The sequence below is a fragment of the Miniopterus natalensis genome, chromosome 3, assembly GCF_054644295.1.
Source record: "Miniopterus natalensis isolate mMinNat1 chromosome 3, mMinNat1.hap1, whole genome shotgun sequence".
NCBI classification, from domain to species: domain Eukaryota; kingdom Metazoa; phylum Chordata; class Mammalia; order Chiroptera; family Miniopteridae; genus Miniopterus; species Miniopterus natalensis.
Window position 1 is genome coordinate 69,471,658 of NC_142083.1, and position 144,179 is coordinate 69,615,836.

At 41.7% G+C, this 144,179-nt stretch overlaps 1 protein-coding gene and 1 pseudogene across 4 annotated transcripts; one reads left to right on the top strand and one right to left on the bottom strand.

Annotated features, from left to right (window-relative positions):
• Nucleotides 1-2,469: 2,469 nt before the first annotated feature.
• On the bottom strand, nt 2,470-105,575 carry ZNF608 (zinc finger protein 608). Of its 4 annotated transcripts, none has more exons than XM_016217767.2 (10): nt 105,275-105,575; nt 100,840-101,930; nt 58,536-58,791; nt 12,632-12,719; nt 9,666-12,117; nt 7,641-8,058; nt 6,905-7,077; nt 5,395-5,548; nt 3,252-3,333; nt 2,470-2,681 (listed from the first exon to the last, which is right to left on the bottom strand). In XM_016217767.2, the coding sequence occupies exons 2-10, from the start codon at nt 101,746-101,748 to the stop codon at nt 2,675-2,677; spliced, it is 4,539 nt and encodes a 1,512-aa protein (XP_016073253.2). In that variant the 5' UTR covers nt 101,749-101,930; nt 105,275-105,575; the 3' UTR covers nt 2,470-2,674. The 4 variants fall into 4 exon arrangements, with proteins under 4 accessions (XP_016073253.2, XP_016073252.2, XP_087671654.1 ...); XM_016217766.2 differs by lacking the exon at nt 105,275-105,575 and adding an exon at nt 102,940-104,122; XM_087815528.1 differs by lacking the exon at nt 105,275-105,575 and having other exon boundaries at nt 100,840-102,931.
• Nucleotides 82,633-83,148, top strand: LOC148093513 (NADH dehydrogenase [ubiquinone] flavoprotein 2, mitochondrial pseudogene; annotated as a pseudogene).
• Nucleotides 105,576-144,179: the final 38,604 nt, after the last annotated feature.

Below are 144,179 nucleotides of genomic sequence, written 5' to 3' on the forward strand. Positions count from 1 at the left end.
ACACAAGCAGTCATTTTGCAGCTGAAAGGCAAGACTGGTTTCCATATGATTTTTTCACAACTTGTTATTAGAAGCAGGAAAGTCATCAGGAGCCCACAGTATTGCCTCGCCACCCTCAGGAACACGGGAATTCAGCTGGTAGAGATGTAAATCCACCTTAGCTCTGCTCCTGTGTTTCAACCACTGAACTATGTGGTCAGTTCCAGAACTGGAGCAGCATGTAGGCAACCAACAGATACATTCTGAACCATATTCTGAACAGAGAAAACATACTTGTTTAATCAGTATGAGACCAATTATATCAAATCTTCAAGGATATAGCTGGGTATGACGTAAGAACTGAAAAAACTTGATAACTTAAAAAAATGATGAAAGTATGTGAAATATTCCTATGTGTAGCAATAAACACCATAAACAGTAGCTTTATAAATGACAGCATGGATGAAATTCAAAAGAAAACCAAACTGAATATTGAGAGAAGGACCCTCCTAGTGAAATTTACTAAGAACACGGACTAGACCCACAAGGCACGCAGCGAAAGCAACCCTGCTCCGTGGTTTCCCACAGCAGCGGAAGCATTTCTCTTTGATTGCAAAAATCTATCCATTTGTGAAGCCCAGGCCTCTAAGTAGGGGAACTAAGCAAATTATACCAAGATAAATTTTGTCAACTTGAAGAACTTTTTAGAAAACCAAGTGGTAAAACTGTCATTAGCAATTATAGTAAAACCATAAAAACTTACAGCTGGAATGAAGCCTTGAAATCAACCAGTCCAAACACAGGAAGCACACTCCTACTTTAAGGCTTTTGCTCGTGCTTTCCAGCTCCCTGCAGTGCTTTGTCCCTAGATGTGTGCTTGGGCCGCCTCCCCATCTCCTTCAGTGAGGCCTCTGGGATCGCCATTTACAGCTACGTACGTCCACACGTCACCTAGGCCCACTTCATGCTTTTTCTCCAGAGCATTTACCAACCATCTAATATGTGGTTAAGTCCTCCCTTAACATTGGACAATAGGTTCTGTGATTTTAAGCCAGGCGACATATGAGGAAACCAGTTTTACCACAGGCTAATTGATATAAATAAGAGTTAGGTTCCTACGGCATCTAATCAATGTTATAACAAAAAGAAGTTGAATGAAACAACTTTATTTGACCTGCTGTACTCTGCACCTGACTTACATATTTTATTATGTTTACCCCACCTACTAGAATATGAAACTATGAGGATAGGAATTTTCATCTGCTTTGCTCAGCACCTTGCAAGGCCTGAGATGAAGTAGGTGCTCAACAACATTTTATTGGAAGGGGGGAGGGAGGGAGAAAGCAAGTGAGGAAGCAGCTAATTCTGTACATCTGGCATAAAAAATCTAGTAAAACAATTTAATGACTGACTTTTTACACATTTTACCTACTATCCATATGTCACATGACTTATACCTTTGGGATATCATTCCATATTAAAGAAACCTGTATCTTTCTATTTGCAGTAATATTATTCCCCATGTTGGAAGTAAACACCCTGCAAGTATGCATATATCCACTAAATGAAATATACTATTTGCCTGTTATACATGTGTGTCATATAGGAAAAATTAATAGCTGTATACCGTATCTTATGCATCTAACATTCATAACATTAGGAAATCTTTCTTTGAAAATCAGAAGCACCATCTGCTAATGGGCAATAACATGACACAGACAAGAAGCCATTATAAAAAAAAACTTTTTAATTCTGATTGCCAAATTATTTAAGGCAGGTATAAAAAAGGAAAGCATTCAATATACATTTTACATAAAATAAACTAGATTACAGCATAAAACAAGTAACCAGGCAATGGCGTTAAAGTCTCTCTCTTCTAAAACTGGATAATTGTAAACATTAAAAAAAAAAAAAAAAAAAAGGACTGCAGGACTATTCAAGTAATAGAACAATCACAGATGTCTCTGGTACGCAGGCTACTGGGTTATTTGCCATTCAAGATTATCAAAAAGGACCTCATTATTCACAGATGCTCATTATTTCCCCATTTTAATCTTTACATTATGTACAACACAGTTTTTGTGGTACTGGCAACCCCATGCCTTCCAAAAGTATTTTTTCCACAATACACAAGTACAAACAGTGACTACAGGAACATTTTACACTGATGCGTCTTTAACAGGAGCCACCAAAGAGACGTCTAAATTGTACCAAGTGTCATCATCACAGTTAGCCTTTCTGGGGGGCTTATGGGAAATATATGAAGGATATGCAAGGTTCAGGCACACCGATACATAACATTAGTTATTTACAATTTAAAGGAAAAGGAAAAGAAAGTAAGCAGCCTTTTGTGGCTAACACTTTTCAACATGACAAATACATTTTTTATTTCCTTTACTGAGTGGTTTGCGACTTGGCAGCAGACCCTGTGTGTGCGAGCCTGGTTACTGATACAAAAAGTAAAGAATATATATATATGTATATATACATATATGTATACGTATATATATATAAAACAGAAGTTTAATTACAGCAACATTTGTTACTCTGTGATAAAATCTGTAATTTACAAAAATGAAATGACTGGTTTTTGCCTGCCATTAAGGCATTTCAAATTAACACCATGGAACTGATGTCTGTATAAAGCGCTTCCCCATGTGATCCAGTCACATGACAACGTACATTTCCAATCTTGTTATTCTCTGCAAAAGAAAAGACAACCTTAGCATAGGGTTCTAGCCACATTTGACACTGAAAACATAAAAAGAGTAAGACTGATAGGCTCATTTTAGTTCTATTCAATTCATGGAATTCAATTCCATAGAAAGTGAGTGAACACAAGGGTAATGATATACATTGTGAAAATCTATTATTTTCCTTTTTAAAACACTTGAGGGATAATTAAAAATAAAGAACTAACATTACCTTTAGCATTATGAAAATAAATTTCTCCATTTGCAATTTTATTTTTAAACATAATAGCACAAAGGGAGTCATGGTGAATTATTTTAACAGAGCTATGAGGATAACCTAAGAAACTTTCCAGCTGTTTAAAAAACTGATCAGTTAAATACGAATCTACATTACAGCTATAGAAATGAGGTTTACGGAATAGATGTTGTATATAAAGCATAGTGGCATAAAAGCACATTCATTATAATATAAAACCCTGAGGACCTAAGTTTTTGGTATAAAAGATCTATATCTGCTTCCTCCCACCCACTGAGATCTCGCTATCTAAAAAACTGATTCAAAACGTAAAGAATATTTACCTTCTTTGTGCAGGAAACATTCCTGTTGCAGATGCCTGGGCAGCCACCTGCTGAGAGGCAACGAGGGCAGCAGAGGTCAAGCCTAATGGGGGAAAAATGCAGGGTTTCTGAGACACTCGGAAAGATAAAAGTAGCACAGGCCCAGCGGTGAAGGGCTGCAGACCCAACAGCAGTGATATGTCTTTCCCTGAGCACGCACACGAAATATTTTATGCAGCTAGGACAGAGTACAAACCACTTGGTCAAACCAATATCTATCCCTTTATCGAATACTCTGTGGTTTTCTTAATAGCTATTCAAAGAGAATATAGCATTCCATCTGTCTGGCTCTGCATGGTGCTAAATGGTTTGCACGAATTCCTGAATAGAAAACTCAGGAGAAATAATGGGCACCAGGTAACAACAGGAATCAAAAGTCACAGTGAATTACAGAAATGACATGCTATTTGCTTAGAATATAATACTTTCGTAATAACTTATCACTTTAACATTTTCCCCAGTGATCGAGCACAATGCATCCCATAAGGTACATGGAATCAGTGAATCAAACTCAGAAACAGTCTTAACTTTTACCATGCAAGAGAAAGATAACAGAGAATATAATAGCTGCAAATGTCATGAAGTTGCCACCAGAAAATTCTTCTTAATTCCATAGAAAACAATTCTGGAAAGAATGGGGGAAACAAACATAGGGAAGATCACTCTTTCCTCTGTCCTTTATGTTCTCTCTCTTTTTTTAAAAAAAAAATATATATCTTTATTGATTTCAGAGATGAGAAGAGAGAAGGAGAGATAGAAACATCAATGATGAGAGTCATCGATCAGCTGCCTCCTGCACACCCCCGACTCTGGATCAAGCCCACAACCCAGGAATGTGCCCTGACCGGGAATTGAACAGTGATCTCCTGGATCCTAGGTCGTTGCTCAACCACTGGACCATGCCTGGCCAGGCTATGTTCTCTCTTAACACCCTAGTTGACACCAAGTAACATGAGTTGAATAAATAAAAATGACCCTTTCACATCGGTATAGCTCTTCCCACTTTTGGAAGCACCTGTAAACACAGCATCTTATATTCACACAACAGAGTAAGAGGCAACTTGGCAAGCACTATGGATGGAACTGTGTCCTTCCAATATTCCTGGTTGGAAGTCATAACCCATAATGTGACTGTGTTTGGAGATAGTACCTATAAGGAAGTAACCAAGATTAAATGAGGTCATAAGGGTGGGGCCTTGATCCAACAGGATTTGTGTCCTTATAAGAAGAGACATCAGAGTTACTCTCTCTCTCCTTCTACTCCCCCCGCCACTCTTACCCCAGACGCAGAGAAGAGGTCAGACGGGCACACAGCACAGTGGGGGCCGCCTACAAGCCGGGAAGAGCTCCCCCCAGAAACCAACCATGTTGGCGCCCTGGTCTCAGACTCCCAGCCTCCAGAACTATGAGAAGATAGATTCTTGCTGTTTAAAGCCATAGAGACTGGTATTTGTTGTGGCAGCCTGAGCTAAGACAGCAAGATCCTAGCAGGTGATCTGTTGGTAGAGCCGGCACATGCTCAGCTAAAACACCATGAATTCACGGCTCCCTCATGTCAATTCTATGGCTTTTTAAGAGACGTTTCTCCGTCTTTAGTGAAAGAGTCACAGCAGTGAAGGGCTGTGAAGAGCACCTGAATGAGGTTATAAAAAGCGGTAAGCCTGACCATGTTACTTCTGTGACTTCCGTGGGAAAAGAGCAACTTAAAAGGCCCGCAGAAATCACGACAGGTAATTTCACCAAAGCCTCCCACCATGCCTCCCTTTTCCCACAATTTCCCTCAAGTAGCTATCTGATCTTCTGATTGTTACAGTCAGAGCCCAGACACCGGCCGCCACCCTCAGGCTGGGAGATAACAGTAAGCTGCAGATAACATCAACAAGGGACAATTATTAAGTGGTAGCCATCCTGTGTCTCAACAGAACACAAAGGTGTGGAATAGCCTTGGTTTTGCTGCGAGGAAATACTAGGAGGTACACGTTACAAACTCTCCCAGAGCCTACGTTAACTCAACGCTCAACAGCTTTAAGAGGTGAAAGGCAGTCTGGGCAACTGTTCTCCAGAGCAGAATGAAGAAAGGCACAATCACAAGAGAGCTGCTGACCTTGAAAAGGGTCGTACTGGCCAGGGATGAGTGGGTAGCCCATGCCCACGTGGGTGTGGTGATGCGTGTGCAGGTGCCGCTGGCTGAAGGGGGAGTGGCGGTCCCTCTCCCTTTCCGCCTCCCGTTCCCGCTCAGCTGCAGCCTTCTCCACCGGCTGCAACAGAAAAGAGAGGTCACCCCACTGAGCCTCTGAAAAGAAGCGGCGGGAGTCCCACCCCGTCCCTTCTGCACTATGTGCTAACGATTAAACAGTAAATGCATACACAGATACTTGAAATTACTTATTAGTTGAAGATGAATTTAAAAAATGCTTCAGTTTCCACTGGAATGAAGTCAACACTAAAGAATTGGTCCACCCAAAAGGAGCACCAATATTTTCCTCAAATGACTGAAGAGGACTTCTCTCTCTTTCACTCATAATTGTAGGTTCAGAAACTACCCAACTTCTTCCCAAAAACAACTTTTAAATATGCATCAAGGAAAAGAAGTAGCTGTAGAAATTTCTTCAAGGTCAAGTTTTCTGATTACCCGTTTACTTCATTCATATTTTGCGGGGAGAGCCTGTCTCGAAATCTTAAATATCTTTGTCTGTTTTGTTCCCTTGGAAACACGTACCCTAATATTATATGCCAGTATCAGGTATGGAAAATTATTACTCTAAGCCTCCAAAAGCATCCCAGAATCTCCCCATTTCTGAACACTCAAAAGAGCTCTCTTCTCCCAGATCAGTTTGGTTAAGGATCATGTATTTTTGATACATTTCTACCTACCAGAGCTTAACCACCCTTTCACTAAAATTCTTTTTCTCACCTGAAAAAAATCTGTGCACTAGGAGTACTCACAGAAAAAGATTCATAAATCATCTTTTCTAGTTTCTTTATAGAGTCTCTGGTGGACTCATTCACATCACAGACCCTATATTTTACTATATTGCAAACTTCTCTTTCTTGCCAAGACTAACCACACCCTTTCTTTCGGCTCTCTTCACACCAGTCTTTTTTGGGCAGGTGAGGGGTGGGGGATGGGCAATGGTACCGGTGCCGGCAGAGCCATCTTTCACAAAGACACACATCTGCTTTACTTCAGCGGAGTTATAGGGACATAACCATGAGTGGAGGCCAAAAAAGAGCAGATGCAGCCACCACTCCTGAGCCAAGTGACTCACTCTGGCATTCAAGTGCATCAAAATATCTTGCATCACAAATATTGTGAACCAAAAGTTGGTTCCTATCAATTTAAATGTCCACCTAACAAGCATCCTCCCAGGAAGGCAAGTCTAGATTTTGCAATAGAAAAGCTTGTGACCACCATACACACTTCAACAATTTTTCTCCTCACATGAGAAACCATCGTACTTTTGAACATTCCACTCTTTACCCACTTGGATAAACAGCATCCAGGAATCACAGCTGGGTCCCAAAGCCATTTATATTTCAAGACTGTTCTCTAGCATGTCCCCTCTCCTCCCCCGAAGCCCAGTGCTTTTAGAGAAGAACAAAAGGAGGCTTACAGCGGGAGACTTGCTGCGGTACTGGCTGGCGTGCTGCTGGAGCAAATCCAGTGCTTTAGATTCAGTGGTTGCTTTCGTGTTGATGCTAGGGCTGGTATTGACTTTCTCGGCCTCTTCTCTCCCTGACATCTTCCCATAAACAGGATAATGAAATCCTGGAGACAGATAGGCCCCTGCAGATAAACAACAAATGCCACATCAAGTTATAAGCTACATCTTAAAAAAAAAAAAAATCATTTGGATTACATGAATTTGGGATAAGAGTCATAGATCTTAAAATAGGGGATTACGTTAAGAATGGGCTACATCACTGTTAAATTGTATCTAGGTTCTCCAATTTTCTTCTCCCAGTTAATTCATCCTGATGAACGGAGGTTATAAACAGAATTGAGCTTACAGCCATTTCATACATTTATGTGTCCGCTTAAGTGAAAGGAATAGTAACTATAATGATTATGACAGTAAGTGCTTAGAATATTTTCACAGGCAATAAAGTATCTGTCAGTCTAACAGCTATAGCAGCCTATCAGAGACTCTGGAAACAACAGCTGAGGACCCTTGACATTTTATCTTAAAGAACTCTTATATTAAATCAGTTTCATCTTTGGGATTTTAAGCAGCATAAAAACAAGCATAACGAATGTCACTCTTGCGTCTAATTTATCCTGAGTTTTTAATAGCTAAGATTCGAACACAGCCTCTTCCCTCCAATATAGTTAGAACCCACAACACGTACCAGGGTAGCTGTGCATTAGGACGGGAGAAACAGCCCGGTATGCAGGGTGGCTGGGGTCATACATCTGTGGGTAAGGATAAGCATGCAAGTACTGTATGTAGGACTGATGCTGACTCATGGGCGACGACACAGCCACTCTTGTTCCCCGAGAGTCCTTCCAGTTCACGGGAGTCTTTCGATCATCATTTTTCAGTTTGCTTTCCTCCATGGACTGAGAGTCAGGACGCTTCGCCTCTTTGGGCTCCTCTTTAATGCTGGTTAATGATACGGGAAGGCTGGGCATGCCACTCTCTTTATTGGGAGTCTTCCTGGGACTGTCCTCTCTTAATTTCTTTTCCCTATCAAGGTCTTCTGACTTTTGCTGATCCAGGTATTTGGGCTGGTATACATAATGATGCCACGTCCTTGAATCTGGATCCTGATTTTTCAGAAAAAGATTGGCTTTAAAATTTTGATTTTTTAAAAAGAAACCATTAATCATCATGACAGCACTATTACTATTACTTCTACTACTAAGTTAACATTTATTCATGTGCTAGCACTGCACAGAGCTCTACCTCCTACACAGAGTACTAATGTCTGGGGTAGGCACTGGTACTGACCACTTTTGCAAAAGACAAAACTAAAGCTTTTAAAGTTCCCGGTAACAGCAGCGTCACACTGCCGCCCATGTGTGGGGACAGGCCTCCAGCTTAGGTATGCTGGAGTTCAGGCCTGGGGCCTTAATGTCGTTTCTCTACATTAAAACAACATCCTTAGACGTACTTAATCTAACACTCATTTTCCTTTTAATACCTCACGTAGGTAAAAATAATTTTTAAAACTCCAACTCAAGCTAGTAATAGTAAATTTAAGTAATTACTATAGCAATATCAGTTAGGGGGGGAAAAAACTCTTGGTTTCCTAATACATTTTCTCATGTGTCATTATGTGCTAATATCTTAATCATAACAAAATTTCAAATTAATAGTACACATTATGGCTTTTCTACTAGAAAACAAAGCCATCTATAACCTCCCTTCTCCAAATTGTATGGTTCTAACAGAGCCCTGTACAGCCATAGCATGAGTCAAGCCTCTAGAGTTGGGGGTTAGGGTCCTAAATGGCCTTTGTGACCCCCATCCCATCCATGAAATAAACCCACTGGGTATTTAGGTCCTAAGTGAACATTCAAAATTGGGCCTAAAGTCCGACTTTTTGGGCAGAAATGAACATGAAGAAAGGATTTTTTTGCTCTGTTTCACCAAGGACATTTAGCATGGGGGGGGGGGGGGCTGGGAAATTCCAGAATGAATACTCATAGACTGCAGTGAGTCAGGATGTCTGAACCGTGGCAGAAAGTGCTAGCACATGTGTGGTTTCACGGGGACCCATTTCCATGTGTCTGCACATGTAACCTCAGGCTGGCGGGGTTCTGGGATGACTGCCCGAGGCACATCTACCCGGACCTCCTCTCTCCTCAGAGGCGATCAGCACTGAGCTCCAAGCTGGGGCACTTAACACAGGTGTAAAACAGAAATCCAGGCACCCCAGACACCACGTGAAACACATCTGGGTCCCAAGTTTCGCTAAAAAGTTGAGTGGGAAATGCGAATTCAGGAACCAGTTTCAACATTCCTAAAAGATGCCAATAGAAATGTAGAATACGCAGAGTAACAAGTATTTTAGAGATCAGACTCAGAATCTCAGCGTCCAGTCGGAAGGGAACTCGGTGGCCGTGTGGCAGAATTCCCTCACTTTGGACTCAGTGCGTAATGAAGGGGCCACGTCAGACTCAGTCAGTCAACGACACCATGGAACACGAAAAGCACACGTTCACAGTTCTTTTTTAGGAAACTGTGAGTGATGTACACTTCAGAGGTACACAGTAACTCCTGAGACAGGCTTTTAGAATATTTTTCAAAAGAGGAACCAACCCTAATGAGCCCCTGGTTTACTTCCTGCCAGAAGCCCTAACCGCCAAGCCCCGCATGTGCAAGTCTCAGACTGCTCTCTCCCTGTGGGGGCCATGCTCCACAATCTTACTTGTTTAAATCTCGAGGTTGGGTCTACACCTGTCTGCTTCATAGAGTCCATGACAGATTTCATTTCTACAGCCTCCTTAATAAGCTGGTGGTTTTCCATCTGCTTAGCTTTGAAGCTGTCGGCCTGAAGCTGCTGCTGGTGATTGGAGAGAAGCTGCGATTTACCTGTCTCCTCAGTTTTATTAGGCACTGACGGCCCTAGTTTAGAATGGGTTTTGCTAGGCTCCGGAGTAGAGGGAGCTTTTGAGATTGTGGCTGACGGCATGCCTTTCTGTTTACTGTCCTCCTTGCCCAGCTCCTTCAAGGGGAGCTCATTTTTCCTCTCACAGTCTCCCCGCACGGTCTGGGCCATTTTCTGCTCGGCCAGCCTCTGGTCCTCATAGTACTTCTCATACTGCTGCCTGTAGGCGGGGCTGGTGGCCATCAGGGACTTCTGGTCCATGTAGAGCCCGTAGGCATACTGGCCGTAATAGAGCGACTGCGCCAGGGCAGGGTGTCTCTGTGTGATCACCGACTGGTGCTGAGGCTGCAGGGATGCCGAAGGATGGTCCACTCTCTTGGCATCCGGCTGCTCTGCCTTGTCCTTCTTGTCCGCATCTTCTTCAGACTCCTTCTTGATCTTCATGCCCTGCGAGCCCCCTCCGTTCCCAGCGGCCGGGGCGCCGACCTGCCCAGGGTGCATGTAACTTGGAGAGTAGTAAGGGTCGTAGCCATGGTAGTAGGGAGAATGGGACTCTTTCATTTGAGATGACTGTGCTGCCGCTGAAGAATGCCCCTTCACAACACCGTCCTTACTAGAAATGATATCCGACGGGGAGCTGGCCTTGGACCGCATGCCCTCCGACCTGCTGTCAGAGCCCCCATCGTCCGCAGCATCGGATATGTCCGAATAGGCGGGGCTGCTGGTCTTGGCCGCGGAGCCGTCCGCCCCGTTCTGGGTCAGCACGTGCAGGGGGGCCATGGGCGCCTGCCCGTTCACCAGCGCGGTACAGTCCATCCTCGAGGCGCTCCCTATGGAGGGGCTGGGGGCGTTGTCTGTGAACGTATAAACCTTATCAGCCTCGGCCTTGATGCTGGCCATTCGGCTCTCTTGAGACTCCGACAGTCCGTTGGCCAGCCCTTCACTCTTGTTGAGATGGTCCTTTAAAAAATGCCCGGATAAATCTTTCCCAGCGCCCTTGGCGTCCTCCAGCTTGCTCAGCTTTGCATCCATTTTCGGGCTCCCTGTCTCTTTCCCTTCTTTGTCCTTGAGCTTTCGCTTCTCCTTTTTCTTTTTGTCTTTGAGCGACACCAGAGCTGGGTTCACGGTGATGGGCTCCCCCATGATTGTGGGCTTTGGTTGAATGGGTTTTAACGGAGGACTCTTTGGTGTGGCCTGAACGACAGTGGTGGTGAGGGAGGGCAGCCCGGGGATCGTCCCCGTGGTGGTGCTCGTGAAGGCTGCCGTGGGGATGGCGATGAGCTGCGGGGGCGTGGGCGCCGGGGCCGGGGCAATGGGCCGCGCAGTTTTCAGTTTGGAGAGGTTTTTGTCCATTTTGCAATTGTTCGCTTTTTTGCCCTTTTCTTTATCTCCCAAACTTTTCTTGTCAATTAACCCTTCTGCTTCCAGTTTGGGCATTTCGGCAGCCAAACTGCCGTCTGCTGAGCAACTGTCTAATGTGGCCGTCATGTTGGAGATGACCGGGAGGTTGTTCAGTTCATTATTAAGACCCTTCTTTTTGCCAGAATTCTTTCCAGCTTTAGATCCAATAACAGACCCTGGGCCATTGCTCATCAGCTCCCTCTTTCCCTTGGGGGTACCAGGGGGGTTCCCCGAGCCGGGGGATCCCGGAGCCTTCACCGGGTCATAAGCTGATATGCTTGTGCTTGGCTCACCGCACTCGAGTGCCACATTACTCATGGCCTCCTCGCAGTCCGAGATCTTGTCCTCACTGTCAGGTTCAAACTCCAGCTTGTTTTCAGGGTCCAAATGTGCATGAGCCTGGTGGTACCTCAGGCCATTAATGTGCTTGTACTTTTTGTTGCAGTTTGGATGGGGACAATCGATTAACACTGGAGAAGAGCAGCCTTGGTCCAAAAAAGTAGTCTCTGGTTTCCCTTGGGGGGTGGTGGGAGTGCTTCTAGAATTTGTGCGGACACGCTTCCCAGGCTTGTTGTCCTCAGAGCTGGAGTTCAGGTCTAGCTCCATTGGAGGCTTGTTTTTCCTTTTGTTGGTGGAGGAGGGGCTGGCTTTTATGTCCTCAGCGGCACAATTTGGGGGTGTCCTTCGCCCGCTGGCATTGAGGCTGCCCCGCCTCCCTTTCCCATTGGCCCCCCCTCTGTTCTTGTTCTGCAGCCCTCTGGACTCTGTGAAGCTGGCCTCCGAGCCTGGGGCAGCTGCAGCAGACCTTGCTCTCTTCCCTCGGCCCCGGCCCCCTCTCATCTCCAGGTCGCTTGTCGGTGACTCACAGAACCTAGGGAAGCAAGTAACAGACAGTCAAAATGAGCAACCCTCAAAGAGCCAGGTGAGATCACAAGGCACACAATGCAGCAAAGAGACTCAACACCCCGGCAGCTTGAGGGCTGGGCCCAGATAAGGGAAAGACACCCAATTCTTCCACTGACAATTTCAACACCTGCAAAAGCGCAGGCTACCAAGGGCGTATATTCTTCCTCAGAAAACCAGAGCAAAACAGCTCAGGTAGCCAGCTTCACATCCAGTTCAAATTCCCATTTTGAGAAAAGAAGAAAACAAAGAAGAGAGAGAAGGGGCAGGGAGTAGCGATCTCCCGGCAGAAAAGAAATCCAGCATCTGCATTTTACTGTGTTCATCCCCGAATTGCTCATTTCCCTTATGCTTGGTTTCAATTACAGACAGACTTTTATGCATTATTCATCTCTCTATATAGTTTCCCTGCAAAGACGAGGATGGGGGAAGCAGAGAAGGGGGACAGAGAACAGAGCCTGAGCTAAAGGCCCTGCGCATACCTGGGAGGGGCCCAGTCGTGCTTGGTGCAGTCCAGTAGGGTCCCTACGTAAGTTTTGTTCCTCCACGTGACATTGACCACTAGGACACCTGCAGGAGTGGGGAATGAAAGAGAGCCGTGGTTAGAACAGATTACTCCATTTACAGTTCATTTATTATTATTATTACTACTACTATTATTATTATTACTACTACTACTTTACCAGCAAAGTTGTATTCTCATTTGCTTTCAAAAGCTGTGGTTTGCATTCTTCCTCTTTCTGGTTTCAGTGACCTCAAGTGAAAACCCACAGGAAATCGTGTGTGTGTGTGTGTGTGTGTGTGTGTGTGTGTGTGTGTACTCATGCGCACGCAGTACAAAAGGGTAAGGCTGTGTGAGAGTGTAATCAAGATACTGCTGACAGAAGGAAATGGTTTTTGCCATGTCCTGCTGTAAAACAGCAACACTCACCTCTTAATTTTTCTATTATTACACATAATTGCTTTCGTTTGGCAAGCAGCCAACAAAAACTAAATGCCAGTTACCAGTGCTTAAACCAGAAGGTGACTGAAAGGAATCGGCTTTGTTTCTAATTCAACAACATAAAATAATGGCAATTTTTTTACTTAGAAAATAATTATGTGGGTGCACAAATACATGTATAGAGCAGGGAAGTGGGGGCTTGGAGTCCAGAAAACAGACAATCAGCTATGATTTCTAGTTCCTAATCCTTCCCTCTCTGGCTTTGTGAGACAAGAATCAGCCTTGGTACAGTATCTGTTTCACTGTTTGGTCTTGCTTCATATTAAAGACTCCTAAAATAGCCCTCTTAAGAAAATAAATGTGCACAATAGGTTTGCTCTTGGGGTTATCTTTAGAATCAACTTTAGTAAGCATTTGCCACAGAAGATTAGAAAAAAAACCCTCAAACCAGCACACTCGTTTCCTGCAAGCCATTCTGCTTTTCCCAACTGCTTTGCAGACAGACAATTTAATTTAGCACTGCATCTGTGAATTACGAAACTTAAGTGCACTTAGTACACCAAATGTCACAGGGAAACAAAATATAACATCCTCTTTATTTCACTAGACGACAGGAGCCATATTTTTTTTAATCACTCCTTTAAAGCATATATTACAAGGACCTAGATTTTGAGACATACATAAAATTTAGGGTAAAGAAATAAAATATTTAAGTGAGCCTTTGTTTTCTTTTCTGTACCTACCCCCCGCCCCCCACTCTTTCTTGGAAACACCAAGGGGCATTATTCAAAGGCTATTTCTAACTGGTTTGCTCACTTGCTTGCTGCTATTTTAAATTTTACAGAAAACCTATATTGAACTCCTTTATGGTAAGGGACACCTCACAAGGTAAGACTCATTTCTTTGGGAGCATTTTAACAGCAGGTAAAATCTTTGAATGGTTGGGACTCAAGCAGTGGGGAAGGAAGGATTTCTTTCAGAAGTCTCAAAAAGAGATTTAAAAATTGTTTCCCATATGGTCTATGTTGCGATTACTTAGGTGACAGCTGAATTTACTCACTGTAGCAATAGTCTAGCAGGGGAGGGAAAAGCTAGCATGAGGTAAAGCAAGCATTTTCTCAGATCACAGTTGACTCCATTCTAATTCCCTCAGGAAATTAAAAAAAACAAAAAAACACTGAATATAAAAATTCACATTGGGATGAGAATCAATAGTAATTAGGCATTTAGTCAAAATTTGCACAAGACTACAATTGGAGGAAAGCATTCTTTATGAGCACATCCCTTCAGGAAGAGGGAGGGGGTAGGAGAGGAGGCCAAGGGGAAGACTGAGCTGGTTTTCTCATCATGTGTTCTCTGGGGCACTGTGTGTGGTGTCAAAGACCTTTGCAGCTGCTTAAAATTCTTTAGCATGTCAGCTATATTTACAGTGCAGGAATATATCTGTATTGCCAGAAGGTTACTGCATTTCAGCTTTAGATGCAATAGGCTGAATCACTGGGTTTCAGAGTCCCTGATGTAGCACAAATGTATAATTAAAATTGCTTGAAAGGAAACATGAAAGAAACAACAAACCCTCCATTCTCGCAGTAATAAAATTAAAAACAGGAAAAGTCTGCACAGACACTTAACATTTGTCTGCAGTGAAAGGCTTTTGTTATTGCTTTTCCCCTAAGGGTTTCGCGGTTCCAGCAAACGCTGGCTGCGGATTGGCCGGCGCCTGCTGGGAACGCTCGCGTCTGATTGGCTGGGCCGAGGGCCGCGGGGAGCAGCGAGGCAGGGGCCGCGGATAAGCAGCTGGCGCGGGGGAGGCCGCGGGCGGGGCCGGCTGGCTGGTGGGCAGGGTCGTGCGGGAGGAGCTGCGGCCGGGCGGGCCCGGGGCTGGGTCTGCGCGCCACGCCTAGTCCCCGGACCAGAGGGCCGTCCGCGCAGCCTGCCAGGTGAGCACGGGGCGGGCCGGCGTGATGACCGCCAGACCTGGGGGCCGTGCTGGTTGGCCGCCACGACCCACGCTGCCCACGCTGCCCGGCTCCGCGCAGCCCGGTAGCCGGCTCCGAACCCGCAGAACCAAATCCCTGCTCTTCAAAAAAGACAAAGGAAAATGGGGGGCCGGCAAGAAGGCAGGGACCCCAAACAAGCAAACCTCGGTTATCCGGGCCTACGTTTAAAGCTGTCACAACTCCAGTTGCAACTTCCACACTGGAAAACTATTGACATCGCCTGATACTATTTCTAGAAGCCACACAAGCAGACCTCTTATCTAAGTACAAGTAATATTATTATTAGCACTTGGTGGGAGGAAAAGTCCCTACAGTCTTTTTTCAACTTCAAAGGGCCTCAATAGGTCAGCTTTATTTTTCTAAAAGCTCTCCTTATTTAAAAAGCTCAAAATAAATGCTCTACTCCCGGGGAGATTTTGAACAGTCTCCATCACGCAATGCTAATTAAATCCGAGTGCTTGTGTCTATTTTTCTTTGCATGCACAAGCCACTTCACAATGCCACAGAGTCTTTTTATCTGCCTGGAATTCACGTGGGACTAGACACACGCACATGTTTACACCACCAAATCTGCTGCTCTGGTTTAGAATGAAGGCTTAAGGAACGCTTCTTCATAACCTACAAAGTGGACTGTTTCTCTGAAAGGAAGTCTCTGTTTAGACAACATCCTATTGTGAGAGGCCAAGCACAGAGGTGGTGTTTCAGCTCTAAAAGATGTACATGGTTTACCATTTTGCTGAAGTCTCGACATCTTGAACACTGTGTAACCCATGGTCATATAAAGCTGACTCTACGTTTTTTAAAGGCATAAATGCCCCAAATGAAAATTAGTCCTTTAAAAGTACAAGTCTGAATTTTATAAATCTGGGCACGGTTATGTTTCTGGCTTAATTTTTATGTAACCCACATTTATTCTTTCAAATGTCCAGCCTATGAGCTAGGTGCTGGGGGGCAATCTCTACAAGTCCTTTTCATCTTTATATTCTCAAGTATCCCGCCACCCACAGACTGGGAATGGTCTTTCTCAAAATTCTAAGAATGCCTACCCTGTAACATTTTATATTTGAAAAAATCTGACAGTTATTACTAATGAAGTAAGGCTATAGCTAAAAAGAGCAATGGATGGTTTGAGTATGCTCACTACACAGGGTTTCCATCTTTGTACTGAAGCTTTGTCTTAGATACTGATACAGAATCTAAGCTGCCACCCCCATAAAGCATATTACTTACAGGGCACTTAATAATGTGGTCCGTGTTCTATAACCTGAGCCCCTTCCCTCTACAAGTCAAAGAGCCCTGAGCTCTCATAGGGATTCCACAGTCACACTTGTTCTATTATTTCCTCTTGTCAATACTTAGCAGTTAAGTGGTCCCAGAGAGATGGTCAGGCCTATTAAGCATTTATTGTGCATCTACAGGGTATACACTAGGTACTTATTTGGTGCTGTGGAATCAAATCATGCTTTGGCTAGAATTCCATACAAATTCTATTCTTCAAGAGTCTGAAAACTGGTAACAGAACTGACACAGGCATACTCTGATCCAGAAGTGGAAGCATAGTTTGCACATTACTCACACTTAGGGAGTAGGCCCCTTAATCCATCACAGTAAACTAGATCCGGGATGTGACTTTCATGGTGCCTGTCCTACCCACAGTCCCTGCTCAGACAGTAATCCTAGGGGAGTAGGCTCCTGGACCAGTAATCCCAACCCTGGCTTTACCTGACTGTTCCAGTGATGGTCACCTGAAGCAGAGGCAACCAAACAAGGACTTACTTTGGGAATCTGAATTAGTAACATGGAAGGCAAAGTTAATAATAAGAGTGGAATCCTAAAGGTCACAAGGTACTAAAGGCTGAGAGGACTGTGATGGCCCGAAGTCCCAAGGAAGCACTAGCTATGAGATGAGAAAGCCAATACTGGTATGTGCATGTCCCCTTTTCTTCATCACTAATAGCACCCAGGACTGCCCTTGTATCTTCCAGCCATTTTGTTTAAAAGTTGTTCCTGATTCTGAACTAAACCTGTCTGAATACCACAGTCCTTGCTGTGCCCTCTGACACCCTGGAGAAACAGGCCACATATCACCCGCTTGACAGCCTCCCACCCAGGCAAGGACAGGGACCATGTTTACATTCTCTTTGCCTCCAGTCCACAGTTTCCCCTCCAGCCTGAGCACATTTCCTCAACCATTCTTCATGTCGCTTTCAATTCCCACGAAGAAAACTTTAAAGCCATTCTAGTCCAAATCCCCAAGGAAAGTTAAGGTTCCTAATGAATGAGGACCGATCAGAGACAAAGTCAAATGTTCTCTCCTCTCTGATTCATCTCCAGACCATGCACACCACCAAAAAATGGCCACTCCTTCCAGGGTCCTCGCTCACTCCACCAAGTCCCCTCACCAATGAGCGCTCACCAGAATCCAAGTTTTCCCTCAGCCAGCCACTTCTCAGCCTCCCCGCCATCAGATATGGCCCCGTGGCTCAGGTCGCTTCCAGGCCTGGCCCGTGAGAATCTCCGATGCAGGTTCTAATCTCTTCCCCTCTCTGGCTGACTGGGATGGAGACTACAGCAGTCTTGAAGGCCGTGTGAAGATGGCAGGGTCTCCTTCATCTGGGACCCTGAATGACAATGAGGACCCTCACCGACTTAGTCTACTAGGTGAGCAGCAAATAAACTCTGTGTCTAAACAATACTGAGACTGTCTCTCACCCTAATACATGGTCGCTTTAACACTGCACACCATTACACACAGTGTGCCCATCTCTGCCAACTAGACTACACCCCCAGGAACAAGAGCAGTGTCTGCACCTACAGCACAGTGCCCAGCACCCAGGGAGAGTTCATTTAACACTTAGGAACTACCAGGTGGTGACTGAGGAGAATCTAGGTTTGAGCCTTAGTCACTTCTTTTCACTGTTCCCATACTTTTTCAATAAGTGTAATCTTCCACTGCCTTAGAGATGATAGAAATTCTCTGCGGAGAGATTTGGTTCCAAAGATGTTATAAATATGGTTTATGAATTACTGTTTCTGGTATTTGTGAAGATGTTTCTTCAAGAACTGGGCAAATGGCTGATTTCCCAGTGGATCAGCGTATCTGTTTATATTACAGTTTAAAGACCGTTTCAGAGTCTTTCAAGTGCCTCTTCCCCGGGACAGAAGTCCTTTGCCAAGCACTGCGAATGCCGAGTCTGGAATCAGACACAGGTTTTTTGGAACTCTTATGCAGACTCCCACATCTGGATGGACTTGGGTTGCACTCGTGCAGAAAACAGAAACCCCACTCCAATAACAACGAAATAGAGCCCATTTATGCCACGACCCCCTTTTTTAAAGTTTACACATTTCTTTCCTTTTATATATATTTTCCAGTAGAAACATTCATTAGTGACAATAAAAACTCCACAATATGCTGGTTTCATGAGTACAAGATAAAGTTCATATATTTTGGATATCGTATTACCCTATATTTTTATACAATGTGACCATTGTAGGAGGTATGATTTATCACCGCTCCTTTGTACTGAACTCCCTCCAATAGTTTGTTCTTGTGGTTCTGTTGTATCCAATAGCGGTCCTTTTAAAAAGCCGGGGCTTGTATAGCACCTTTGTTCATTTCTCTGGCTTCAGAGTTTCCAACCTTCAGGTCCGTCTTTCTTCAAAGGACAACACGGAGTTTATAATTATTTGGGGAAATTTTAAATTTACAACTAAGGTTGCCAATGAAATTCCAGACAGCCGAAAAGCACAGGGACTTTCCTAGTACCTGTGCCAAGTATATATGGAGCACTAGGGCAAGAAAAGTGTTGTCACATGACCAGAAAAGGCAGTATTTTTTTAAAGAGCCCTACTGCTGGGCTGAATGTTTGAAGAGTCACTTTAACCACATCCTGTAATCAAACCATCTGGAACACAGTGCTGCGATTAGTCACCCTGAACATCGGGCTTTATCTGAACAAACACTGTATGGCAGTGGAGCTTGGGAGATAGGGCAGCCTAACAAAGGGAAGTGTAATGAAACACTTTATGCCCTAGTGTGCGCCACCCCAGCCATTAACCCCAGAGACACACTGCTCTGGTGTTAATGTACTACTTTATGAAAGCACAGTGAGCTTAAAGATTAAAGGACTGAAGGGCTAAAAATTGCTGGTTTGGATAGATGGTCTCCGTCGGCGGCTGGAATATGTTGGCACCACTCTATCTGCGTTAATTATAACCTCTCAGATGACAGTTCAGCATTCCTATTAGGGTTTGGTGTTATTTTTCAGGACATTAGGAACAAGGTTCGTTTGTGGGAGGTTAGTTATGATTCTTTATTTGCCAGAGGTTAATCTGGACACCGAGACATTTCTTTTTGGTTCATCTAATCCCTACCCATAAATAACATGAAAAAAAATAAAACCTTAACCCAAATAAATATACTAGACCAATACCAAAGAGCAAAAAGCAACGGCAAAATGCTGTTTTCATCTACATGTCAAAAGATGGTATTCTTTCTTACTTAACTGTGCTTATTTCTTTCAAAAGTAAATCTGATCATCAGATACAATCTATGGAAATCTTTTTTTAAAAATCTGAAAAGATCCCCTCCCCCCCAAAATATACTGAATACGCCTTAAAAGAAAAAAAGAAGAAAAAAAACATGGCTAAAGAAACCTTGTTTCCCCATGGGTCTTATGGTTTAATGCACAAAAGAACACAGAGCCACTTCCATCACTGTCACCTCCCCTGCAGCCTTTGTTCTGAGGCCTGATGAGCTGTATTGATTTGGGAAAATCATTGAGCTTCTTGGAAAACTAGACTCTCGCTTATTCACTGCCATCTATTTCTTTCCCATGAAGACAGGTGGTCAATATCCAGTTGACTGGTCAGCTAAAAGAAGCTCTTGCTGCCTTTATTTTCTTGCTTCCCTAGTAACATTATCCTTTCCCACTTCTAGAAAATACAATGGCCTGTTAAGAAGTCTTGTGGGTAAGAAGAGGGAGCAGAAATCAGGCTTTTGTAAGGCACCTCTGGGAATACGAAAACGCTGTCCCATACATATGTGGATGGTGACAATATTTTCACTGACCAAGTATTATACAAGTTTAAACATTAATAAAAACTTTGATAGCCTGAGATATAACTTCCAAAACAATCAAATCAAAACACATCATTAGAGCTCCAAATTTACTGCAGAAAGAGATGCTTTACTTCTTTTACATAATCAGTACATATGTTCTAGCAAGTTTCATAAGTTATGAGATGTCACAGATGTCAGTATAGACATCTTGGGGAACAAAGAGCATAATGGGGGGAAAAATCACATAGACCTTTAGAAAGTAATTTTAAACACAATCTGTAGCAAAAACCATGTGCTTTTAAGTTAGGCAGATATATACATCCTAAAGCAGCAATGTCCTTTGATGGCCTGAGGCTAGCTTTGAAATATATATATATATATATTGCAACCATTCACACCACAATCTGTAGCCCTCAGTGCTTAGGCAGTTCCTCTAATAGTTTCTTCTAAGTTACCCAGGGTCCCCCCTTGAGGATAAGCAGGGGGACAGATTTAAGGTGATTGTGTTGGGGGGCGCGGAGGAGAGACGACAAGGCCCCTGAGCTCGATTCTACAGGGGCAGCAAGTCAGAGACACTCAGCCAGGCTGCATCAAAGCCACCTCTGTCGCCTCCACGGGGATGCTTTCCAAGCTGTGGTCCATCAACACTCAGCCAACACACAGCAGGATGAGGCGATGTGCTCAAGTCAAAGATAAAGGTGAAGGAGGGGAAAAGGCAGGAGAGAAAAAGGGGGACAGGGGAGATGGAACAGAAAATACAACGTCTTCTGAGACAGATATCCGGAGCAATTTAAATGCGTGAACTGAACATGTATATGTATGGAGTGTATGTATATGTGTATACATTTGTATAAAGAGGTTTCATTTCTTCTCTTTGATTAAACTCTCTTTGAGGCTTGGTGGCAGAGACAGACAATAGCACCACTCTGATTTCCGGTGCAGAGTTCTAAACCTGAATTTTCTCCGGCTCCTTTGCAGGCACACATTGGTTTATCTGAAATACGATGAGTTTAGATGATTGATTTCTAGTGCCAACAGGTTCCTCCACCCCTCTCCCTTTTTTTAGGAACAATTTCCTCAGAGTAGCAGAATGATGTCTCATTTCCCTCCTCCCTTTCTTCATGGGTAGACCAGAGTTCAATGCCAACTACAACAGACTTGACTCACCTCCCCCAATCCAGTCTCACAGGCTTTCATAATTAGCTCATTAGGAGGTTATTTTTCTTCCTTTAAATAAAAGTATTCAAAAGTTTGGGAAAGGACCCCAGTCAGGTGGCTTAGTTAGTTAGAGCATCATCCCATGCAGCAAAAAAGTTGCAGGTCTGGTCCCCAGTCAGGACGTCTACAGAAGGCAACTAATTGATGTTTCCCTCTCACATTGCTGCTTATCTCTCTCTCCCCCTTCCTCTCTTCCTAAAACCAATAAACATATCTTCGGGTGAAGATTAAAAAAAAAAAAAATTGGGGAAAGGTATTTGAAAAGTATTCACTCAACCAGGACCACTACGGAGCCATGATAATGACATGGTTATTGCTCCTAACATGTCGTTCCTTTAAGAGTGTTATTTTAGGAGGCACCCATGCACAAGAGGCCCAGGCACAAAGCACACAGCCAGGACCCCCATAAGGAGAGGGAAAGAGCCTCTACACACTCCCACTCTCAGACTCACATGCCATGAGGATACGCAACTGAAAGCACGCAGGCCTTTCACATCTTCGGACCGTGTCATTTCCTGCACTTAATTATAGGATCTAACAACTTCTACCGCAGGATCTCCACAATGCCGTTACTTTCAACTTGAAAAAACAGATAAAGAGAACAGCAAGACCAGGGAAAATAATTATCCTTAAGGCAGTATCTCCTCCCCTATGCCACTTCTCCTAAAAGAGAGTACTCTGGGGGTAAAAGGGGAAAGAAGGGTCTAAGATACTGAACATTTGTAAGTCACTTGACTGCTACCTGCCACCTCCCCAATTCCCCATGCAGGCGGCAATCTGTTTCTCCCCAACGCTTCCCCAGCGGCAGGAGCGGGGAGGGGGGGAGCAGGCAGGAGGGCAAAGTAATTATTGAGATGAATGAAAATGAAAGATGCAAAGGAAATAAAATGTAAGAATGAAAAACCTCGTATGCTTCGGGCAAGGGGGCAGGCTCAGAAAAGGGAACGCGGAGGTATCAGTCCCCCCTGCTCCTCTATCACCTAGTCTCCCCACAAACCTACTGTAGATCAGTCTAGGTGGAGATATCAGAGTTTCAGGTTTCAATGCTAGTGAATTGCTTGACAAAACATGTGTAACAGAACTCCAGAATACACGACTGTGTTTTACAGTCATTTCTCATCATCGCCAGTCCTTGAGAAACAGGGGGCAGTGGGAACCAATTGACAATTATGCTCACAACAAAAAGCTGCTACTGATGCATCTCCCTGGGACTGAAGAACCTGGCTTCGTATAAATTATGATGCTTTATTTAAAGTCAGAGCGCTTATTTGCTTTTGTGCCAGCTCTGGGTCCTTTTCATCTCCAGCTCTACCGGGCCCAGGAGAGCACGCATTCCTACAGCTCTGCTGGCCACCAGCTGTGTCCCCGTAAATCACAGAACCTCTGAACAAGCCATTCTTTACAAAGGCCAACAGCATTTACTGGAGATGAGCACTCTGCTATTATTCTACTTGCTGAAATTTAAAACAGCAATTTACCACAGCAGCTGAAAAACACGGAACTGCCTCTCTCGACTGTGTGTGTGTGTGTGTGTGTGTGTGTGTGTGTGTGTGTGTGTGTGTGTGTGTGTGTGTGTGTGTGTGTGAGAGAGAGAGAGAGAGAGAGAGAGAGAGAGAGGCAGGCAGGGAGGGAGGGAGGGAGGGAGAGAACGGGAAGGCTCTGCGTGTATACGGCACACAAAGAGGTACATTTTGTGTGCCACGTAAAAGTCACCATCTTTGCAAATCTAAAAAGAAAGGAAACAAGGAATGTGGATGTCAGAGAAACCAGAGTCAGTACCCTTACAACAAAAAGCAATGGGGTGAGTGAGGTTTATGTCCTTGGTAAACTCCCTGTTCTCACCTGGAGGCGGCCTGGCCCTGCAGCAGCGTGGGAGGTAGTTCACACACTCTGGCAGTGAAGCCACATAATTACGGCTCTGGTTCAGAACGTAATAAGGAAAGCTGAAGGAATTACCTCTAATCAAGCTCAGTATGCAGTCAATTTTACTTTGAGGACTAGGGAGGAAGAAAGGATAAGAGTGGAGCCCCTGTGTGCCTGAAAAGATGGCTCTGGAGACACGCTCACCTGGCTCAAAGCCGGCTTTGTGGCTGCTTCACCTTGAACTAAACCTCTCTGGGCCCCAGTTTTCTCCTCTATAAAATAGGGATGGTATCAAGATTAAATAAGGTGTGACTTATGTAAAGCATTTAATATGGGCACTGGCGCAAGGAAGTCACCCAGCAAATGGACTTAGGCTTCTTCACCTTGGAAACTCCCCCAGAAACCAGGTCACAAGCTGAGGAATGAAGGGAGGTGCCAAAATACCAAGAATTCTCCACTTGGAATTACAACTCACATTCCTTCCAGGTAAAGCACACACAGATATGGGCACCTACTCTAACTGTCCTGTATTCCTGGTGACCAGGCTAACTGTGCATGTGGCAAATCTATCCTTTAGAATTTTTTTTAAATTAAGTAGATTGGGGTGACATTGGTTAATAAGATCACATAGGTTTCAAGTGTACATTTCTATGATCCATGATGTGTATATTGTATTGTGTTCCCACAACTCAAAGTCACATCAACTTCTGTTTGGTCCCCTTTACCCTCTACTAGCCCCACCACCCCTCCCTCTGGTAACCACCACACTGTTGTCTGAGTCTATCTATACATCTTTTAGAATCTTAAGAGCTGTAAATTCTAACATGAAGGACTTTTATTATTTCTATACCCAACACCAATTGTGACCAATATAAAGTTATCCTTCCTATCATACCCATTGTTTAAAGCAAGCATTTCCTCCTGCCACCACTCAATAATAAAGCCAACTGAGAAACACAGTTCCAAACCACTGAAGCCTCCTCTCTGGAGGCCTGGGGTAAGGAAACCCTCAAGTCAACTTTTCAGGACCAGCAAACTGACCTGAACGTCTGACATCTGTCTCAATTACAAAGCACGATAGGAAAGGTCCCCAGTACCTGGACAGCAGCAATGAGACCCTGCAGCAAGGCTCTGGGGACACAGATGAGGTTAAACGCACTCATCTCTCCAACTCCCATCTCAGCAGGCCAGTCTTCTTGATAATGGTCAGAGGCCGGCTTCCCACCCTCCCCCACCCCACATTCCAAAGTTCTTATCTTTCAGGGAAGCAAAAAGCCCAACAGAGTTACAAGTATTTCAATAACATGCTTAGAGACCAGCTCTTTTCTGTAAACAAGCCTAATGAAGCGTGACTAATAGTGCTCTCCTCAGCACAGCAGAGGGAAAAGGGCCTTTGTTAGCACTTACTGGAGCAAGTCCTCATTTTGCTGGAGCAGAACAAAACTTAGCTGGTTATTGATTTACCAGCCTGGCTGGGTGTCACTGCTCTGCTGTCTATTTCTGTAGGCTGAGTGTATAAATACATGTGTTTATGTAGACACAGAGATGTTTGATACACACACTCCCACGGACAGCCCCACGCTGCGACCTAAGCTTCTTAGACTTTCGGTTACATTTCTCTGCAAACCTGCTGAAGAAGTATTCAAGGCATCTAAGTGCAACCTAATTCCTCTCTGATACGTGTATCTCTTCTAGTCCTTGATATTACCTAACATTTCTCTCCACGTTGTCAGTACCATGAACCTCAATTTCAGAGCCTGTAAGCCGACTCTCCCTGTAGACACTTAATAGTTTCCAAAGTCACTATGATTTAACCTGATCTGGTTCTTACATTCTAGAGGCAATTTACTTCTGTTTTTTAATAAATTCAAAATCGATGATGTTTTCCTTTCCCCATTTCACCTATCGATTCTGAAACTCCTGAAATTTTTTTCCCCATGATAACTGCACTAAATAAATACTCCATAATGACTTTAATTCTCTTCTTCAATTAAAGTTTGGCTGCCCGGCCGGACGTGGCTCAGCAGTTGAGCGTCCACCCAGGATCCAGGTGATCAGGGTTCGATTCCCAGTCAGGGCACATGCCCGGGCTGTGGGCTCGATCCCCAGTCGGGGGAGTGCAGAAGGCAGCCAATCAATGACTCTCTCATCATTGATGTTTCTATCTCTCTATCCCTCTCCTTTCCTCTTCATAAAATCAATAAAGATATATTAAAAAAAAAAAAGTTTGGCTTGTTATTAACACACCCCACAATGATGTTAGCAGGAAGATCTGAAGTTGACCCAGACTTCTCTTTTGGGCAGACTGGAATTCAAGTCAAAACTTGCTTTCCTTGCCACTCTAAGCACAAATTTCCGTATAAATTATTGACTGCACTTTGGCCTCATCTGAAACATTAGCCCTGCAGGCTGATACGTTCTGACCCCAGGTGGCACATCAGCCCTCTCAGAAGGAGCTGGCACATTAGTGCTCTGCACTGGGGACTAGGGCGTGAGAGCCAATCAATCAAGCTCTCTGACAGCTTTTACAGCCTCTGAGCATTGGGCCCAAGTCAACCTCCAAGACACCTATTGTTCGCTTTATTCTCTTCTTCTCTAGCCTGATGGAGTTAGGGTTAAGTCCAAGGCTTCAGCGAGAGAAAGGCTATTGTTAGTAACTCAGTCTTTATTGACTCTGACCTGCAGGGCAGCCAGCTTGAAGTCTTTTCCAGAAAGTAATGCACTGTTAATTGCAGCTCGTCATCAGGGTGTGTTTTATACACCTCTTTTCATTGAAAGAAGACCTGACTCAACATTTCAACATCTTTCCAGGCTGCCTTGTAACATTCTCAAGAGGGAACACACACACACACACACACACACACACACACACACACACACACACACACAAAATTCTGGACAAAAGTCTGATTTGTCCTCACCAGTCTCTGAATTGCTCAATCTAATACCAATGCAAACACAGAATGTTTGGCTGGACAATGCTAACACTTGGGAGTTGGCATACGGAGCATTAAATATTTTTTTCACAGCAAATACCTGTGGAGATTAGCCCATGGGGCAGGAAAATGCTTGATGGAGAAATGAGGTAGAAACCTATTATTTCCTTCTGTTGTCCTTTGCTTAAAATGACTAAAGATCTTTTCAGCTGAAACGAGTAACTATATTTGTGAGCAGCCAGCAACCAACTGGATGGCCCCAGGGTGAAAATTACATAATGCCACTCAGGCTCTGTTTGAAGAATTCTGTACTCTAAAGATGTTGCAGAATTATTGGTCCAAAGGCTTTCCAGTTTCTTTGAAAGAAAAACCAGGCAAACTACTATCTCTTCTTACCCAAACAGACCTCTCAAGGGAGAGGAGGGGGTAAGGTGGTGGTGGCCTGCTCCAAAGCAAGCACCAGAGAACCAGGTCTGTTTCTGGCTGCAGTGGGTCCTGAACAGGCCACACAAGCCCTGACCCCAAATAAACTTGTTGAAAGTGTTGAGCGACATTTTAGAAAGTGAATTTCTTGCATATGGGGGTCAGGGGGAAAAAAGCTCAGAAAACAAATGGCTTGGTTTTGTTTTGTTTTTTACTTAGCTTTTGATTTGGACGTTTTGAGCCACAAAATCCTTCAACATTTAGCCAAGAGATTATGCCATTTTATTTAGCACATCCAAGTACATGAATTATATGAATTAGTGCACACTTTTCCAAATGAGTGAACAGAAAGCCATTTTTCAATTAAATTCTGCTCCGTGTGTGTTTGATAGTGTACTGACCTCAAGATATGTGAATATAAGTCTAGATTTGATAAGCTATCCATAAAGGTGGTGGTTCTGAGAACAAACTGTGCTATCAGTCCTGATAAAGCCTCTTGGTACAGCATATTACATTTTCTGATGTCAGTCAATCCAACTCAACTTCAGTATTAAAGAAAATTAGCATTTTCTAATTTAATCAAGAACGCACGGTCAAAGCACATCAAATTCATCAATATTATGGGCTACCAGGGCCCACATTTTTTGGTAAATCATTAAAAAACAAACAAACTGAATGTGTAGCCTGTTCTTATAATAAAAGGATTTCCTTGGGTGGGCCTATTTCTTACAGTGCAGAAATAAATTAGAAAAAGATTCAAAGAAAATCAACTAAAATATTCAAGTAGCTGCTGTATATAAAAACAGACTATCACTTCAGTCAATAAAGATGGAAGCTGCAAGGGGACAAAATAAATTGCACTAAAATGATTAAGCCTGTGGACAAAGTGAACTCAAGATCTGCTCAGTGAATCTTGGTATAGTCATTGAATTTGGGGTCTCCTCTGAAGCGTCAAAGAATGCAATTCAAAACATAAAATAAGCATTATTTTACACAACAAGCAGCCAACATTTGAGTTACTGTCCCCAGGGGGTAAAGGCAGAAAATAAATATAAGGAACACTGATTGAGTGCCTTTGTGTAGGTCATAACTGTTTTTACACAGATTATTTCATTTCTTTTATTATTTCAGGTTCTTTTATTATTTCTATTTTACTGATGAGCAAATTAACTCCATGAGAGCTTAACCGACTGACTTGCCCCAGGTTGCAAAGTCAGAGATTTGAACACAAGCAGTCACGATGCTCCTAAACACATTATGTAACTTTACATAAACAAGTCTATAAATAACACAATTTCATGGAGCTACATCTGCAAGGATTGGGATCCACAAGGGCAGGTAAGGCCATCTAAGTGATGACCATTGGGTGGGCTTCTTCCTAACTCCACGTCCAAGGACATCACATTGAAAGCTTGAAGTTGACCATGGTGAGAATACTAGATACACCACGGAAAACATTAGGAATCAGGGTTTCCCTCCTCCCTGGCCCCCCAACTCCCACCCCAGAGCCAGATGTTAACTATTTATCAGCACACCAATGGCTATCCACCTTAATTTATTCAACTACTAGTCTTAGTCTCCCATAATGTTGCCTTGTAGGAGAAAACAGAGGTCTGGGGAAAGCATGAAACCTGGAAACCTTCTAAATTTATGTTTAACTGCTTATAAGGTAACCACAAGAAAACTGAGGGATGACTCGAGAATTCACTGGACAATGGTTCCAACTTCTTATGACGCTAGATGTTGTTTCAAAAGAGACACAACTCACAACACCAGATGTCTTCTGTTTAAGCACTCACATTTAACTGGTCACCAAATCATGCCTGTTTTGACTCCCAACTCTGTCCCCTTGTCTCCATCCATACCCCTATCCCAAGTCAGGCCTTGGTTACACTTTCAGGCTTAACTCTCACCGGCCACACACCTCAAAGAGCCTTTAAATGTCCAAGTTCAGGTGCACTGAACCCCAGGAAACCCTGAGACTACCTGATGACCCCTGTGGAAATTTCTACCACAGGACCTACCATGACTCCATTCAGGATGCCTGCTTTTACCTGCCAACCTCTCATAGTAGACTAAGCACTATGTCTTTCACAGTGCCCAGCAAAGAGCAGGTGCTCGATAAATGGTTTTTTTAAGGCAAATAAAATATTAAAATGAATAAAACTATAAATGAACTCTAGTATTATAACTATGTATACAAATAAAAATAAAAAAGGGAAAACTGTGGAGCTGAGAAGTATTTGTCACCTGATTCTGATACCTCCTAAGATGCCCAACTCAGTTGATTCTCTCCACTTTAAAAAAAAAACACTTGATGACAATATAGACGCAAACAATTTGGTTTTCTGTATCTTCTATTCTTTATTAGAAAAATTTCAAAATAAGTACTCTTACAAGTTAAAGAAACCAGGAACCTTCCTCTGGGATTTCAAAAGCCATTCACTTTCATGGAACTATTATAAAAGCAATTGAGGAGGTACATTTGTCGCTCACCTTATGCAGAAGCTCTAAACACAGACCATAACCTGCCCGGCCACAGCACATACGGACTGCTGGCCTCTCCCTCTACTCCTTGCAATTTAATGAACAGTCAAATCTCCTCCCGATGACCTGCCCATGGTGATTCTCCCAGACTCCGGGCCCCAAAGAGAGATTTGTCATTGCTTAAATAAGTTTTACAGATGTAATAGATAAAGGCGATAAAGAAAGCAGAGCTTTTATAAAACAAAGCTGACAGAGCAGAAAGCTCTCTCCATAAGGGCCACATCCATTTGTGCAGCCTCGCCTGCCTGTGTGCACCAAAGGGAACTAGACAGCGAAGGTTAGGAAGCATGAAATGACAGCCTTCTTTGCCTTTCAGGAAACATCAATTTTATTTGCTGAATGTCCATGTTAAAGCCATGGTTTTCAATCTGCATGTGTGATAACCAGAAATTGATTTCAGGGAGATATAAAATTATTTAACTTAGTGCTCAGCAATGCAAATCCTAGGTGACACCTTCATGATTATTGACAATGGAAAACTCGGGTGAGGTTTTAAGTGATGTGTTCTTGTTTGGTTGGCGTGCCACTGGAAGTGTGCTGGGCCTGGAACTGGTACTGGTTAGTGGTACCCTAACTGAAAGGTAGCATTATTGGTAGTGAGGACATCCATCCCTTGTCCTCAACAAGTGGCCCGTGACTTCTCATAGGGACTTTCTTGGGGCTAACTAAAATGCACAAAGAGTCTCTTTCCCAGCGGGCTTTAGAGTAACTCTCGCTCTCTGAATCCTACAAATAGATTAGGTTCTTTTAAAAAGTCAGGTCTTTAGGCCATTAAGGATCATGTACCTGGCTCATAGTACAAGGGAAGGAAAGGGAAAGGACACCACCTCGATGTCCTTGCCTTCACAATACAGTAAAGGCACTTTTTCCCCGGAAGATGGTAACTCATTTTGACTAGTCTCTTCACAACTCACATTACCAAAATACAAACTGGGTTTGCCGTGCATGAGTGTTTAAATCTGTTTAACAAATTGTGGCATTTAATGTTTGATTCTGGTTAATTAAATTAGCCTGATTTTATGTTAGAGCATATTTTAAAATGGAAACTTGGTAAGTATGCATAAATCACACTAGGCAGGCAAATATTCTACAATGTGTAACAAAGAAATACTAAAAAATTTTTTATAAAAACTGCTATTCTAATAAAACATGGCCATAACAGCAACGATGTAAATGCCAGTAATCAGCACGAGTGAATATGGTCAATCTAGACACAGGAGATTACAGAGACGTAAATGTCCATTTCCTTAATACAAATTAGCAATTCAACAAAAATAAAAATGAACTGCCTGAGCGCATGAGGAAGTTACGGTCAATCTTTCAAAATAACTTCTATTTAGAATGCATTCACAACCCCAGTCCATCACGTAAAAGAAATAAACGGAAGAAATTTACCGGTATGAGTTTGGGGGTTGGAGAGGGAGCAATAAATGTTTTTTACAAAGCATTTACACGTGAAGCACCGTTCACACAACTGCACCCCTTCCTGCCGTTTACACTCCCTGTGACCTCAGAGAAAGCTGCTTTTGACAAGCACTGACCCTGGGCACCTGGGACAATATTCGTGCGCTGCAGATCCCACCATGCACTTGCTCACACACACACACACACACTCTTAACTGTAAGAGCGTGTACAAGGAGCATCTTCCTGCCGCCCAGGCTGGAATGCCAGGCTACAGGGAGCAGGCTGCAGGCTAACGAGAGCACTCCTGCCTTTGCCTAGAACAAGCATTACAACACTGGGGTGGTACTGAGTCTGCCTGCTAATTTAACAAGTGCATTTAGTGCTGACTATGTATCAGGCACTATTCAAAATGTCTTACAAATATTAACTCATTTAATTCTCCTAACAACCCACCGGAGGGTGGAACTACATTATCTCCATTCTACAAACGATGGGCTGAGGCATAAAAGCAGGTGGTAGGTTACCGCTGAAGGTCACACAGGCAGTAGGAACAGAACTGGGATTGGAACCCAGGGGTCTAGAGCCGGTTTGAGACAATCAGTCACCCAGGACCTCCATGTATACGGGCCAGCGAGGGTGAGCATACACAGCTGGCCCTTAATCCAAGGGGTCTGCCCCTCGCCCTAATATGTTAGGGCACTAAATCTAGACGACAAGGAATCTGATTTACACAATAAGCTTCATCATCTCGTGTCCAGAATTCCCATTAAAAAAACAGCAAAAAAATTCATGTAGTTTTCAAACACAAAAGAATCTTGGAGATCACTTATTCGACACTTGCTCTCTTTATCAAGAAGGAAACTGAGACCCAGGGAGATGAAATGACTGGTCCCAGGCCCCAGGCCTTCCAGGTACCTTTTGTCCACACAGCAGCCTCCAGGGTGGGTGGAGACCAGGACAGCAGCCTCCAGGTTCCCTTTCAGAAGTCCCTTTAAAGCCCACCGCACAGCTGGGAGGCCTGACCCACGGCCAGCAGCCGCTATGGCACTTCCCCAGTGAGACTGACGCACGCCCAAGTGACCAGAAGTTGCTGCGGAGAAGAGGAGGGTCAAGAAAAGGTCTCTTTGATGTCTCGGTAAAGTAAGAGCCAGAGCACTGAGCAGTGATAACCACAGTCCTGTGGCAGGTAACCCAGGAAGCAGGGACTCCCCTCCCTTCATGCGCGGAGAAGAAAAACAAGGTCAAAACAGCAGCAAAACGTGGGATGAAGCAGTGCCCGACTGCCTTCGGTGTGAACGACCACAGGCCGCCGGGGACGGCACCTTGGTGAGAGGGGCAAGTGGCAGGGAATGAGCCTGGCGACTCCCCTTCTCCCACTCCCAGAACACAGCCCGCATCTCTCCACTGTAAGAAATCGCATTACAGCCCTGGCCGGTTTGGCTCAGTGGGTAGAGCGTCGGCCGCGGCCTGAAGGGTCGCGGGTTTGATTCTGGCCAAGGGCACGTGCCTCTGTTGCAGGATCGGCCCTGGGGCGAGTGCAGGAAGCAATGTCTCTCTCTGACATTAATGTTTCTCTCTCTCTCCCCCTCCCTATCCCTCTCCCCCCCCCCCCCCCAACTCTCTCTACAAAGCAATGGAAAAAATATTCTCAGGTAAGGATTAAAAAAAAAAAATCACATTACCGAGTAGGGCTTATCTAAACTGGCACTGAGGGCCCCCTGTTCTACCTGCTTCATTTCATCCCAAGGCTCAAACAGTCGCCACCAATGGCTGCACCCCCAGCACTCACTGTCTTTGCTTTGGAAGAGAGAGTCGGTCATCACACCCTCCTGGCCTAATGGAGGTGGTGCATGGCCAGGACCCGGCAGGAAGGGGTGAAAGCACACAACACCCAAACCAAATGGAGTGATGCTGACAGTGAATCCATAGGCTTTGAGGCTCGGGCTTTCGCTAAATGTTAAAGAATTGGCGTTTCAATTTTGAAGGAAATATAGGGCAGGTTTCTGAGCCTTGGTTCCTGGATGAATTATAGAGAAATCTGAATCTCTTCTCTCAAACAAGCATACATCCCTAGAAGACGGTATATGTGGGTTTCAAACCAGGTCTATCAGACTTCTCATGTGTTCCCAAATCCCCTTGGGTGCTTATTAAAAATACTGATTCTTAGCTCTACTCCAAGCATCTAAGGTGATTCTTAGAGCAACAAAGATAACAGACTTTAAAGAAAAATATACATCTTATGAAATAAGACATACATAAACCATGTTGAGTTTTTCCAGGAAAGAAACATGGAATAAATATTTTGATTAATTACTTTCCAACATTCTGGGGGATGGGGCTGCAGGTGGGGGTAGGAGGTATTACGTGATTCCTTTAGGAAAAATCACCAAGGAGCCTGGAATGAGGCTGAGAACTTTTCATCTACCTGAACCCTTTGACAGGAGTATTAATACAACAGCTTAACTTGGTTTAAAGAAAGAATTATTTCACCATCCTCACTAAGCTCTTCTGGCAAGAGGCAGAATTCTGCTATGGCTACTCACAAAAGTAGAGGGGAATTGGGAGCTTCTCAAGATAGTAATATAAGCTCACTTATTAAGATAAAATGATGCGCTAAAGCAATGGCGAGTCTCACACTGGAGCAGCTAGCTACTGTCCTTTACATTTTTACATCATAGCCTAAAATATGAACATTTTGAAACACTACATAGTTGTGTGTGCTTTTACCAGAAATAACTGAATAGGTTACTGATCAAGACAAAATAAATTGTAGGTCAGAGACAAGACTAATAGCAAGGCAGCTTCTGCCAGGGACCCTGCAGTCAGGGTGGGTAGGTGTGCCTACCGGCCACTGCCAACTCCACCTAATCACCGCTGTAGGGTTAACCAGTGCCCTTTTCATTAAGTTTTCAAAGACCTTGTCTTTTCTTTTCTTGAAATGATAAGAAAAAGAAAGGGGGGGGATGACTAAGGAAGAGAGGGAAGAGGGAAGAAGGAATGAAAGGAGAGAGAGTAGCAAACAAGCCTGCCTTTTCCACACGCCTCCACCACAAGACCTCTTGTGAGGTCTTCAGAAATAACAATTCAGCAAAAAGCGACAGCAGAGCAACCACGGAGGCACCCCTTGTAAGTCGTTTTCAAAAAGCTGCTTTCGGCGAATCAATTTCCAATGTTGTTTTCGGTTCTTCTTAGACAGAAAACTTTCTCCCCCCTCCCCTTCTCCTTTGGAAATCCGGTAGCCACGGTTTCTGTATCCTGCTGGGACTTGATATGCAGAGCTGTACTCTACCTGCTATTAAGCTGCTGATAGCAGTGTTTCTGTTGCAATTTATGAGCAATGTCAGTTGAAGGCACAGAGTATTGTACACACTATATTTTCCCAGCTGGAGATCTCCGTGAATGGAAAGCAAAAACATGAATACACATGCACTGTGGGCTTGAGGGAATGAAAAGGCAGGGAAAAAAGTCAGCGGGCTAAAATCAGGTGGGTGGTCTTGATTATAAACCGAGTAGATAATAAAATATTCAAAGGGAGCTCTAACTAAATGGTCAGGAAACAGAGATGCACAATATGAAGAGAAGCCCAGAAGAGTCTTTTTCTACCGGTATGTCTCCCGCTGAATTCTTGGATCAGTGATGCACGAAGACTCACCTTGCCACCTGGGGTTTTAAAGAACTAGCGGTAACTAAAAGGTCATTTGAAATCACAAAAACAAATCCCATTCCACATTAAGCTTCTAATAGTGACCACAGCACAGGTGAGTACCACATGTCCGATTTCCAACCTTCTGTCCCAAACGCCTCCACTCACACAGTAGCTCAAGAGTCAAGTTTATCTCTTTGCCCTTAGCCAAAAGCATTTTCTAAGAAAATAGAAACTGCGGCTAAGAAACAGACACACTGTATTGCCCTTTGGCTCTTTTGTCATGGAGAGCACAGGGAAGGTGACAGTCCTCGTAGAAGCCTGATACTACAGAGAGAAAAAGGGTCCAATAATGAATCAAGAAATTACCCAGCAAATTATTGGAAAGCCAAAGACTTTCTTTCCCTAAAAACTCTACTGAGAAATACAACATGAAATATTAATAGGCACCTAGTTAAATAAACTTGACTTAATTCTTCCTTGAAAAAATAAAATGTGAATTGGTTTGTCTGAATCAGTGGTGGCCAATACTGCTACACATGAGAATTATGGGGGCAGTTTTCTTAGTAACCATACCATTCTCTGACCCCTAAATGTTGTGATTCAGTTGATCATGTTTAAAAAACATGATTCTAATACTCTTCATGAAAATAATGAACCTGTAAAGAACAAATTAAACTGTACCCTCAACACATCAGTAGGCTATAATGACTAGGAAACTGGAAATATCTCCAGGGACTAAAGGAAAAATGCATGCCAAATGGATAATTACCAAAAAAAAAAAAAAAAAGGATCATTCGCTATGTTTCATTGAGTGTTTAAGATTTTTTTTTTAATCCTCACCTGAGGATATGTTTTTATTGATCTGAAAGAGAGAGAGAGAGAGGGAGAGAGACAGACAGACAGAGAGAAACAGGAGAAACATCAGTCGCATGCCACACTTGCCCCTACCAGGGACTGGACCTGCAAGCTAGGTATGTGCCCTGACCTGTATCAAACCGACAACCTTTTGGTGTCCGGGACAACACTCCCACCAACTGAGCCACCCAGCCAGGGCCAGGTTAAGATTTTAAGTAGCACTGGAACAGATCCTCAATCTAGGTCCTCAACTGTCTTCCTAATCAGAATTTAGTGTTTTTTACTCGACTCTCATCTCAGAGTACCAAGTATGACATAATGCTGAGCCTGTTAAGTTTACCAAGCCCAGAGCTAAAGCAGGAGAAAAGTAATCACCATTTAAATGGCAACATGAAGTTCTTTGAAGGAGCAGCCTTTTGATGTTAGCATCTCAAATGCTAAAAGGCAAAAATCTCAGATCTTGACATTGTTCAGAGGAAACCCAGAGAAAACAAATATGTCTCCTAAAAGTTCTTTCATCAGAAAGAAGCATGAACCCAAGTTGTTCATCACAGGCTTGCAGGCAGTACATGGTGAAACAGAAAGGTCCTACTGAATTAAGGTGTCTTCAAATAACTGAGGAGAAAAAGGGAAGCGCAATGAGCTGGCTTCCCAAAGGGCAGAAAAAATATAACACGAGAGACTGGGCACATGCAATTAATAAATTTCGGGAGTCCCTAATATCCAACGAAGGTGACACGACTGTATTATATTAAATGTCCTGACACATTTGTGCATCCTTTCAAATGGATTCAGCACAAAGTCGGGAGTGCCTGTCATTGCTAAACACAGTCTCTTAACGGGGGGAGGGGATGAAGACAGGATCTTTCTCCTACAGATGACTGGGAACCTCTTACAAATGATTAGAAACACCAGGCAGTATGATATATTTTATATATATCTCCCAAGCTTAATTATCGTGAAGTTGATTAACCAGTTGGTAGATTAAACAGGTTGTACATTATTCAGACACTGCACGACATTCATATTTACCCACCAACCACAAGAGACGGTCTCTTTTCATTTCTAGAGGCTCACACAATGCTAGGCACAAAACAGAATAGGGTCAATTCTGTTGAATGCTCTTAGCTTTTCACCTTTGCTTGTTAATTTTGTTTTTAATGTAATACTATATTTGATTATCTCCACAAGACCAAAATCATGAAATGAAACAGACAACAGTGTGTCGTCGTCGTCCCCCCCCCCCCGCCAATTTTAAAAAGACTACATGGGGAGGGGAGTGCAGGGAGGAGAGAAGACAACTTTCAAATACGATGGGACTTTTTCAAAGGTTTTAGCTTTTAATCACCCATGATATCCCTACTTCTTATAATAAACAGTTGAGAACTTGCCATATTCCTCTGATCGGACGTTTATCTCTGAATTGGCTTTTTATTTCAAGGATTTATACAGCATGTAGTATAATTATTTAACTACAGAAAAAGAGCAATTGTAATTGTTCGCTGAAAGGACATAATTGAGACCTTTTGCTGCTCATATACATTTTGCTAAATCTGAAAGACTTTTGTTTTAATTATTCATAAAACAGTAAGTGCCTACAGAGCAGGTTTCTCTGCTCAGAGGCAGACCAGGTAAATCATGAGGAATTCACCCACGACCGTAATATAGTAAGAAGTGGAGTATTTACTGGGTCAGGGCCATGTCCCCCCCAGGTTGCCTGATCTTGAAAAACACCTGCAGATCTCTGGGTCCCCCAACCATTCCTTTGGCAATTCTGGAACGGGCTTTGCATTCAGTAAGGATTCCAGGTAAACAGCGGAATCAGGCAACATTGCACACACCTTTCTGTGTGCTGCACTGCATCCAAGGAGCCCACAGTTGTTCAAAACTGCTCCACGTTAGAATCACCTGAGTGGTCTTTTAAACCCCAGAGCCCGTCCCCCAGTTTAAATTAGCACCTGTGAGAGGGGCACCCAAGCATCAGGATGTTTAGTTCCCCAGGTGATTCCAGTAGACGTCTGTGAATTAATGACTATTCTCCTTTACTGGTTTCTCATCCCTGACTGCTGATCACAATAACCTGTAGGAAGTTATAAAGACAAACAAACAAACAAACAAAATGTCTAGACTCCATCTTAAACCAACCGAGTCAGAATCTTTGGAAATGCCATGGCATTTTCCCAAAGTTCTTACAATGATTTTCATGTGCAGTCTGGGTTGAGAAAACAGGTCTAGTAGAGCCTAAGGTTAACAAAAAATATTTAAACAGTAAGGTTTTATCCAAACAATCTTTCTCTATCAAGCACGTGACTATGTTTGTCCAACAGAAGAACAACTTAAAAAAAACAAAACAGTCTCTCCTTTGAAGGAGACTACAACTCAGCTGACCAGATAAACGGTACCAGCAAGGGTAAATTTATAGACCTCTGAATACTTAAGTGTGAACCGAAAATGAAAATGTTCTTAGCAAGCTTCCAGTTCATGTCGGCTAGGTGCACAGGTTCAAATGTGTGCAGATTCTCGATGAAAATTACTGAGGCTGACTTGGAGTCATGGGTTTGAGAGAAATAAAGTCTTCCAGAGCCTTTTAACCTGACTGGTACATTTATGTTTGAAGACCGTTTTCCTACAGGAAAATTCTAAAACACTTTCAATCCAAGTTCCCTTCAACAACCTTACAGGCAGTTTATCTAATGTCAACAACACATATATATAATAACACATCTTTTCCATTTTAAATAAAGCAATTTTATATCCATTACTGTTTGTGTGTGTGTGTTTAATCCTCGCTGGAGGATATGTTTTTATTGATCTGAAAGAGAGAGAAACATCAATGTGAGGAAGAAACATCCATCAGTTGCTTCCCATACGCACCCCAACGGGAGACAGAACCCACAGCCTCGGTACGTGCCCTGAACGGGAATCAAACCCGCAACCGTTTGGTGCACTCCAACCGACAGAGGCACCCGGCCGGGGCTGCACCTGTGAATGTTTTATATTTACCACACCCACAATGCCAGTTCACGGGTGAGAAAGATGGGGCCTAAGGTGCCTGACGACTTGCTTACGTCTCTTGTCTCTACTAAGATACATCCCATTAGACAACAATCCTTCACTTAGAAATACCCTTCATCTACCTGTTATGTAAGGAGCACTCACAGACTCAGTCCAAGCCTGTGCCCCTCCCATGTGTCAGGCGCCACTGGGTGCTTGGAACACAGTGACCAAGACAGACTCCACGCCCGCACACCACGTGGGATGAGACAGATAGTGAGCAAGCGAGCAACTCTAACTTTAGATACAAGTCCCTGCAGAGAATAAAGCAGGGGAAGGGTTTAGGAAGTGAGAGGAGAGAATCTAGTTTGGGGGAGTCAAGGAACGTCTTTCTGGGGAGGTAATATGTGAGCCACGATCTGACAGATGTGACACAGCTGGCCATGCAGAAGGCCTGGGAGAAGAGGGCGTGGGGCAGAGAGGAAAGGAAGGCCAAGGGCTGTGGGCGGCAAGAGGAGGCTACAGGAGACACACAGAGTTCTACTCATTCAACACGACTCCCTTAGAAGACATATTTGAAGAGTGGTACATATTTATGGAGAGTCTGGTCTGTTCTCCAATCATATAAAGTAGAAGAGACGCCATCGAAGGCCTTAGTGAATGCCACCTGAGAAACATAACCAGAACACCTAGTGGCGAATGCAAGCAACAGACAGTAAATGCTCTGTGAACTCAGAAAGGAGAGGTGAACAGAGCGCATATAAAGGAGGCAGGCGTTTCGTGTTGGAGGTTTCCTTCTCCTAATATTTATCTTTTTGATCTTAAAATTCCACATCACTCTTCAAGCTGTAGTTTTAACAAACATTAATGAAATGCATTCTGCAGCAGCGATGACTTTTATCTGGACCACGATTAAGAGCAGAGAAACTAAGCTACTGTTCCTTTATACTGCTGTGTAAATACAGGCCTTTCTTTGAAGCGTGGAATAAGTGGCCGTTTTATAATCTATAATACCTGAAATATTTTGTGGCATACCCTCTTGGCAAAACAAATCTTTAAAAAAAAAAAAGAAAAGGGCAACATACTGTTTAAAGTACACTGGTTTGTTTAAAAATGGGCCTGGATACCAGGAGACACATACGAGAATGTTCACAGGAACAGCATTTGAAATAGCAAAGATCTGGCCACAATCCAGAAGTCTGTGGGCACAAGAATGGATAAGTAATAACGACGTATTCAAACAACCTGATACAGTGCTGAAAATGAACGAGAGCTTAATGCTGAGTGAAAAGAGCAAGTTGAAAAAATATACTGTATATGATTCCATTTATAAGAAGTTCAAAAGCAGGCAAAACAAACAATGTCATATTTAGGACTTCAGAGAGATGTAATAAAACATGGGAAAAAATACAAAATTCGGAAAGCTGCCTTCATAGAGAACACGAAGCAGAGTGGGAAGAAGGGGGTCACCGAGGGTTTTCAAGGGTCCTGACACTGTAATTTTCTATTTCCTATTTGGGTGGTGGGAAATACATGTTCACTTTCATGTTGTTCTTCACACCTTACACATATGTTTAAAATAGCATTTTGCATATACTTGCTATTTAACATCCAGTCTTTAAAACTGACTTAAGGAGAATGCAGGTCTTCACCCAAAAGCTGTTCTGGCATGTTTCACATTCGTATCAAAATGCTTTTTTAAAAGCATGAGTTTAACACTCTTACTTCCATTTATCCAGTATGTTGGTGAACACAGCTGAAGGAAAGGAAACCACCTCAAAACACAAGGCAAATTGGAATGAAAGCCGTTTCCCCTGAAAGCCATGGCACCCTGGAGCCGGTACCTCCGCTGTGACAGAGCGGAGCCTGTGGCGCCCTGACCTAACTGACACAGCGCAGCGTCTCCGAGGCCCGCTGCGGCCCATCCGCTTACACGGGTGCATTTTACAGGAAACCAAGAATCCATTTTCCCCAGGTTCCTAGAGAAGAACTTCCCAAAAAGGGAAAAAGAAAACTATTACATACCCGTGCAAATCAAAACTCATAGAACAGTGGCAGGCAGCCAGCCCAACTATTTCAGGCCTGCTCTCCCATCTGCTTGGCCTGTTAACTGCCGGAAAATACAAGCAAATCACTTCTTCTGCAACTAATTCTCAATAGGGCTCCTAAAAACCAGACTCCATGATGCAACTTTAATAAGACTGAACAGCTTATTATGATCAATAAAGCAGAGCCTTCCAGCAGTTACTGAGCCAAAAGCTGGCGCAAATGCCTCTTCGATGGACACGGAGCGTGAACACCATCTTTCTCCGGCGCTGAGGAAGGCCCGGGGCCAGGAAACGCTCGGCCACCAGGAAGCCGCTCTGTCCCGATTCCCCTCTACGAGGGACCCAAAGGCGCTCTCATCCTGCTAGATTTTATTAGCCCCAATATATGGTAATTAATTTAGTGCAGGCTCTTAATTCGTAAATGGATCAAATAAAGCCTTCCCTGGCTTTTGGCAGCTAATCCTTACTAAATTATGGTGACTAGAAGTTTGTTCAAATGCTGCCCATAAGTCAGCCCCTTCAGCTTGTAAAGTTCAATTCGAGTTCTTAGCTGATTGTGTGCCTCAGAGCTTCAAAGAAGGCATTATTCATGCAGTTTCCATTGCCAAAAAAGAGGAAAGCTGGCAATGAAGCGATTCCTAGAACGTAGATCCAGGCATTACCAGGAAATCTGAAATCTTCAGCTCTCGGAATCCAAACGCCTCCACTCTGGGACAAATCTCAGCGAACTGTGAAAGACTAAAATGAATCTAATGCGCGATGGGAATCTACATAATAATGAAAGTGCTGACCGAGAGTGCACAAGCATGACACCTGCTCGAGTTTCTTTTTCTGCAGTCCCCTTAGACGTGCCCCCGGTGGGTTCCTGTAAACGCAGTCTAAACAGGCCACTCGGGGCTTCACCGGAGGCCGGTGAGGACATCTTGGCACCGCCACCCCCCCGCAGCGGGCTGTCGTTTCAGTTCTCATGTCCATATCTCGAACTGGCAGGAAAGCCCGGGGTACGACCTGCCAAAGGTTTGGGTCTGACTGGCACTTTCGAGGCTGCACTTTGGCTGCCACGCGTGTTTCCTTTGTACACTGTCTACCTCAGGCAGGGCTGTGACAGCTCTGCCCAGGCGAGCAAGGCAAGAGCTTTCGCTCTGACGCCTCCCTTCCCGGCAGGTAAGTGACTGAACTCTAGCTTGCCTTCCCAAGGGAGGTTCTGCGGTTGCCCTCAGATATGAAAAAGGATCGGTGTGTTTTCCCAAGAGCACATCATTTAGTCAGAAAAAGTCCCTGGCAACAAATCTCCGTGCCTGTCTGCAAAAGAAGAACCTGGTGCTGCCAGTTCTGTAAACATCCAGCCTTTGCTAGTGACGAGCAGGAGGCTTAGATGAAGGAGCAGGAAAACAATCCCACTGTGAGCTACTGCCAGGGAGGCCAAGGCTCTAAATCTCCTTGAAGCCGAAAACAAATTAGCAGCTTTGCCTGCATCAAGTTGGCCATCTGAAAGGAGGCTCCTTTTCACTCCAGCATTACAAACTGTGCCCCTCACAGATAACACTTATAAGGATATAAAAACATTTCCCTCAGCTTACTGCCTGTCACCTTATTGATTCGACTGACAGAACTGCATGAAATCCACCCAACGAGCTCCCCCTGAGCGCCAACACAGACTTGAGCAACAAGGGGGAGACAGACAGGAGGAGGAACAGTGGTTTTAAAGTCACGGGCTAACTTGACCTCCTTTCTCTTCACCATTGACATTCATTCATTCATTCAGACAACACTTCTTTAGTGGTAGCTGCCCAAGTGCTTGTCACTGGGGATACATGCATGAATCAGACAGATGAGAATGCTTCAGCATATCAGTGTGATTATTTACGATCATCTTTTACAGCCTTTAAACCCAATAAGGAAGGTAAGCACCCTTTATTATAATAAAGGAGGTGAGCTAAAGGAAAAAGCACCTTTCTAGGCTGAGAAGAAAAACTTGAAAATACAAGTACAGTTGACCCTTAAACAATGCAGGTTTGAACGGTGTGGGTCTACTTATAGGCAGATTTTTCAATAAAAATACAGTTGGCCCTGTTTCCCCCACTTTTGCATCCACGGATTCAACCAACTTTGGATCAGAAACAGTATTTTAGATCAGCAGTTGTTAATCCATGTGTGCTTAGGGCCTGCATAAATTATGCCTGGGGGTCCCGTCCCTAACCCTGGCATTGTTCAAGGGTCAACTGTAATTGCATATGCTTTGGTTAAGTGAGCAGAGTGCTTCCTGATACACCCTGCCTGGAGGCCTGACGCTACCACAGAACAAGGGAAGGAACCTTGGCTTTAATGAGGTGTCTTCAATGCTTCTGTCTTTAGCAGAAGGAAGACCTGTCTCAAATTCCCTCTTAGAAATGCAGGTGCTAAAAGGTGGGTCAACAACCATGTGGATGAGAGTTTTGCTACAATGAAAGGAATTCGTGCAAAACCAGCTTGTTGAACCACTCATATTACTAACTAAAGATAAAAAGAAACAGAGTTGAAACCCAAAATAATGATCTGGACAGGAGCTATCCATGTCCAGAAGCAGGTAGAGCTGGGATTAGGGGAGTCTGTCCATTCCATTAAATTTCTTTTGTTTAGGTAACCAACAAAAGCCAAACCAAAAAAAGCAGTTTGTTGTTTCATTTATATGCCACTGTTTTAAATTCCCAAACTTACAGTCTAACAAAACAAGCATAACTAAAGCCACATTTGGAAAAACACAGGCCAAGTAAGCTATGTAAGCTATGACAATAATAAATGAAATGACTTGATATCTCCAGAGAAGGAAGGTGATCATTGTGATGGCACATTCCAAATCAGCTGAAATTACCTCAAATCCAGGTCATGAAATACATGGTAGCTACCGAGAAGTGTCTCAACAAAGACACTTAGGCTCTTTAAGAGTTTCCTCATATTGAGGATATTATGGTTAACTAAAAAACCAAGATTACTTTTTTTATACAATGGAGAGTGAAACCTTAACCCATTTTTTCCCCTGAAATTGGCACCAAAAAGTTGGTGGCCCAGAAAGTAGAGAAGGCTTTTCTGGGGAAACCGATCACAGCAAGAGAAAAGGCATATGGAAATGCCCAGCTGGGGAACCACCAAGAGAAATAATCCACCCAGATCACCCCATACCATTAAAAGATCCACTCAAGCACGTGGAACTTCAAACCAGCATCTCACTCTGATGTCGACAGCCAAGGGTCCATCACCTGGCACTTGAGGATGGTCTCCTACACCACAGAGGCCAAACAAACATACAAACTAGAAAAGTAACTTAGAGGACTTAGAGACAATGCTAAGAGAAAAAGAAAGGTAAAGAGGGAGGTAAAGAGGAAAGCAGGGAGGAGGAAAGAAAAAATTAATATCCTTAGGGAAATGAGACACTGTATTCATGAAAATAGAATAAAGTTTTAAAGGAAACAATTCCAATGACAAAAAGAGCTTTCAGAAATGAAAACTATATGAGAACAGATAGTTTCCAATGAAAGAACTGAGTGATACAGTTGAGAAACTCTTTCCACATCAGAAAATAAAAATCTATAAACCAGAGATTTGAAAAAGTAGAGCAAAGATCAGAAAAGTAGAGAATGATATAAGAGATTCAACTTCTAAATAAAAGGAGCTCCAGAAAAAAGAGAACATGGAAACAGATGTTGCATTCTCTCCAAAGAAATGCATCTACAAAATTTCAAACACTATAGGGCCTGAGTTTCCAGTGAGAGGACCAAGCTCAGCACAAATGATTTAAAAAGACTCATGCCAAAAGATGTCAATGGGAAATGTCTGAATGCTGGGGACAAAGGAAAGATGAAGGCTTGGGAGATGGGGTAACAAATAGGTACTGAACACAAGATCTCAAATCAGGATGGCGTTGGACTTGTCAAGGCAATGGAGGAAAGTCTTCAAAAATCCAAGAGAAAATGACTAACCAATTCTTGCATCTTTCCATTTTATCAATCAAGCGTCACAGTAGAAGGCAAATATGTTCAAACATACAAGATTTCAAAAATTTTACTTCCCATGAACCCTTTCATAGAAGCTATTAGAAGATGAGATTCGCCAAAATGACGGGACAAAAACAAGAGAGATGAGTACACAGATCCAGGAACCGGGGTGTTTAACATAAGAGGGAACTGGAATCCTCAGGATGGCGTGAGAGAGAGCTCAGATTTTTACAGCTCAGCATATGGCCTGAGCTATCAGTCCAGACTGGAGCAGATCAGAAGACTCCACAGAGACTACTTCAAAAGATAAAATCTATAGATTGCTTGATGTGTTTCAACAAACCAAGAAGCAATTTATATTCCTGGCATGACAGTTTATGCTCAAATAGTGATGGGTGCATAGAACACTAAGCAAAGGAAGAAAGTTGAACGAGAAAGGAAAGGCACATGGCTGTGCTGTGAATAATACGGGGGGGGGGGGAGGAGGGAAGGAGTAGGTTTACAGTTGTTAGTCCGTAAAACGCAGTTTAGTCTTGTATTCTCATTTATTAATTATTGTATTATTTTCCATACGAACAATATAGTCAAAAAGGAAACACTGAATACTGGTTGAACTAAAAATTACTTGTGGTAGGCAGCCTCTAAGCTGGTCCCTAATGGCCCCTGCCTCTTGGTACTCACACACTTGCATGAGGCCCTCCCCGCCTTGAGCTTGGGCTACACTTCCTTCTAATGAATAGAATACATGCAGAGGTGATGGACTGTCATTTCTCACATTAAGTTATATACCAAGACTCTGGAGTGCCTTGAGCTTGCTCTCTCTTGGATCTTGCTGGGGAAGCAAACAGGTCATGAGCAGCCCTATGAACAGGCTCATGTGGCACTGCAAGGGATTAAGATCCTCAGTCCAACAGCCCATGAGGAATTAAAGCCTGAAAACAACCATGCTAAGTAAACATCAACGTGAATCCTCTAGTCAAATCCTCAGCTAACTGTGCACCAGGCCCATAGATTGACTACAACCTCACAGGACAACTCAAGTCAGAAGCACCCAGTTAAGCTGTTCTCAGAATCTTGACCCACAGAAACACTGAGATAATGTTTGTTGTTTTTAAGGGACTATGTTTTGGAGTAATTCATTACACAGCAACAGACAACTCCTAACCACACTGGGAGAATGAGAGGCAGTAAAATACAAGTGTTGGAGAAGGGAGTAAGAGAGCTAAATAACCATCTTCCATAATAAAAAGTTAATACAAAATACCTAAAACTGAAAAAGGACACCAAGAAATAGCCATATAAACAGGTGTTTTCAAGATACAGAGAAAAATACCAGCTAAAAGAGTTTAAAGAAGTTAGTTGCCTCTGGGAGTAGGAACTGGGAGAAGGAAAAGGTAGAATAACAACTACTGATTTTTGTTAGAAACCGTAGAACTCTGTGGCTTCTTAAACTATACGCATGTATAGCCTGAATCAAAGTTAAAAAGGAAATTAAACTACACTTGTATGTTAACTCTTGTGCATCCAATTAATTCTCTATTTCACAATCGTCTTTGGGGCATTTTAAGAAATCTTCATGAGTCTTTTCAAATTAGATTTATTGGGGTTACATTGGTTAATAATATTATGTGAACAATGAGTCTTAATACAAGGTAGAAACAGTAGCCCTAGAAGTCAATGGGGTTTGTGCAGGCATTTTGGACCAAGGGTTTGAAAATCTGCTAATGAAACTGTTATGATTCTACATTTTAGGAATCCCATCAGATAATGTCTTCAGGGTGCTCCTTCTTCCGTGGAGTGTATCAGAGCATAAAATAAATGTCAGCCTGCTCAGATCAGACTCCGCCTCACCTGCACGACTGCTTCTAGGTCATTAAGTGATCTGAGTAAACAAAGAGTTCCAGAAATTGATGCATTTTTTGGAGACTCAGGTCATGCCTACCTGCTGTTCAACAGGACATGGCACTAACCCAGCAGGTGATATAAAGGGTAACGCCATGAAGGCTGACTGTTTGCTAAGAATTTTATTCAAAATCCTTTTAAGTCTGAAATGATTCTGGCAAGAACACTCTATGAGTCTTTGTACACCTTTGCTCCCCAAAACTGCAGGTACTTTCAAGAGATTATGTATTCCAAACCACTGCCCCATTTTACACATGGGGAAAATGAGGCCCAAAGCCAAGAAAACACAACGTGATAGTGAGGCCAGCCAACGACAGCCTGGTTCTCTTGACACGTAGTCTAGTGTTTTTCCTGGAGTGCTTGTTTTCCCTGGTTCTTTATCAAACTTCCCCACAGCCCAAAGGCCTTTCTGAGCTACAACATATTATTCAGCTTATGTAAAATGCATTACCTTCCACAGTGAACAAGGGATAATGTCAGCAGAAGCAGAGGAAGCAATCAGAAGACGCTAAAAGAACTAGGTCATTATATACACATATTTTTAGAACAAATGAAAGTGATGGGAAGTGGTGGTTCCCAGAAGAAGTTTAACAGTCACAGAGTTTTCCTTTTTTTTCAAATCAATCTCCCTTTTTTCTTCTCTTAAGACCAATACACGACAGTAATCACAAAATTATAGTAATCACATAATTTTGCTTTAATTTGTTTTTTCTCATGGTGTAGTCACATTTATTTTCTCAAAAAGTTTGTCTAGTAGCAGTCACAACCAGAATACCAAGAAATCTTGAGGATCCGTAACAATAATTTTTTTTAATCTGCTCGATGGATAGATATCAGAACATTGTAGCCAAAAGGAGAATTTTTAATAAGAATATTATAAGCACTTCTTGATGTATGTAATCATGCCCCTCTACAATACCTTAATACACACAGTACTTTGCATGAAATATAAAATGCTTTTTTTGCTTAGCTATCATGGGGGATTATAAAGGTGCATAACTTCCCATGAGCTTTTTCAGTCAGGTACTGTCATTTGAGATACCTTCCACTATTCAAGTAACCAAAACACAAAAAGTTCATGTGCAGTAGGAGAGCCTCTGGCTGCCTTCAACGATTTTATTGCTTTCATTTGGGTTCTAATCAATCATTATGCTTATCGACTGGCCTGGCACTCTTGCTATCCCTTTTCACTTTTCATTAATGATCAGAGTGAAATTAATGGGTCAATGACACCAAACACTGAACCATAACAAGTTGAAGCTGCAAGAATCTGTGGAGTAAAAGAACACCACAAATTTAGGCTCCCTGACAGTGCCCTAACAGTCCTCTGCAAACATCGGACTACTATTTCTAATTTCCAAAACATGCAAACGATTTACACTGAGTAAATGCACACAGGTTAAGTGTGCATGCCCTTGGCTAAGTATCTGCACCTTCCTTGGGTAAAGTGCAGTGTAAACTCTGACTCTGTGGATCACAGTGTCAGGGTGGGAGTCAAATCTGGGGTGGGGAGCAAGGGTGGGGCTGCTTATCAAGGAGCCAGCACCCAAAACCCAGGGGATTTGGGTTAGCTGGCAAGCCTGAGTGACTCCTCAGAGGAGAAGCCCAGTGTGGTCCAGTCTACCCTCTTCTGAAACTCTGAGGTGAGGAAATGTGGACAAGACAACTAGATCCCTTCCAAGCCATCACTGAAGCTACAAGAATTTGGTGGCATCTGATTGTTTTAGACTCTGCCTTGATTTCCACCCGAGTCATAAATTCCCCATGCTTCATTTTCCTTGCTCTGAGAATATGAGGTTGGTGATGCTAACCACAGTCTCAAATACTTACCAGTCACACTCAGCACATGTCATGCTTTGTTGAAATTCGGCACTTGGAAATGTGCTGCTGCAAGGAACTGAGAGCTCAGGAGGACTGAGATGAATGATGATGTTTATTTTAAGAAGATATTAAATTCAAAAGCCAAATATAGAGTGAGATGTCCTAGTGGATGTACACTTCAGAGGTTCTCTAGCAACTGGCTGAGGACTTTGTGGTTAATGCTCGCCCTCCAAACCACTAAAGATGAACGTGCAGTCAATGAGTTTAAGTACCTCACTGCATCCCGCTCCTCTGAAAACTGACCTGCCGTTCCCCTAATCCACCGAGTCACTTGTCCCCACTATCAACTTAGAACTTGACATTTTTTTAGAACTCCCTGTGCATAGGATAATGCCTTTCAGTCCCCCTACCAAGCAGAGGTGCTGCAGAAGAGGCAGGTTCAATATGGCCCTGGTGCTTCGCAAAGAAGACTGTCACAGCTCCAGTCCCTGGCCTCTGAATCTGCCTGCCCTTGAGTAGGCAAAGGCTGGCTGGACTCAAAGCGCCTCTCACATGCTCACTTACCGCGGCCAGCTCATTCCAGGTTCAGAGCGTGCCAAGCCAATGCCCCAACCCCAATTATGGTTTCTCTGTCTTTCCAGTATCCACCCCCTACATGTTTGTTTAGACAAGAAATAATTTTATGTGCGTACGCTCAAGGTGCTGGAAAGAAGCAGCTCCCTGTGAGCACCGCCTGGAACTGGCTGGCCTTTCATAGCCTGAAAGCTGCTGGGTCTGCTCCCGAAGCCCAGGGAGGCGGGGGAGAGCGGTCCTTGCTGGTTCTCTTGCACAAGCCGGCCTGAGCTGCTACTCAAGCGGAATCAGACACATGAACTGTTCTCCGTCAGCTCTTTCAACTTGACTTACTTCCAAAGTTGTCTATCAACGTGGGTATGGAGGAGACATCTACATGACAACATACAAACTGTGCAGACGCACGTGTGATCCCTGAAGAGCTGGCAGCCCCCAGCTGCCCGGCAGGCCAGGAGAACCTGGGGCACCGCCTCGGAGGCGCGGGACATGAGTAGCTGGCCACTTTTTCTCTCGTTGTGAAATACGCAGTCGAGAACAACATTTGGGGTATTTTTGTAAAAATATTTGGTGAGTATTAAGTTTAAAAAACATTTCACTGTCTAAGCCAAATTAAGTTCCCACATTTCAGTCAAAACCTCAAACTGACAAGCCAATGTTTATTTGCCTTTTAGCATATTTTTAAAAATCAGTTATATTATACACACATACACATACATAAAGAAACACAGGCTTAAAAATAGGAAAGGCTGATCATTTTAGGTGAAAACCAAAATCCAGAAAGGACAGAGTCATTTTATTTAGAGCACTTCAGTTTCTCCGTCAGAGAATAGGGCTGGTTATAGGAATCTCTCACATAAATGAGAAGATGCTAATTAGATGGTGTTGGCAGAGCAATGTAAAGTTTCCCAGGCAAAGCGTTTAATTGTTCAGACATACCAAATGTGTCATGTAAAGGAAACACACCACATTTCTAGCACCCAAGGACTGAAATATCGTGGAAGTGTCTCAAATACACATATGAGCCAGAAGGCTTAATTATGAAATAAATATATATGGGTGTGGTGTGTATATAATTGCTCCATTTACTATATTCAGTTATAAGCAATTAATGATCAAGTGAGCAATGAGGGTCTTGCCTACCTCACACATCACTCTTTCTCCGACCCCTCTTGGGTCTCCTGACTGTTACATCAGACTTTGCTAGATACTCTGCAATCGTGCCCACGAGCCTAATTCCCCCAACTTTCTTCGCCGAGAATGGCTTTTTGCAACCTATGATACACCGTCTTCCATTTTAGAGCTTATTTTCCTTTTGCCAGGGAAATATTAGCCAATCTTACTTGAGAACATAAGGGCTGGGAAGGGTGCGTATGGGAATGCTTGGTAGACGTTACCTTGAAAAACTACCTGGATCGCTCCTCCTGAGGCAACCACACCTGGAAGAGGCCTGGGGAGGAGGCCACGGGAGAAATGAATTCGGAGGTGGGGAAGTCAATGCAGGGCGGGGGTGTGCTAGGGAAGAGGCTGCAAACTATCTGAATACATTAAGTGACAAATCGTATATATCAACAGATCATGAGGCACAAAGGTTTTCTGTAAAGGTCCTGTCCTTCATCCATCCTCATTCCAGGGAACAGAAGCCAAAGGAAAGATGGTTGCAGAGACAGGAGCAGTGTCTTAGATCCCTCCCGGTTCAGAACGGATGCTTGACAGACAAATGTCTTCCCCCGGGTATTTGAATTCCTCATCTCTAAAAGTTTCTTTCTTTTTTTTAAAAAAGAATAATTTATTGATTTCGAGAGAGAAAGAAACATGGATGTGAGAGCCTAACATCATCGGCTGCCTCCTGCATGCCCCCTACCGGGGATCAAGCCCACAGCCCAGGCATGTATCCTTGACCAGGAATCGAACCAGCAACCTTTCGTGACGAGATGACCACAACCAACTGAGCCACACAGGCCAGGGCTAAAATTTTCTTTTAACTTCTTACACTTGAGGAGAAAGCTATAAAATGTCATTCTAGACACAAGCAGAAGTGGAATCTAAATCAGAGCAAAGGCCGCCACCAGGGCAGAGCCCCAGCACGTGCTCTCTTGGGAACATCGTTTACACACTTGCTTCCTCTGGCTGAACCATTCTGACTTTTACACAAGGGAAGAGTCTCATTCCCTCTCTATCTAGGGTAACACCCTCGCTACGGGCATTGCAAGCTGTGCATCTAACTTACAACCTCATCTCTTTTGTCATCAAAATGTCAGTGAGTCCCAAGTTGGGAAGCGAAAGTGAGAAGGGCATTCTCACCCAGGGCAGTGGAAACTGGCACAGCCTTTTGGGAGAGCAGTTAAGCGGTGTGTGCCCCAGTGCGTTAAAAATGTGTGTCCTCTGACTCAGCAATTCTCTTTCTTGAAAACTGGCCCTAGCATAATAATAGCAAATTCATAAAACACTACACAAGCTTCATGCACAAAGACATACTATGTAGTGCTTATGTGCACCTAAGAAGTTGAAGGCAATGTAAATATCCATCAATAAAGGATTTTAAATTAAATTTTGTGTGTCCATTCCATGAAATATTAATGAAAAATGCATCTGAGAAAGTGTTTTAAACATCAAAAATGTTTTTATGTTTTAATGTTAACATTAAAAGAGAAAGCAATATTTAAAAGTGTATCTACCAAATGACCTCAACTACATTTAAAAAAAATGCATATTGAAAAAGCAGAGAAAGAAGTAAACTAACGAATTAAAGTGGCTGCCTATTCAATGAGACTATAGATGGGTTTTTTCTTCCCACTTGGGTTTTTTCACCCCCAAAATGACCATGTATTCGTTTTATAGTCAGCAAATAAAAACCATATTGAAGATGTAAATGACCGAAGAAATAAAAAAGCATACCAAATATTTTGTGTCTCCTTTTTTTGTGGATGTTGGGCTAATAATAGCAAGGTTGGAAGCTGAAATATAATAAATCATATTTTATAATGGCTTTAAAAAAAAAAAATCAATGACAAAGTAGATTTCTTTTCCAGATTGTCTAGGCCAAACTTAATTTAAAAGTAACATATTCCTCACTAGAGAGCTACCCTACTCAAACTTAAACAGGTACAAAACCATAATCACTTTGTTCCATGAATTTATTCAACATTCAACAAATATGTATGGCGCCCTTAACTCTGTGCCAGGTGCTGGGGATCCAAAAGCGAACAAAGCAGATGGGATTTGTGCACTTAGGAAGCTTACAGCAGAGCAGGCCGAGGGGAGGGTTTGTATACATCAACCAGCTGAAGCTGATTCAATTACTCCTGCCAAAATCAGACGCTAGAACTGTGAAGAATTTCCTATCAGTCAGTACTTAAAAATAAAAACTCCAGTTACTACGCCACAGAGAAAGTGCTCAACAAATCAACCCTTTCTCTTGAAATATACATGTTTATACATAAAAAAGTGAAGAGTCAAGTAAGGGTAAAGATGTAAAAACCAATGCAATGCGGGGTGGAGCACGTGGTGGCGACTGCTAATGGTACAGGGTTTCTTCTGGGGTAATGAAAATGTTCTAAAATTAATTGTGGTGATGGCTGCCTAACTCTGAATACATTAAGAAACCACTGAACTGTACACTTTAAATGGGTGGGTTATATGTTATGTGAACCGTATCTCGATAAATCTGCTATAAAAATCGTATTTTTAAAAAGTCGATGAACTACTTTAATCAAATGCCCAGGTAAGCCAACAGCTATTCGTTGCAAAAAAAATAATAATAAGATCATCTGCATTTCCTAATTAGAAATTATATCTTCAGTTCAAAGTCAAAGTATATTACAACTCTTTCAAGATTTTCTAACCAATTCCTTTACAGGGAAAAGATAAAACAAGGAGACAGGACAATACCACACACACTAATCTAATGAGACAACTCCTTAAATCTTTTGGTATACCTAAATCCAAAGAAAAGTCTGGTTTTAAATGTCTTACATTCTGTATTCACACATAAGAGTACATTTAGCTACAATATCAACCAACCCAAAGGGGTAACAAAACGCCTTTACACCATGAGTTTAAAGCTTACTGCTTCAATACTTAACACCTAATGTCACCGCCAAAATATACACACAAATGACACAATGGAACAAATGTTTGGTCTAAAAACATTAAGCTGAATCCTACCTAATAGCAGCTTATTTTTCAAATTGACAAGAGGTGAAGTGACTGTCCCTGTTCTCCAGCAGAACATACAATGAATCACTCATCATAGCCAAACATTGGCCACGTGACCTCACCAGGAAAGCATAAAACAGGCAGGCCTGAGAGTAACAAGACCAGGGCAAGGGCACAGACGAGCCTTCCCTGCGTCCCTCCGCACTGCCTGCTATCCGACAAGCCTTTGTGGCGTGCCCGCTGTGTGAATGCCCATCCTCCAGCTCTACTTTCTGATTTTTCTATGAAGCTAGTAGCATCAGTTTCAGTAAGCTTATAAAAGAAAATACTTAAATGATATATAAGTTTTACATGTATTTAGAACATATATCCTAAACCAATTTTATTTTTATTTAAAAAAGACTTTTTCAACCACTGTACACAGAATGATCAGAGGTAACAAAGACGGTACATGGTCAACAAATACACGGCTCTGATTTTCCATGTGGGTTGCCTTTTGCACGTGAAAGTGGGCAGCCCTTGTGCAGTTTGGAAGGTGCACCTTTGAGTTGCTCTGCCACCAGTGGCAATAAACCTCAGAAAACATCCACATTCTCACTGGCAACCACCCAGTCGGCTGAGGACAAGGCTCACGGCCAACGCAGAGTGGCACTAACTATTGGTGATCCCAGCCCCTCAAAACCTCCATGGAGTTAACGCTGAGGATCAAGGCTGCTCCCTTTCTTCTCATGAGCAGTGACTAATGAAACGCAGAAGCAAAAGTGGGCATCTTACTCCCCTTTTGTGAGTCACTGGGAAACACCTCAGTAAATACTAACATTTCACTTCGTTAAGTCTTGCAACAACTCTATGCTCAGTTACTAAAAATACCAAGTAAGCCTGGATTAATATTTAATCTCTCCTCAAATCAAAGTTTAAAAAGGAAAGTTCTGGTGTCAGTAATAAGACTGGTAAGTAAACACTGCAGAACAGGAATAACAATAGCATATGTTAGATCCATCATTAATTACACAGAGTCATTTGCCAGTTAATGAATTAGCCTGAAACCCCTTATACTGCACATTTAAACACTTATTCTCTTTATGACTTTGAGGTACAGGAGGAGCAGAAGAATTTAAGAACATCTCTGGTGGTTTAAAGAGTATCATTTACTTTACCAGTTAATTACCTTCAACACATTAATTCCCAAGATCACTTTTCTTTCCTTGGAAAACACACAGAACACCAGGTGAAGGACCTCATAGAAACAAGCATTGTTCTTCTCAAAAAACCGTACTTAGGCCCAGCTGGGCGTGGCTCAGAGGTTGAGAGTCGACCTAGGATCCAGGCGATCAGGTTCGATTCCTGTCAGGGCACATGCCCGGGTTGCGGGCTGCAGCCGATCAATGACTCTCTCATCACTGATGTTTCTATCTCTCTCTCCCCCCCTCTCCTTTCCTCTCTCTGAAATCAATAAAGGTATATTTTTAAAAAACCGTACTTAGTATCACAAGTTTGTCTCCTCTGAAAACCCCCAGTGATACTCTAAATACAATCTTTTAATTGCTACCTCATTAACTACTTCAGTACTCTGGGTTTTTGAACTATTTCAAAAATAATTCAGCAGAGACCACACAGAAACGAAGCTACTGTGTCCCACTCACTGGAGAAGCAAACAGTAAGGTCCACCTGACCATAGTGATACATTAGGAAGAGTGTTACCAATTAGCTGTTCATTAAGCCCCCAAAACATCTGTGGAGGTCAGGATCGAAGCTGGACCCTCCTTTCTCATTAGCACTGTGATTAAACCATGCTCACCTGCCATACAACAGCATCTTGACAGGCAGCATCTACCCTGTGAGAAAGTAGGACAGGTGTCTCTGCCCACTGCATACCCAAGAAAATGAGGCAATATCACAGGTAACTTCCTTAAAGGGAAATGGTCAAGCAGCTTGCAAAGGACCAGAACATCCCCTCTTTCCCCTGAGACAGTGGTTCTCAACCTTGTCTGTACATCAGAACCCCCGGGGAGCTGTGAGAAAGCACACCAATGTCAGGTCTCCAACCCAGGCCCAGCAAATGCATGAAGTGGTGCCTGGGCATCAGTCTGTTTTAAAAGCTTGCCAGGTGATTCACAGGCACAGAGCTGAGAACCACTGTCCCGTAACCTACAGATGTTTAAAAGGTTGTCACAGGCAAACACCAATTATCTTTCTCTCACTTCCTTTTCTTCAGTGGCTTTGCTTAACCAATAAGAGAGTGGGGACAGGGATGACAGAGGGGCACAGAGCCCTGCTAAACGACAGCCTTAACGATGAACCACGGGCACCGCCAAACCAAGTATGTTCTCGGTAGGACAAAAAAAACAAAAACAAAAACAGCCCAATAAGAAACACGATTCAATAAAAATCAAAAGGAAAATACATTCACAAGAGCTAAAAAGCCAAATTCAACACATATGTGTTTACACACATTGCAGTATACACCATGTTTGGCCTGTTTTGTTTTATTCCCCACCCCAAAAAAGAGCAAATTTTCAAACAAATAACTATACATAGGCATGTGTGTCCCAAATGTCAGGAATGAAATTCTAAGGAAATTCTTTCCAACATCTGTGAATAATCTCGTACAATACATCATTGCTCCTATGCATGCACCTTAAAGCAGAAAGATCAGAGTAGAATAACTAAACAGCCAAATGCAGTAATAGTTTTCTCTCCTATTAAGCATGATCTGAAACCCACTAATTACTTCCAGAGGAAACTTCTCTGGAACACTTTATTCCTGAGCACAGTTTGGTTCTCAGGCAACCAGACTTCATGCACTGGCAAGGCCACTAAGGGGAAAGTCTGTAACTAAAAGTAGCCTCCTCAAATGAGGAAGGCAGAGCACAAGAAGCAATTAGGTATTTAGTGGGGATTTCGTATTCCAGTCTTGCTGTGCCCCATCTCCATCCACAGGAACACTCAATGTTCCCCCGAAGACTGCAAATAGGTGAGCCTCAGATTTCTAGGATCTTGAAACACACAGACACATACACACACACACACACTAAACCTTCACACACGCGTGAATGCACATAAATTAAGTTTGTGAAAAACACTACCAGTTATACAATACCCTCAAAATGAAAACACCAGGAAAGAGATTTTATTCAACTCAATCTACAGGATATTAGTCAAAGGCTACTGGCAGTTTTAGAACTGCTGGGCTCGCTCTTTGTTCATGAAAGCACAGCTAGAAAACTGCTGGGGCTAACTTCCCCCTCCGCTGCTCCCCAAATCCAGCTCTTCTAGCTAGCTTTCCAAAGGTGTTTGCTCAGTTTCCTTCTTTGTCTTTCCCAAAAGGGAAACATTACCAGTCAAGTGGGTTTAATTTTTAAATTGGTGCAAGAGCCTTAAACATACTGTACTGAGAAAAAAATGCAAATGGAATGCTCTTGACAGTGGTTGCTCACTAAACACACACCTTCGGGCCCAGGCCTTTACTGAGCAGAGTTCTTAACTTCTCTGGAGGTCAGGAGTTTAGTTTATTCAGCAAGAATGACTCTATTAGCAGCTCCAGCTCCTCTTGTCACCACAGTAAACAGCCACACATTCCAAATCCTGGAAAATGTGAGGCAGTTAAAATAGAGGCCGAGCAGCCCACGGCTCCATCACTGCGCGCGGACAGCTTCCATAGCTATCAGTCTGCGGGGGAATGTACGAGACACCGCAGGGAGGGATGGACCACAGCACATGAAAGCAGGCACACGGGACTCAGGAGGCTGATTTTTCAGAGAAGAGGGTGAAAATGGAGAGGCTTTATATATATCACTCCCAAATAACAACAATAATAATGATGAATAATAATACCGTAAAGCCCTTCAAGCTCACATGCAAAGGATCGGAATTCTACATCAACTTCATCAAGTTTTTAAACACAGATTTTTTTTCCTAAACAATCCCATCTTTTATTAGAGGCTAAGGTTAAAAGTCAAAGCCCAGCAGACTTCTAAGCAAAGTGGAAAATAACCCAAGCCTTACAGCTGGCTCCAGAAAGTTTGTGGCTAATTTTACAACGTCTACCACCCAGGAACTCAAGCCAAGCCCACTCTGGAATAAATAAAATAACGACCCGTGCTAAGTCACAGCTAAGAAATGGAAGACAATGCTTCATCTCTAATGAGTAAATTATCCAAGTACAAAAAAATCTTATTTTCAAGTTTTCAGAAATTTATAACCCTTACTCTTTCCAAATCTTTTTCTGTTCCTGAAAATCGGCACTTAAACTAATTAACTTTGACCTTATTAAGTCTTAAGTCCTTTTGTATACATTTCGCTCCAAGATACCATTTTGAAGCCGTTGGACATCACTTCTGTTCTAGGGAAAATCTAAGGGAAGGCAAACTGTTCACACAATCCACAGAAAGGCCATGAGAGAGAAGCTTGAGCCCCATCTGGAAACCCTCGCACTGGACAGTGTCTCAACAGGCAAGAGAGCTGGGAAAACTTCAATAGCCGCCCCTCTTATATCAGTCCCTCCCATGTGGTTGCATAGTGCTGGTTTCAATGGCTTCCAAGTTAAAAGGACAAAGAGGGAGGAGCACCCCAAGCCCCCAAAATTTCTAAAGTAAATTTTAACTATCACTTCCATTTGAGCAAACCAGAGAGCTCCCCAAATCTACTGCTTTCATTCCCTTTCTCTGGTTCCTTCTTATAAAATTAAACTTTTATTTTTCCTATTGACACTATCTACAAATTTTTTATCTAATTATGAAATATATCCTATAAGAATATACTTAATGTAATATGTAGAACTCAAAGATTTTTCTAAGAATTTGTTTTTCTATCTTTAAACAGCTTAAACTATTTTCTGCCTTAATGATGTTTACATCTGTCACCTGATTTTCATTTTTTTATATTCTCTCATTCTTGTTTGTCACTGTTCTTAACTCTTTCTTTCCCAACAATTACTCCTAATATAGTCTCCTTTCCCATCCACTCAGCCTCTTCTGCATGTATTTTATTTTCTCCCCTTTAAGATTCAGCCCTCAATTTTTCACCTTGTTATGGAGGAACCTAAACAATGACTTTGAGTCTCAGACCCTTCTTCTTACCCTCACCCTTGTCCTCTCTCCTCTCCCCAAGGCCATGATACTGACAACAGTCATCTCCTTCACCCTTGACCTGTCTAGCTTAGAGGGGAAAAGCTTCCCCAGTGTTATTCCTTTTCCTTTGTTCTCCTGGGATACCCTGGGGCATGCTTCTTCCTCACCTTTTCTATTCTACCATTCCCCTAAGGAGCAATCCAGCTCTCTCCTTTAGTTTTCAATTATCTGTTGGCCTCTATCAATGACACTGGCCATCTGAAACACAGTGTACTTGATATCATGTACTACAGACGTGGCCAACCATGATCTGAATCTACTATCATTATGGCCTGATCTATATTTCCAATAGCAATGATAGATTAATCTTGATCCATTTCTCTTGTACCTTGCTTCTCTTGTAACTAACGGACTGCACTTGCCAGACGGCCTGCTGACTTAAGGGGTAGAGAAGGTGCTATGGTCTCCACCCGGCCATAGAAGAGAACTGACTGGCTCAGCTGGGGCTTAAGCCTTTGACCTTGGCTTCATTAGCTTGAGCACCAACCAGCCAGAGCCACATTATGGTGATGGACCTTGCTAAACACAAGAACCCTAGCTCAGTTCAGAAACATACAAAAACACCACGTCAAGACGTACAGAGCAGTTAGCACATCAAGAAGAAAAGGAACTTGAGATCTACGTCACTTTCTAATTTCCACCCTGCTTCTCACAGGCCTTCATTTTAGCACTTAAAGTGAAAAACCACTTTTAGGGACACCTGATTCATTCTGAAAGTAAAAGCCGTCATGAACAAAAAGGCAAACAGTTATTTCAACAAAAATCCAAAGAGCATAAAAACCACTTTTCTTTCCTCTCTGAACACCACAAAGCAAATTCCCCTTGCAGGTGGACATACACACATCACAGGGAGAAGGGCAAAAGGAAATATATAAAAGTAAATTGTATTTACCTTCTTCTGTTTCGTGCCACACGATCCCTTCCAAATTCACACTGGTCCCAGGTTCACAGGGCCCAAGACACTCGGGCTCTGTCACTACTCCAACTTCACAGGTATTGACACCCACAGAACGAGTCCGAACCAAAAGCTGCTCAACCGGTGCTGCAATATTGGATGAAGCTGGGGAAAAGTAGGAGGGTAGAATCTGAGGCGTGAGACTGCTGGAAATCGGAGGCGGTGGTGCTGGCACTGTAAACAGGGGGTCAACCTGAAAGACAGACAGGCTTACTGCAGTGGTGCTGCTTTCCGCAAGTTCTTTTTAATGCAATCTGTTTACATCACTTCTAGAATACATCACCATTCCAAATTCCATTTGCAATTGTAATACACTTTGAGCGTTTTAATGGTGCCAAAATATAAAGCAGAATAGAAATGAGCATTTTATTCTTTCATGCCAAAGAAAGCAAATATTGGAGCTCTAGCTTCCTGAATTATAGCCAGGCCTTTAATGTCCTTCTAAATTCACCAAAAGACAAACTTTAGCCTCAGCAGACAGGAATAAAATATGCTTTGCAAAATTAGGGCTATTTACCACTTGTAATAAAATCTTGTTTTCAAAACTACAGTATTTTTCAAAGGAGAAACTCCAATAAACACCATATATGCCTCATTGGACATCTAAGCATAGGAAATGGACTAAAATTGTTTTCAAGGTACTTTATAAACCATAATGAATTAAAATCACTACTAAAATATATTAACTTACTCTGTTGAATATATAAAATATATAAACTTGATTATATACACACTGAAACACATAAAGTGGATATTATTAGCATGTTTTTATTAAGCATCAACTCCTAATTAAGTGTTCTACTGCAAAGTTCAGCAGAATTCACATAAATGGAGAAATAAATGAATGTGTCCAACGTTGACAGAATTTGAGTTTCTGCAATGCATAAGTCCCTTAGCGGTTGAATGTGTAAAGATAGATCCCTGATGAGTTCAACCAAGACTCAGCAGCCCTGTCTCTAAATCCAGGAAATGAAATCAACAGCCAGCATGGGATCTTGTGGTGCCAGGACCCCTTTGCACCCCTATCCTGAGAAGAGCAGCAAAGGAGTTCTTTACCTCAAAAAGTTTAGTAGTCTGGCCAAAATGAAACCAAAGGCTATGTGCATACTAAATAGGTAGGTCACCAACAAACTGATTCATTCATTCAACCCATTTTAACAACTATTGTGACTGCTCTACAATAGTTTTGGCCCTGCTGACAGGTTATCAGATGTGAAAAAGCCAAATGTAAAAGCATGTCTGCTCCAGGACTCCAGATCCCCTAGGTCCTCATGTTGCACATAGATACCATAGATACCCTCTACATCTAAGGACCAACACCTTGCATGTTTTATCAGCTGGGCTAGCAAATTGTATGTATAACAAGACACACAGAAAGTTGTTCTGGTAAAATGCCAGCTTTGTCTGTTGTACATACATTCCCAGTTAACCTTTGTAAGAAATCGACACTTGGCTGCAGACATAATATTATATAAGTCTTTGTTGTTTTTTTAAAAAATGCAAGAGTGCATTTCAAGATAAGTCACATGAGGAAGTTAAACAGCTGAAGCAGTCATCTGTGTGGGCTCCTTGTTCATATAACCGTAGGACCTATTTCTACAGTTTGCATTTCACTAAAATGATAAACTGACGTTCACTTGCCTGAGTGATCCAAGATGCAATAGAACAGCCCTTCATCCAACTGCATGTTAAAGAAACTTAATTTCCTGCTCTCAAAGCTGCCATAAAACTTCTTTTGCTCCATGCTTTTTATTGTTCTTCATTCTTGATTACAGAGCCCAAGAAAGAAAAGCACTTAACAGCCCCAAGCCCCAGATCTAGTGATTTATGCTTTCGTGTAAATGCAGCTTAATGTGGTTCAAAGTTCACACTGATAGTTCCTATTTTAAAACTGAACTGACAAATGAAGAAAGACTTTCTAAGGGAGGAAATTTAAGGGTGAGGGGAACCAATGCTACCTTGTAGTCTTTACTACAACTAAACGATTGTGTGTGATTGGAATAGCTTTCTAGAATTTTTTTTTTTAAACCAAGAAAAATTAAAAACCAGCTATTGCCCTTTTTTTGTTTTGCATGTTTCCCAACAACCTCTAAATTTGTATAGTTAGCTGTAAATTGACTTTAATTTAATGCTACATATATAAACTGAAGAGACAAAGTAGAACAATATTCTCAAACTATTCTTTTATCACTTGATCGACAGCCTACATTAATTCCAAGAGAAACAAATAGAGCTTCAATTGGACGAACAAGAAAATGAAATAAAACAAAAGAGGTGAAGAGTCTGAGAGAGCATCACTTCTCTGATCAGGACACAACGGGACAATGTACAACAGAAGTTACAGGGACAGGACTATGTTGCCACTAGGATTTGGGCCACAACCTGACACACTAATTAAGCCTGTGACTTTGAAGAATCATTTAACCTCATGGAAGCCCATTTTCCTCAACTGGAAAATGTGTTCTTGGCCTTCTAATATTGATGACAAATCCTCTCACAACAGAATTTCTAGACTAAATCCTCACTTCCATATCACTCTGCTTATGAATATATTTGCACACAGATCCTCAGGTACACTCACCCACCATTTGGGATATGTGTGTAATCCCAAAGAGCAAACTCCTTAAGAATCTAGATGGCTTGAGGGGAGAGGCCGCCGTGTCCTGGGCCTAACTAGCAAGTTAACTGTGTTTATTTCCATTAACACAATCCAAATGCAATGAAAAAGTTTAGTTGATGGCATTTACAGAGGGGACATCAGAGCCCTGTCCCCACATGTTGCAAAATGAGAAAGCTAAGGTTCAGAGAGCTTGACTATAAATATGAACTTAATCCTAAACAGTCCCCCAATGTGATTAATAGTCTAAAACCCTTAAACTTGATAGAAAACCTCAATAGGTAACAGAGTTTTAAAGATGACTCTTTGTTATACAAGTGAATTTCTCCTTAGTTTTTCCAAACACTGCACTGGCTTCCTCACAGTAGCTCAAAACTGCCATTCTCATAGGCAGGGATCCACTGGGATTTCAGGAGCTGGAGTGAAGGGCAGAGACCACCCACATGGTCCACTGGGGGTCCCTCATCCCCAGAGGCCACCAGTGGGAGAGGAGGTAGGGAATTAAAAACCATCCCAGAAATGCTTTATTTGGTAGGTACGCTACTTTTAAAAACATTCCAACACAAAAAACTAGGAAAATGTCTGAATTTCTACAATCTCTTAACATAATAATTGAATAATGTGCCATTCCTCATGGCATCAGCTGACAGGACTGAGCCTCCCTTTGGCCTAAGTGACCGGGCAAGGCACCGGCAGCTGAGCTGTGCTCTTCCACTTTCCCCCGAGACAATCACAAAATGTTTTCGGTAGGTCATGCAGCTCAACTTACTGATTCTAGAGGAAAATGTGGCCCCTATTTGTACAGGGCAATAAGTTGTCTCTAGTGGCAGCCCAGGTGAACACGAAAGAGCAGCTTCCTACAAACAGAAACTTTACAGTAAGGGTTCAAAAGACACTCGGAGACAAAAGAGGGGGCGAATAATCCAGAGTGTGGCCAACTCCTTCTGCCTGTGAACGCCCCTGGTGGGAGATGTTCCCCCCCCAAAAGGTTTCAGTTCTCCAGTGTATCTCACGGCGTCTAACACCAAACCACACGTACCATATGTAAAGCAGGATTTTAGAGGGTTTTTAAGAGTTATTTTTGCCTTATACAGAAGATCAACTCCACTGCACCCTAATGTTTCAGGTCACTGATCCCCCTACACTGAACCATAATTTCTTCAACTAATGAAGTTAAGGCAGAGGGTAGCAACAGATAAACTGTAACATATGGTTAACTTAGAAGTATCAAACAGAAATTCTTGATTCTAAGTACAGTAATAATCTCTGCAAAATGGAATTTAAAGAAACCTTTTACATAACAATTTGATGAAATAATCTGCTAATCACAATTTGTCATCATTTCCTCTTACTCTGAGAGCTTTTGGGAGAATCGTGCTATTTTAAGGCCAACTGTGTTTTGCTTTCTTCCTCCCTTCCCCGACTTCCCCATTTCTCCCTGCTGCAGTCTCCTTCCCCACAGGGACTTCCTCAGGTGAGGAGGCGGCTTGGACTTGGTAGGGGTGGATCTCAGGATGTGCTGGGTTCAAGCCCTGACCTTTCCATTCCTGCTGTGTGGGAGCAAGTTACCTGGCTATTCTGGGTCTAAGAAATAGGAGTAAGAATAACATTACCCACATAGGGTCACAGTGAAGACTCAATGAGATAATTCATGCAGAGTGAAGCTTCAGTATAGTGCTCAACTCAGTAAACAATGGCTTAGAAAAGAAAAAGAAAAAAAGTCCCTGGTCTGATATTACAGTTCCCTAACCCTTCACACAAATTTACAAAGCTCCTTTTTATATCCTACTACGTTTAACATAAATCTATAATCCCCTCCAAATGCATGGTTAAGTGCAGTTAAAGTATGTTAAATGTATAAGAAAAAGGGCTTAACCCTGAGAGGCTCAGGCTAGGGAAATACTCCTTTCACACACTGGCATCTGGCAGCTGGTCAGATGAGCCCTACACTTCAAAATCCCCGCCCACTGATCTCCCCTGTACCCCTTTATCATACATGGCTCCCCACAAAGTCTCCTTTTTCTCACCTAAACTCGACCACATATCCACCCAACAAGTAATTTCCACACACCTGCTGTGTGCCAGGCACTATGCAGCCTGCTAGCAAAACAAGAATGGGCAAAACCATGGAACTAATCAAATAAAACTATACAAATACAGCAAAATCACAGCTGTAACTGCAGACAAGCACCCAAGGGGCTGTCCATGGTGGCCTGAGGGCAAACAGCAACATGTAGTGAGTATGCTGCAGTGTCAGTCTCTAGAGCTAGAACCCAGCTGTACCTTTAGTTACAGAACCTTGTGCAAGTCACCTGATCTGTGTGAGACTCAGTGGCTTCATCTGTAAAATGGAAATAAGACCTGGCTAACATGACTACTACATGAGATCATCCAGACAATGTTAGCTCAGGGCCAGGTACACGGCAGCTGTAATAAAATAAAAGCTACTGCTGTTGTCAATATTACTATTATTATTACAAATATACTTGAGACCTGAACTAAAAGGTAATCAATAGGTGTTTGGTCCTACAAGGCCAAATGCTAGGCTTTGCTACATTCAAAGGCAGCTCAAGAGAGGCAGTTATAAATACCTTTCTGGGGAGGACGGCCTAAAATAGTCATAATCAGATATTCCATTAAGAAATCAGTGGGGAGTTAGCAGTCAAATAACACTAATAACTGGAATGAAAGATCAGAATAGAGAATTGGCTGGTTTCAGCAATGGTTCCTTTGTCAAAGCTCTTTTCTGTCATCTTGATGGGACACTGATGTAACCTATTACAGCCCAAAAGAGGAAAGCAGAAAAGCAGCCATCTCCAGTGGAAAAAAAAAAAAAAGACCCATAAGTCTAACAGCTGGTGGTGGCAGCCTGTCAAACCTTGGAAAGTTAATGTCAAGAGCAGACGCGCGGCAGTCTCTCTCTGTTATTTTTGCAAGATTATTCCCAGGTGTTGGTGCACGCTGAGCAGTAGCCTGGCTATTTATCACTCCAGAGAGCCCAAGAGCATGGGAGTGGGGGAGCAGGCAGGGCAGAGAGAGGCGGGGAAGAAAAGGTTATTTATACAGATAGCGGCACTTAGTGTGTGTAATCAGAGGGCTGGGGGGGAAATCTGCAGAGAGATTCTGGCAATATTTTCTCTGTTCACCTTATTTCAAGGGCTCCCTGAGTGCTGATGAGCCAGGGAGGCTCCAAAGCTGGAGTGTTTATTGGTGGCGGCAGCTCCGCATCACTCGGGCGGTGATGGGGTCAGCCAGTGATGGTTTCCAGCACCCAGACACTGACAGCAGAGGAGGCAGAGTCGCCAGGGCCGGGCTGGGGTGCGCCAGCGGGCACTCCTGCTCTGCTCAGGCGCAACAAGGAGGCGGTCAGGAGGCCGGAGGGCAGAGCCTCAGGGACAGATTCGGGCCGCACCCCGCGGCACCCCGGGGCGGGTCTGAACCCTGACGGGGCCTTGCCCCCGGTTTCTTCCATCTGTGGCCACAAATCTCCGCACTCATTTTATCATTAACCCTTCAATCCTGGAGTTCCCAGATCGTCAACAACAACCAGAACGGGAATGGCGTCTTCTTTTGCTCAGTCAATATTTTTACATTCTATGAGCGCGCTGGGGCCTGATTACTTAATGCTCACGTTTTCTCTATAGCCTCGTGTTCGGCTGTTTTATGAGATTGCCCACAGTCACCTCTTTGATTTAAAAAGCATTAGACAGAGACTGCACTTCGTGTAGGGGAAATCACAGCTCTTTAAAGGTGACCACTGCCGCAGTCTCTCACTTTGCATTTTAACCACCCTTTCTGCCTGACGTCACCGCCTCATTAGCAAAGCAAGGGAAGCTCAAAAAACCATTTCCTTAAGCACTGATCTTTTCCCCATCCCTGAAAGCCAAACCTAAAACAACAGTATTGGTCATTCCTAATTGTGTCTTTCCTAAATGCAGCGGCTATTTTCCCCTTCAGGACCATGATCAAAGCGACGTGAGCTCTACATCTTGCTTTGAAAACAACACAGGCAAATCCTCACTAAGGGTTCACTGTGCACCAGGCCCCACACATTTCCTATGTCTTCTAACTCTCACAACATCCCATTTTATAGAGACAGAAACTAAAAATCTCAGATAACGTGCAACTTATCGAAGGAGCTGAAATTCAAGGCCAAACCCCTCTGAGTTCAAAGTGCATGGGGCTTTCTTATAAAAATAGTACCAACATCGGCAGCTACTGTTCAACACATGTACCACAGGAGGGGTTAGGTTATGCTGTGCACTCTTTCATTCAATCTTCACAAGATTGCCAGTAAAGTACCTTACAGATGAGAAATAGGAAAGTAACTTTAAAAGGTCATTTAGGGCCAGGGCCGAGCCAGAATTTGAACCCACACTGATGCACAGCAAAAGCAAACTCTTCTAAATGTAAAACAGAACACAGGTTGGAAAGAAACCTTCCTCCCAACGTAAGTTTTTGACCCTTTTCTATACTTTAGAAGCTACGCACACCTGTGTGCATAGTTCAGAACCGTGCATCTCAAGCGTCCAAGCAAATACTGCAATCCCTTCAGAAGCCTCGCTTACAAGCCTCACTGAAACCCAAGCTCAGGTTTGTTTTGTTGTGACTGTTTTACGTCATCCAATTCTAAAAGCAACAACTATGGACGATGACTGGGAATTACACTGTTATTTTCATTTTCTCATCCCCAGGTGTGAAGACCAGAGACTGCCTTAAATAAAAAGCAGAAAGGTTTAGCTGCTCAAGTGCTTTTAAAGGCTTAGCCTTTTGACCTGGTAGAGCTCAGCCTGGGGATGGACGGGGGCTCTGGCCTCAAGGCCAGTAGGTCCGAGACAAATGCTTCCATTTCCAGCCGGGACTCCAGCCACCCCGAAATCATGGAAGGCCCACCCTGGGGGCCCTGCGGTGCTGCTTGGGCAGGCGGCCGAGGGAGCTCACTCACAGTTAGTGTATCGCTCCAGCAGTGGCCCTACAGTGCAGGTCACAAAGCTGAGGCCCAGACAGGCCAAGCGCAGGTGTAAAATATACTCTACACAGCAGTGACTATTTTTAACATCATCCTCTAACAGTGACAGTTTTTCACAGCACAAGAAAGGGTACTGAGTATGTAAAGACAGAGTTTGATGAAACTACTCCACTCAGTGTCTTCAGTTTATTGGCTGTTTTGAAGCCAAACCAAATTCTCCCCTAGAAGGCCCTCAATTGTGTGCAGTGTTCCACACGAAAGTGCCACGGTTGGAGGTGGAGGGGACATTTCCACCAGCCACATCAGTGATCACATACTTAGCCTCATTTGTGTTCTCTGGGGGGGAAACAAAACTGTCTTATTGCTGAGCCACAGACTGTTCATCTGCTTCAAAAGTGCCGCTGACATGTTCCAGGGCGCAGGGAGCTAGGTGTACTTTAAATAGCAGCAGTAAATGATCCGTGTTCTCTATCTTGTTCGTAAGGGTTGTCTGATTTCCTCTCATCCCGCCTACTCCCAAAGACACTTGAAAAACAAAAACAAGCCACAAATAAAAGAGACTGTCATAAAAGTACTAAAAACCTCCGTCTTCTTGGATGTATCCTTTCCACGAGCCCCTTTATTTTGCACAAAGGGGAATTCCTGAAAAGCTTCATACAAATCCCATTTCTGTCCATTAGATCTGGTCCCCAAACCTTAAGAGGGAAACTTTTAAAAAAGAAGCTCAACAGTAAAACTCTAGATTCCTAACCATGGATTTTGCTTAACATGGGTGCACTGATACAAATCCATGTCAAAACCTCTGAATATTGGGTATCTTAGTAGATTCTGGCCATCAATACACTGCTGGTCTTTGCATGACCCTAAATTTCTCCCGAAACTAGGAAAAGATTGGAGGCCTCTCATCCTCACTCTTCTGGACACGGACATTATTTTTTCTTTATCTTTATTGTTGAAAATATTACAGATGTCCTTTTTCCCCCGCACTGACCCTCTCCACCCCGCAGCCGCGCCCCCCCCCCCCCGGACCTTCCCCACACTATTGTCTGTGTCCATGGGTTTATGCTTATATGCATATAAGTTCTTTGATTAATCTCCCCCCCCCCCCACTGAAATATATCAGACTGCTCCTAGTTCTATGTCTCTGGATCTATTTTGTTTGCTACTTTATTTTGTTCATTAGATTCCACATATAAGTGCAATCATATGATACTTGTCTTTCTCTGACTGGCTTATTTCACTTAACATAATACTCTCCAGGTCCATCCATGTTGGACACAGACATTGTTTTAAGAAGGGAGAGTGGAGGCAGAGGGAGTAAAGAAAAGTCTGTCGCAAGGGGAAGGGGGTGGGGGTAGGGGAATCACCTTATTCCTAATCATCTCTACTAATAGCACTTCTTTACCTTATACTATGAAATCTCACTTGCAACCACCTAAAAGGAGTATTTTAGACATCTGAATTATCAACACATGCTGGTCCTACAGATAACAAAGAAGTGCCTGAGTCACACTGTGTGGGAACCAAGCTGGTACCTTGGAAAGGGGCAAAAACCTGCTTCCCCCAAGCATGGTGGGCCAGCCACCGAAGGAGGCAATTTTGCCCCCCTGCCTGCACACTATCTTGGTACCATTCGCTCTCCTCTCTGCCAAATCTAAACATTCCTCACCTAAGTGCATGTCTAAGAGGCTCAGCATGAACACCTTGTCCCTCTTCCCTCCAGACCTCCCAAATGCGGATTCTAAGTACTGATTAATCTCAATAAATTAAAGAAAGCTTTGAAATTTTAATTTCATAGCAAATCAAACAACTCAGTAAAGATCTCCAAAGTTTATCACAGAGAAAAAGGTTACAGAGGGAGATAAAATCATAGAGCTCCGGTCCTACAGGTATCTGCATACCTATTTCCAAGGACACCGTAGAGACATATTAATTCTTATTACAAGTCTATGAAAGGAAAGGGCAAGCCTTCTCATCTGACTTTGGAAACTGAGGAAACTGAGGTCTTAAGAGAAAAATCGCCTCTCAGGGTCATAGATAGATATCCTTGCAGGAACATCATGACCTCTACCAAGTTCTGTACCATAACTCAAACTTTTAAAAGTTTCTTCTCATAACCCCCCTTCCCCCACAAAAAAAGAGCTGCTCATGGGTCCAGAATTCTGTTTTCCCTCCTGAGAACAGAGCAGGCTACAAAGCCCAATACAGGTCATTCTCTAGGGAGAACCCCTCCTCTAACAGTTTCTTATGCATCCTTTCAGAAATTGTATACACAAAAACATGCAGGGGGGATCGCTTTTCATTTTACACCTTCTGTGCTGCGTGAGTTTTAACATGAACATGTACTACTTTCGTTATGTTTTTAAAAACTAATTTTTAATTAAAAGATGCTAAACCATTCCACTTTAGAATAAAAGTAACCAAATGCTAATGCAGAAAGGAGAAGGCACAGGATTAAGGCTATTACCCGGACTCCTCACGCAGAGGTCCTGAAATCAACAAGCCGACGGCGGTACAAGGACCCAGTGTGTGTGACGGGGACAGTGTACCGATCCCAGGCCCTCCCCTGCATAAGGGCCGCCGCTTAAAGCTGCCTCACCATGGGAAGTCGTCTCATCATCCAACAAATTTTTGCCAGGTGCCAAGAGGTGCCAAGCATTGCCTCAGGAGCTGTGGAGGGGCCGGAGGTACCAGAGGGGACTAGCGGTGGCCGCAGAGCAGCCTGTGGTCAGGGCTGAGGCCGTCAGTTAGGCCCAGGGCATTGTGGGAGCCCCGGGGTGGGGCGGGGAGGGTGCTAGAAGGAGACCCAGAAGGTGCAGGATGGAACCTGGGGAAGGGAAGGGGGTGCAGGCAGAGCTGAGTCACTGGGGACAGGAGTCCAACACGCCCGGGCTTAGGGATAAGAGGGAGAGCTGAGGCTACCGAATAAGGGACTCAGAAGAGCCCAGGCCAGGCTAAGAGTACGGGGGTCACTGGGAAGCGAGGACAGAGCCTGAGGAGGTTCCAGCAGGGGCCTGGGAGGATGGGCTGGCTCGCTTGGTAGGGAGCACACAGGCGGGGCCGGGAGAGGAGAGGAGGGAGTGAGGGTGGGGAAGGAGGGCAGTTGGGAAGCTGCTGCAGTCATCCTGGAGGAGGTGGCCCCTGCGGCGGGGTGGGGACAGAGGGCTCTCAGCAAGGGCGGGGGAGGAAGGCAAACTCCGAGAGGAGTCCCAGGGTTCTGTTTCAGTTGGTGAGGGCATCATTCCCAGGGTCAGGGACAGTGGGCGGACGGTCATCTGTAGGGAGATGTATCAGGCAGGGGGCATGAACTGTGTGGAACTCAAGAGAATTATCTAGACTAGAGGGGGTTCACTGGCACAGAGAAAGTGGCGAAGCCAAAGAAGCGGATGAGACAGCTCAGGGAAAATGTAAAGGGTATGAAGAGAAAGGGCAGAGCCCTGCAGGTCCCGACACCGCTGAGGCAGAAAGGGGAGGAGTGGCTACTGAGGTCACAGCAAACCAGGAGAGAGCGGAGTCCCTGAAGCCAGAGGAGAGAGGCTCTAAGATCAGAGGGGTCTGGTGTCCAACACCCCAGGGAAGTCGGGAAAACAGTGCCCTGAAGAGCTCCACCCCTGAGGTGCTGGCCTAGGGCCCCTCCCTCCCCTCTACCTGCCAAAAGAGCAAGTTTTTTAAAAGCTAATCATTCCTCATATAACCCTTGATTTCGCTCGAACAGCCACTGGCAGCCCCATGGCGTGGCCCCTATACCTCCCTGGAATGTCCTGTTTCCATTTAGGAGATGAAATCACGATTCAACAGCACGGCTGCAGCCGGCTCTTCACTTAGCTGGCCTGATCTTTGAGAGCCCGGACTCCACCCGCAAGCCTGCTCCCTCCACCTTTTCAGGTCGCAGGCAACCGAGAAGGAAAAGAGGCCTCGCCGCAGGAGGCTGCACCACAATCCAGCGGGTATCCCCATTCAAACGGACCCACCCGACCTTGTCCCTCCCAGGGTGATGCCCTGTGGCGTCCAAGGCACCTCCCCTGGAGAATCACTGCGGGCCCTGGACAGAGAGAAACGTGCTCTGCTTCCCTTCTCCCTGTTCTCATACCTTTAAAACGATGTTCCCTCCTTCCCTAGGTTCCTGCTCCCAGGCTACAGATCCCATTTCCTCCCGATGTGAACACCTCCCCTTTCCAGTCTCGGAGCAGTGAGCCTTACGGAGGAAGAACAGGGAGGGCAGTTGACCCTGTCACGATGCCTTTTACTCCACAGTCTCGTTCAAGGGTCGGCAAATGAGGGTCTGTCGGCCACATCGGCCCACTGCCAATTTTTTGTACAGCCCACAAGCTAAGAATGTTTTTCACAAATGAATTTTTACAATCGACTTAATGATAGCTCCACTAACTGTGATCCCATATTAAGCGAAATGTTATTTCCACCCCCCATAAAGAGAGTTCCATTCTTCTCGTTAGAAGACCTGTATTACAAACAAATTGTACTCAATTACTATCATTAGGTTTTAATTTTCATCAATTAAAAAAATCTGTAGAAGTTGTTTTCTCTCTTTCATTATGTCAGTGCTTACGTAATATCCTTGTTGCATCTGGGCCCACAAAGCTTAAAATATTTCCTACTGGCTCTTGACAGAAAGAGCTTGATGACCCTTGGTCTACTTAGTGGCAGTTGGCCTTTGAACAACATCGGTTTGAACTGTGCAGGTTCACCTAAGGTTTATTCAATAAATACTGTAAATGTATTTTCTCTTATGATTTTCTCAATAACTTTTTCTTTTCTCTAGCTTACTTTTGTAAGAATACAGTATATAATACATATAACATATAAAATGTGTGTTGACTATGTTATCCGTAAGGCTTTGGGTCAACAGTAGGCTATTAGTAGTTAAGTTGTAGGGCATTCAAAGTTTATAGGCAGATTTTTTTTAACTTTTTAAAAACATGTTTTTATTGATTTGAGAGAGATAAAACCATCGATGTGAGAGAAAAACATTGATAGGCAGACTTTTGACTGCGCAGAGGGGTTGGCACCCCTAACCCTATGTTGTTCAAGAGGCAACTCTTTCTTTTTTTTCCTTTTTATTGAATTTATTGGGGTGACACTGGTTAACAACATTACACAGGTTTCAGGTGCAGAATTCCCCAACACATCACCTGTACATTGTACTGTGTGTCCACCACCCCAAGGCAAGTCTCCTCCCATCACCATTTATCCCCCTTGTACCCTCGCCACCTCCCCCGCTGCAGCTCTCCTTTCAATAGCTCACTTAGGTCCACCCTGGACTCTAGTGTAAGGTGGTGGAGAGGAGAAGGGAGAGGGGGTGGGGGAGGAGTGTTGGAAGAGCACAGGAAGAAAGGGGAACAAGGGGGGGGGACAAGTACATGGGATAAGAAGCACACACATCTGCTTCTGAATGAGGGAAGAGGAAAATAATTACTGTACCCACTGCTTTTTAGCTTCCCCAATAAACCCCAGGAATGATAACACAGAAAAGAGACACAAGGAGGCATATTTCAATTCTAACTTAAAACATTCAATAAATATCTACTGCACATCTCTTTATAATGCCAGCCTTTGTGCTTGGCACTAATGTAATGATAAGACAGACAAGGCCCCTGCCTGCACAGCGCTTACACACAAGTAAAATTAAAACAACAAAACTATTTTCAACAAATTACACCTTTCTACTCCTATAAGAACAGACGAAACCCATCCTGTGTAACTGAAAGGTGTTTTTTATGACATGTTAATCTTGAAAACCAGGATAGTTTAATTTCCTTATAAGTAAATGCATTAGATGAAATAATTGATGTTCTCAAACACATTTTGTTGGAGACCAGAAATGAATCCAGCAATCAGCAATCCTGGACACCTGGAGTTTTCACCCACAGGTCTAGTCATGAATGGGACAACTAAGACCATCAGTCCCAGAAGCTCCTTCTCAGAGAAAAATGACAGGCAGGTCAATGTCTCAGGCCAAGTGTTCCAGCAATGCTTTTGAACTGGGTACCAGAGTGTAAAAAATAAGAATGTAGTCTCTGTGTTTGACTGTCAGATCATTCCCTTACTAGCTACACAATCTTAAATTTTTACTTTTCTAAGCCTCAGTTTCCTTACCTACAGTGGGGATTAGCGATTTGTATTTAATGTAACAGACACATCAAATGAGTTAATCTACATAAAGCCCTTACTATCCCAACAATATATTAGGTGTTCAACAAAAGTTAGCTATGACCGTCATCTCCAGCATGTACTGTGCCCACCCACCTAAACAGCGCATTTACAGGCCTTATTTAACTTGTCATATGGCTAAACCAACACATTAAAAACATGCTACTATGATCTCTGAAAACCAAAGAATGGTTTTCAAATGAAATGGAAAACTTCACAATATCTAGATCTATAACTGAACGTAAGTTATTTAGAATCAAGTACAGAGCAAGATTTTATTTGGGAGACACAGTAATTCTTCCACTTCAAGAAGCCAGTGTCCTGGGAGACACCCCGGCCTAAGAATGAGGTAGAGATCTTCCAGTGTCAGCATCTGTAAAATGGCATTAAGAATGCTAGCCTTAGCTATTTCATAGGGGTTACTTAAAGAATTAAAGTAAACTATGAAAATGGTCTCAAAAGAATGCACAAAAGTGAATATGATTATTTTCACTGGGATATACAGTCATTAATCCATTTTAGTTATTTACTCTTTAGAGTCGAAAAGGAATAAGGGCTTAATGAGGGTGGGAGATGGGCCACAATCTCTTAGCACCCCTAGTTCCAGAATATTTTACTTTACTGTCTTGTTTCAGAATAGATTTTAGATGATATCACAAATGATTAAGACTAATACTAGAGGCAATTCACCCAATCTCATACTTATCAAATAATACCTGCTCTAAATCTTGGTCACACAGAACAGTAAGAGATCAGCTCCAGAATAAACAGGTGGACATTATAACCAGTCCAACATTTCTCAACCAATAAATAAGAAATTTTGTATGACGTAGCCAAAAAAAAGCAGATGATAGACATATTCTATATACTAACATCAAACTAAAAGCGCCCTGTGGGCAATAGTTTCCATGCTTATATTAAAATATATATTTCTATTATGCCTCCCTTAATATTACAGGAATTTCCAGTTAGTTGATAAACACCTGCAAACAGTGTTAGCATTAGACTAAGCTAAATTTAAATTAAGTTCATTTGAATCAAGATTTAAATCATCAGTCAAGAAGAACTGGTATCTTTTTAAAATTGAAGAATGCATACTTATTTTTGCCATGATGGTAATAAATTTCATAAAACTCATATATACATATTTTACTTTTGTAAACAAAATATTATTTAAAGATGGCAAAAAAATCTTTTAAAACATCCCTTTTTTCTTACTTCTAATAGTACTATCCAGCCTTTCCATATGCACATATTTTATATAATCAAAACCATACTCAATCTTTTAATAGGTTTTTTCATATTTTATAGCTACATTAGAAACTCTAATATAGTTGCTTTATATATCAAAACTAAATGAAGAATCCATTTACATCACTGAAAGACTATCTTCTCTTAAGTTAATCATGAATATTTTTCCATGGTGCATTAAAATCCAATAACCAGAACCAAAATAACTCACATTTAAATTGTTTTGTTTAATAAAAAAAAAAGGGCGGGGGGAGGTATTTCCTTCAACCACAAATCATTTTAAGATAAGCAGCTTGGTTAAGTACCTTTGGTTTCAATGCTAATATGTATCAATAAATATTTATTACTTGATTATAGTGCTTATTTCAATTACAGCCCTAAAATTTACTAGGGGAAAAAGAGTGCTCATGTCAGAGCCACTGTTAGGCAGCTAAGGAATAAATCTGGCACCTAGAAGTGAGGATACAAGTAAGCTAAACTGGAAAAAATAGTTTTATGTATGTAAAATACCAAATATTATATAAAAGGCACATCTATCAAGCATTTGTTTTAATTAGCAACTTTATGTCTTTAATAAAAACTGGGAAGCACTACAAGATCTGATGTAACTTCTGTTCTGTTTGGGGGGGTGGAGTGGGGAAGGGGAAATTCGTTTCAGGTAGCTTTGGTGTTCTTATATTCTCATATTCTAGAACTCTAGTAACTCCTAACTATAACAATTTATCAACAAAACCCCAACTCTCAAATCTTTGCCACATAATTTCATTCTAAATAAAAGTTGTATATTTTGATAAAGTATTTAACCTCTGATATACCTTGAAATACTAATGTCTCTTAAAAGCAATGTGATTTTTTAAACCCAGTAAAATATTCCATTTCTTAAAATCAAATAGGATATAACCACTTCTTTGATATCTAATATTTGACCTAGAAAATAAATAAGTAAAGATAAATTAACTCATGTTAGCAAAAAGACTGAGGGGCTCTGGAATAACACAGCCCAAGGATATGCAAAGATACTCAAGGAGAGCAGCAGAATGACTTCAGAAATTATTTTCTCTTTTTTGATTGTTTTATAGATGAGGAGTTTAGAGTAGAATAAAGGCCCAAGACTCAGCGTTCCCAATTGAAGCCCACCATGCATATGCAATGTGCAACCTGGTCTCAGCTCTGCAGTGCCCAGAGTTCTAGGCAGATGGATGTATCCTTAGCCAACGAAGTGTCCCCATATGGGCACTGAAGGAGGACAACAGATATGATTTCCAGGGCCATTACCCCCTCCTCTTGTAAAACTTTGCTTCCCTCGCCTTCTACAAAGTGGAGTCACACCTGATGCTTGAGGTCAGCACTCACTATGACCTAAAGGTTAGTGCAAATTCACAGTCCTAGATGGCCAGTCCCAGCCACGTCACAATCTGAGTCCAGGCCCACCCTCTGAGAACTTCCTCCCTGGTGGCCTCCTCTCTTCTTTCCGAGTGGCCTGGCCTCACCCCATTCACCTAGGCGTGAGTGGCAAAGGCTAAAATAGGACCTGCCCCCCCAACCTGCCCACCCGCCCATGGAGAGCAGGTCATCTTTCTCTGCCTATCATCTCCAAGTGCCTTGTTAGAGGAATAAAAACATTCTCTTTCACAAGCGTTAGAAAGTCTAATATTTTGTCAAACAGAAATGAAAAATAAACCTAATCTAAGCTGTCAAAGAATCATGAAATGCCTCTGGCAGTTCTATCAAAGTATGTAGACATGTACGGACTCTTTGAAGAAATGAAACTGCACTTTATCAAATGTGATTTATAAGCAACACTGATGTAGCTGGTAGATAACACTGCTGTCTAATCATTAGTAGTCAGACAACAGCCATGTGAACACATCAATTATGGGCCACTGCCAACAGCCCTTGAGATCGTGGAGATTAACAGCCAATCCTCTGTTCTACAAGCTCACATCAAAAAGAATATTAATAAGAGGAGGGGCGATGTGAAAGCTTGTCAGAGTAATTCAGCCACTAAAACAAGGCATTTTTCCCCCTCTCCTCTGTTGAGTTGGCCCAAGGAAGAAGCTGGCATCAGCTACAAAGTGCAATGCTGCCAATTTCTTGGAAAATGTTTTTCACTAACATATGGGAACTTGTAAGGGTCTGCAAAACTGCTATTTGGTAAAGAAAGACAGGCAAGCCTCTTTCATATCCCTTTTTTAACGCTGGAATGAAAATGATGAAGTCATTATTGAATTATTTTTAAATTACTATACATTGGCTTTTTCTCTACCCTGGAAATCAGAAATTTTGTAAAACCTCACGTTTCTTATATTTCCACCATCCACGAAAATTTAATTAATGAAAGTACTGACGGGCACATTGAGTTTCTTCGAATCAACATGGTTCTTTTCAACGTGGAACAAAAATCAAAATTCGTGCTCTCTAACCTTAAGTACTTAAATTCCTTCTTTCCAACCATCTCAGGAAGACAGATATAAATCGCACTGATATTTCTACAATTAGGATTAAATCAGCTCTCACGGCCCATACATAGAAAGCATTTGCAGAGATATATGCCACAGGCACCACATTTATTTCTGTTATATCAGTACTTAACATATATATCAGTGAGGACTGCTATATTTTTGTAAATGATCAGACTAAACCAAGCAGCTGGCACTAATGGTTTAGTGGGGTTCCAGCAGGTTCCCTAATACATGAACATAAGCCACACTACAAAATGCACGGCCTGGGTTTCCCCTGCTGACACTTAGAGATCTCTTTGAATTTTTATCTGTAGAATGCTATATTTACAGAGTATCCTCCTAATATTTCATTTGTTGTCCATCATTTCAAAACCAGCATGGGGTAGTGAGGAAAACATTAAGAGAGGGAAAAGAAGCATGGGGTTCCCGTTGCTTCTCAGCGGTCAAGCTGTGTGGCCCCTGTGTCAGTCACTTAATTCAAGGGCTTGCTGACAAGCAATTGTTGAATCAAAGATTCTTTACCTGGAGTCCAAAGTCTTTGTGGAGTCTGAGAAACCATGTAATTATGGAAGCAAAGGTTTATGTGTTTGTAATAGGTACACTTTCTGCCTCCCACACCTCCAAGAGAAAAAGCATATAGCTGCTCAATAAAATCCTAACCTAAAGTTAGAAGCATGGACCTGGTAGTAGAGTCAAGGGCAAGAGCCGTGTTTCTCTTTCACTGTGCTGCATACTCAATACACGTTTGCAAAGCAGAGGTTCTGCATTAGTTCTACACCTCGGTTTCTTCACCAGTAAAACCAGAGCAATAACAAGCTCTCTGACAACCTTCGAAGGCCTAAGTGAAAATCAGCAGGATATGACTTCAGAAATACTTACACATAATGTATAGTGTTGCTGAATTCAGCAAACACTCCTGGGCAACTAGATGCTAGGTGTTGTACAAAGATCAGTTATTACTGATTGCATTTTTTATATTAAAAAGGAAACAGAACTCACAGTAAATAACTAATCTGGGAAACTTACTGGGGGCTGGAGGGAGAACTCAAAAGGAAATTATTTTCAGGCTTTGCCGATGCCCTGCTAGCAGCCCCCTCCAAAAGACGTTAGGAGTTCTCATTAACGGGCACCGTCATCATTATCTTTTATAATACATCTGATTTTTAGATTTCTCTTCCAGCAAAATCTCTCTTAATGTCAGAAAAGCACACGAGTTGCCCGAGACTCTGAAAGACCACAATCGTGCCCCAGCTATCAAACAGCAAGCACTCACTCAGGTGAAAAAGACTTTCACAATAAACACATATAGTTTCAATCTATTAAATGTATATTGGCAAGTGTATTTTTTGTTTGAAAAAAATATATTTTAATAACATGCTGAGTTTAATGAGCCACTTCAAGGTAAAAAAATCAAACACTGTTCTATTTAACAACAGTTGTGACTATTAATGACATATGATTGTAATCAATGATTATAGACCGAAGCTGTCAGAATGGGCTCTGTTCCAAATGCTTTTACAAATTTTGCCAAAGATGAAGGGGCCAAATTCCAACCCTGGGTTCCTAAGATCTTATTACACTCCCAACTCCTGAGCTGGTTCTTTTTTTTTTTTTTTTACAAATTAGATTGTTAACTTGGTTTAAACAATTTTCCCAAGGTCACACCTAAGCTGTAAGTAGTAATAAATAGGCACTTCTCTCTTACTTGGATAATGACTTCTTTTAAGAGTAGCCTTCCATGTTAGCCCTGAGGGTTTTCAGGGTGACAAAGAAATCGTCAGACAAAAATGGGCCAGCAAACAGGACGCCATTGCAATCTGTTATTTGGACACAGCCGAATCCTCCTGGGTAAAGCATCTTTATCTTTATTCTTTAAAATTCGACAGACATGCTCTACCAGACCCAGAAAAGCAGGTGCAATATAACCGATTATATAAATGCTTTAAAGAATTTTAAAATGCCATATAAATGTAACATATGTGAAAATCCTGATAACTCCCAGCAACGCTTTTGCCTGTGATCTCTACAGTGAAGAAAGACAAAAGACGTGGCCCTAGAGCAGCCAGCCTCAAGGCCCTCCTTTCCCTGCAACACAGCACACATTTACTGAGCATTTCTTAGAGTCAGGCACAGTGCTAGGTGCTAGGGAGAGAACAATAAATAAGACAGCACCCATGCCCTGAAAGGTCTCAGGCTGGCAGGGGAAACGGGCATTCACAGACAACAGCAACAAACGGGGGAGATGTAGACACAGTGCACTGTGCCCAGTGCAGTAAGTAGGAGTGGGGGAAATTACGACTCTTTCTGAAACTGGAAGGACACTCAGAAAATGTAGTCCAAAAAGAAACTAAGGCCCAGAGACTGGCTTTTGCCCAGGGTTATAAAAGAAGTTAAAGCCAAAACATCCACCCAATCCCCAGTTCCTGAGCTTCTTCCCCTGGCCCACCCCCCAGGCAGGAATCAAAGTCAAGGGTCTGCTGCCGGAACAGTCTACCTGAAGGTCACCTGAGACCAGCCTCAGCGGGACATACTGGCTGTGCTCTGCTGACTGGTCGCAAACTGGCGATTTTGCGAAGCCCAGCTGACCAGAAGAGATGACCCCCACCGACCAGCCCCAGAGCGGCAGCACTCACAACTGCCTGCTTCCTGCACTCCCGGACATCTCCCCCCGCCTCCACGACAGTTACTACGTGCTACTAACCAAAGGGCTAACTAAGCAAAGCCAGGGCTGTTTTTTCTACTTACGCAGGGGACTGTGCAGGATGGCTCTGCTCTCGGATTCTAGGAAACACTGGGGAGGGTATCTACCTGGCCGTGAATATTCCTAGGGCTGGGGCTGCAAAGCATTAGTCCTTCCTGCTGCACCTCCCGTTTGACCAAGTGCACTAATTAGCCACCTGTAAAGCACTTAATGAAGTCATATTTAAAGCAATGCTGTGATGATTTTTCTATAAAGAACCTTAAAAAAAACACCAGGAAATTCTAATAACCATTCCTAACATCTGTCTTTGAGGGCGAGAGAGCAAAGAAAGACATCTTCAAATGAGCTAGCAGAAGCTTTTTCTAAATGCACACAAAGAAGTCCCCCGTAGAGAATCATAATGGGGTCGGAACCTGGGACTGGGTATTTGGGGAAAAGAAAAGATTAAGAACTCTTCAGTTGATTCAGATGCACAGCTCTAATTAAGAAACAATACTTTAAATTAAGGGTTCAAGGATTTGGGATATTCAGTCAAAAATTATTTATATTGAAATATAACCGCAAAAGCCAGTAAGATGAAAATCATACTCACCTTGGAGTTGAAAACTATATATAGTCAACTACCATTAAAGTAGTGCAAGAAAAAAAATTTTAATCGTCTTGGGGAAAAGTCTTTCTACACCAATACAAAACCCAGGAGCCATAAAAATAAATGAATTGTAAACCTAACTACACAATTTAAGATACTTACAGAGGGGGTAAGAAAACAGCATAAGCAGAATCAAAATAAAAATAGATAGGAAAAAATCTGCAAGCACATGAAAAAATATTTGCAAAACATGAAAAAAAAGTATATTTACTTATATACACTGAAATATTTAAAAATCAGTAAGAAATGGCCAACAATTCACTAGAAAATCAGAGGTTAGAAGCTGTCAATATGTAGGAAAATAAATAGAGTGTCTTGGTAACATGAAATGGGCAAATTAAAATGATAGACAACTATCAGGTTATCACAGATTAAAGCCAAAAAATTATAATTCACAGTATTTGTTAGACTGTAGGCATACAGGCAATGCATGGTCCATTGTCTGGTGAGAATGCAACTGATGAAATCAGTTGGGGGACAATGAAATTTTGAAATGCATTCAAAATGAAATTCACCGAAATATTTTCTAGCTGAAAAAGACTGGAAAACACCTAAATGTTATTAGTAGAGGATCAGTTAAATAAATTATGGAATCAAAGGTAGAAAGGTAACATATGATATCCGAGACATAGTTATGGGGAAAGAACAAGGTGCAGATGTTCCTTTAATATGTTCTGATCTGTGTAACAACACAAGAAATATAAATATATGTGCTTGAACATATGGAGACCATTTCAAGGAAGACATACAAAACTGTTCAGAGTAGCTGGCTCTGGGGAGTAGGTCTTCAGGGTGAAGTAAAATCTACTTTCCATTATATAATATTTTAGTACAATTTAAACTTTTATGTATTTATGTACTGTTTTTGTGTGTGTGTTTTAATTCTCACCTGAGGATATTTTTTCCATTGCTTTTCAGAGAGAGTGGAAGGGAGAGAGGGGGAGAGAGAGAGAGAGAGACATCAATGTGAGAGACACATCGATTGGTTGCCTCCCACAGGAGCCCTGACCGGGGCAGGGATGGAGCCTGCAACCAAGGTATGTGCCTTTGACCAGAATTGAACCCAAGACCCTTCAGTCTGCAGGCTACAGACACCCCCACCACTGAGCCAGGCCAGCTAGGGCGATTTAGGTAATGCTTTTAAATTTTCTTTTAAGTCAAGTAAAAAGTATTTTAATCAATGCATCTAGTTTCTCAGGACTCTCCGAGGCATGTTAAATTCCCAGGGAGTATACAGGGGCTCCAATGAAGTAGAGGCGTTTCTATTTCTATTTGTACTACTACCTCATTATTTTAAATTTCTGTTGTTCATAATTTTAGTAATAATCAACCATATCAATACAATAGCTCACGTGTGTACACACAATTAGAGACACGTGGAAAACATTCATTCTAGGAAAATAAGAGCCTCTTTTTCAATATCTTCTGAGCAAGGCACCGTTTTGTCTTTGGAAAAAAAACTTAATATTTATGATCTTAGACCTGAAATCAGTTGATACCATTCACACACCATAACACCTCCATTTCACTTAACCACTTAGAGACTAGAATGAAATCAAGACCTGAGGAACAGAGCCCTCAGGGTAAAGGATCAGGGTAGGGGCCCACACACTGACACCCTTCGAACAGGGGTCCCAGCTGGCGCTCCGCTGCTCAGAGCCCCCACCCCCTGCCATGTCTGAGCCCCACTTGGTCCTTCGGGCTTCCCTGAAGCCTGGCCTCATGCTCCTTCTTGGGCTTCATCTCCTAGGCCTCTCTTCTCGCCTCAGCCACCCGACGCCTTGGCAAACCCTCCCTCCCCCAGGCTTGCCCGTGGCCTGCTTCCTGGGGCTAGAACTGGCTCCTCCTCACTGCACAGTCACACACACAAACGACATTTCTGTCAACAGACCGCATATACACGGCGGTCCCAGAAGATGACAATGCAGCTGGAAAACTCCTGTAGCCGAGTGACATCACTGTAGCCGTCCTAACGTCATAGCACAAGGCACTTCATTAGTCACGTGCCGGTGGTGACGCTGCGGGCCAGCCGCATGAAGGAGCAGCACGTGCAGTCACAGCGGGGCTGGAGCATCTCCGTCCCGAGTGCACTCCACGAGGCTCGCACAACGCAGCCGCCTGACAAGGCGCTTCCCAGAGCCCATCCCTGCTGCGGAGTGGCGCGTGACTGGTTATCAGCTCTCGACGCAAACATAAACAGATATAAACGCTCCCGCCATCCCTCTCTGCCTCCTCCTCCTGCTCGATTCTCCCACAGCACTTAAGAGCAACCTAAATATATTTATCTGTCCAGAATAAACTAGAATATAAGTGTCATGAGAGCAGAGGCTTGTTCACTATTGTATCTCCAGGACCCAGACTGCACTTGGCATATAACAGGCATTCAAAAAATACTTGCTGAGTGAACAAATAAGGGGACGAATTAAAGAATAACTGAGACCTGCACTGAAACCTCCCCCTTTCTAATATGCCCATTGTGAGAACACAAAATAGTCAAAGCTCTCTAAACTGGAGGAGGAGGCAGGGAATGAATGAGGAAATGGATATTTAATTGTTGTCCACAATATCTGTATTACAAAGAATCACAACACTGCAACAATATTCTAAACATAAACGATAAAAATGAAAAGTTCATTTTTCCACCACAAAACCTACCAGCCATCCTACATCTGTACATAGCTCCTGACTTTCCTCCTGTTACAATGGAGGACCTGTCCCAGCTCCAGAGGCCCACAGAGCCTCCCCACCCAACCCCATGCCTATTCCAGGGCTCCTTAGCCCCCCTCTCTCTGGTTTGAGCAACTTTTCTCCCTTTCCTGTATCATTCCTATCAGCATATAAACAGGCTATTATTAGAGTATCCCACTTTAAGAAATGATATAGTTACTCCCCAACCTCATATTGCCCCTCATAGAAAAAGTGTGTTATCTATCACTTTCCATTTTCCTCACCTCCCATGTAAATCCAAGCACTCTAATCAGACTTTTATTGCCCCCATCCCCACCTCTCACCCCAGGACCACTTGGGTTAAGATCAACAACAACAGTCATCCTTCCAAAGTCAACAAGTCTTCTGAGTCTCATCTTAACCTGACTTTTGGAAGCATCTGGCACATCTGATCACACACCCCTGGCTAGAATTTCTTTGCTTGCTTTCCAGAAACACCAGACCGGCTGGGGGGTTTCCTCCACAGTGGACTCAATGCTGGCTCCCCCTAATGCTCCGTGGCTCAGCCAGGGTCCTCTTCTTTTCCAACAATGGATGGCTGCCCACCTCTGCCATGAACAAGGTTGCAGAAGTTTTACAAGTATCTCCAATGAGAGTATATAAAGTAGCAACTTTTTATACAGCGTATAATCAAAAGCCAGTTGGATAGCATCACATTCAGGTCTGTATCCTGCATGCTTCAAAACTCTAGACAGCATCCTGGAGGCCATTGAGAAAAAGCTTGGAATAAAGGTTGGAGAGACTACACCTGACAAACTTTTCACTCTTATAGAGGTAGAACGTTTAGGGGCCTGTGTAAATGCACCAATGGTTCAAATAAATGACAACTAGTATGAGGATCGGACACCGAAGGATACTGAAGAAATTATTGATGAGCTCAAGGCTAGCAAAATTCCAAAACATGGGCCAAGGAGTGGACATTTCTCTTATAAGCAAGCTGGGGGGTCCCACCTCTTTGACTGAACCACCCAAAGGACCTGGCTTTGGTGTGCAGGCAGGCATTTAATTTATATTCAACTAAGTATGTCACTGGAGAAATAAAATATGAATTTCCTATCTAAAAAATAAAAAAGTAAACAACAACAACAACAAAAAACACTCTTCAGGTGACCTCTGCCAGCCCTGAAACTATGAAGCTCACTTCTCCCAATCTATGTCTCTAGTACGGGCCACCCCATCGGGCATCATTACCTGGCAGCCATGGGGTCCATCAAAAGTGTGTTCCAACCCTGGCCGGTGTGGCTCAGTTGGTTGGGTGGTGTCCCATGCACCAAAAAGTTGCCAGTTGGATTCCCAGTCAAAGCACTTGCCTGGGGTTGTGGGCTCGGTCCCCGGTGGGGGGCAAGCAGGAGGCAGCAGATTGATGTTTCTCTCTCTCCCTCCCTCTGCCTTCCTCTCTCTCTAAAAAATCAGTAAAAAATCTTTACCAAAAAATAAAATAAAATAAAGTGTGTTTCAACTCTTGATTCCATCTACCCCCAAAATTCTAGATGTTATCCTTAATACTCATTCCCTCACAGCTCCATATCCAAGTCCTGTCATTACCTTAGACAATCCAACACTTCTCACAAACTTCATGACGACCAAAAATCCATCCTCTTGCTGGGACCACTGAAGAAGTCTTGTAACCGATTTCCCTACTTCTCTTCTTGCCTCTCTACAATCAATTCTCCACACAGCAGTCAAGAGCAAGTTTTCAGAAACAAATCATGTCACTCCCTTGCTCAAAATTCTGTAAAGGTTTTTCATCATCCTCAAGCGAAAATCTTTACCACGGCCTACAAGGCCCTGCATTATCTGGCCTGTGCCCAACGCCCAATCCAGTCTGCACACGATGTGCCCAGAACATATTCCACGTGTGTTATCTGGATGGATTTAACAGCATGTGCAGTCAGCCGAGAGGGAGACTAAGAAGCATGTCCAGAAAACAGTGCAAACATCCAATCAATCAGGAGTCCAGGCTTTGATTCCCCTCAAGTCAGATGCTCAATCTGTTTTTTCTCTCCCACCTCATGTTTATACTTGACACAGCTCTCTACTCTATAATTGGGCCTCAAAACCATAGCTACATCAGACCCTGCTTCAACCCTATCTCTTACACCCAGTTCCTAGTGCCAAAGGTCTTAAAGTCAACAGGAGTTCTCAACAAGTAGACAAATCTTCTACTCTGTTTTCCAGTAAGCCTCTTCTCTCCACTGTGTCCTAAGATGTGCCAAGATTTCCAACAGAAAGAATATACAACCCTGTGTTGTCAGTCCTACAACCCTCTCTTTTGCTCAAGTCAAGGTATCAGAGGAAAGAAAAAGCACAACAGCTTGCACAAACTGTGGGGAACGCTGGCCTGCAGTGAACTGCGAGGAGGTGAGAGGTATAGTGGTGAGTTTATCACACCCATTATCTCTCTGACCTGTGTCCTTGAAATTCCACCGTGACCTTGTACATGTGCACTCACAGTATCTTTTTCAGCTACACACATTGCTACTATTTCTATTCCTCAAATCAAATTATTCAGGTATGTTAGAAATGTGCAGTGGGGAAAAACAGAACTTATATAAATGTGTATCTATATATGTACATATTATATAACATATATGTATTAACAAGTATGGAAAACAGAAATGTACAACACTACTGCTACTCTCAAGTCTTACTCACCCCATAACTTAATGGCAGTATCAATCCTCAGGATCTCATTTGCCTAATGAACCTCATTCCTTACACTAGTTATAAAAGTGCCTTAAAATACCCACTGTAAAATCAGAAAGAAAAAAAAAGCCATGTCAGACCCTGTTTCAACCTTATCACTTACACCTTGTTGCCACCTTCAAATATCTGAAGAAAAGATTCTCTCCAAAACCAGCTTTACAAAGAGCCAGCTTTGGGGCAGAAAAGATGTGATTTAAGACACCATACAAGCTCTCCTGCCTCTCCCTCATTACATAGTCCCCACATTTGAACTCTGTTCTTAGGCCTTTCAAAATCCACTCCCAATGAGGTAGTGTCACCTTCTTCAAATCACCATGAAGGTCATTCAATGGAGTGCTAGTGGAAGACAAAGATATAGATAAATGGAGAAAAATTAGGTTCTAAGCAGATAGGGACACATCAGAAGGCAAAATAAAGATATTTTTAAAAAGGAACTTAGCCAAGGATATGAAAGCAAAGATCACCTCTGCTTTGGGGCTGCTGGCCTTTGGTTTATCCCACTCTCCCATGCCTCAAAGATCTACACTTATTGCTCCTCAGGAAGCACCTTCTCTTGGCCTAGATTTCACAGGTTTTCCATAATCTGAAAACCACTAGCCCAGTACAGCTGGCCTGCTGCTTATCTTCCTTACTGTGAAAGAGAGCTTCAGACTCGTTCCTTGTGCCATTTTAAAATGCTGAGAACTCAATTATCAAATATTAAAGCAATGGATATACAGCAAGTACAATACATACAAATTTAACCACTTCTCTACATTTTCTGAATATTATGAAATGTGTTTATATATAAATATTTGGGCATTTCCCATTCCTGTGAAAGAAACGTGTCTATTTGCTTTCCCTGTAGATCACTGTGCCATAAATCCCAGGCCTTCTACTAAAATAAAGCAGATATTATCAACAGCCCCATGGTCTAACCTCCTGTCCATGATACATTACTTTTCTTCCCTCTCTCTCCTTATAATTCTAAGTAATACAAAGTTCACTGTGGAGCCCTATTAGCCTACCTAGTTCAAATCTAATTCATTGGCCTAAGAGTTAGGTCAGGGGTTTCCCCATCTAAATCAGAAAAGGAGCCAATCTACCCTGTTAAGCTCTGATCCGCACAGGAGGCAACCAGCAGAAAGTCTTGAGTAGCTTTAAAAGCATCAGCTCAGATCATTGTACTCATTCCAGCATGGCCAGCAAGTGAAAGAACTGTGAAGAGTAAGTAGACGCTGAAAGTAGGCTGGTCTTCTGACAGCACTAATCACCATCTAACTGCCCCTTTCTGCAAGCCTACTCCCTCTTTGAGCTTCACAGCTGCAGCGTCTAAACAGCAGGCTGGCCCAGGCGTCAGAGAGCACCACAGCTAGGGGACAGGAGCCAAGGCCTGGGCGAGGTGGTATTCCCTAGGGTCTAATGAGGCAACTGCCAAAGCCCTAACCAAGAAGAGCGGGTCACAGGAAAGTGGCAACTTCTTAACGCATTGGAAAGGAAACCTATTTTGAGCCCAGGAAAGGCCAGATCACTTTAAACAGACATACTAAATCATTAAACATTAAAAAGCACTTCTCTTCTTGATCCTATCTGTTCATGCGGACCGGTGGAATAGATTCTTCGAGCTGTTCCTTGACTATTGTATATATGAGCAATTTTCAACCAGTGTGCCACAAGAATTTTTAAAACAGGCACTACCTATTTAGTCAGGGCACTGACCTCTTTTCCCTTAGATTGTCAAATTAAAAAAATGACAACATCCAACACAATAACCACCCAGTGTGGATGAATCAAAATTATACCTATTTTTTTTCTGTCAGATTGGCAAAAAGTGTATTTCTTGGTGTGTTGCAGAATTTTAGTAATTAGTTGATATGTACTATGAAATGAAAAAGGTTGAAAATCACTGATACATGTGTATGTGTAAGTATATGTGTCTGTGTGTTTATAAATACATAACATACAAATATGCTATATTTAGTGACTTGCAATTATTTTTCATTCTTTTTTGTTGCTTAGTTGTTGTTTCCCCCAACTCCCTCAAAGGGTACTTTGAAATCCTTCCAGTTTTTACAATTAAACCTAACCATCTGGACAAAAATCTTCACATTCACCAAATTAGTCACAGATTTTGTGGGTAAGCTGAGAAAGTAAATGCTATGCTCAGTGCTAGGATTTAAACCACATCTACCACAGCAAAACACTCTCTCTCCAGTAATCTCTCCAATTATGCACGCACATTCAGGCTCAGATAACATGGAGGCAGCTATACCTTATTGCACAGAATACTTATACAGTTAGTATCACTCTTTAGATTCCAAAGTGAATTGTAACACCTCTAAAATGAAATTCTTCAAAAACCTTCCACAATTTATTTTATAGACAAAAGATAAAACAGTACCTATTTTTCCACCACCAATTAACTTCCAGTGTGTGCCCACCAAATCCAGAGGCCATTTGAAGAGATCTGTATCTATCTATGTGTTGAACACCAGTAACAATGTCATTTGAATACATTGGGCATTTTCTAGATTTTTTAAGTATAAAAGTCTTCAAACCTCTTCACATTTCACCATAAGTGTCAGAAAAGGAAAATTCAAAGTGTTTAAGATTCAATATGTTAGCAGAAATCCAACAAGGGCAAGTGATTCTGTGTTGTCGTCCAATCACCAGTAAACAGCAGATGTTACAGAACTGCCATCCATCTAACACGGGAAAGATGATCTGCTGGAAGTTAATTCCGCAGCTGTACTAACTTCAGGTAAGTGGAGAACACTGGTTCTTACAAGGAAATAATGTACATGAATTTATAGCAGGCTTATGGATTCACATGCTAGTCGTTCAAAGGAGACTTGAACTAAGCCTTTAATATGAGACATAAGATAGAAAGTACTAGACTTGAATGTAAGCAGGTTTACAAAAATCATTTTCATAGCATCTTAAAAAGGTTGGCATTTTTCCTTTTACATTTTATGTGGGCAACAAAAAGCATCCACTTAAATAGTACCCATAGAGAGGTTAGAGAGGAGGAACCAGACACAAGGGGAACCCTTGTTAATAAGTAGGAAGCTCAGCACCAATCCCCCATGCTTTATGTACATGTGAGCAAGCACTAAACTCACAGAAATGCACAGTATGCTTAGGAGGTTTTCTAAACCCTCAGAAGCATTCACATTGTAGAAACACTGACAATTTGATTTTTTTTTAAAAAAACTTTCTTTCCCAGAGGGATTAAAACTGTAAAGAGATTTCAAGCTTGTAAAGCCTCTAAGCTGTCACAAATATTAGCATGAGCTATGTTTTTTATCTTGGCACTTTTGTTATATGGTTTGCTAAGTAAACCGAGGTTGAGCACATGTTAACAGTCAAACACCACCAAAAGATATCAAATTTAGGTGAGCATAGTCAGGGATTTACCTCTTTGGTAAAACATGATTTTTTTATACATGATTTTTTAAAAAGATATTTACACAAATTTAGTGTACTTCATAACTATAAAAGTGCTAAACTTTATGAGATTTTTAAAAGTGTGACACTTTAAAAATTATGTTGGATGTTCACGGAAGTAAAATCCAGTCTCTTTGTTCACTAAGGTAGAAAATGTTAATAAAAAAGCATTTGGAATGAACAACAGCACATTAAAAATATCACCAGTTTGACAAGGCTGAATCCATTTAGACCTAATTCTTTACACCCTTTTTGCTCTCCCATTCCTCTTACCCTCCTGTTGCTCACCATCACCCCCCAAAGAAATAGACCTGTAAAATGAAGCTATCAGCCACGATTTAGACTCAAAAACCAGAAGGACCATGACACCGAAATAACAGTACCAGAATTTAGTAAGGAGCAAAACGAAACAAGATCATGTTAAGACATTTTAACAGATTTAAACATTCAATTTACCTAAAATGCATCAAGCAACAAACAAGTAATTTTATTGTCCCAGAAGGAATGGGCTTTGCTTTTTCATGGCCAAACAGAAACGCAAAGACATCATGGAGAAACAAGACTTGTAAGTATCTTGAGTCATCATTAGGGTGACAGTTTATACACAAAAGAGCACTTTGAGATCAACGGTTTTACTCCCAAGATTAATGTAAAAATAAAAACTAAACTGAGGAGTGTTCAAAATGATATTTCTGGAAAACAACACTTTACTAGTGATTCCTTAAACCATTTATTCATACAAGGATCAGAAGGACAGACAATAACTACAATGGAAACAAATGCCATGACTTCTATTAGATACAATCCAATCCTTAAAAAAAAAAAATCTGAAATTCTGGCTGCCAAGCAACTGTGCTCCCCTGCCCCCGCCCCCCCCCCCCCCATTGCTATACCACTTCACTGTCCTTGCTGCAGAGCTCCTCTCTATTTAGTACCATGGCCCCTAACTAATGATAATGAAATAGTGGGGGATTCCATAAATGGCCCCAATTATTCAAGAGAAGTGCACTGTCTAGAGCCACTTTAACAAAGGCTCTACACCAACTACCCCCTTTCCCACACACCTCTGTTCCACTCTTTACTCCCTACCTGCACCACCATCACCACCACCACCACCACCACCACCACCACCATTCCCAGTCATGTGAACAAACAGGAAAATTCAAAATCAGCCACTGTCCTTCTCTCAGTTGGAAGCACCTTCAAATTTTAGCTTCCTGACCAGGCAGCAAAGAAATGACAACCTGCCTCCTCCTTTCTCCCCTCTCTTTATAGCTTAAGAAGTACATTTGGTCAGGCAGTTCTCACCATTAAACCATTCATTCCTTCTTCTATTGTGAAAAACGGGTAAAGCAGCTGAGCAAGATCACAAAACATAACACTGGGCATTCAATTCCTATACCTTAAGGCCTCATTCTTTCACTCCTGGTCCATAGGATTTGGTGACCAAATAAATCTTAATCTGTAAACAAATGGTTTGCTTTACAATTAAACCATTCATTCCTTTTTTTTTTTTTTTTTTTTTAACTGCTTGGCAGCTACCCAACCCAGAGACTTCTAGGTTCTTCCATTATTTAGTGCTCCCAATGGTTAAAAGGCAATAAGCTCATTTGGAGTTTATAAAACTATGCACCATCAACAAAAGCATGTAATGCTTCCAAGATGCACAGTGGCTTCTACTCACACAATGGGGAGCTGTGTGTAGTCTCCCCCAAAACAAAAATGCCCAGCCCCAATTAAGCGCCCTGGGGGCCATCAAAGCAGTTATGCTAAGTTGCAAATACAGCAAGATCCACTTGAACTCCAACTGTCTTGTGTGATTTTCCTCCCAAGGTAGGAAAAAAGCCGGGGCAGACTGACCTCATTAAAGGGTAATTAGTGAACCCCGGGACTAGAGGGGCTAGCACAATTGTGCCTATTGTGAGCATTTCACTATGGGGCAACTATTTCCCTTCTTAAAAAAAAAAAATCCTAGGAGGTCTCTACAATCTTAAAGGCCTACATTTAAAATTTTTAAGGATTTCAATCTGCCTATTTTCTCTACTACTAGTCATAGAGTAGTAGAAAGAAAGGAAGCAGTACAAAGAGCACTCCTAGGTCTTTTGTGCAATTCTGCCATAGCTAAAAAGTTTTCAAATAAAATAATTTGAATTTTATATCCTATATATAGTAAATAACTTAAAATAAGTTTTGTTTTAAATAAAGTGAAATAGATGTTCCACCCTTGGGTTACAGACATTGAAAATATCACATTAAAAAAAGGACATCATAAATCAATCATTATAGAGCTTTTATGATTATATGTGACAATGATGTTGAAAAAAACAACTGATCTATTTACACGTGAAGGTGTTATTTAGAAACTAATACAAAGTAATGTGATCAACATAACCATTTTACCATCAATTAAATTCTTCACACCTCTTTAAAGCCTATTATTACTGTTGATATCAATCTGCCTAGATGCCCAGGACTGAACAGTACTATAAAATGCACCAGTAAATTTGGCTGTTTACATTCTTTAACTTAAGAGTACCACCTTTCTGCAAAGACTGAGCCAGAGACCACTGCCTTGGTACTAAAATTTGCCAGTACATGAAAACTCGTTTTAAGGCAAGTAATAAATTAAGCTAAACTGAAACTTAGCAACCAAGACTTAAAGAACTCTAGTATTTTCATATAATTACATGGATCAGTATCTTTGTTTTAAAAAAAATCACTGAAGCCCTAGCCAGTTTGGCTCAGTGGTTAGAGCGTTGGCTAGAGCCTGGAAGGGTTCCAGGTTCGATTCCGGCCAAGGGCACGTACTTCAGTTGCAGGCTCGATCCCCGGGCCCCAGTCGGGGCATGTGTGGGAGGCAACCAATCGACGTGTCTCACATCAATGTTTCTCTCTCTCTCCCTCCCACTCTCTGAAAAGCAATGGAAAAAATATCCTTGGGTGAGGATTTAAAAACAATATTAATTAATTAAATTTAATCACTGAAAAGGAGGAAATAGAGTTGGAGTACTGATCTCCCTCAAAGCTGAACCACTCTCAAAACTCAGAGCCCAGCACACTGTCCTCACAGTGGACCGTGTGAAGTCACCGGAAGCTGCTGGCCATGCCTACTGCAGCCCACAGGTTCCAACAGCTTCCAGAGGGCCTGCCCCAGAGGCTGTGCCCAGGATCTAGGCACACCAGAGCCCCCTGGGACATCTTTAACACTGCACTGCCCTTGTATTTGCTAAGCCAATTTGTTTATTTCGGCTGATAGCTTTTGAATATCCAATGAAAGAATTTAAAAGTGTGTAACAAGTCTTTTGTGTTTTGGCCAAAAATACTTAAGCTATATTTAGAAGTAAATTTGTGTGTATTTGTGTTCTAGTAAAACACTGCATCAGGACCCCTCCATTCAACTTGGGCAAACATCCTTGTTTTGTTTATTTTAGAAATACTACAAAATGTAGTTGTTTAACTTAAACATGTGTAATACATTTTGAGAAATCTTGAAAAGATGTAAAAGGCTTATTAAGAGATGGGGAGGACCCCACCCTAGTTGTGCTTTAATATACATATATATATATATATATGCACACACACACACATATATATGTATATATTATACAAGGGCTTTGAGGAAAAAAATACAAGTCCTGGAAGTCATTCCACACAGTTGGAAACTCTCCCTCTTAAAGTAAATCCAAGGGCTCAAAAAATAAATATTCAAGAGCATTAATTTGTTTCTAGATGTGTGCATGCAAGTAAAACAGCAGTCATAATGTGGAAATTTCAGTCACATTTTGCAACTAATTGGAAGCAGATTAGAATTCCGCCTCAGGGGAACGTTGTCAAACTAGAAGCTGGAGCAAATGAAGAAAGAGGTGAAGGCTTCGGGAAGGGCTGACAGATTTACAGCGCTCGGGGCTATAAACGGGTCCGCCGAGGCAGGAGGGCGCTTCCCGGGCCGCGGCTGCGGGCCCCGCGGCCCCCCACGGGGAGCGCGCCCCCGGCCCGCGGGCCCGAGCGGGCCACGCCCCCGGGCCGGGTCTCCCCCTGCTCCAGCCGGGAAACAATGAAGCGGGCCTTGGAATAAACCAGAGGGCCGGGGAAGATAAACCTGCGGGCTGAGAACCTGGAGGGCGCGGCAGCGGGCGGGGAGGGTCCTTCCTCTCGGTGGGGCGGGGAGGAGGGCGAGCAGATTGCGGCGCGCGCGGCAGCGGGGCCCTGCGAGCAGCTGCTCGCTTTCTCCTTCGCCGTCTGGCATCTGCCGCGGCGTCGGGAGAGGCTGGTGAAGGATTTGGGCGAGGAATGCACACGCAGACAATTGGCCAAATGGAGTTTGATGCGGAAAAGCCCCACCGCTCTGTTTTAAAATCATGTTGTTGCCTTTGGGGAGCAGGAGCGAACAATCTTACTTACTCCGGTTCCACCTTCAAAGCAGTTGCAGGGTTTGGGAACGTGAACCGCTTTCCAGTTACTTAAGATGTGAAACAATATAAAGGGATAAACCCTGGTGGTTGGAGCGGCCTCCATTTGTCCAAGTGGTCGGCTCGTCTTCCAGCGATCTTCACGGGAAAGCTAAATGAAGTACTTTTCTGCATGTTGCACTTACTTTGAAAAATTTTTGTTCTTTAAATCACCACTGCTTACTTCTGAACTGGCTCAAGGGAATATTTCTATTTGTTGTGCTTATTTTCCCCTTGGCTGCAAAGATTCAGTTCTAATTTCATTTCCATCACAAAAGAATTGGCAAAGAACTAAAACGCAGAAACACATAACTGAAGTGCTGCTGTGCTAGTCATAAGCCTATAATAAAGCACAGATTTGATAGCATTATCCATGTACTGTGGTGAACCACACACAAATAAACAGTTCTCCATGAAGAATGAAAACCCGAGGCTTCAACCCTTCCAATTCAAACATTATTGTTGCTTTTAACATGAGCCATCCATAAAAATCAGCCAAGGAGGTGACAGGAAATCCAGAAGGAATCTGGTCTGGCTTATGCACACTTTGGGGGGAAAAAAAAAAGAAGATGCTTTCCAACTCATCCTGATGTTCTAAGGGAAGAATGGGTAAAACTGTAAAATCTAGGCATAGAAGCAAATGATACTTTTCCACCAAGTGAATTCAAACACATGGTGGGTGTAGCAACCACCAAGAGGACAGCCCTTCTGGATGGAGAAGGCTCGCTAACCTAACTAGGAACAACTTAGACATGACCTTTGCACCTTCAGTGACTAATGTGAAAGACAAAAAGGTGTACCTAAAGCAGCCCGAGGGCCAGATGTGCTTTCCCAAGAAACCAACCAGGAGTTTTCTTTAATCAAAAGGACGAACAGTGACTTCTAGGAGTTTATGAAAGTGTGACCAATTGGAACTTTGTCGTCTGTTGCTAATTGAAGCATATAAAAGAGTCCATTTCTTAAAATGTACTACAAACACTTTTTTTTTTTTTTTTTTTAATTCACTGCCACATGACAAAAACCAGAATCAAGTTGACTGGTAGGAGATCAGTGCAACCAAAGACGAAGCTATTATTTCAAACTGTCAGGGGAAGGCAGTAAAATTGCTACCAGGTCTCCTTAAGTTACCCTTCAATAAAAAGAAGCCATCAGGGAAATAAGAGGAAAAGAAAACACATCAAAACCTTAAAAGTCCCTTTAAGTAAAATTATACGTCTGTGGCACCATGCCATCTGCTCTCCGGTTAACATAATAAGCCAATTCCACAACCTAAATATCTGCTTTCTAAAATCATTATGTACAACACAAAATATAATCAATATATTTTTAAACTGTAAAAGCTACACTCATATGGCATTATTGGAATATGCCTAAATGTCCCTGTAGGCACATTTTTCTTAAGGTGCTAGCTGACAATGAGGATTCCCAGGAGGCAAAAAAGCTCAGTGGTTGAGCTAGAATGTCACAGTGAATAATTATCAACCTGGGGGGGGGGGGGTGAGAAAGGGAGTAGCTTTGAGAAATCAGCACTGGTAGTTATTCATCCCTCCAAACCCACTTGTTCTAACTGAAACACCCTTCCCTTTTAGTTGTCTTTTACAACTACAATACATGTTTTTAGATTTTCATTTAGCTTAACTGGGGGAGGGGAGCTGAGAGGAGGGAAGCCTTCTGAATACCAGATGAGTACCACGTAGTTCAAGGCCTACTGACCTATCAATATATAGGAGGTATTTGCTTTGTAATCACTTCAGTTCTTCACGCAAAACCCAAAGGCAGTTCTAACAAAAATTTAAGAAGGTATACAGATCTCAGCTTGTGGAGCAATGTGCCCATCTCCTGACTCTCCTTGGACCTTTCAAAATAACATTACAAACAGCCCAAATGCCAGTCAATTGACTGACTAGTTTAATAACCTTTCATTCAGTTGCAAAAACTTTGTTCCAACTGCCAAAACCTTTATCTTAAAAAGAACTTGCAACAGAGTCACTAGTGAAACTTCAGCTGGGAGAGAGAATTGGACACCAATGGACTCATTTACCTTGCAGAAGGATGGAACATAAAATCAACAGGGACGCTTTTTCAAAAAAGAAAGCTCATACTAACTCAATACTCTCAATCCACTCCCAACCCAACATGCAATTGCAACATTTATGTGCACACATCTATGCAATACGAGGATCACAGGGCGCCAGTACGATCCCTATGTTAAGTCTGTAATGATGACTTCAGTCATTCTTGTTCTCTTTCCCTACCTATAAGCTTAAATGTACAGATCAAGAGGGAATTATTATTTATTGACAACAATCCTAGTGAAGAAAGGTTATTTCCACTATGATGTTGCTAAGAAGGATAGCCCAGTATTCCTTAGTTCTGCCTTCCATGTTCTATAAGAATGTTATACTAAGAATAAGTAATTTAGGAACAAACTATTTAGTATTCAAGCAAAACCCTTGATGTTCAGGATCCCTGGCAAGTTCAGAGTGCCAGCAATCAAAACTATGTTGTGCTACAGTAATTACTATGAAAAACTTCCAGTGCTCAGTATTAAAGAATAGAATAACATGATCCTTCCACCTCTTCTACACCTCTAGAGTGTGTTCAACACGGCAATTATCTCTGTTCAAGAAGCAGAGTTTAAACTGCATTGAAACTCAATTATACCCATGACTTTTTAAACATACACTTCAAAAGGCAGGTTTCATCACATTCAAATCACTGAGCAAAATCTTTTCCCCCATTTATAAAAAATGGATTTTATCCCTCCTTCCATGAAACGTCTTCAAGTATAAAAATTATTTCTTTTTAGCTTTTGGGCCCACTTTTTTGCTTTATTAAAGTAGAGGGATGACTGAGAATGATGAAAGACAAAGACAGGACCCATCTGATAAAGACAGAAGCACAGCTCTCCCAAATGTCACTACCACCCAGCCTAGAGATGCCACCATTTTACAAAACCAGGTCGCACACTTGTTAACAAAAAACACATTACTTTGCTACTTTTAAGAATGCAGAGGAACTAGGAGTAGCAGATTTATGATTTAAGTGCTTGTGGCTAAAATAACTTTCCAATTATCAAGGGCCTCCCTCTTAGGAAGACCAAGAATGCATTGTGTTAACGACCACAACCAGGGGTCCCTTCTCCACTCTTTTGTCAGAACCCGAGCAGATCCTCCCCGCAGCTCCACCATTAACATGTCTGTTTCCTGTCAGCCCACTCAGAGATAATGTCATTTATCTCAGGGAGGCACAAGCCCAGTCATTAGCTTCTATAAAAGACCTCAAACAAAGGCCGGATAATGTTTTACCCAGGGCTCTTACTAAAAACCAGAACCAAAAGGCAGAATCTAAAAGTCAAGGACTCGAAAGTTATCATCCTTAAAAGAATATATGCCTCGTTATCAACCATCCTAGACCACAGCTCTTAAGGAGAGTAGGGTCTCTATGTAGTAAACACCAGTCCACAGCCCTATCACCTACAATTAGATTAACCGATAAACGCAACCAGAGTTCGCCTGTGAGAGCCTTTGCTCTCCTTGCCTCCAGGGAGAAAATTGACAGAATAATTCAGGTACTGGCTAAATAAGTTAGATCTTTTGAAGCACTGACCCTCATTGTGATTGCCTGCAGGAACTGAATAACCATTAGAAAGTGTTCAATGGCTGGGCTTCTGGAAATCTTTTAAATAAAAGTGGAACTGGTTAGAATAAATGTAGGAACATGTGTTTTCACAGTGTTGCTCATATTACTGCAATTTCAAGTTTCTATGAAGTACCAGGTGAACTTTTTTAAATTAAAAAAAACACACACACAGACACAGTCAAAATTGGAGCAAATCTCAGCCATTCAATCCTTGTTTTTCATGCTGGAAACGAAGAACAGATGGTCCTTTCCATGTTGTTTGAATCTGGTTATGGAACACCTCTGTGGTTAGGGAGATTTCTGCTTAGCACTTTCGGCATACATTTCATTTACTAACTATAAAATGCTGCTTAGGAAAAGTAAGTCTTTATAACACTCTAATTAAAACCATCTTGCAGCCAAGCAATTTCACTTGAAGAGCAATCTTAACCTCATGACATCTGGACAATCAATTCCTCCTTCCCCACCCCACCCCCCACCTATTTTACAGACTATTTGCAAAGTTATTAAAAGTTGCTAAACATTATTTATCTCCTTTTAGCACAATCTTGATCAGTTGTGGAGATTTTTTAAGTCTTTCCAGCAAACCCAGCAGACTTCAAACGCTATGCTCAGAACCCAAGTCATACAAATTCTCCAAGCTGCATGGGTTCTCACAGAAAACTTCCTTGGGGAAAGGGCAGCCCCTCTGCACCCACCTCAAAAGCCATGTCACCCTCCAAGGAAGCCCATAGAAAAGTAAGGAGCTGGATCAATGCTGATTGGGAGCCACCCTTAGTTACCAACGTTTTTAACAGCTAAATCCCTTGTGTAGCTTTCAAAACAGTTTGCTGTCTGACAACAATGGACTTTGTTCTTTAATTATAGCAAGTGACCTTTCTGCCCTTTTATTTCACAGTAGATAAACTGCACTCTCTAAGCAGAATTTGTAGGGGGCACTATATTTGAGGGGAGAAGCATATCACCCACCAAACTCATTAATCAAAACATGTTCTTAAACTGCTCATGCTCACTTAGAAAATGTGCCAGAATTCCCTAGTGAAGTGTTAAAAGGCCTCTACAAGAGAATAAAATACAATGAATGATATCCTTTATAGACAGGTCCATTTGTAGACACCACCTTTTAGGCTGTTAAGGACCAGCTTAGTGAAAGCAGTATGATATTGCAGAAATAATCACCTTTCTGAATATGTACTGAGTAGTCAGAACCCCAAGACAATTAGAAGATCTCCTTTGCCTTTCGTGTCTACTTAAGTATCAGTTGTTTTTAAGAAATCACCTATGTATTTTTTGAATTTTACAGTGATCAAATAAACCCATGTAACACTAACTATTTAGCCCAGCCGAATGCCTGTGTCTGATAAGTCAAAACTGTTAAGACAGCTAAGGAGGATGCATGCTGAAGAGCCTCAACACAAGCTATTATGCTTCAAAAGAAAGGAGGGGGAAGGGGCAGAAGCAGGTTTTAACAACTAAAAGCCAACCCGTCAAATCTACTTATTCAGACATGTCACTGGTGGCTTAACCACAAAATGGGCTATAGAAATAGAGCTCAAACATCTTAGAATTATGGCATGTTTTGATTTTGTTCACGTATTAAGGGAGTGGTGACTTTTACAACATACTTGTGGTTTCCACATAAAGGAGTAGAACAATCATTGATTTAATTAGGTTTCATAAGGTCCAATTTATCATGTTTTACATGACTCTGTATAGTGAAGAAACAGAATAAACACACCAAAAATAGACATTTAAGCATGCTGTGAAAACTAACCGGTGACAGCCAGTCTTATGAATCTCCTGTGAACCAGAAAGGAAAAAAAAGCACATACACATACACCCCCCCCCCCCTTTGGCTTTCACATTTGGCCCATCCTGAGCCACATCTGATTGCTGAAAATTAATCATCTTCACTTTTGAGGCACTTACTCTTCACAAACACAGAAATTCAAGCAAGACTGAAATTAAAACATTATACCAAACATCAAAAAACCTGTCTCAAAGATGTCTCAGTGTTGAAATATTTTTGTCAGGTGACACTTGTCCTACTAAATCTTTACCTCCTAAATAGGTATCCTCCTATCATCAGAAAGTGAAGTCTAATTTACACAACCTCAAGTTAGTGGAATTAAAAGTTAGTTTCCTGGCTGGCATCTGTGCAGGGGAGTGCCATATCTGTGTGCCAAGGATGAGAGCATGCTTAAGAGAAGCCTTTCTGGGGCGGGGTGGGGTGGGGGTGGGGAGGAAAGCCTGATGGAACATTATTCCTGAGCCAACACCCCAGTTTGACAGAGAACAGCCAACACTGCAGGATTCAAGCCCCTGGGAGCCATCCCTGAAGTGCCCGTGTGCCAACACCAGTGACTTGGGTTGGCAGTGGAGTGAATCGAAATGCACTGAGCTCTCTCCCCTCCTCTACCCCAGGCCCATCATGACTTGTTTGCTCTTCATTTACGTAATTCATATGATCACATTTATACTGCTCTGACTGAAGATGAGTTGCATGGATATGAATAATTTAATTCTTCCATTCTTCATCCAGTTTCCTCTGTGACTGGAAAGTGAAAAGAACACAAAAACTGGAGAACCAACACCGCGCTCTAATCTCAGTTGCCATGACAGCAGCCTTTGAGATACTGAAATGTTCCGATTGCCAGCTAAACAAAATTGTTGAATGTGAACATTTGGCTGGAAGATTAAAAGGCTAAGGGGAATGCAAAAGGGCAGTACCTCCCACATTCCACGCAGCAGTGAATCCAATCAAATGGCTCTGACTCCTTAACCACAGCCATTGTGAGCACTGGATTAGGGCAATTCATCTAGATAGTTAGAGCAGATTAGAACTGCAATTTGAAGACTATTGGCAACAAAAGTAAATGCCCTACTGTACTAAGTAATAAGATTTCAGAAGGCCTTTTAGCAGAAATTATGCAAAACTACACATTTAAACATAAGAATTAAAACCTGGGATTTAAAAAATTCCATTGAAACCCATCAACCTAAAATACTGTCTGACCAAGGGGACACAAATAAGTGTCCAGAGGGTTTTTGCGATTTTGGCATTATCTACACTTTATCAACTTCTAAAATCATCAAATCAAAACTTTATTCCTGTACTCCAACTTAAATCTTAAACACAAACACAGAAGTATAAAGGTTTAAGTAGAGAGCAGTAAATAACTGTACACAAAAAATAATTATCCAAAGATATCTTACAATTCTCATCAAGTTACAAATAGCAAAAATCAAATTATTTAATAAGCATATCTCCAAACAACCATGCCACAAAACACATGATATGAATTTTGCTTCTGCAAGACACAACCTGTAGAATCAATCTGAAGATTAGTTGCATAAAAACATCATTCGCACGCCCAGCTCACTCCCAACCTGCGCAGTGGACAGAGCACCTTCAGTCCTGGGACATTACTCAATGCACAATGATCACCAGACCAGTGAGTCACAGGCCTCCAGCACCAAGCAGCAGAACACTGGGGGCTGTTTTTTAAATGCAATGTCTAACTAGACTTGAAGACAATGACAAAGATGGGAGGAAGGGTCCAAATTGTTTAAGTCCACCATCCCCACTGCTCAAATGAAACACATAATTCTAGTATTCTTTGGCTATGTTTGCACATTTCAGGAACACCAATCTGCCAAGTCTATTTCACTTTTTTTTTTTAAACCAACCTTTCAGCTCCCTAGTCAAACTAGGAATCCAAGTGATAACACTCTTAAACCTACAGCTAAAATCTGGGCGAAAGGACAAGGGTAGAGTCCTACCTAGCATCCACCAAAAGAATTCCAGTCTTTCTACACAGTTATGAAATCAATGACCCAAGGACAGCAAGGTTGGGGTTTAATTCAGAACCAATAAAAGGAACCTATCCAAAGATGAGATCCTTTGACTTTCTGGAGAAAGTAAAATAAATGGATGGAGAGTGGAGTGTAAATTAGCATCCTTGACATACCTCTCCAGGGAGGGGCCATGAACCCTGCACCTAAGGACACATTACCAGAAATACCAGGACATGTAAATTAAAACAGAAGACAGTTCTCCTTAGGGGAGAAACCAGGACAAGAGTCAAGTGGGTACATGCACAGGTTTTCTATTAAAAGCACACCACAACTGGCTGACTGGCCAGGAGGCTTCTGCAGGGCAAAAGGTTCTTAGAACACGCAGGCCCTCCCACCTGGGGAACCAAACACTAGCACCACAAGCACCACAAGCAGCAGCAGCAGCAACAGCAGCAGCTGTAGAAGCAAGAGCTGAACACTGCACCCAAAACACCGCACCCAAGTAAGCTCCCCCACACCAAACGTTCAGGGAAAGGATGCATGTAACAGGAATCTCACAAGGAACCAAAAGCACAAATAAGCAGTGTAAGGCACGCAGAGGCACACCCCTCGCACACACCCACACGAATGCACACAAAGAGGAAAGTGGGAGATCTAGAAGGGCGACTCGATCCTACCTTCTCCGTTTTCAGCTTCTTGATTCGCCTGTGGCTCTCCTCCTCCTCCTCTTCCTTCTTTACCAACATACAGTTTCCCATGAGCCCTGAATCCGGGGCGCTTTTGCTAACTTCCCCTGCAGCCACGCCGCTGCCACTCCCAGCGCCCCCGCAGTGGAAGGGGCTCGCACCACTTCCATTGCTCTTGGCCCCAAAGCCATAGAGGTGCCCCCCAGAAGGGGCCTGGCCGCCACTGCCATTCTGGTGGCCCTGAAGCAGGTCGTGCTTGTCCTTCCTGGATTTCCCCGCATCCTTATCCCGCTTGGCGCCTCGGCTGCTCTGGCTTTTACCTGGCTTCTCCTCCTTGCTCTTCCCGCAGGAGGCCGCCCCCGCGGCGACTGCGGAGGTGCCGGTGCCGGTGCCGTTGCTGTTTGGGTTGCCGCCGCCACCGCCGCTGCTCACACTTTGACCCAGCGCTGAATTCATGCCAGTTGCCTCTCCAGGGCGCCCTTGGACTTCCTGCCTCTTGCCAGTGCTGCTGATCTCGGGAATCCCATACAAGGCAGCAGAAGGCAGAGATTTATTAGCATCCTTAGAAGTTTTACTCCTTTTCACTTTTGATTTGCTGGTCTCTTTGTGTGAATTCCCCTGGGGAGCAGAGGGCTGAACAGAAGCAAATTTTAGGCCATCAGCTAAGGCTGCGGTAGCACCGGCCCCACTGGAGGCCAGACCTCCACAATCCTTAGAGTTGCTGCTGCTAGTGGTACTGGTGGAATTATTCATCTCAAATTTCTGTCTGTCCTTCTCCAAATCAGCGTCCAAATCAATTATTAAATTTCCAACCCCGATTTCCCAATCATCGCCACTGTCATAAGTATCAACCGTATTTGGATCCACACCTTTGCCTGCAGTAGAAATGTTCACTGACATCCTGAAGATGAGCTCTCTAGAATAAAAATCCGATGAACTTTCCTTTGGAGATGAGGGGACATTCGTTTAGCTCCGCTGGGCTTTCTCTTAGGGAAAAAAAATCTTCTAATCTTCCTCTTCTTTTTCCTGCCCCAGGAATGTGTCCAGGGATTTTACACCCTTCAGTCCAGGTCCACCTTTTCCTGTGAAGGGGGGAAAATTCGAATATTTCTTGTCTGGGTGTTACCAGAATAAAAAACGATTAATATTGGGGAGTTGATAAGGGGTACAGGGAAGGATGGAGAGTAAGGTGGCTCGTGTATTGTCTCCACAGTCCAATATCAGATATAAAGGAAAATAACCAAACCCAAAAAACATACCCATGACAGTAAGCATCTTACAGTAGCTTAAAAAGAAAGTCCCTTTAGCAACAACACAAAGATAATCACTTTTTAAAAGGCATTAAAATATCTTAAGGATCTGAGTCCATTTCAGAAAGGTTTAAAAAAAAAAAAAAGGAAAGAGCTTAAGATTTTTTTTCTCATACAAGTGATATCTCAACCCCAGAGACACAGCTTGAACACTCAGACAAGAGGGAGGAACACGGCTTTAAACATCCCTAAACATGTCCTAGATCTTGCAGTTTAAAAGACCAGACCCTGGAAGTTCTCTGAGGTTAGTTTCAGAATGATGTTGCTAAATTTTCCTTATTTCTAATTTTATTACTTCTCTTTACAAATTGTCTGGGCAATCTGGTTTTTGTTCCCAGTAAGGAACAGAAAAAACAACCAATAATCCCCCCCATATACATCCCCTCCCCTCCTATCCTTTCTTCCCCAACAGTTTATACAATTATATTCTTGAAATACACATACACATCTTTAAGAGCATTTCTCTATGAAAAAGAGTGTTAAATAAAAAGTGAAATATCTTCCTTTCGATAAAAAAAAATAAATACATCTAAACAATTCTACCATAGTCCTAGGTCACAAACTTGCTCAATCTGTTAAATATGGTGCTACTGACTGTACAGGGAAACTGATTAAGACATACACTTTAAGTGATCTGCGCCAAGGTGGCCTCAATGACCGCAAATGAGTGTGTGTTTGACAAAGATCAGTTAAAACGGTTTTTAAAGGGATCAGCCCCTTTTTAACAGTTGATTGTCAAGAAAAATAAATAAATATACATACACACACAGACATTGCTTACCTTTAATCCTTTATCATTTTTTAATTAGGCCAGCAAATCAAAATGCCTTTCCCACTCCACTCGGCAAACAAGCCTGTGCCTCATTTTACTTAAACACCAAATGATCAAGAAGGAAGAAACCAAACAACACATCTCAGCCAGAATAATCACTCGATAACATTATTCCACCTCCCCACCCCCCTTTTGGCAAACGGATCAGGAGTCCTTTTCTCCTTAAAAAAAAAAAAAAAGTGTCACTGTACAGCTGGAAGATAATGTTTCACATTCACAACAGAAGCACCAAAGGTTTTTTTTTTCCTCTTAACAAGCATCGAGAATAATAGTTTGTTTTTTTTTAAAAAAAAGAGAGAGCTTAGAGAAAAAAGTTTTCCCAACTTCTCATTCCGCCTTCAGTTCCAGACTTCAGTCACCGTGATCAGTAAGTAATGATCCCATGTAGCAAACCTACAGGCGTCCGCTAGTAACAAGACAGAATGTGCTAACATCGGGATAAATTAGTGAAAGGGAAGAAAGAATAAGAAGAAAGGACTGAAAATCTGGGCTGGATTCCGCCTGTTAGTCGGGAAGTGGCATTTTTCCGCCCGTCCTGACAGATTTGATTTCTTGAACTAACTTAAGAGGAAAGGAGGGGGAAGGAGAGGGGGAGGAGGAGGAGGAGGAAGAGAGGATGGGATGAGAAGGGAGCCGGAGGAGAGAAAGAAAGGGGGGGGAGGGGAGCAGACGATTCGGGGAGCTGATAAACCAGCGCAACAGCTTTCGCCCCGGGCGGGGGGCGGCGGGCGGGGAAGGGAAAATAACGGCGTTTAAAATTGCTTCAGCCTTCGGAACCTAAAGGATGTGATGTTTTCCTGTTTTATGTTGTTTTAAGAAAAAGGAACCGAGTTCCTAGTATAGTCCCGGAGGGGGAAAAATCCGCTGTCGCTCAAGCCAATCAGTCAGGCGGTAATTCGATAATTAGAGTCAAAAAAAGATTTTTTTTAAGGCGACCTTTTCCAGGACAGTTTTCCCCATTTATAGTCGCGGCAAACGGTGCGTCTCCCTTTTATTTATTTTTCTCTCCTCCTCCTCTTTCGCCCACCCCCTCCTGTGTTTAGTCAGATGGCCCCGGAGCTTGGCTTAGTATTTTTAATTAGCTGGCGTTTGGAAGCTAAAAGCAGTAATGAATTGTTGATGGATTGGAAGTGGAGAGTCGCTTTGCTGGAAATGTCGGGGCTGAGAGAGGGGGATGGGCGAGTTAGCAACAACCAACCATCTAAAAGGAGCGATTTTGTTACAGTGCAAGCCTTTCACATCACGTGAGGATCAAGGGCTCAATTGGTTGTCGTGAGAACAAAAATGGTGACAAGCGTATCAAGAAAATACTGATCTGGTCTTTAAAAAAAAAAGCTGAAGGTCTCTCCGCTCCCTCCCCCTGCACACACTCTCCCCACCGCCGCCTACCCATCCACCCCCTGCAGTGGGCGCAGCTACAAGTTATGAATGTGAAACATTTCTCGCAGATCTAGGCTCTCGGAAGTTCGGAAGGAGTGAAATGTAATGAGCACGAGAGCAAAGCAGATGTTTTAAAGAAACACCTTATAAACCTTTCCTCAACTTATCTCCAATTTGTAGGCTTTCCCAAGGGGCCAGGGATAGGGACGCCGGGGCGACGGAGGAGGACACCTCTAAGTTACTTTGGTTTTAGGGAACCCCCTCCTGTCTTAAACAAAGAAAAATATTTTGCTAGCTTCCAAGCCAGGTCCTGTAATAAACACACCATTGTTACTATTTGTGGGTTTGTTTGGGTTGGGTGGGGCTTTTTTTTTTTCTTAATGGTGTTTTTGCTGCTTGCTCTTTTTAAAGGTGGAAAATGGTAATTATAACCATTACATGTAATGGGTGACTATTCCCTTGTTTAATATTAAATTACTGGGCACCAGGATGTGACAGGAGACTGAAATCGTCTTGTTCTGCCCTTGCCCCCATTTTCCTGGCTCGGTTTGGAAGAAGGTCTTGCCCAACTAGGACAGGAGAGGGAGGGGGAGAGGTGAGCCCCAGAATGGACACTGCGGATCAGGATATGTAACTGTGTCACTTTTATTCTCCTTGGGTTAGAGCCCAAAAGGTAATTTACTCTAAGTTACCCCGAGTGCCCAGTCAAGCTTAATTTGTGTGAAGAAGTTACAAATGCTTCACCCTCCACTGGCTAAAATTCACCCTTCTTGGGTGGTTGTTCTCAGTGCAAAAACCAAACCCTGTAACTCGTTCCTCATTTCAATGCATAAAACTCGCACATTCCCCTACATGAAGTCCCCGCTAAGTGCTATATAGAGACACACCACGCAACCGTACTTACGGTCTGTATTGGATCGAGTTGACCTTTTCCTTCTAACTGCATTGAATGTGTTTGGTTGCAGCCGCTTTATTTTGGAAATTATAATCTCTTCAACAAATTTATTATTAAAGAAGATGGACCATCAAATGTCACAGACTGTCCTGTGTATTTTTTTAAAAGCAAAAATTAAAATAAAAAAAGAAAACAAAAATCCCCCTGGTGCACACACACAAGCTTGTTCTGCAACACTGAAATCAGGACTGAAACACAACACACACAGGGGGAGTGGAGCAAAAGGAGCTCTCAGCCTCTATACCTGAAAGGGACTTTTCTTTGTTCCCATTGCCCTTTCGCATCGGGCCAATCAGAGAGCAGCTTTTATGAAACTGGGCTCTCTCATTGGCTAGCTGCTTTCTCTTGGCTACTGTAGGGGGTTGAGAAATACACACGTATAAAACACACACTGAGAGCGGGTGGGGGTGCGGTGGGGGGTGGTTGTGGAGACAAAGCGTTTTATTTTCCAACCAGATTGAGGTAGAGGAGCCTCCTGCAGTAAGAAGGGGGAAAAAACGGTGCGCCCATTTCAATTACTACATCATTCACATAAAACACTTATTAAAACAAATCTCAAACAGGCTGCGAGGAGAGGATGTCGGTAAATACGAGTTTGATTGTGTTATCTGGGGGGAAATAATGTATGTGATCTCTCGGTGGCAGAGGGAAGCCAAATGAGGCACTAGCGCGTAGCGAGGAGAAAAGGGAGGCTGCTGCGTGGAAATGACTGCGAGCGTTTTGCTGGCTTCCCTTCGCTGTTCCAAGGACTCGGCAGCGCGAACTCCCAAGACTGATTTTCTGTGTGGCAGCTTCTGGCTTGCAACCCTCCCCCACCACTTTGCCCTTCTTCCATTTTTTTTCTCCCTGTGTCTCTCTTTTTACTCGCTGATTAAATAAGAAAAATCGATCTGGGGGTAAAGGCGGTGGTGGGGAAACAAGTAACCCTTTTGTTTCCAGTCTTCTGGTCTACCAGCACTGACGCGCGACCGCTGGCAACCATTTAACCGCCACTAAGTGAATGGTTCTTCCCTGGAATTAGTAACAAATCTTTCCCACCTGGCCCTAAGCGGTTCAAAAAAATACAAAATAAAATAAGGTCTCAGCCAACCATATTCACACCTCGGGACAGCCTCATTTTTTTTTTTAAATCTATTTGTGAGAAGTAAAATATACTAGGAAGATTAACCCATTAAACAGTCCCAGTCGGTATTTTTAAACCCACGGTTGTCAGAGTTTCCCTTCCCCCAAATATTTAACCCTACCTTGGGAAGAGGGGGGTGTTAAAATCCTCTGACTGCTACAGAGGACAATCCACCAAGGATACAGAAATATTTTAGAATTTATTGTCGGACAAATGCCAGCAACCAAGTTAATAGGACTCTGAGGTCACAGGATAAGAGAGGTTAATACGAAGTACGTTCAGTATTGTACTGTAACAGCTAATATACTTAAGCTAATGTGTTTGTACATATTAAACCTTTGGAGCACTTTTATTTTTTAATTTTTATTTTCCAGTACTTTAAGGAGCTATAATATGGAAATACTAACGTCAAAAGGTGCTCTGAATTTAATTGAAAGCATCGTGATCCCAAGTATTAAAGATCCAGCACTACTGGGATTGTAACTTCCACGTAACAATTGTAATTTAAGACTGTCTTAACTGAGTCAAATGGACATATAAAGTGAATTACTGCTAGCAGAAGATCTCTCATGACATAAATAGTCAGGAATAACTGTGGATCAATAAAAATATTTGTCATGTGTTTTAAGTTATGTCTACTGACTCATTTTTCAGCTTTCAGTATATTTAGTTCACACATAAAAAAAAATGCCAATTAGTTGTTTCACAACCCAAGATGATGTGATGCTGCAAACAATAAGAGCAGTTTCCACCTTTTCTAGGGTATATTAACTAGAGAAATACAATCCATAATAGTCCTTAAGTCTCCCTAAATAGATTTGTATTCAAATCAAAGCTGTACATTAACAAATAAAATAGGGCAAATTAGATATCTGGTATCCACTCACCTTCCATTTTTAGTTTTGCTATTTGTTTTATATTTTTTAATGTGCAGCTTTTACAATTTGTGTATGTCCCAAAGACAATAATACAGTACCATATGGTGATTTCTAGCTTTTCTTCTTTTAGAAAACTGGTTCCTCAAAGGACCAGATCACTCTTGAGCACTTTCTGTTTCCCTGGAGTATCATCTATATTTCAGCCTTTCGAAGTCTGTGGCTGCCCCATATGTTATAACAGTTTGGAAAAATCAATGGTTAGCTCTTAAAACAACCCGACTTCAAAAGGCATAGAAAAATAAGACCTGGTGAAGTTGGAAAAGGGTAAAAGCACTCCTCCATCATAATCTCTTGGTAAAAGCAAATCACAGGGTCTGCAGCATAGATTTAGTATAACTAAAACCAAAGTATGGACTTCTTAATACTCAAATAATCTAATGCAACTCTAACTTTAACACCTAGCCCTAAATCTTAAATCTTTTGGATAAACCCCACTGGTTAAAGATTAAGGCTTACATGGGCCTCAGTCACATATTTAACCCACATCATTTCCATAAGTTAAAGCATTTTCCTTCCATTCCAACATCTCCACACTCCATTTGCACCCACCCCCATCTCCTGCCCTGCAAGTTCTTCCTGGCGACTTGGATAAACCACAGTTGTTATGCTAGCTTTGCATATGTTTGTTTTGTGTTGTTTGACAAAAGGGCCAATCAAGAGACATCAGAGGGCTATCAGCTAATTGATGACTGACACTAAGATAATTACCAGCTTAGAAAACTGAAGCCACTCCCTTCACAAAATTGGGAAGTTCGACTATGTTTTAGAGAACACAATTTTATGTTTATCTCTTATGAAGATAACAGAACACACCCGTCTCCATACTAATATCTACACGCATATATTTGATAATATTAGTACACTGTTGTATAATACGTACACTTTGTAATTTTACATTTTAATGTGGTAGAGGGGAGGACCTGTCTGGAAGTGAACCTAGGAGGAATGGAGGGGTCAGGAGGAGTATGAGGATAGTGTAGAAGGATCAGGCAAAGGGTGTTGGCCCATCTCCAATAACCACCGTGACCAGCTCTGCCCCTGCACTTACTGCATTGATCAGAAGGTCCTGGCACGAGATTTTTCCTCTTTTTTAAGGGCAGAGTTACACAATGCTGAGGAGGCCCAGGCTTCAAGCAGTAACACAGGAAAACTCTGTGGTCTTTTTTTTTTGGTGTCTATTTCCTCTGATTTCTGGTATATTATTTAGGATCAGATAATTTCTTGGATTTTTGTTTTTTGGAAGGGAGTCTATACCTGGGACTAGATTTTCTAAATCCATGCCAACACTGACATGAAATTTACTCAAGGCCAAGGCAAAAAAGTGGGAAGCAAAGTTATAAAAAAATAAAACATACTTGGAAATGGGCTTAATTTGTGGGGAAAGGAACTTGATTTAGATATATTGAGAAAATTTTTGGCTGTTCAAGAAGATTGTGGAGAAAAAATTCTTATCTGTCTAGGGTTGCTTATGAACAGACCTGCCTCAAGGGAGTGGGCAGGTGACCTGCCCTGGTTTCTAGGGAAAATAGAATTGGTGATTTATTAAACACTAGAAGGCCTTCATTCCTTTTACCTCCAGGTACCATCCCAACTTCCTACCTCTGAAAGGTCTTTTAGAGAAAACTCTCTCTCCCTACCTTCTCACACATGCTTACTAACCCCAACTCAAGTTTCTATGGAGTGTTTTTAACAATATTCATCTCTAGACAAGTGTCACCAAAAAGAAGTGAGCAGTGTTCCTGGTCAAACATTCGATGTTTTTGCAGTATCCTGAAATATCACTGGACCAAAATAAAGTGCCAAGAAGAAGGTGTCCAGTGAAGAGAGAGGACCCTGCACATGAAAACATTTCAGGTCCTTCGGGGGTAAGGGTGGGGGAATCATGTTAGAGAAGAAAGACACCCATGGTGTTCACCCTGCCATGGAAGACTCTCAGGCATTCTGATATACATTTTGTGAATATGGACATTTACATGCACTGTATAACACAGTTGTGTTAACTTTTCAGGTAATTTCTTTTTTTTCTTTTTTAATATATTTTTATTGATTTCAGAGAGAGGAAAGGAGAGGGAGAGAGGGAGATAGAAACATCAATGATGAGAGAGTCATTGATAGAGCCTGCAACTGGAGCATGTGCCCTGACCGGGAATCGAACCCTGGTCGCCTGGATCCCAGGTCGACGCTCAACCGCTGAGCCACGCCCAGCTGGGCTTCAGGTAATTTCTGTGTCCTATTGGCTCACTTTCCATTTAAATTCCGTAGAATATAACAAAGGGACCATACAGTCAAGAGGAGGAAAATAATCACTGTTCACAAATCTTTATAACACAGTTTTACCTAAACAAATTGAAATGACATAAAGCAACTTTTTCATGCTCTGATTTAAGACTACAATGAATTTTAATAGAAAAGACCTATAAAGTGAAAGGAGGTGCTTCTCCCTCTGAGTAGATAGTTCCCCATCCCTTCTCCCAATCCTCAATCTTAAAATAATCAAGAAGGAAAAGCAGCACATCTCATCACTTTTATGCCCTGCAGTTCTAGAGAACCTAGCAAAATACTGCAAAGCAAAATATTGCAAACCAGCACATTCTTCTAAAGGAAAACATTTGTATACTGCTCGCATTGAGAGAATTGCAATGTAGGTCAGTGTTAAGTGTCTGAAATCTTACCTCTGCTTGGCCCAGGCCCTTGTGGTGTGGTGTGGGCTACTATATCTGAATGGCTGCCCAAGCAAGGTCTGTGAATTGGTTAGCAAAGTAAGGCAATTTACATCGCCTGTAATGAAACCATTTCTGGAAAAGGATTTTTCTTTTATGCCAGTGGAGACCGGGTGCGTAAAGAAGATCAAAACACAAGCTACATTTTTTTTTTAACTACTTATTGGAGATTGCTATTGCTGGTTTTATTACAATATGTATTTTACAGATTTAGGTAATAGCCCTGATTTTTCAAATCGACCTCTGTTTAGACATGTTTCACTTTGGGCTGTTTCTTGTCTGCAAAATTACAGTCATTTGCACGTTATTACAGTGAGTAGGAGACAGATTGTATTTAGCGTTGGGTGGGGGAAGGGTTATTATGGGAAGTGATCTGCTACGGTCAGCACATAATTTCAGCCTGAAGAAAATTGCTTCTGAATGGCTGGTCTGTTAGCTAGCCAAGGAATGGTCACTGGGAGAGACTGAAAAATACTTCTGCTTAATCTGCATTATAGAATTATTCCCATTTCCAGAAAGATGGTCTGTGGAAAGAATGATTGTAAAATAAATTTTAAAACTTGTAGGTAAAATATTGTCACTGCTCTGTTTGGCTGTAAAACAACTACAACGAAATACAACCATCAAGCAGGAGTGAGCCAAAAGGCAGCAAGATACAGACATTAAATTCTACTCCTTCCTTGCCTCCCTTTCCCTGCTCCCCCTTTTATCATTTTTTGAAACCTCTATGACTTACAGTGGATTATTTATATATGTGTAAAAATCTGTGAGAGTAATACTAACGCATTGGTAAATGTATCTCTAGTTTGCGTGTGTGTGTGCGTGTCAGGAAAAATACCTAATATAGCTTCTTTTAGGAGAGCGGGAGAGTAACAGAACCCCCTTAACTATGAAAGTATCTTACATACTTTTGGGGCTAGAATTTAAGGATTTCCCCATATTTTACAAACTACATTCTATTTGTGTGTATTTCACAAAGCCGACAGATTAATAAAGCAAAGTGACTTATCAGAAGTATAAACCCCTGTCTAATCTGTCACTTAAACCCTTATAAATCTCCTAGGAAGTCTTAACGTATTTGGTTGGAAAAAATCAGGAGACTAATGTTTATTTTAAAGAAAACTAGAGGAGTACCATTATACTCAGCTCCTTTGGCTGCTGAATATCACTTTTGTTGTGAACAACTGTGCCTCTTTTGTTTTCAAAACAAGCTTTCCTAAAGGATGAATCACTACAATCACTTGGAGAGTATGCGATAAACAACAGAAAGCCAGAAAGGGGTTTTGCTGTTTTCTCAGCCCAGGGCTTCCTCCCCACCCTCGGCCCGCCGAGCCAGCCCGCCAGCCAATCATCATTATGGAAATGTGGTTCTCAGCGTCCTGATTGGCTGGCTCCGGGGCCAGGGTGCTACGGTCCAAGCCGGCCTGTTCTGGGACTCTTCTTCCAAAATTATTTTCTAATCGCTTTTCTCTTCTTTTCTCTTTTCTTTTCCTGTCTTTTCTACTCTTTTTCCTGCCTTCTTTTCTTTCCTTCTGTCTTCTCTTTTTAAGATTTTTTAAATCAGCCAAGGAAGCACCTTGTATTTTTTTAAAAAACACCTTTACACATAATGATGATGTTGGGGATCTGCTAAGAATAGAATTTAATGTATGAGGACATTTCCTCTAACCATATTTTAATGTTTTTTGTTTATTTGGGTACTTAGGGTGTTTCCTTGGATTTTAGAAGAATCCCATAAAAGTTAAATGAACAAATTGCTCTAACATATGCTTTAATTTTTATATTCTAAACATTATCTGTCCTGACTAGAATTTTTCTCTGATATTTAAAAAATTAAGATTCAATTAGAACAGTTTTAATTTAATACTGGAAAGTAGTCATGTCAGACCATTTTTAGAAGCAAAGGAGACAATGCATTTTTCTTTATAATTGAGATGTTACATATTACCGATCATTTTAAAAGATGTTTTAAAATTTTACATCATTACCCTCAAAGACTAGTTAGTACCTGCCTTAAAGATGCACAGCTCTTTCAAGCTTAGAAGAGGTTTTTAATTCAAGAAAGTGAATAATAATGGGAAATATAGGTGTAACTTACCCTGTTCAGAAACTTTTCTTAATTTAATCTTCATAGCAGCCCCATGAGATAAGTACTGTTATCATCAGAGGAGGAAACTGAGACATAGAAAAGACAAGTCGTTTTTTCAAGTATCAAAGTCAAATCTTGGTGGAGCCAAGATTTAATGTAGGGAGTCTAGCCTGTGCCTGGATGCTTAACCACTGCACTGGACGGCCACTAAAACATGACACCAGACAACAATTCCACCCATTTTTTTGAAAAGAGAAAATAGAACTAATGCAGGTGACAGACAACTTCTCTTCCTAAAAGAATAATGCATTTAAATGCTTTTCAATCAAAGAAAACCCATGTGGTCATTTTTCACCAGAGATCAATATTATGCCAAGCAGAAGAAGTGGCACCTAAGACTCAGCACTTTTTCTTTAATCAGTTTTTGTTATTACTCAATAGGAATTTTTAATCATTAAAAAAATTACCATAATGGGTGGCAAAGTGAGGTTAAAAATGACATAAGACTGGTCATTGTTGACACTGGTGGTGCATACATTGGAGTCATAATATTATTCTTTATGTAATACACACACATATTTGAAAATTTCTCTATTAAAAATTAAAAGAAAAAAGTTATTAGGCTCAGATAAGGAAGGAGCTATTCAGAAACATAGTTTATCTCTTGGCTTTGGAGCATTTTTGGTATTAGTCCAATAAGGTAAAATTGTCTCAACTGACACTGTTGTAACATAAAAACAAGCAGCAGATTAGACTTGCTTCCTACCATTTGCTTGCTCCAGTTTTTATTTGTTTACTTGCTTTAGTTCAAAATTACTTGCTAGGCCATATATGGTGAAAATTCTTAATGTTTCTATTTATATTTTCAACATGCACTTAGGGGACTCAATCGAACACTTTATAACTTTTTTATATAAACTGTATTTCAATCAAGAAAGAAAAAAATCAATCCCATGTAGAAATATATTCAATAGAAATTAAGGAATGAAGATTCAATATTTTATTAGAAGTATATTATATATTGGAAGAAAAAAATTTGGTAATTTAGATTTCTTTAGTGCACGTTTACTGTCTTATTCAAAGAGAGTTGTAGAAATGAAGCCAACAGTTCAGACACAGAATTAAATTTTTATATAAAATAGCAACATGCAGTGAAAGACACTGTGTAATATAAGCAACATTGAACAGAATTAAACTAACTGAAGAGAAAAAATGTTTAATCTTTTCACAAAGAAGGCTATGACACTGAGATTAAAAAGAGCATTGAAGAAGATGAAATCATGGTAATAGTTACTGTTCTTAACAAATAGGATATCATTTTGTGAAATAATGAGATTATAACACAAGGAGTCACTGATAAAACTGTTATAGCAGAAAATGTATAAATCATTAAATATAATGAGATTTAACTATCACTGTGAGAGAAATTATATGTAATTAAAAAAAAGAATAGAATATAAAAAGAAAGCAATGTTTCTATGCATGGTTCCACATTACTAAAAGTCTAGTGATAAAAGAGGAAAGTATTTCTGAGTCTATTAATAAATTATGGACACAATTATCATTAATTATAATAACAATAGTCCTCTCAAACCCAGACGCATGTCCTATCAACCTTTCGTTTTATTTAACAAACACCCGCAGAGCACACTCTGGGAAAGTCACTATGCTAAGTGTTTCACAAATAGTAATTCATTTCCTGGGATGAAGTTTGAGACAGTCATTCAACAAACTTCTACTGTGTTTACATGTTCACAGAAGACACAAACAGGAGTAAGACGTCATCTCTGCTCTTGAGATGCTTCAAGTTTTGTAGATGGCTTATAAGACCCTTGCCAAATTCCAAAAAGGATTTGATTTATGATAATAAATACAAAAAGTATCACTTTGGGGAAGAACAGCTCACTTTGTCTAAGGAATCAGTACGGGCTCTAGGGAAGAAGTAGGCTGAATTGTTGTGCTACATTAGGATGAAGATGGAAGGAAGGTCAAGCCAGGCAGAGGAAACACAGAAAACACAGGTATAGAGGTGAAGAATAGGCCAGCAGTGTGGGCTCAGCTTAGCTGGGTCATAGGGGCCCTGGACAGGAGGAATGGTGGTCAGGGCACAATGCTTGGTGAACAGGGCACCTGGCTTTGTGCTGTATCCGCCTAAGAAAGGGTAGTCTTTTATAATGTATAAAAGGGTGCACTCAGCCAGGCTGGATTGAAAGGAATGCCTTTACCCCCTATAATGAAGAATTTGAGGTTATCACAAGGCAATGAATGGACTAGCTCTAGCAGGACTATGGAAAACTCTTGAATCTTTTAGAAGTTAATTTACAGCCACATATATGTCAGAAAAGGTCCAGGAAGTAGTCAATGAATTATATCATCCATGCCTGCCTGAATTCTTGGAAATTGTAATGGTCAAAAATGTTTATAAAATTAATGAACTTATATTGAAACTCTATATGCAAGAATAGTAGAAAGGATTTCCCAAAAATGTAGGGGACAGTAACGGTTAATGACCAGCTCAAGGTGCATTGCGATAATATTCAAGCCAACAAGGATGTCAAGTGGACAAACAATAATGAGAAGCATGGAATAAACCAAATAGGAACCTAGAAACCCTCAACTTAGAAAGTAAAAATTCTACAAGTATAGTCTACAGCCAAATTCAACTAACCAGAGCAGGAACAGGTCTTTATGAATGAAAACCTGTTGAAAGACAGGTCTTTATGAACAAAAACATGTTGATTGAAGCAACAGTTAACGTCAACAAATAGAACAGAAGGTCAAAAATGGGATCCCTGGCGAGCACCAATATCTAAGTTTGGAGCAGAAAGTAGAACTGTTTGAGTGATGAATGAGTGAGCAGAGAGATTAAAAAAAAAAACAAAACACAAAAAAACAACTAGGTAAAGGGTACTCCTAAGAAGGAGAGAGTGATCAATAATTCCAGTTGCATCAGGGAAATTAAATAAGTTTAGGACTGAAAGCGTTCATTAGTTTTTGTTTGGGGAAGAGCTTAATGATTGTAAAATGGTAGCAAAAACAATGGGTTCAGAACCGAAATACAGGGGAGGAAAGAGATTAAATGAAGCTTATTCTTTTTAGAAGCTTGTTGTTGAAAGGGAATAGAAAAGCATAGTTTGAAGAAAGAGCCTGGGAGAATTTTATTGTTTTGTACTTTTCTAATATGAAACAGCCTTCAACATACATTTTGAGAGGAGTCAGTAGAGAGAGTAGTTGAAATTTTAGAGGTTAATTGATAAAGACCCTAACTGAGAATATTGGGAAAAGGAAGGGGACCATTCAGTTGTGTCAGTTGTGTCTACAGTGAGACCATTTGGTCATTTCCAGCATAGGAAATTCAAACTGGAGGGAGTGAGTGGAGACTTACGGAGCTGCTTCAGCAAGGCGACTGCCCCTGTGGCAGCAAAGCAGCAGTCTAAGGACATCAGTGAGACCCAGAAGGTCTCAGCAGGCAGAGATAGCTAACATGAGTAGAGCCTGAGATCATTAGAATTTTTTATTCAAACACCTACAGCTCTTAATAATTCAGTATATCCTATAATTTTCTGGGAAGCTGATGAGTTAAGGGGAAGGAAAGCTAGCCTGGGATATTAGAACAGATTAATTTTGTTAAAGTATAAACATTTAATGAGTATGTTATTGTAAATTAGTTTCTCCTTTTGAAAACTGGGTTTCGATGACAAAAATAAGAAGGAACTTTAGGGCTTTTCTTTACATTCTAACTTTACATCCCATTGGGTCATATTTGTCTAAGGTAAAGGATTCTGCTTTACCCAAATAGCTATACTTTTAAACAAAATTAAATGTTTGTCATTGATCCAGATTTGAGGCACTTGCCTCAATGCAAAGTGGAGCTGCTCACATTAAAATCTCACTACTGCTCGGCTGGTGTGGTTCAGTGGCTGAGCATCGACCTAGGATCCAGGAGGTCGCAGTTTGATTCCGGGCCAGGGCACGTGCCCGGGTTGTGGGCTCGATCCCCAGTGAGGGGCGTGCAGGAGGCAGCCGATCAGTGACGACTCTCTCATCATTGATGTTTCTCTCTCTTTCCGTCTCTCTTCCTCTCCCTGAAATCAATAAAGACTTTTTTAAAAAAAAATCACTACTTCATTTTGCTTTGTTATTTTATTCATTCACTTAAATATCATTTATTAAATACCAATTATATTCCAGACACTGTGCTAGATTTGATATACACACACACAAACCCAACTTTGTTGGTTAAATCTTGAAAAAGACCCACTTTTTCTATTTTATTTTCAAATATATATTTTTTTAAGTTGGGTGGTCACTTAGGGATGAATGTAATTCTACAAAATCATTAACCTTTCACTCCAGAAACAAGAAACTAATTAATGGACTTCCTGTATCCCTTAGCTGAGACATAAGTCAGTATCAAAAAAACAGAGCCCAGATGTCCAGTTCCAGGACCCAGGTTTTCAAAACCTCAGGTAACCCCAGGTCACAAACAAAAACTTCCAAGATAAGCCTTTTTCAAGAAGAAGACAAAACAAATACAAGTTGCAAACTCAGCAGCTAGCTCAGAAACTTGATTTCAGTTCAATAAAATAAATGGTAAGAAAGAACAAAGTTCCTAGGATGATAAATATCATTTTGCAGCCAATAGAATCAAACTATATATTAAAGATGATTATACAAATATTCTAAACATCTTTTCCAAAACATTCAGATATTCTAAAGGAAAAAATAATTTGGAGTGATGTATGATTCTCAAGAGGAATCAGAAAAGAATTATGGAAGCCAGGAAATATTGTAGCTCTGGAAAAATATTATACAAAGAAATAATATAAGGATTGGATATGCATGTAATATATGGTAATAGCACTAAAACTATTAAATGAATTAGCAGTGGAAAAACAGGTTACCAAGCATTTTTCAGATCTTTAAATACATATCCTTGTTCCCTTTGGAAAAGTTTGTCATATAATTAGTGTATGACTTTAAGAAAAATTTTATCAGGATATAATTGCTAGACCATAAAATTTACCCATTTTAAGTGTACAGTTTAATGAATTTCAGTGTATTTACAGAATTTTGCAGCCATTACCACGTTTAGAGTATTTTTATCACCCTGAAAAGTAAAAAGTAGCCTTGTGCCTGTTTAAAGTCACTAATGGGGTTTTTAATAATTTTAGAAGCAACATTTAATGATTCAGTACACTAGAAAGTGGTATTCACATAAAAGTTATGATCGGAAAATGAGCTTACTATTTAAACATATGACCATTACCATATAAAATATTCACCTTTTGGAAACATCTGGATAAGCCTTTATAGAACTTGATATGGAAAGACTAAGATGATAAAGTGAAATCCTGATATATAATTAATAATTATGACAGTTTTTGGTGTTTTGTTGTTGTTTTTTGATTTTGGGTTTTTTTTTGCCATTCAACTCTGAATTTACCCTTTTTGCCTGCTTTGTAAAAGTGGATCTGACCCCTTCAAATACTTGTCCTTGCCAGCTGGCCCAATGTTGAAGCTTGTTAGTAGAGAGCACTAGAGAGACACTGCAGAAGGAAAGGGCCTTGCCTGCTGGTTCTAGCACAGCCACTTGGGGGGCTCCTGCAGCCGGGGTGGCCACTGAGCGCCAAGCTCCTGCCGCATACACTAGCCTTACGGTGTCCAGCGACCAGCGGCTTCCTACGGCCATATTGCAGCGACATGCCTCTTATGAGGCACCTCCAAGAGCTTTCTCCAACACACAGGTTTCTGAGGGAGGGTTTCCTACAAGTTCTGCTGGCATGGCCCCACGGTGGCTTCTTTGCCATCCAGTGAGCCAAGGCCATATTGTCTCCAAATAGGTCTGCATCCGAGCTCTGGGTGCATGGGGGAGAGAATTCTCCCTGCATCTTTATCTCCATACTAGGGATAGTTGCTATACTATATTGTTATTTCTGATATTATATTATATATCTGTTATTCTTGTATTATTTAAAGTTCTTTTAACTTCTTACCAGCCTATGTCGATTACTACAATCCCATTATAATTAATAATTATTTATATTAAACTTTCCTGTTCAACTTACTATTTGGTTTCTTTCCCTGATTAGATGCAGACTGATATAAAGACATAGCGTGAGCCAGAGATACATGCTTTTTAAAAAATCTTTATAATCATTCCCTAATCAAAAAACAGTTTACTTTAATATTCACTTACTATAAACCAATAATTATATCTAATATCTAGAAAGATATGGCTCAGTTTAGGAAGAGAATGTACACTAATTATGAACAAAAAAATCAATAACAATGTTGAGTTATGGTAGACCAAACATGGACCAGAACTGAAGGCACCTGAGAATCTTGATCATTTTAGCTACTGTTCTAATTATCTACAGCTATGTAGCTAGCAATACCCCCAAATTTAGTGGCTTAAAATAACAACCAATTTTATATATTTCATGATTTTAAGGGTCAATAATAAGAGCAGGACCTGCTGATGAATCCTTCCGTTTCATGTGGTGTTAACAGAGGCACATGGCGGTAGTCAGCTGGAGCATGGGCTGGTCTATAGGGTGGAAGACATCCTCACACATATTTCCAGCACCTCGGGGAGATGCCTAGAGGGCTGAGCTCAGCTGAGAGTGTCATTCCAGCCTGGAGCCTCAGGATAGACTCCTTATGTGGCACCTCAAGACTCTAACAAGAGTGAGTGTCCTAGTAAACAAAGTGATAGCTGCCTAGCCTTTTATCACCCAACCTTGGAAGATACATAAGTCACTTCTCTGGTGACCAAGTATCCTGGTTTATCTGGTTCTGAGTTGTTTCCTGGGGGATTTGCAGGCTAAATCCAGGACAGCCCTGGGAAACCCAGAACAGTTGGTAAACCTTGTTGAAGTGGTCACAGGGGGTCTATGGGAGCATGTCAAAGAACTTGAAACTATGTTTTAGTGTATGTGCTGCAGAAGGGAGCACTTGAAGCTATGTTTTAAAAAACACCCAGCCAGTTAATCTCTCTGAGACTCTATTTCCTTAATTCAAAGAAATTAGAGATTTTTTAGAAAGCAGCTTCTAAACTCTGATCCAGATCTAAATTTTGATTCTATCAATGGGAGACAGAAAAGGAATCAAGAATTATTGTTGGGCTGCAACAAACTCCTTGTGCATTTAGGGTACAAACAGATTATTGTATTCAGAGAAACTCACACCACTTTTTCTCTGATTTATTTATAAAATTTCAAAACGTGTGCCATGTGGATCTTCTTTTAATGAATCTTGCTCAGCAAACCTGAAACTCTTTTAATTAGCAGACTTATTTGTCTTCAGTTCTGGGAATTATTCTTGATTATCTTATTTCTTCCATCACCTCTATTCTACCTATCTAGACATCTTATTTAATAAATGTGTAAAATTCTGGAAGCACCGTCTGTGTTTTTAACTATTTTTTTATACTTTTCATAATTTGTTTGTATTATTTTTGCTAGGGCTGCCATAATAAAATAACACCGACTAGGTGGCTTAAACAACAGAAATTTATTTTTTCACAATTCTGGAGACTAGAAGTCCAAGATCAAGGACTCTTCCCTTGGTTTGGAGGTGGCTGCCTTCTTGCTGGGTCCTCACATGGCCTTTCTTCTGTGGGCATGCTTCCCTGGTATGTCTTTTTGTGTGTCCAAATTTCCTCTTGTTATAAGGACACTCTTCAGATTTCATTAGGGCTCACTAGCAAGATCTAATTTAAACGTAAGTACCTCTTAAAAGACCTTATCGCCCGGCCAGCATGGCTTAGTGGTTGAGCATCGACCTATGATCCAGGAGATCTCAGTTGGATTCCCCGTCAGGGCACATGCCCGGGTTGTGGGGCTTGATCCTCAGCAAAGGGTCTGCAGGAGGCAGCCGATCAATGACTCTCTCTCATCATTGATGTCTCTATCTCTCTCTCCCTCTCCCTTCCTCTCTCCAAATATAGCCATATTTTGAGGTAGTGGGGTCAGGGCTTCAACACATGAATTTTGGAGGAACATAGTTGAACCACGACATTATCCTTTGCCTTACATTCTGATAGAAACACTGGGTTCAATTTCCCTGCTCATTAACTGGATCATAACACATCCATTTTGCTATTTCTCCTATTTAAGATTTTTATTTCAATAATAGTAACTTTTATTTCCAAAAGTTACTGTGTTTCTTTTTCATATCAGCCTATTCTTTTGTATATACAATATTCTCTTGACTCTTTCAAAATATTTTTTATGATTTAAATACATGATTCTATAATTTATGATTTTTCCCTTAGGACTTAGTTCTTCTGCAACCTGAATCTTGAGCCTCTTTTTTCAAAGTGTTTTTCTTCAAATGTTTGGTTATATCTCACTATCTAGGAGGGAAGAGTGGGCTTCTGGCTTATCTTCAGGGTTGGGTGTTCCTCTTAGCATTTGTAAGTTGTCTGGGGGGCTGCCACCTATAAGAATTACTACTTCAGAGGCCCCTATTCAAGCTTTTATCCTAGGAGGAAATGCTGTATAAAAGGTAAGGAGGGCAACTGAATCCAGCATCTATTTCCCCCCTCAGTGGACTTTGTGTTACATAGGGTTTCTCTCCAAGTTGAACTCACATGCCAGAGGCCTTCACTAGCCATTTCTTATTTTGTTTCAAAAGCAGTTAGAGTAATAACCTGGAAGTAGGAAGCTTTGTTTCCAGCAGTTCAGATGATGTGGCAAAGAAGCAAAGAGTTGGACCCTACTGGTGAAGCTTTTCCAAACACGGTTCTTTGGGAGCCCTGAGGGTTACACTGTTGAATTCAATAAACGTTAGGCCCTTGTTGAGATTACTGATATCACCTTTGTAGAAGCTTTCATCTTTCCTGGTTTCCATCGCCACTGGTTCCTCTCTTCCAGGAATTTTTCAAAATATATAGTAACCCTTGTTGTTTGGTAACACTCTTAAAGGTGATTTCTGTCATTTCAATGGATTTTTGAGTGGAAGGGAGTTATATACGTATGCTTAGGACATTATTTTGATATAATCCCTATTGAATTTCAAATGAAAGAAATAAAAGGAATCAAGCTAATTTTAAAAATATTTTTTAAAGGATATAATACATAGGTACCTAAAGTAAAAAAGCCTAAGCTTTCTGTCAACTTCCTCCTAACCACATTCCCTCCTCCAGTAGAAACTTCTCCCAGTAGTTCACCATGTACCTTTCCACACATTTTTTCCATGAATTTACAAGCATATACATGATAGGTAGAGTTTTTTTCTTGCTAAAACTGGAATTGCACTATTACAACTTTTCTGCAATTCCGTTTCCACTTAAGAATAATTGATAAACATCTTCCCAGGTCAGTATATATAAAGGATCTCATTCTTTTGATGGCTGCATGATATCTTTAGGATGGAAATACTGCATTATTATGTCAATTCTCCAATTGAGGGATTCTATGGACTGAATATTTATGTTCCCCCACCCCAAATTCATGTATTGAAATTCTAAGGCTCAAAAAAAGAGAGACAGAGAGAGACAGAGAGAGAGACAGAGAGAGAACTCATGGACATGGATAACTGTGGTGCTTGTGGGTGTGGAGGAGGGTCAATGGAGGTGGTAGAGGGCATGGAAGAGACAAAAGGTGATGGAAAAAATTAAATTAAATTAAATTTTAAGAAAAGAAATTCAAATGTTCAATGTAATGGTATTTGGAGATGGGATATTTGGGAGGTGCTGAGGTCATGAGAATGGAGCCCTCATGAATGAGATCAGTGTCCTTGTAGCAGACCCGAGAGAGCTCGCTTGGCCCGCGCAGACAGCCATCCACGGGGAAGTGGGCTCTCACCAGACACTGAATCTGGTGGCTGGGACTTCTAGCCCACAGAACTGTGGGGAGTAAATTTCTCTCACTTATAAGCTACCCAGTGTATAGTATTTTGCTATAGCAGCCCAAACAGACTAACAGTGGATATTTAGGTTGTTTACAAAAAGCTTATGATTTGATTTCAACGCCTCAAAGAGTTTTTACGGTATTATATGAATTGGAAGTGCCAAATGACATTTTATATCACTCTAGAAAATATTCTTAAACCACTATTAAATATGGAAAATGGAGACTATTCCAGGAAAAGTCATTTAGTTGTCTCTCTTATGCTTAGGATTAAATTTATTAGACAGAAAAAAGCTAAGTAACAGTGGCCATGGCTGAGCATGAAAGCAAACGTCTCATCAAATATTTGCTTTACATGGGTCATTTGAAGTTCTATCGACTTTGAACACACTGCCTTAAACTGTTGAAAATCCAAAAATAGTTGTGCTACTGCTCTCCTATTGTTCCTTATTCAGCCCATATCAGTTTACTTCTGTGAGATATGTTGTCCTAATATTTACTTAAGCGCTTTCTGTGTGCCAGGCATTGTACTCCACCTTCAGCCAGAGTATTTCATTTAACCAGTGACCAACCCATTAAAGTATTATCCCCATTTTTAATTAGACGGATTTTGTCCAAGTCCCAGTTTTAGTCTTTGTTAGCTGTGTGGCTTTGTGCAAATAATATAACTTTTTTTGAGCCTTTGTTTCCTTATAAATAAAATAAGGACCATACTCTAGTATTAAATAATTTAACAAACATTTCATTGATCTCTTACTATGTGCCAGGCATTCTCTCCGGCACTGAGAGTAGCAAAATTGCTTAGAGGATTAAATGGAATAATGCATGTAACACAAAACTTGGCACAAAATAGGCATTCGAATGATAATTTTTATTATTGAGGCTAGAACAACACCCAGCTTGAATTTGAACCCAGATCTATATGAGTCTAAAGCCCTTCTTCTCACCTTTTTTTTTTTTTATGACTCCATGCTTCCTAAAACCAACATCACATGACTACCTATAATTCACTATTCCTTTCACTGGTTTCCACAATCCAAATCATACAGTTCTTCCAAGGTTAAAAAAGGAAACCTAAACCCACCGTAGTTTCTAGCCCAAATGATTTTTTTACATCTCTGATTTCATTATTTCTTCTCACTGTGTGCTGCATGACCTAGAGTTCCATAGCTTTTTATGTGTTTTTTTCTCTGGTGCCTTCTTAAATGTACCTGTCTTTCAAGACTTTGAGTGGGCAGATGGTACTTTGTACTCTTAGGTTTCTTTTATAGGGTTTAAACTAATACTAAAATATATATATATATTCCCCCCCACTCTATTTTTATAGAATAATTCTTTAATTCTGCCAAACAAAGCAATGCGGTCAGTGGGTGAGAGAGACCTTGCACAGCTGTGGGGGTTGGTGATTTGCACTTGCCCCGAGTGGACTGGGCAGGCTGGCTGAGAAGGGCGCGGGCACCGTGGAAAGACCCTGAGTAGAATACTGAGCCCCTGTCCTAGATGACACTAATCAACTGTGGTGCCGAGGGCAAGCCACCTAAGTGCTCTGCTCTGCCCTAGTTTTCCTTGTTATAAATTGGGACAATAAGGCTTGCTCTACTTACCTCATTAGTTTCTTGTGAGGGTCATAGGAGCTAATGTGTATGAATGTACTTCCAGAACATAAAACCATCCGTAAATGCAATGCATTTTCATTTTCTAACTTGACCAGTGAAACTATCAAACACACCTGCAGTTGGATGATACCCCATCTTAACTGTTGTGGACCTTACAAGTAGGTATAATACATTTGCCAATATGATACACTAAAATTGTATTTCCAATTTGAATTGATAGTCAAAACAGTTCTATACATATGAGCCTAAGAAACTGATAGCTATAGGAAAGATGTTGAGATAAAAGGCATAATAGCAAATATGCAACCTAGATCAGTTATTTTAACATTTGATAAAATAAAGTGAGGTTGAGCATTTTGCTACAGTAGAAATTCTTTGAAAATTTAACCTGAGCAGGTATGGGAGTAAAGAAAATATTACATAATAAGAATCAAATATTTTTAGATGGAAAAGACTTCACAGGCTATTCTATTCCAACTCCCTTAATTTTGCAGCTGAAAACATGGAAACTCAGCTTGTGTGTGTCCTGTCCAAGACCATACATCTGAGACAGTGGCAAGATTACTCGGAGCTGTTCTTGAAACCACTTCTCAAGTCTAAAGTGAGAGATTGGCTCAAGGCCATGGCTGGAGTAGGAATCTGGGATTCCAGAGATGGGCGAAATGGATAATGCTGGTGATAATGACAATACTAGGAGACGAAACGAAGCTCATGGGCATCATGAATAAAGGCACATTTGTTGAATAATCAATTCTAATAAAACATGCACTACCTGATTATTTAGTCAGGGGCACTGACCTCTTTTCCCTTAGATTGTCAAATAAAAAAATGACAACAGCCAACACAATAGCTGTCTAGTGTGAATGAATCAAAATTATACCTTTTTTTTTTTTTTTTTTTTGTCAGATTGGCAAAAAGTACATTTTTTTTGGTGTGCTGCAAAATTTTAATAATTAGTTTATGTGTGCCAGTGAGATGAAAAAGGTTGAAAATCGCTGTTCCAGAAGTTAAGATGGGCTAGCCAAAATGTGCTTGGGAAAAAGCAATAAGATAATGCTTCTACTACTACTGTTGCTACTAATACCACTTATAGCTAACTTTTATTGAGTCCTATTCCAGGCATAGTGTGAGGTGTTTTACATAATTCTCTTCTTAAAAATCTTTCTCTTTAAAAAAAATCTTTCACCTGGCTAGCGTGGCTCAGCAGTTGAGCACTGACCTATGATCCAGGAGATCTTGGTTGGATTCCCAGTCAGGGCACATGCCTGGGTTGCGGGCTCCATCCCCAGTAGGGGGTGTGCAGGAGGCAGCCGATCAATGACTCTCACCATTGATGTTTCTCTCTCTCTCCCTCTCCCTTCTCTCTCTGAAATCAATAAAGATTATTTTTAAAAATTAAAAAAATCCTTCATATATATGTATATGTGTGTGTGTATATATATATATATACACACACACATACACACCCCCAATTGAGATTGGAACTAATATCCCATTTGGGGGAGGAGGTAGTGGAAGCATAGTGGGAGAGTTGGAATTTGACCTGCAAAAGTCCAAAGTCCACATCCTCAACCACTGTGGTCCATGACCTCCAGAGAAGGGAAGGGCAGTAAGAGTACATGTGCTGGATTTAGCAATATCAGTCCTTGATTCATAGACTAGTTGGTAGTGGCACAGTGTATGACTGCCACACACACACAGACACACACATATTAATAAATGTGAATACCATAAACTACCCAGAACCTACATCTAAACTTTGTTTCAGAATTATAACTTCACATTAACATCTTGCACTGATTCCGTGTCATTCATATGCATATGATTTTTTATTTTTAGTGTGAATATGATAAAGTTGATGTAGAGAATCAATGGACATTAGCTTACAGTTAATTCTAGTGGATTGATATTTATAAGAAACAACAATCAAAACAATCAAGTCATTTCTATAGAGTTATACAATCCGAAATCTATCAAATGTTGATATATCTGTTTAGAAGAAGCTATTTCTGGACATTTACCATATTACCAATAGTCATTCATTAATTCCTTCAACAAATATCCCTTGAGCATCACTGTGTGCCAGCCTCTGTTATAGGCACCCAGGTGTATCTATTATATATACCAAAGTCTCTGCTCTATGGATTTATATTCTAGTGAAGTTGAAAAATAAGGAAACAGGTCAATAAATATGATAATCTCAGATAATAAGAAATGCTATGAAGAAAATAGAAGAGGGTGATATGAGGGAACATGATGAGAGCAGGAAGAATTTTAACACTCTGACTGCCCCCACTCCTGCATTAAAAATCAATAAAAATCTCCTTTCCTGAATGTAGAACATTCCTCTGAATGTTGTTTAAAATAAACACCAAAAGTAGGCTTGCATTAAAGGGAATAATAACTAAGCACTGCCCTTGGAAACAGAGCCGGCCCCAGAAGGGTCCAGTCTTGGTTCTGTGTGACCAAGGGGTGCATGGGGACAGGGCTCACGGGGACACTTCCCTCCCGGTGGCCCTTTCGTGGCAGCCCAGCGCTGGGATTCGCGTCAGCCGGTCAAGGTTGGTAGATTACTGACTGCTGTGGCCTGGTTAGTTCGCACATAAAGGCACAGGACGCAAATTTCCTTCGTTTTATCACACCCATTGATCAAATTAGGCTAGGGTGGTAACATAAACTGGCATTCGGAAGTTATCAAGAAACTCCCACTATTGGCTGAATCGTTTTCATAATGTTGCCCTTTCATTTTCATAAGCAAAGAGGCTCCAATTGGGAAATAATGCCTGTTATACTTTATCACATGCCATAGTCCCCACTTGGCCAGGAGGGATATAATCCAAGAACCCCAGTGGAATCCTGAAGTAGTACCACACCCTTTACATACTCTATTTTTTCCTATACTTACATACCTACGATGAAGTTTAATTTATAAATTAGGTACAGTAAGAGATTAACAACAATAACTCATGATGAAGTAGAACAATTATAACAGTATACTGTAATAAAAGTTACGCGAATGTGGTTTCTCTCCTAAATATCACATTGCACTGTGCTTCCCCTTCCTCCTGCGCTGATGGGAGATGATACAGCGCCTAGGCGATGAGAGGGAGGGAGGGAGGTGGGCCCTGTGACGCAGCTTGGGCACAAGCACTGTGACAGCGCCACAGTCACCTGCACCAGGGTGCCTGCCGGGTGCCTCGTGGGCTGGAGAAAGGATGATTCACATCACGGGCGGGGACGGCATGGGACGTGTGAGATTTCATCACGCTCCTCAGAACAGCAGGCATTATGTAAAACATACTGTTTATTTCTGGAACTTTCCATTTAATGTTTTCGGACCTTGGCTAACTGAAACTGTGGAAAGCGAACCCGCAGCAAAGGGAGGACACTGTAAATGTAAACCATCGCTGAAGTCCAGAAGCATGATGCTATGGAAACGTGGGCATCTTTTTTACAAACTGGTGGCCCCTATTGGGCCTATAAGGTTAACATGGGAATGATGAGTGTGGACTTTGTGATCTTATTTGAGATAAGCTGCAATGAAAAACTGGCTCAAGATATTGTTCTGTAGGGAAAAAAAATCTTGAAAACTCCCCAGGTTGGGGGGAATGAGATTGAAATGGGGAGAGAGAGTTGGAGGTAGAACATAGGGGAGGAATATAAAAGTCAGCAAAATGAGGGGACTGTTAGGAGGTAAAGCTGATTATTCCTGGGGCCCTGACCCACACATTTCTTACAATAAGGGAAGTCTCTGTACTAGATTTATATAGAAATTCTTATCGTTACCCCAGGCTTCAATGGGAGCTGCTCCTCCTGCTCACAAGTACAGAACTGGTGAGGACAGTCCATTTTGAAAGATTTCATTTGGTTTGGGCCAAAATCACCTAGGCTCAGTTAGGAGAGCTGTCCCCAGTGTTTTCCCTCAGATCTGGAACTAGGAATGTATTTTCTTTCAGTCTGTCCGAACTCTCTATGGGATACAGGCACCATCAGATGCAGATTGACATCTATTTGTAGCACAACTAGAAAAGGCGGTTTCATTCTGAATTATTTAACATGGCAACATTTTGCACATATAAATCACGTCCAGGTTGATTAGATTAGGCCAATTGGAGAAATATATACACCTGCCTGTCATGTAAAGCCCTTCATCTTGGGGAGTAGACTCCCCAGGGGGACATCTCAGGAGGTAAATTGAATACTGAGAGGTTTATCTTGTGATGGGGCCTGAACTGGAAATTGCAATTCCTGCATGGATATCGAATTTCACATCAAAAATGAGATCCCAGTTCATCTCTAGTGGTTACCAGGGTACTAATCACTCTAGAAACTTAGATTTACATGACTATGGCCATCCTGTGCCCTTTATGTTGGAGCTGGGCCCCGTCAATGCGATAATGTTCGTAAAGCCCTTTGAGGTCTTCAGATGAAAGGCATTCTACAAACACAAACTATCACTTGCATAAATCAGCCAAGTCGCTGGATATTATTTCCCTCCATCTCTGGGTTTGCCAGAATGGGACGGGAGATAGCAAATGGTATACAGCGAGATGAAAGGATAGAGATTAATAGGCGACTGCTTTTTAATCAGATAAGGCCCGATGATGCACACAGTTGATCGGCCTGATTTCTATTATGAGAATAAAAAGCACGCCCAGGGTTGTTCTCATTGTACTCAAAATCTCAGAGGAAAATCTCTTTCATAAAGCAGGCTGCATCTCAAATGCTCTTCCTAATTTAAGTTCAGAAAAAGAAAAGCACTTAGTGCCACATATGGGCACAGCAAGCACTAAGAAAATGGGATTGTGTTTCTTCTCCCCCACCCCCTTGGTCCCCCCCTTTTTAAAAAACCTTGTTAAAGGGGGAAACTATGCATCTGAAAAGAAAAACACGAGGAGGAGACCCAGTGCCATTGCTTTGGAGAGCTGAGAGGTGGAGAATGAAAAAGCCATTGGTCTCAGTTTTCCTGCCACAATGGCCTTTTATGAGAGGGATTAGCTACGCCGGGGGCTGGTGCTGCGGTCGCGGGTGCCCCGCCGACTATCTGGAGAAAGGACAGTAAAAAAATCAGCTTGTCGTAAGGTTAAATCACCAAAGAGTTCCTAGCTTGGCTTTTCAGATTGTTTTTTTCCTTTGGAAAGAAGATGAAAAAAGAAAGGAATATGGGCAAAAGCTGATTTTTTTTCCCCTTCCCCTTTTTTCCCCTTCAGTGCAAGACGTAGCATTCAGAAAACATGTTGAGCGAGTTGAGGCATTAAAAAGATCAGTCTTTGGCTGGTGAATGAGAAGCTGTTGTGCATGTGACTCACATACTAAATGGAAACCTGCCTTCAAAGCCTATTTTACTGCCTAATTATATATACACAAAATGTAGCTGTCTGTTTCAATCAAATCATAGGGAAAGGAATAAAATTCCTCTAAAGATGCAATTTTCATGGCTTGTCATAACCTTCGAAACACTGCTAATGCAAAGGGAGGGAGTACAGCTGCACGGTCCAGATAAGGTTCCAGTAATTGTTTTTCTTTTAATTATTACTTTATAAAGACATTATACCTCCTACTCCGAAGATGGAAAATTAGTGTCCTCTGCCTCCTCTTTTTTCCCCTCCCTTCCCATTTTCACACCAAGCTTGTTGATATGCATTTCAGCTGTGGCTAGGAGCCAGCGTAGCTATGGAAATAATATTTAAGTAACCACCATCATAACTACAGCTTTCAGAGGGTTCCAGGGAGGAAGCCTTTTCCAAATTTATGTTTTGGATTGAGTAGAGCTTTCCAAAGCATAAAATGGAGTGCCAGGGATCAAGATGAAGTGCTTAGACCTAAACAACTCTTTGTACGCAGCTTTCGGGGAAATCGTTTCTATTCATAATCGCTAATATATTTATTTTTAAAAATTAACTGCATGAACATTTTCACTGTTGTCATCCTCACTGAAGAATGATGTAATAAAATACACAAAAGGCTTTTCCCCCTAACGTTTTATATGTACAGATCTTTTTTGTACAATAACCCGAAACTGTAAAGTTTAATAAGCCATTACTAATTTACATATTTTCATAGATTCAAATCATTAAAATGCAATGATATTTTAATGGCTTAATATATATCTAATTGCGGATTAAAATTTTCTAACACTGGAGATGGCATTGAACATACCACCAAGGGATTCCAAGTGCTTAATTCAGGAAGCACTGGCAGCTACTAACACTTCTGAGGGGAACAGAGTTTATCGGTGGATGAGCACATTGATTATCTTATAATGTGCATGTTTTTAAAAAATCATAATTTTAACTACACCTACCACTCTTCTCCTTAATCTCTTCCCGCCTACCAGCCCTATTAAGTTTGGAACCTGCTGTATGAATCTATAGAGTAAACAATTTGATTATGAATTCTATGATGATTAAGCAGCTATGATTATAAAGCTACTCTCAATGACTCTGAGAAACCCTGGGGTGTGAGAGACATGGAGAAAATCAGAAACAAGCAAGACCTAAATAAGGCTTATGCTCTAGAAATCACTGCCTACATGCCAAATGCCAAAGTGGGACTTGTGACCTGTTAAAAACAAAATGTGCACAATTGTTCATAGTAGCACTATTCACAATAGCCACAAAGTGGTAACAATCCAAATGGCCATCAACAAATAAATGGATAAACAAATTGCCACGCACACACAGGAATACTATTCAGCTATAGTAATGACACATGTTATAACGTAGATGAACTTAAAAAACATTATGCTAAGCAAAGAAGCCAGATACAAAAGGTCGCCTGGTATTATATGACTTTACTTACATGAAATATCCAGAATAGGTAAATCCATAGGTGCATAAAGCAAATTGGTAGTTGCTGGTTGTTAGGGGCTGCAGGGTCAGGAGAGAGAATGGGGTGTAACTGCTGAACAGGTAAAGGGCTTCATTTTGGAGCGATGAAAATGTTGTGGAACTAGAGGGGGGTAAAAAACACTGTGAACATATTAAATGCCACTGAATTATTCACTTCAAAATTGTTAATTTTATGTTTTGTGCATTTCACTTCAATGAAATAAAAACTGGGATGGCATCATTCACTCAATTCACTCAGCTCATTCACTTACGACCTCAAAGAGCATCTGTCTGCCGCTGTGTCAGGCAGTGCGGTAGTGCTGGGGCCGTAATGTTGGGTGAGCGAGGCAAGGGTCGTGGAGCTTGCATTCTAGCTGAGGGGCCGAAAAAAACAAAGAGAGCAAACAGAGTCCGGAATTACAGACAGGGCTATCTGACAAAGGGGGAAGACGCGGTGGTGGGGCACGTCAGAGGAAGAAACTGAGGAAGGCCTTCCTAAGGCGGTGATGTTTAAGTTCAGACTTGAAAAATAAGAAGTCATACATGGGAAGAAAATTACTGTAAAAGAGAATAATACAGAGAGCATGAGTTTGTTGTGTTACAGGAACAAAAAGCAGCTCAACATGGTAACCAAGATGAGTTGGGCTAAACGTAAAAGGTCAAGTCAGGGAGATAAGCAGGAGCCAGGTCATGGAGGACCTTGTAGGCCACATTCAGAAATTTGGATTTTATTCTCACTGTGATAGGAAGACATTGAAGAGTTTTATGCAAGAAGTGTTGTGCATTTTTCCAAAGAGTCATTGTCACTGAAAAATGGAGAATCAATTAGAGCAGGGCCAGTGTAGAAACAAGCAGATGATTTAGCAGGCTACTGCAGTAGTCCAGATACAAGATCGTGACGGCCTGGACTAGGGTGTTGGCAGAGAAGGTGAAGATTTGAGATCTGTTTGGATGTAGGACTGTCAGAACCTGTCATTGGATTAGGTGGGTCGAGGGTAGATAGAAGGGAAGCATCAAGGATGACACGTAAGGTTTTGGCCTAGGCAACTGGGTCGATGTTGGTGCTGCTTCCAGAGATGAGGACTGTATTAACTGTCTATTGCTACTGTAACAAATTACCACAAATTTAGCATCTTACAACAACATAAATTTATTATCTTATAGTTCTAAGGTCAGAAGTCCAACATGAATCTCACTGGGCTAGATAAAACCCAAGTGTCAGCAGAGCTGTGTCCAGTTGTAGAGGCACTAAGGGAGAATCTGTCTCCTGGCCATTTCTACCTTCTAAAGACCATGCATTCTTTTTGGCTTATCTCATAACATTTCTTTTGCATCTCATCTCTCTGACCTTCCTCCTATCATCACATCTCCCATTATCCAGAGTTGGGAAGGTTTCTTTGCTTTTAAGGATTTGTTTGGGCCCACCTGGATAGACACACTGCTATATCTCTAGTTTTCTTTTTCATTGTCCCACATCCTCTCTTATGCCTTTTAAGGAACCTTGGGATTATATTGGGTCCACCCAGATAATCCAGGATAATCTTCCCATCTCAAGGTCCTTAATATTAATCACATCTTCAAAGTCCCTTTTGCCACATAAAGTAACATTCACTGGTTCCAGGAACTAGTAAGTGGACATCTTTGGGAGGGTCATAATTCTTCCTACTACAGGGATAATTGGGAGAGGACTAGGTTTAAAATGATAAATATGATTTAACTTGGAGATGACTGAGAGACATTTGATGTGGATGTTGGATCTCCACTTGCATATATGGCTAAAGTTGAGGAGAGAGATCTCAGCTAACAGATATAAATGTAGAAGTTGTGCTATTTAAAACCAATGCACTAGGTAATCACCTAGGGAGAGACTGAGATAGAGAAGAAAGTCTAGAAGTAGTCCCTGCAGCATTCTAGCATTCAGAATTTGGGTACAGTAGGGGAGCCAGCAGAGGGGAATGAGAGGCTACCAGTGAATTAGGAGGCAAAGCATAAAAGAACATGGTATCCGAGAAGCTAGTAGAAGAATAAAAGCATTTTAAGAAAGCCATTCTTAATGTAGAAGAGAGAGAATAAGAGTAGGTCAGAGAAATGACCTTTGGATTTGGCAACAAGAAAACCATTGGTGAACTTGCCAAAAGACGTTTCCATGACGCCACAGTGAACAGTTGAAAAAGAGGAGATTGTGAGGTTAGATAATGTTCTGAGGAAGTTTGTCTATGAAGAGGCAGAGGGAACTGGAGCACCATTTTGGAAGGCATTCGTGAATTCAAAGGAGAGGTTTGTTTTGTTTTTGTTTTTTAATGAGATGTGATATATTAGGTTGGTAGTTCTCAAAATGTGGTCTTCAGACCAGCAGCATCAGCATCTGCTGGGAGCTTGTTAGAAATGCAAATTATTGGCTTCTACCCCAGACTTGTTGAATAAGAAATTGTGGGGGTGAGGTGCAGAAATCTGTGTTTTAATGAGCCCTTTGGGTGATTATGACACAAAATCAGGTTTGAGAAGCAGTTCTGCAGTGGTAATGGCTATGAATCTAATGAAGAAGGAAGACATATTACAGAAGAGAGGGGATGCCTTGAGTCTGCAATAAGATTAGAGGAGACGACAGGAGTCCTAACAGAGGGATGGAACATAGATGGAATTAGGGATATTTTCCTCTGGAAACATCCTCTTTTCAGAGGTAAGGTGAAAAAGGTGGGTCTAGCTGTAGGTAAGACTGCAGATCAGTCAACAAGAAGATGAAAACAAGCCATGACCAACTATTTTCTTTTTAAAAAATGAGATTGGTTAAACAGGTGGGTATAAAATGGAATGCTATAAACATTGGATATCTTAATTTCAGCAAGACATATGACACATTGCCGATGATATGCTCAGAAAGGGTAAAAACTTAAAAAGCAGAGGAGAGTTGCGTGGGTGTGAGGCTGGTTCAACCCAGAAGGAGGTGTCTAGTGATACAGTAGTGGCAGGTATCCATATGAGCGCTTCCCTGCCCAACATTCTACCATCTACTTTGCTGAAGACAGAGGAAGTGTAATTGCCAAATATGAACCTGGTACAAAACTGAGAAGGAAAGCAAAAGTTATTGATGGCATAATGTAAATTCAGAAAAATCTTGGCAAATTAGAATAATAAGCCAGAAACTGAAGAGCTAACTGAACAAGGAAAACATTTATGGTCTTTAAAAAATTATTTTTGGTGACAATTTTTAGATTAATAGTACTTTGTAGGAGAAAATCCTAGGAATTTTAGTTACCTACAAGTTCTGTATGAGCCAAGCAATTCAATCTTGCATTAATAAAAGTGAAATAACCAAATCAGGAGATACTTCTCTCCTCTCTAATTGTGATTGAATGTACCGAGGGGGTTGTGTGAAGTGCTGGAGGACACTGAGGACTAGAGGACATCATGCATCTGGACAGGGGTGAGTGCACTGAAAAGCCTGGAAGTCATGTTGTAACAGGAAGTTTGAAGTGTCTGGGTTTCATTTCATCCTGCAGCAAGTATTTCTTGAGCCAGACAGAGCTCTACGTGCTGAGGACAGAGTAGAAAACTGAACAAAGTCCTTAATCTGTCTCATGGTACTTATAATCTAGTGGGTAGATGAAAACAGATCATAAGCAAGAAAATAAATGAAGCAGATCTCTATAGATAGCGATCACTGCCGAAGCAAATTCCGATCATGCTGTTCAACTTGTACACAATGTGTCAGTACGTTCCTCCTGCTGACTAAGATAAATACCAACCAATGTCTCAGGCGAGCACTCCAACCCTCCATAATGAGATTTAAATTTACCTCATCCCACACGCTTCCCATTCCTATGCCCCACTGACCTAGCTAACAAAGAGGAGGGAATAAGTTTAGTTTTCACAATAGTTATAGCCATATATGACTGTCTCCATTTCATAGAGAAATAAAAAGGTTTTTTTCCAAGATGGCTACAATAATTCCTCCTATTCCCCTACTAGTGCTTTTTTTGCAATGTGACTTTGCCTTTCCTTCCATCCAGAGGTAGAGTTTATTTCTCCACCCTTTGAATCTGGGCTTGGCCATGAGACTTGCTTTGACCAACAGGACATTACAAGTGTTCGCAGAGGTCTGAACAGTGCTTGCACCTGGGTTTGCTTCCCTTTGGCTGTGGCTGCGGCCCGAGGCGATTGTGTGAACAAGCCCAAGCCAGCCTGCTGGAATGGTAACAGGGAGGAAAACAAAGGTGCCCCGGCCACACATGTGAGTGATACTACCCGGGCCAGGGTGCCCCATTCGAGCCACTGTATGAATTTATCTTGCATGGGTGACTCAGGAGAGACCAGAACTGCCCAGTAGAGCCTACTCCAAATTTCTGACTCATATAATAAAAAGCAAAAAAAAAAAAAAAGTTATTGTTTCAATTCTACTAAATACAGGGCTGCTTTGTTACACAGCAATAAATAAATAATTGCTAGAGAAAGGTTCAGAGAGTTGCTCATAATCTCACAGGAAGTGAAGTGTTGGAGCTGGGATTTCAACCCAGGTCTGCTAACTGCGATGCCTGTTCGCTTGCCAGCACATACACTACTTCCCCTAAAGTGTCCCAAAAGAGCCATCGACAAGGTTAAATGATATGCAATGCATGAAGAATGCAATGCATGATTACACATTTAGTGATGATCCAAACTTAGGGAAATGGTTCTCAGAAGAACTGGAGATGTGGCAATGTGGTTTGCTTGTTAAATTGAGCAATGTCTTATAAAGTAAACCTCTGACCCGCTTTTTTCTGCCTCTAGAAAACAAAATATCTTTGCCAGATGAGTTTTTCCATCCTTGGTTAGAAGCCTCCAGACAATCACATAGGATCTGAGCTGGGAAGTGGCCCTGGTTCTTCTGCTCTTGGGCTGCTGGGCAAGATTCCTCTGGGGTGGCCAGCATGGTAGCACAGAGGGGCAGGAAGATTGGTGAGCTCTGTAATAATGACAAGCATCCGGAAAATCACAAGTAATTTTGCATTTATTTATTTTTAAAAGGGATAAGAAAAGGGAATATGAAGGTATTGTAGTGGGCAGAGAGGCAGAGGCAAACTCCATCCATCCTTAACATTTCCACTGGTTCTGTAGATTGTTGAAGGATGGTCATGGATCAGCCCTCATGTCTCAGGGAGCCTAGATCCTTCCTGAGAATCCAAGCATATGTGGTAACGTGTACAGTGCAAATACAGGATGTCCCCCCGAAAATATATACACACTTTAACAGTGGATAGTTCAATTTTGAAAATGAAATGTACTTTAATGAACACTGCCTTTAAAATTATTCAAAGTGTGTATATACATTTTTGGGGGACACCCTATATATTGAGTATTTAGTGTGTGCAAAGTATAATAAGCATTCAGACAAATGGCAATCTGTGTATGTGTGTGCTGGGTGTGTAGTGACCTCTGTCTTGGACACAGAAAGCTGAGTCCCCAGGTGAGACTATCTGTCACTCAGCAGTTTCTGGAGGGGTAGCCCTAAGCCAAAGATTTAAGTGAACCCAGCTACAGTGAATTAGTTTTTATATCAGCACAAATAAATCATAATTATAAGAATAAATCTATTATCCTGGAAAATGTAAAGCTATTAAAAAATGAGAAATAGGCTTATGGTTAGACCTTTTCTTATTTGGAGTATCTGGAACATTACAATGGGAAAAGCATGGATTCTGGGTCAGAGAAACCTGGGATCATATCCTAGTTACACTCCCATGCGATCTTGCAACTCTGGGGCTTTGAAAGCAACATAACCATTAAGCTTGTGAGTACTAAATAATGTAATATGTGTAAAGGGCTTGGTACATTGCCTGGTTTCCCGTGGGTCCTAAATAGGTGTCAGTTCCTATGTTCTAATTAAAAAAAAATTGACCCAATATTTACATTACTTTTTGAGGAGCAAAAATCAAACACTCTTAGTGGTGTAAGGGGGAGGAATGTATTAAAAAACAAGCCTTTATGCTATAACATAGAAAATACTATGCTAAATGAAATAAGACACAAAAGGACAAATATTGTGTGATTACACTTATATGAGGTACTTAGAATAGACAAGTTCCTAGGGACAGGAAGCAGAATAGAGGTTCCCAGGGGCTGCAGGGAGAAGGGAGGGGGTACAGCGTTCTGTTTGGGATGATGAAGAAGCTCTGGACACGGACAGTGGTGGTGGGTGTACAACATTGTGAATATACTTAATGCCACTAAACAGTACACTTAAAATGGTTAAAGAGGTAAATTTATGCTCTATTTGACCACAATAAAAACAAACAAACAAACAAAAGCAAGATTTTATCAAGCATTGCATAAATGCATAGCACCTTCCTATGTGTCACTGAGGATATAAAAAAACAAACAAAAAGCCTCCAATCTAGGAGGATAGTGTGGAGTCACTTGGGGGGTTAGCTTTGAATGTTAAATACTTCCTTTTAATATCCATTCTCTGTGCCACCACCTCCACTCAGGGTGAATGAGAATTGATGGATTGAGAAGCAGTTGGCTCCACCTCTGCACTTAGAGGTCAAGCCCTCAAAGAGGTTGGCCTTGTCCATTCTCTCACCGACTCCACTGGGACCCACTTACCCAAAGCTGGAATACACATCTAGAAGAACATGACCAGTAGATACAGGACTAGGCACAAAAACTACACATAGGGGACGTATTAGTGTTGATGACTATATCAGGATTCTTGAAATTGTGATAAGAAATCCTACTCAGTAATCGACACTATCATAATAATCAAAAATTTGTATGATGACAGATGGTTACTACTAGATTTATGGCAGTGATCACATCGTAAGCTATGTAAGTGTTGAATCACCATCTTGTCCACTCGAAACTAATGTAATATTGTATGTCAGCTATACTTTAATAAAAACATAAATATATGCATAAATAAATGTTCTTCACAAATCCCATTCAATGTGGCTTAAACAAAAGCAAAAAACAAAAACAAAAAACAAACAAAAAAGGAATTTATGGGCTTATACAACTGAGTTAATCCTGGCTTGTTAAGAGGCTAGCTCCACTGCTCCCAGAATGGCAAGAAGGACCTGGGGCTTCCTGCCTCTCTTCTGTCTACCTCCTTGCTGCCTTCATCTGCAGGCTCCATAAGATGGAACTCAACAAGTCCAGGCTCCCAGCTCCCAGGGTCAAAACCTGAGGCAATTCCTGACCTCAACCTCGCACCCCATCATCCAGAAAGAGGGTGGGCTCCTTTGGTAGGTCTCAGGAAGAGAAAAGTTCCAGCAAACATCCTAGAAGTTCCAGAGAACATGTCTTCACCTCTAATCAGCTTTGACTGGGTCACATGCCCAACCCTGAGCTAATCACTATGACCAGGGAGATGGGGTTACCAACTGGCTGGGTTGGGGTTGCTCCAGGCCTACATTAGGTAGTCGTAGGAGCCCAACCTCTACCGCCAATCACAAGAGCAACCTGAGAATTTATCACCAAGAGAATTAATTCCTTGAATGCAAAGACTGTGTCACCATCTCATATCCACTCATAGAGTGTGGCACATTACAGCTGCTTAGTAAGATCGTATTGAATGAGTGCATTATTGATCGATAAACAAAAAACTAGTTGGAATGCATAAATCTCCCAGAAATGGTGTTTGTGTTTTACACATACCACTGATTTCTCCAATAACTTCTTGCTACTGGGTGATAACCAAATCTTACATTTTTGATATTAATGAAGGTGAGGTCAAGCATAGGTGGATACAATTTCAACCTTCTGTTCTATGAGGAGGTGACATTTTTGTATCTCACATTTGCTTTATCTAGGTTGTTAAGAAAATTTAGTCTTTGAAGTGCAAGATTCCACGAGCAAAAATTAAGCTCTTACCTGGGCCTTCTCTCGATACTCAACACTGAAAAACAGCCATGAACTCTGATTTCTTGTTTGTTTGTTTGTTTGTTTTGTAATAGTACTAGTTAGACTATAAACACTAACTTTGCATTTTTATGATTTAATTTCTCCTTTTTATGGGAATATAAAATGTATTTTTAAAAATAAATAAATCTAATGGAAGTGTGTGATGGTGACATGGGATATATGTTAATCTGTCACATACAATATAAGAACATACTTAAATATGCAAATTATGAACATTTAAAGCTGCAGTGGTTCAAAATAATGTTAGCCTCTTATAGGAAACATCAGTCTCTAAATATAAGCCCACTAGCATCTTAAATTCAGATTGAATTACATATGTATACAGAACCAGAGGTGAAATATTTTTAATCCAATAATTATTCTTAAATTTCTCTCTTTTATAAATTATTTTATGTGCCAAGTTTACTTTTCATTTAGATAGAGAAAAGCATAAAATTCCTCAAGCCTCTAATATTTTTTTTCTCAGTGTAAAAACTATCATACAAATGAGAAAGAATTTTTTTCCCAGAAAGTCTTCCCTGAACTATCTTTCCTTCTTTCTCTACCTTCTGCTTAGGCATTCCCACTTTCCCCTATAACTTAAACAACCAACTCTAAGTTAAGGACCTTCAAATCAATTTACCCAGTGCAATTGTGCCATAATATCTCGTCCAAAGTCCTAATAGAAATCACATTTTCATGTTTCCGTGACTCAGATGCTTTGGTTAATGGCATTATTATCTGCGTATTCAACCCAGCCAGCTCCCTTGGAATCATCTTAGACTCCCTTTCTCCATGGTCTACCCTTTGGCTTCTTTCAGGAACTCAGTTGACTATGCCTGTCGCATCTGATTCCATGATATATGTCTCTCGCTCTGTTCTGTGGTCAAATTTCAGCTGTTACCACCTTTCTGGATGACCTTCTTCTCCTCTTTGAAGACAGTGATGCTAGTTTCTTACCTGCCCTTAGCCCAAATTACAATCAGTTTCTAATACAATCTCATTACTCACTCAAATCTTCCTACTTTGAACTCCACGCAGACTTCTCATAGCTTTCAGAATAAATCCATGTTCAGGGACCTTTGCAATCTGGCCCCAACTTACTGCGAAGCCTCATCTGCTGCAGCTCCCTCCAGCTCTGCCCCAAGAGGCCTCCCCTCCAGCCCCCCAGACCACGGAGGAGCCTGAGAACACTCGCTCCGCCTTTGCTGTGCCTCTGCCTGGACTGTATCCTCACCGCTCTCCCCTGTAAAGTTAACTGCAGTAAAGTCTTTTCCGACTTTCCATCACAATTAATCACCCTCTCCTCTGTTCAGACCGTGCACATCTGGGCCCGGCCTTGCTGGGGGGATCATGCGTGTCTTGGGGGAGGAGGGGAGGGAGGACTGTGCCTCATTCATCTCCGTAGGACAGGTCCCAGCCAGCGCCTGGTGGTTAGCACATACTAAAAGCACTCTAGTGAATGAGCCTTCCTGTTGAATGCTCAGAAAGACCTTAACTTTGACCTATAAACTCCCAGAAATAGGAAAAAGGAAGCCTACAAACTCGTAGCGGTTGGATGGGCCACAGGCAGTAAAAGCAAGCAAGGCGGAAAGACAGGCCGCAGCCGAGTCAGCCCATTCGCGACAGTCCCTCCTCTGTCTTTTAAGAAATGTCGAACTTGAGATCCCTTTCACGTGCTCCCCTCCCAAGGTTTAATGTACGTGATTAATCTTGACTCGCCTTAATACTGCTAGGAATGTGGCAATGACCTCAGCTGAGCACTGGCAGGGTGATTAATGTTACATGAACTGGACGGGCTTTTTTTTTTTTTTTTTTTTCTCCTCTAGATCCTGAATAAACACATTCATGCAAGATTCGGTTGCAGACCTTTGCTCGATAGAAAATGTACCATGGTTTCAAAGAGTAATGTTTCCGATGCAATAAACAACGTTAAAGGAAACATGGCTCTTGTTAAAGAAAATGCTGTTTCAGGCTAAAGTCCCAGTGATCATAAAAGATATATGATGCAATAAACAAAATGAACCACAGGCAGACAGGTCCATTCCGTGACTAACCACTGATTGAATTTTCCAACACTCCTGGACTTTCTGAGAGATAAACTATTCACAAAAGGTCCATGTTAAATACAAGGCTGTCATTTCTTTTTTTATGTCTCTAGTGAGGTCTGAGAACTGTAGAACATCCCCCCAACTGTGTTCTCCCCCCCTTATTGGTTGTTTGTGTTTTTGAATTTTTTATGATGTGGGAAGACTGGCAAACAGTTGCTATGATTGTCAAATGCCTTAAATCAAGAAGAGAAAATGCAATAAAACACAGTTTCCATGGTAACACATTGTAACCTAGTACCTCTGGATTATGAGCCAGCTCACATCTATGATCATTACTTGTTGACAGGCATAAATTGAGCCTAAAAGCATGAATTTTAGAGATAAAACTGGAATGTGGAGCTAAGTTATAAAAATGTTTAAATATTTCCAAGGTAGTGGCAGCAAATCGGCACTGGTTATATCACTATTTAAATAATGTTAATAAACTCAGCATAAACACTTAAAACATTTACAAGCTTTCCTCCAAGGATGGTATAACAGATTTGTATATACTCTTGAGCCTGCAAGTGGTTGCTGACATGTTTTTTTTGGTGGGCTTAAAAGAAATCCTATGTCAGCAATTAAATGGAATGAGAGATAGATGTTTTAACAAAAGAATGGTTCCAATATGGAAATAATTCTTAAAAATCTTGATAGTAGAGAAGCTCCTAAAACTATCTTAGGACAAATATACAATGTTTCTGAATGTTTCTCAGTAGACAAAATTTCATTGTTTTTAATGCAAAGAGATTCAAATAAAATATGAATTATCACCATAGAATGTTTTTGTACATGCTTTTTTACACATTCATCCCCATGTTCTCATTAGAAGCACTCACACTTCTGTTAGACATCTTAAGGTTTTAAAATAAAAAGGTGTCTTGAGTATATGGCTGCCTCCAGCTGGCTTCAGCGGTTACCCATTAACCAATACAATCAACAACTGAAAGACAACTTTTTACAAGGCTGTTTGTAACACTTCTAAATACATTTTTATAACAATCAAGATAATCTGATATATGTTTTAATAGGGTATGATATGAAAATAAAGGAGTGTTTCTTTTCTCAACATCCAGACTTTATGTAAAAGTCTACTTTATTTCCCTGATAGCTTCTGAGCTCAACTTCCTGGCTAACACTTTCACAGCAAGGGTGGGAGAAGCAAGGAAAAGACAAGAAGCTTTCCCTCAAGGCTTGACTTTCACTGTCCTGAGCCTCGGTGGGGCAGAGACAGTGACCAGCAGGCCTCAGTATCCACTTCTGTACTATGGGATTAGACCTACTTCAGAAAGTTGTTACAAGGACTTCCTGAGATGGATCCATGTACGGAGCTTAGAACACTGCTTGGTGCACAGTAAGCCCTCCATGAAGGTTAGCCCCTGTCGTCGTCACCGTCACAGTCACCGTCACCGTCACAGTCACAGTATCCCCCAGTGCCCAGCACTGTGCTTCACACCGAGGGGCGCCTAGTGAATGTTTGTTAAATTGAATAAGCTTACTTGTTCTACTGGCATTAAAAGAGAGTTTGTTATAACTACTTTTGCTGGACTATGTAACATTTTCAGTCAGTAGGAGTAGATTGGCTTTTATTCATTTGTACGGTGCGTCTCAGAGTTTCACAAAACACCTGTTAAGAGAGCTCATGGAGTCATGCAAGAATCCTGCTGCCAGTGTTACTAATTTGTCCGATTAAACCCCTGGGAATGCTGCAGGGTGTCTAAACCAGTGTAACTCAGGCTCGTGTTTAACCTATTGACCTGGGAAGGGCATGGATTTAAGAATCTTCCATACGTTCCAGCAGTAGCTCAGAAATATCCTAGTAACTTCTATTTTCTCAGTTCTTTTTAATTTTTTTTTCAGCCTAGCACTTTAAGAGTGAAGAAAACAATTTTCTTCCATTCTAATTGCTATCGACCCTGGATTATATCAACATGGCATTTAGCTTGTCTAAAAAAATTAAGACATTCACCTATGCCTATCCAGCTCTCAATATGCAAAACTATTTTGGCATTCCTTATTTTTTTTTAAATCCCTAGTCATTTTCTTCATTGCATGCCCCAAATGTATTCCTCTTTTAAATCTGATCTCCATATTTAAAAATCTTAGCCAGCTTCCTTGCCTATAGACACAAAGAAAATAAAGGCTGCCATATGATAGCCTGTTCTCTTTTAATAGCATCCTGACACCTGAGAAAGTGCTGAAGCATCATACTAGGCACACGCAAGACCATCAGTAAATGTTGGCTCCCTGTTCCTAAGGCAGGAGTTTCCCAGCTTGGAGCCACGTGTTTCCTAGTTTAGAGGAAGAGTGTCCACCTTTTCTTTCTAGGGTTAACCCTTCAGGCTATATGCTGAGTTTGTTTCTTACTATCTTCTCTGGGTCCAGGCTCTACCAGTTTTTTCCATTCCTCTCTCAGGCTGTTTCTCTTTTCTGATTCTTCCCCATTATGGTATTTCTCTTCTAAGCCTAGTCTTCCCCCAGAATTTCTACCTCAATAAAAGCATCATCATTCCAGTCAGAAATTTAGGAATTATCTTAGATACATTCTTTTCCATCCCACCCTCTCCCCCCCCACCACACACACACCTGCCCATATCCAATCCATCTTTGTCTGTCTTTCCTCCATTCACTTCTCTCTGCCTCCTCTGTCATTGCACTAGTTCGGGCTTGGGCTCAGTGGGACAGGGAATTGTGGTTCAAAAATGGGCTAGTGCCGTGCTTGAAAAATAGTGGTACGATGCTGCTTTTTCTTTGTGTGTTAGTCTTGATTTAGAATGTGTTCTGATGTTTTTGGGAAATGAATACATTTAGAATGTGGGGGTGGAGGGTCGCAGGGGATTCTTTCCTAATTGTCTTCTCCTTTTTTAGGATTATGGTTATTATACTCTCAGCTTGGACAAACAGCCCTGGAAAAATTTCCCCCATTGTAGGAGCTACATTTCATTTGTAACAATTGTTCAGTGAACCCCAATGTTCCACTATTTTTTTAATAAGACTCTATTTTGTAGTTCCTTTTGCTCTCCGTGGGTGACAAGGCACAGGATGTCATTACTTGGCCTGGCAGATTTCAGTACCAAACAAGGCTTGATCCCCAGGGGCTGGTACAGGGAAGCAAGGTTGTATTAGTAGCCAACTCAGTGTATGGGGGTCTCTGGATGACCTAGAGCAGAGTGACTTCACATTTGGCATGTTTCTCACTCTAGAGTGCTCCTTCATCCCAGGGAAGTACTTGACCCAAAGGACAGCAGGCAATAGAAGAGCAGTTGCTGAGCCTTCTTTCCAGGTCAGGTCAGCCAATCGAATGCTTCGTGCTTCCAGGCTGCCTTTAAAAACTTTCCTAAGTAAGTCAAAGCAAAATAGGCTCTCTTCATGTATTATTATATTACCCTTTTATTATATAAGAATGCTTGTGCTTGGTCTCCATAATATCTGTATCAATGAAATGCTGATCACCATGCTGTTGCTTTCCCATATTTTCCCTAAAACGACATGGTTTTCTTGTTCTAGAGACTTTGGGGAACTTACAGTAAAGGGAATGAGGGCCAGGTTAATTGTCTAGTTTGCAGGCCAGAGACACCCCCAACTCATGACAACACTCAATTCTGCTTCTCAGTTCCAGGGCCCAGGGTTGGCTTCCTGACTTGTCCTGGAGTCGCTGTCCACTGAGCACTCTGGGTCAATCCTTACATTTACCTTGTTAAAAAAGACACCAG

What these genes read in the sequence shown, in the direction of transcription:
- ZNF608 (XM_016217767.2), bottom strand. Translation starts at nt 101,748, where the DNA reads ATGTCAGTGAACATTTCTACTGCAGGCAAAGGTGTGGATCCAAATACG. An exon ending in CACGACTGGGCCCCTCCCAG is followed by an intron (nt 12,118 to 12,631) that starts GTATGCGCAGGG and finishes TTGCTTCCCTAG; the next exon opens with GTTCTGTGAGTCACCGACAA. An exon ending in CCTAATGCACAGCTACCCTG is followed by an intron (nt 7,078 to 7,640) that starts GTACGTGTTGTG and finishes GTTTATCTGCAG; the next exon opens with GGGCCTATCTGTCTCCAGGA.